The sequence below is a fragment of the Coffea eugenioides genome, chromosome 5 (genome assembly GCF_003713205.1).
Source record: "Coffea eugenioides isolate CCC68of chromosome 5, Ceug_1.0, whole genome shotgun sequence".
NCBI classification, from domain to species: Eukaryota; Viridiplantae; Streptophyta; class Magnoliopsida; order Gentianales; family Rubiaceae; genus Coffea; species Coffea eugenioides.
The window spans coordinates 51,583,436-51,707,663 of record NC_040039.1 but is presented as its reverse complement, the minus strand read 5'-3'; the positions used below and the strand labels follow the sequence as shown (position 1 = coordinate 51,707,663).

General features: G+C 37.9%; 16 protein-coding genes and 1 non-coding gene across 25 annotated transcripts; 9 read left to right on the top strand and 8 right to left on the bottom strand.

Moving 5' to 3' along the window:
* Positions 1-1,762: 1,762 nt before the first annotated feature.
* On the bottom strand, positions 1,763-1,869 carry LOC113772671. The gene has a single exon (XR_003468633.1). It is a non-coding gene; the product is annotated as a small nucleolar RNA R71 (small nucleolar RNA).
* Positions 1,870-6,185: 4,316 nt separating this feature from the next.
* On the top strand, positions 6,186-15,285 carry LOC113771993. The gene is made up of 13 exons (XM_027316536.1): positions 6,186-6,381; positions 6,445-6,571; positions 6,729-6,876; positions 7,015-7,269; positions 9,795-9,899; positions 10,547-10,627; positions 11,073-11,212; positions 11,749-12,006; positions 12,238-12,412; positions 12,504-12,587; positions 12,741-12,957; positions 13,268-13,464; positions 14,469-15,285. The coding sequence occupies exons 1-13, from the start codon at positions 6,186-6,188 to the stop codon at positions 14,661-14,663; spliced, it is 2,178 nt and encodes a 725-aa protein (XP_027172337.1). The 3' UTR covers positions 14,664-15,285.
* A 7,645-nt stretch (positions 15,286-22,930) lies between these two features.
* Positions 22,931-27,628, top strand: LOC113772314 (NAC domain-containing protein 21/22-like). The gene is made up of 3 exons (XM_027316907.1): positions 22,931-23,343; positions 25,582-25,856; positions 27,030-27,628. The coding sequence occupies exons 1-3, from the start codon at positions 23,172-23,174 to the stop codon at positions 27,528-27,530; spliced, it is 948 nt and encodes a 315-aa protein (XP_027172708.1). The 5' UTR covers positions 22,931-23,171; the 3' UTR covers positions 27,531-27,628.
* A 2,712-nt stretch (positions 27,629-30,340) lies between these two features.
* LOC113772467 lies at positions 30,341-32,679 on the bottom strand. Of its 3 annotated transcripts, none has more exons than XM_027317065.1 (3): positions 32,363-32,679; positions 31,842-32,006; positions 30,341-30,568 (listed from the first exon to the last, which is right to left on the bottom strand). In XM_027317065.1, the coding sequence occupies exons 1-3, from the start codon at positions 32,589-32,591 to the stop codon at positions 30,534-30,536; spliced, it is 429 nt and encodes a 142-aa protein (XP_027172866.1). In that variant the 5' UTR covers positions 32,592-32,679; the 3' UTR covers positions 30,341-30,533. The 3 variants fall into 3 exon arrangements, with proteins under 3 accessions (XP_027172866.1, XP_027172867.1, XP_027172865.1); XM_027317066.1 differs by lacking the exon at positions 30,341-30,568 and adding an exon at positions 30,575-31,343; XM_027317064.1 differs by lacking the exon at positions 30,341-30,568 and adding an exon at positions 31,354-31,651.
* Positions 32,680-32,800: 121 nt separating this feature from the next.
* LOC113772465 (DNA repair protein recA homolog 1, chloroplastic) lies at positions 32,801-38,862 on the top strand. 2 transcript variants are annotated; one of them, XM_027317062.1, is made up of 13 exons: positions 32,808-33,227; positions 33,955-34,046; positions 34,165-34,240; positions 34,698-34,760; positions 35,100-35,229; positions 35,346-35,431; positions 35,517-35,642; positions 36,021-36,125; positions 36,201-36,257; positions 36,716-36,778; positions 36,856-36,932; positions 37,746-37,818; positions 38,362-38,862. In XM_027317062.1, the coding sequence occupies exons 1-13, from the start codon at positions 32,982-32,984 to the stop codon at positions 38,473-38,475; spliced, it is 1,308 nt and encodes a 435-aa protein (XP_027172863.1). In that variant the 5' UTR covers positions 32,808-32,981; the 3' UTR covers positions 38,476-38,862. The 2 variants fall into 2 exon arrangements, with proteins under 2 accessions (XP_027172864.1, XP_027172863.1); XM_027317063.1 differs by lacking the exon at positions 38,362-38,862 and having other exon boundaries at positions 32,801-33,227; positions 36,021-36,121.
* Positions 38,863-39,042: 180 nt separating this feature from the next.
* On the bottom strand, positions 39,043-40,422 carry LOC113772468 (photosystem II 10 kDa polypeptide, chloroplastic). Its single transcript, XM_027317069.1, has 5 exons — positions 40,195-40,422; positions 39,961-40,019; positions 39,797-39,852; positions 39,555-39,607; positions 39,043-39,329 (listed from the first exon to the last, which is right to left on the bottom strand). Exons 1-5 carry the CDS (start codon positions 40,343-40,345, stop codon positions 39,235-39,237), a joined length of 414 nt encoding a protein of 137 aa, XP_027172870.1. The 5' UTR covers positions 40,346-40,422; the 3' UTR covers positions 39,043-39,234.
* Positions 40,423-40,760: 338 nt separating this feature from the next.
* On the bottom strand, positions 40,761-45,269 carry LOC113772463 (renalase). Of its 2 annotated transcripts, none has more exons than XM_027317059.1 (9): positions 45,165-45,269; positions 44,903-45,002; positions 44,558-44,738; positions 43,767-43,839; positions 43,468-43,647; positions 42,466-42,563; positions 42,181-42,269; positions 41,891-42,064; positions 40,761-41,261 (listed from the first exon to the last, which is right to left on the bottom strand). In XM_027317059.1, the coding sequence occupies exons 1-9, from the start codon at positions 45,214-45,216 to the stop codon at positions 41,090-41,092; spliced, it is 1,119 nt and encodes a 372-aa protein (XP_027172860.1). In that variant the 5' UTR covers positions 45,217-45,269; the 3' UTR covers positions 40,761-41,089. The 2 variants fall into 2 exon arrangements, with proteins under 2 accessions (XP_027172860.1, XP_027172861.1); XM_027317060.1 differs by having other exon boundaries at positions 42,466-42,545.
* Positions 45,270-48,589: 3,320 nt separating this feature from the next.
* On the top strand, positions 48,590-53,196 carry LOC113769840 (cold-responsive protein kinase 1). The gene is made up of 7 exons (XM_027314140.1): positions 48,590-48,953; positions 49,794-49,925; positions 50,117-50,232; positions 50,326-50,548; positions 51,083-51,320; positions 51,603-51,753; positions 52,479-53,196. Exons 2-7 carry the CDS (start codon positions 49,853-49,855, stop codon positions 52,872-52,874), a joined length of 1,197 nt encoding a protein of 398 aa, XP_027169941.1. The 5' UTR covers positions 48,590-48,953; positions 49,794-49,852; the 3' UTR covers positions 52,875-53,196.
* A 1,129-nt stretch (positions 53,197-54,325) lies between these two features.
* On the top strand, positions 54,326-60,870 carry LOC113770585. Of its 3 annotated transcripts, XM_027315095.1 has the most exons (10): positions 54,326-54,456; positions 55,072-55,970; positions 56,708-56,837; positions 57,697-58,187; positions 58,509-58,589; positions 58,679-58,777; positions 59,323-59,439; positions 59,519-59,602; positions 59,747-59,818; positions 60,167-60,870. In XM_027315095.1, the coding sequence occupies exons 2-10, from the start codon at positions 55,650-55,652 to the stop codon at positions 60,425-60,427; spliced, it is 1,656 nt and encodes a 551-aa protein (XP_027170896.1). In that variant the 5' UTR covers positions 54,326-54,456; positions 55,072-55,649; the 3' UTR covers positions 60,428-60,870. The 3 variants fall into 3 exon arrangements, with proteins under 3 accessions (XP_027170896.1, XP_027170897.1, XP_027170895.1); XM_027315096.1 differs by lacking the exon at positions 54,326-54,456 and having other exon boundaries at positions 54,747-55,970; positions 59,326-59,439; XM_027315094.1 differs by lacking the exon at positions 54,326-54,456 and having other exon boundaries at positions 54,747-55,970.
* A 1,881-nt stretch (positions 60,871-62,751) lies between these two features.
* Positions 62,752-65,035, bottom strand: LOC113770504 (release factor glutamine methyltransferase). The gene is made up of 2 exons (XM_027314975.1): positions 64,066-65,035; positions 62,752-63,029 (listed from the first exon to the last, which is right to left on the bottom strand). The coding sequence occupies exons 1-2, from the start codon at positions 65,008-65,010 to the stop codon at positions 62,895-62,897; spliced, it is 1,080 nt and encodes a 359-aa protein (XP_027170776.1). The 5' UTR covers positions 65,011-65,035; the 3' UTR covers positions 62,752-62,894.
* A 6,268-nt stretch (positions 65,036-71,303) lies between these two features.
* On the top strand, positions 71,304-75,007 carry LOC113770181 (probable protein phosphatase 2C 6). Its single transcript, XM_027314573.1, has 5 exons — positions 71,304-71,928; positions 72,265-72,651; positions 73,390-73,507; positions 73,677-73,900; positions 74,145-75,007. Exons 1-5 carry the CDS (start codon positions 71,626-71,628, stop codon positions 74,682-74,684), a joined length of 1,572 nt encoding a protein of 523 aa, XP_027170374.1. The 5' UTR covers positions 71,304-71,625; the 3' UTR covers positions 74,685-75,007.
* Positions 75,008-80,906: 5,899 nt separating this feature from the next.
* LOC113769962 (scarecrow-like protein 18) lies at positions 80,907-82,301 on the top strand. Its single transcript, XM_027314311.1, has one exon. The coding sequence runs from the start codon at positions 80,907-80,909 to the stop codon at positions 82,299-82,301; it is 1,395 nt and encodes a 464-aa protein (XP_027170112.1).
* Positions 82,302-89,248: 6,947 nt separating this feature from the next.
* LOC113770353 (peroxisome biogenesis protein 5) lies at positions 89,249-97,776 on the bottom strand. Its single transcript, XM_027314775.1, has 15 exons — positions 97,348-97,776; positions 96,669-96,797; positions 96,454-96,580; positions 96,165-96,358; positions 95,423-95,671; positions 94,834-94,956; positions 94,398-94,565; positions 93,968-94,152; positions 93,263-93,509; positions 91,935-92,019; positions 91,608-91,717; positions 91,229-91,453; positions 90,466-90,531; positions 89,900-89,994; positions 89,249-89,821 (listed from the first exon to the last, which is right to left on the bottom strand). Exons 1-15 carry the CDS (start codon positions 97,465-97,467, stop codon positions 89,743-89,745), a joined length of 2,202 nt encoding a protein of 733 aa, XP_027170576.1. The 5' UTR covers positions 97,468-97,776; the 3' UTR covers positions 89,249-89,742.
* A 997-nt stretch (positions 97,777-98,773) lies between these two features.
* Positions 98,774-102,587, top strand: LOC113770452 (COP9 signalosome complex subunit 6a). The gene is made up of 9 exons (XM_027314906.1): positions 98,774-99,205; positions 99,359-99,447; positions 100,178-100,271; positions 100,941-101,002; positions 101,085-101,163; positions 101,296-101,388; positions 101,565-101,665; positions 101,871-101,926; positions 102,262-102,587. The coding sequence occupies exons 1-9, from the start codon at positions 98,896-98,898 to the stop codon at positions 102,341-102,343; spliced, it is 966 nt and encodes a 321-aa protein (XP_027170707.1). The 5' UTR covers positions 98,774-98,895; the 3' UTR covers positions 102,344-102,587.
* A 1,006-nt stretch (positions 102,588-103,593) lies between these two features.
* LOC113770794 (F-box protein At-B) lies at positions 103,594-106,618 on the bottom strand. The gene is made up of 4 exons (XM_027315376.1): positions 106,403-106,618; positions 105,849-106,054; positions 105,198-105,288; positions 103,594-105,070 (listed from the first exon to the last, which is right to left on the bottom strand). The coding sequence occupies exons 1-4, from the start codon at positions 106,586-106,588 to the stop codon at positions 103,691-103,693; spliced, it is 1,863 nt and encodes a 620-aa protein (XP_027171177.1). The 5' UTR covers positions 106,589-106,618; the 3' UTR covers positions 103,594-103,690.
* A 498-nt stretch (positions 106,619-107,116) lies between these two features.
* LOC113769987 (putative 4-hydroxy-4-methyl-2-oxoglutarate aldolase 3) lies at positions 107,117-109,678 on the bottom strand. Of its 3 annotated transcripts, none has more exons than XM_027314331.1 (2): positions 109,534-109,678; positions 107,117-109,382 (listed from the first exon to the last, which is right to left on the bottom strand). In XM_027314331.1, exon 2 carries the CDS (start codon positions 107,742-107,744, stop codon positions 107,244-107,246), a length of 501 nt encoding a protein of 166 aa, XP_027170132.1. In that variant the 5' UTR covers positions 107,745-109,382; positions 109,534-109,678; the 3' UTR covers positions 107,117-107,243. The 3 variants fall into 3 exon arrangements, with proteins under 3 accessions (XP_027170132.1, XP_027170133.1, XP_027170131.1); XM_027314332.1 differs by having other exon boundaries at positions 107,117-107,746; positions 109,534-109,676; XM_027314330.1 differs by having other exon boundaries at positions 107,117-107,752; positions 109,534-109,671.
* A 6,395-nt stretch (positions 109,679-116,073) lies between these two features.
* LOC113769898 (receptor-like protein kinase BRI1-like 3) lies at positions 116,074-120,724 on the top strand. The gene has a single exon (XM_027314217.1). It carries the CDS (start codon positions 116,576-116,578, stop codon positions 120,251-120,253), a length of 3,678 nt encoding a protein of 1,225 aa, XP_027170018.1. The 5' UTR covers positions 116,074-116,575; the 3' UTR covers positions 120,254-120,724.
* Positions 120,725-124,228: the final 3,504 nt, after the last annotated feature.

Below are 124,228 nucleotides of genomic sequence, written 5' to 3'. Positions count from 1 at the left end.
CTTTTGTTTTCGTACGCCTTTTGTGAGACCTGGGCTTCTACCTTTTGCTTGGATACAAACACGAAACGAAGTGAAAGGAGACTTTTCTCCTCGGTTCCTTCGTTAATTCGTCTTTACTAATCTTTGGCAATCGTGTGGATGAAATCAATCAAACTACGCGAGATTGATATGATGAGGAGCAGTTAGGTTTCTCTTCTATCCAAAGGTCGATACGAAGGCGCGGTCCATAATATCTGTGAGATCTAATCGAATTTTCATTATTTCTTCCCATTCGTTACTATTTGTGCGTTTCCTGGATTAATTGTTCAAAGGTATTTTATTAATTGAGTATCAACGGTCGGATATTTAATTTAATCTAATAGCCTACTGCCACGTTAATTAAATTGAATCTGTAATTGTTCGTTTAGTTGACAACTAGTGGCAACTACCATAATTGGCTTTATGTTGGGGAAACGTAAGATTTAGTTTAAATAAACCCTCTTAGCGTGTTTATTGATTAGGGTTGGGTTCTTCTAGATTTAATGCAATTGGATAATTAAATTCCTATGGTCGTATCTAGGGTTGTTTTCTAGTTAGAGAAGCAGTCAATGGTCGTACCTTGACTGTCGAAAAAGTAAGGAAGAACTGGTTGTCAGAACTTATTGATAGCTATAACCAACCTAGTGACGGATGAATGAAATATTTTTGCATCGATGATCATTTAATTGGACCGTGCCTGAGAAGTTGATCCTTTGGGTAGAATTTCATTAATTGCCATTTTTAGCAAATTGTACTTATTGAGTTAGCTTTTGAATTTTGTTTATTTTATTTTTATTTTCATTCCATTGAATATCCCTTTAATTTTGTTCTATTGACTTGGAAAGAAACAATCTCCTATCCGTTCCCTGTGGATTCGACCCTACTTGCCATTGTATGCAAATTTAATACTTTTATAGACAATTCTGATATATCGGATCAAGCAAACTCTTCGGAAATAGGGTGAATCAAATAACCCATTGCACACCTAGAGTCCCTGCTCCAATACTTGGATTTGTTCTATAATTAATTGTGGTGGTGATTAGGACATTTTAGTAATTATTATTGCACAGGCTCGACACCTGTCAATTTTTGGCGCCATTGCGGGGGACGGTGTTTTGGTTAATTTTGTTTCTTTTTAAGTTATTTTTGTTGGATTTGTCTGGCATTTTTCTAGTTTATGTCTCGCTCTTCTCGTACAGGCGAATTGATTTTCGACCCGGACGTAGAGAAGACCACGTGCCAAACTAGGAAAGAGACTAGGCAGCTCAGAGAGGAGCAATCTAGCACTGCATCTCAGGGACTGAATCTTGAGGTTGAATCAACAGATTCGAATGGTGAAAATTCAAATGACCCAGGCGAAGAGGACATTCCTATGGCAAATGCAAGAACACTAAGGGAGTTGACTGTTTCGGAATTGCCCCAGTAGTTTTTGTGCATTACATTTCCAACTTTGACTGAAAATACCTCATTCGAATTGAAGTCAGGATTAATTCACCTCCTACCCACGTTCCATGGCCTTTCGGGTAAGGAACCCCACAAACACATCCAGGAGTTCGATGTGGTATACTCCAGTATGAAGCCTCCAAGAATTACTGAGGAGCAGATCAAATTTAGAACATTCCCTTTTTCCCTAAAGGATGCAGTGAAGGATTGGTTATACTACCTACCTGCAAGTAGTATTACAACATGGGTCCAACTGAAAAAGAAATTTTTAAAAAAATTCTTCCCTGCATCCCGGGCCGCAAGTCTGAAAAAGGAGATATGCAGCATTAAGCAGTATTCCGGAGAATCCCTATATGATTATTGGGAAAGGTTCAACAAGTTGTGTACTAGATGCCCACAGCATCAAATTAGTGAACAACTATTGATCCAATATTTCTATGAGGGACTCCAACCGTCCGACAGGAGTATCATTGATGCTGCAAGTGGGGGAGCACTGGCAAATAAGACCCCGAGGGAAGCATTGTTGCTCATTGAAGCTATGGCAGAAAATTCTCAACAGTTTGATTTTCGTGAGAGTAATCCTACCCGCAGGGTTAATGAGGTGGAGACGACGTCCATTCAGCAACAACTATCGGAGCTAACATCTTTTGTTCGACAATTAGTTGTGGGGAACGTGCACCAAGCAAAGGTTTGTGGAATCTGCACAAACGTGGGCTACCCCACTGACTCATGCCCCATGTTGCAAAAGGATGGGACTGAACAAGTAAACATGGCCAGAGGCGTGCCCGCGCCTCGTAGGTAGTACAATCCATACTTTAGCACATACAATCCGGGTTGGAGAGATCACTCTAACTTCAGCTATGGGAACAGGCCACAGAATTCATTCTCAAATCGTCCACCAGGATTTCAGCAATCATGGCAACTCAAGCCTTAACCTCCGCCCTCCAATTCAGGAGGCTTTTTGGAGGATATTGTCAAGAGTCTGGCCACAAGTACTACTCAACTCCAGCAGGAAACTAGATCCTTGGTCACGAGTACTGCTCAGTTCCAACAGGAAACTAGATCACGTATGAAAAATCTGGAGACCCAAATAAGTCACATGGCGACTGCAATTAATCGCTTAGAGTCCCAAGTTTTTGGAAAGTTGCCATCGCAACCCGAGCCGAATCCGAAAAATGTTAGTGTCATGACACTGAGGAATGGTAAAGAAGTTGAGGGGCCTAAAGCCACGAACCTGAAGAGTAAAAGTGAAGAAGAAATCGAGAAGGAGATGGAAGAAGAAAGACACATTCGTGGAAATCCTGAGGTAACTCTAATTCCATCAATTCCCATTAAATCTAATTTACCCCCTTTTCCATGCTGGTTGACAAAAACAAAGAAGGCGGAGAAGGAAAAAGAGATCCTGGACGTATTCCGAAAAGTAGAGATCAACATCCCCTTGTTGGAGGCAATTAAGCAAGTACCGAAGTACGCGAAATTTCTCAAGGAGTTATGCACCCATAAGAGAAAGTTTTAGGAGACGAAAAAGTAGTGGTGGGAGAAAACGTATCAGCTATACTCCAAAGGAAATTCCCACTCAAGTGTGGGGATCCAGGTATGTTCACGATTCCATGCAAAATAGAAAATACACCGATTAGGAGAGCAATGTTGGATTTAGGGGCGTCAATTAATGTGATGCCAAAAATCATTTATACTTCTCTAAATCTTGGGCCATTAAAAGAAACAGCTATCATAATCCAACTAACTGACCGCACCAATGCTTATCCAGAGGGGCTAGTTGAGGATGTCTTGGTTCAGGTAAATGAGTTAGTTTTTTCAGCAGATTTTTATATCCTGGTTATGGAAGATGAGAGATCGTTAAATTCGTCACCTATTTTGTTAGGTAGACCATTTCTTAGCACTGTCAGGACTAAAATAGATGTGAATGAGGGTATTTTATCAATGGAATTCGATGGTGAAACTGTGAATTTTAATATTTTTGAAGCGATGAAATATCCAGAGGAATCTAACTCAGTCTTTGCTTTGAATGTTACTGAGCCTTTTGTGTAGGAAACTTTCGAATTGAATGGTAAAGACGCATTGGAAGTGGCCCTAACCAAGCATCTTGAATTGGGTGAAACTCTTGATGTGGACATAAGGGTTGAATTACACCATGCAGTTGAAGCCTTACATTCACTTCCAACCATTTCTCCAAGGTATGAGCTTACTTCTCTTTTTGTGCCAGAAACTCAGACAAAGTTACTTTCTTCAGTTGTACAGGTACCGGAGTTAGAGTTTAACCCTCTCTCAAAGCATCTAAAGTACGCATTCTTGGGAGATTGGAAGACGCTTTCAGTGATCATCTCTGCATATTTATCTCCAAGTCAAGAGAACAAACTGGTGCGAATCCTTAGGGATCATAAGGAGGCAATTGTGTGGAGTATAGCAGATATCAAATAAATAAGTCCATCCTTATGCATGCACCGGATTCAGTTCAAAGATGATGCGAAACCGGTAAGACAGGTACAGCGAAGGTTGAATCCCCTGATAATGGAAGTTGTGAAAAAGGAGATATTTAAACTCCTGGAGGTGGGGATCATTTTTGCTATTTCGGATAGTTCTTGGGTGAGTCCTGTTCAAATAGTCCCGAAAAAGGCGGGAGTAACTGTCGAGGAGAACCAGGAAGGTGACATGGTTCCGATTAGAAAAGCTACTGGTTGGTGTCAATGCATTGACTACCAGAGACAAAACTCTGTGACGAAAAAGGACCATTTTCCTCTATCTTTTATTGATCAGATGGTAGAACGGTTAGCTGGTCGTGTTTACTATTGTTTCTTGGATAGTTTTTCAGGGTACTTTTAGATCGCGATAGCGCCGGAGGACCAGGAAAAGACTACATTCGCTTACCGTCGGATGCCTTTCGGTCTCTGCAATGCTCCAGCAACTTTTCAAAGGTGTATGTTAAGTATTTTCTCTGAATATGTAAAAAAGATTATTGAGATGTTCATGGATGATTTTAGTGTATACGAGGATAGTTTTAATGAATGTCTCGATAATCTAGCTCTAATTTTGAAAAAATGCATAGAAACGAACTTGGTTCTTAATTGAAAAAAAGTCACTTCATGGTAGAGTATGGTATTGTCTTAGGGCACGTTGTGTCGGCTAAGAGAATAGAGGTAGACAAAACTAAAATAGATCTTATTTCTGCTCTACCTTACCCCGTATGTGTACGGGAAGTACGTTCCTTTTTAGACCATGCAGGGTTTTACAGGAAATTCATCAAAGATTTCTTCAAGATTGGAGCACCCCTGTTCAAATTGCTACAGAAGGATGTGACATTTGATTTCACCCATGAGTGCAAAGTGACCTTTGATAAATTGAAGGAGTCGTTGACATCGCCGCCCGTCATTCAACCCCCAGATTGGAGCCTGCCATTTGAAATCATATGCGACGCGAGTGATTATGCCATAGGAGCCGTGTTGGGGCAAAGGATAGGTAAGGCGGCACACGCAATCTACTATGTATCGAGAGCATTGAGTGGAGCCCAACTCAACTACTCCACGACGGAGAAAGAATTACTAGCCATTGTTTTTGCACTAGAAAAATTTAGGTCATATTTATTGGGTGCAAAAGTAATTGTTTTCTCTGATCATGCAGTCTTGAGGTACCTGTTAGCAAAGAAGGATGTAAAACCGAGTCTCATAAGGTGGATCTTGCTCCTGCAGGAGTTTGACTTAGAGATCAAGGATAAGAGTGGAGCCGAGAACTTGGTGGCTGAGGATCTACCGTTGAAAGAATCATTTCCTGATGAGCAATTGCTAGCCATTGATTCGTCGGTACCTTGGTATACTGATATTATCAATTTTTTGGTAACGAATCAATTACCTGCAGGTTATCCAAAAGCTAAGAGAGATAAATTGAAAAGTGACGCCAAACACTACATTTGGGATGACCCGTATCTGTGGAGACAATGTTCGGATCAAGTGATAAGAAAGTGTGTAAGTACCAGTGAATTCCATTCTATTTTGATTTTTTGTCATTCATTTGCATGTGGAGGACACTTTGGACCGAAGCGAACAACTCGTAAGGTGTTAGAAAGTGGTTTTTACTGGCCCACTCTATTTAAGGATGCATACTTGTTTTGTAAATCGTGTGATAAGTGTCAAAGGGTGGGAAATATTTCTCGTAGAAACCAAATGAGTCAAACCCCCATGTTATTTGTTGAAATTTATGTCTGGGGTATAGATTTCATGGGTCCCTTTCCCTCATCTTTTGGTTTCATATACATTCTACTTACTATCGATTATGTCTCCAAATAGGTGGAAGCAAAAGCCACCCGAACTAATGATTCGAGAGTGGTGGCAGAATTCATAAAGTCTAATATTTTTGTTCGCTCTAGAATGCCAAGAGCTATAGTTAGTGATAGGGACACTCATTTTTGCAATAAAACGATCACTGGTTTGTTCCGTAAGTATGGCGTGCTTCACAAAGTATCCACATCCTACCATCTGCAAATGAATGGTCAGGCCGAAGTGTTGAATAGGGAGGTCAAGTCAATCTTGGAGAAGATGGTGCGGTCTGATAAAAAAGATTGGAGTGTGAAGTTGGAAAATGCTCTATAGGTTTACCGCACCGCATATAAGACGCCGATTGGAATATCCCCATATAGATTAATTTTTGGGAAGCCATGCCACCTACCAATAGAATTTGAACACAAGGCGTTTTTTGCGCTTAAGCAGTGTAACATGGACCTTATGGATGCAGGGGGGCATAGAAGGCTCCAGTTACAAGAGTTGGAGGAATTAAAGAATGAAACCTATGAGAACGCGGCAATTTATAAGGAGAAGAGCAAAATCTTTCACGACCAACAAATTTCAAGGAAATCATTTATAGTGGGGCAAAAAGTCCTCCTGTATCACTCGAGACTTAAACTTTTCCCTGGTAAGTTGCGTTCGTGTTGGATTGGTCCATTTGTTATTTCTAATATTTTTCATTATGGTGCAGTGAAAATCCATAGTTTGAAAACGGAGAAAAAGTTCGTTGTAAATGGTCACCGTCTAAAGCCTTACTATGAGGGGTTCAATAGTGAGCAGGTGGAGGTCATATGTCTTGATGACCCGAATTGTATGGCGTAAATAGCTCCTACTATGTCTAGCCAAAGACATTAAAGAAAGGCGCTGCTTGGGAGGCAACCCAAGAACTCCAATATTAGTTGTTGTCAATTTTTATTACTCTGCGATTTTGCCATGTTATCTGTCTATTATAAGTGTTTCTGTGAGGCTAAACAGAAAACTAGGGGTTCCGAGGTGTGCCCACGTCTTGGAAGGAATGCGCCAGGTGCACTGGGCAACTTGGAGACCATCAGTTCCAAGGCGTGCCCACATCTTGGAAGGGATTCTCTCTTGGACATTATTTAGACGCAATGGTCAGAAGACTGTAGCCTCCAAGGCGTGCCCACGCCTTCCAACCCGTGCGACAACGAAAGTCAAAATTGACCAGGACCTCTCTAACCCTACTTTTCTACTTTTCTCTTTTCTTTGTCTTTTCTAGTCTTGTCAATGTCCGTTGATTCAGCTTCTACTCTTCCATTTCCTTTGTGTTGTCTTGATTCCACTTTCTTTTGTCCCTTTTTTTGTTGCCGTCCACCGCCACCTTCGAAGATCCGCCGCCCGTCGCTGCCCGTTGTCCGCCGCCGCCGCCTCTCCACGGTTGCGCGTCTCTTTCTCCTTCTCCTCCATCGCGCTCTCTCATATCGCCGCACCTCTGCTTGGGCACTGCCACCCGTCGCTGTCCATCAGTTGCCGCCGCCCTACGCCACCTCGCACGGCCGTCTCTCTCTCTTCTCTTTCTCTCTCTCTCTCTCTCTTTCTCTCTCGCGCAGCTCCACCATCCCCAGCTGTGCGCCGACCAAATCTGCCATGCTCCTCAGCGCATACCTGCTAGCACGTGACTAGCCCCAGGCGAGTATCCCTAGCGCACGCGACCAGCAACAGGCAAGCATCCCTAGCGCGCCAGCCAGCGCGCACTGCGCGCCCAACAGCAGGGCGCGACCTGTGTGCGCTCAACCGCGCCCGCCGTGCGGTCTCCTCTCGCACGTGCCTCCCTCGCAACTCTCTCTCGCCATGCGTCTCCACCACGGTCTTCTCCAGCGTGAAAAAAAAAGTGGTACCCCTATTTTACTAAATTTTTGTCAATTGGTCTTCGCATTTAGAGTCTTATTGCTATATTTGACTTGAATTTGGGCTGGCTATATCTGTGGGTTATGGTGAATCGGATATTTGGTATGCGTGGCTAGTGATTCACCCTCTGTTGGACATATTTGACTGATAAATTCATTGTTTGGGGTCTCGATTCTGCTTGTCTTAATTATTGGTTGCCTAGTGACGCTAGTGAGGGATTTTTGTGTCGATCTGCCTGTTCTTGTTTGGTGGGGTAATTGTGCTCCCTCTTTGCTATTGGACTACTGACTATTGAGTATTATTTGTTGACTGTGGTCACCTGTCTTCTTTTGGTGGTTGATTAAGCTGTCTCTGTGGCATGAGATCTCAATAGCATGAGATGTTCTTGAATCTCTAAGATGTGGAGCTTAACTGATGCAATTAACTTGGGATCATGTTTTAGCAGCTTCCCAAGATTTTCTAAGAAGGAATCAAGGAAATTCAGTTTGAAAGCCTTAGGGAAAGCAAACAGTGGAAATGGGGGAATAATCTCTTTAAGCTTTGCCTTCATCAACCGATTCACCTTATCTAACAGCTCAGAATACGAAGGACCATTTCATCTTGTGCTATAAGAAAAGAGTAAGCTGAACATGTCAGGCTTCTAAAAAAAAATTCAATTGGGGTTGAAGGCTCTGAGCATGTCCTCTCTATCCTTCACTCGCTCTTCTGAGAGAACTAGTGGAAAGTACTCGAGCTTCTGAAGATGGAGTGCAATTTGATCCCAGTATCCATGGAAATTACTTCATTACCACTCTTCAACTGCAATAACTCCATTAAAGACAACTCTTCCTTGAAAATCAAAACCCCAAATCCTGTAACTAGTGGAGTTTTTCTTCATTATTTCTTCGTGTTCTTCTTAATTTCCTTAATTCTTTTCACAGAACCCCAAATCCTGGCCATCAAAATCCCAAGAGATCACTATTACTGTCCCAAGTATATGCCCTCGTCATCTTCTCCTCAATGCTAAAAATGCCAACCCTCAGAGCATTCCTAGAAATGAGAATTAGTTGGGAAATGGGAAATCAATAATTTATTAATTTTGAATTTTGAATTTCATGATAATTTTTTTAAAGAAATTTTTTGACATTTTTTGTTTCATCATTAAATACCTTTTGGGTTTAATATCAAATTCGATTAATATTTGGAATCATAATGTGTTGGCGCCAAATATTGGACCAAGAATTAGGCCCTTCATTAAAAGTACTATTCCCTAGTTAGTCTAGCAAACTTGGACAGTGCTACATTGAGGGCACCGGTATTGACCTACTTGTGTATTCAATCTAAGGGAATATCCCGAGCGATGCGCAGGCACCAGGTCGATGTTTTTAAATATTAGATAGTTAGTTTAGTGGTAACTTTTTACGGGTGAATAGTTTTTAAAATTATAGTGGTAATTTTTATAGTGGCATTCATTTAATTACAATGGTGTTTTTAAGTAGTATTTTTTTTCATTGGTTGTAGTTGAAAAAGTGGAAAAATCAATGTTATTTTTTTCATTAATATTAGTAAAATCAATTTCTTTATTTTTTTAGTTGTATAATTGCATTTTTTCATTGTTTTTCGATATTATTATTTTTAGCAGTTTTAAATTTTTTAAGTAATAATATTATTATTATTATCATGTTTAGTAATATTACTGGTATTGTTATTATTATTATCTATTTAGTAAATCTTATATATACTGACGGAGTATACACTATCACGGTTGGATATACGACATATATGTAAAATTTGAGTTTCAAATTGAAATTTGAATTATGTGTCATACATCTAATGATGAAAGTGTATACACTATCAGTATATAGAAGATTAATCCTTAGTATTATTAGTAATGTTATTATTAATGTAATACTAATATAGTAACAATATACTAATAATTTATTATTAGTAATAATGTACTAATAATATTATAATACAGTAATAATGTTAGTAATAATGTACTAATAATATATTATTAGTAATAATATAGTAATAATTTTTTATTAGAAATTATTAGTAATAATAATACTAATAATAATATAATAATAATATTATTATTAGTAATATTACTAATGATTTTAGTAACCATTATGCTAATATATGAACTGATATTAAATCTCAACACAATATCCATTACGAACTTTGATAATTAATCAGGGATTTCCTGTATCCAATTTCGAAGGATTTTTCTGCCGGAGACACAATTTCGAACAGAAATCCACAGAAGTCACAGCGCAGAAGCAGGAGCAGTACAAAACAAAGGTACAACAACCACTACCACCTCAAAGGTACAATACCTTTAAGCAAGGAGAAGCACCCGAAAGTACAACCCATTTAAGCAAAGTTGCACTTGAAAATCGCTCTACTGTAGAAACGGAGAGTGCTTCTTATGTATTAAGCAAGGATTTCAAGGCCATTGGTCCCAATACACATCGTCCAATTCAAAAAAAATCCACCAAACATGTCAACAAATTCCTCAATATTCCATGATGAACAAGATCAAAATAATAAAAAGGTGGTCACCAATGAGCATATCCAAACACAAAATCAGGGTGAAAAAAAAAGTTATAACATTTTCAGTATTATTGTGTATTTTGAAGAAGTACTGGAGCTTATTATTCATGATGAAGCTTCAAAACAAAGAATTTAATACTATTAGTTGAGGTTGAAATATTGTTTACTCAGTAGCTTGCAATTCAGAATGATTTTCTTTTAGGTAATTTTGTGTTACATATTTGATGCTGTTTAAAAACTTCAAATTTTACTCTTTATAGAAGTTGATTTAAAATTTCCATCTATATGCATATCTCATTTTCTCGTCTCTGTTTTTGCCAACTTTCTATGTGTTGCATCATTGTTTGGCTTGTAGAAGTTGGAGACTCATGGGTGATGTTATTTCTTGCGAGCAGATTGAAGCTGTTGCTGCAGTAGTTAGTTCAGTTGCAAGGAATATTGGATCCACTAGAGTAGTTGATGTTGGTGCTGGACAGGTGCCAATCCTTTTGTATTGTTATTGTTGTCCATGTCTGGAATATTGTCTAGCACGAGTAGAGAAGAAACATGCTTCGAAAAGTTAATATACTTTCCTGTTATTAATCTATTGGAGTCCGAAAGAATGAAAAATAAAAAATCTCTGGTAGCTGGATCTTTTTGTTCAAAACAACTAAGAACTAGATGCATATGTAATCATTGAAGTGAAAAGGCCAGTTTAGGATGTGTCATGACAGGTTATAGTTATGAAAATTAGTTCATTGCAATAAAAGGTGTGAACAAGTGTTTTTCTGAAGTCATACTCGATCTGGATTCTTTTGTTCAGCAGATGGAGGATTTTGTTTGATATTGTATCTTGGAGCTATTTTTTAGATTCAAGATTATTAAAAAAGAAGTAATTGTCTGTAAACTACTTTTCTCACATATTAGTCATTCATTTGCTAGGGTTATCTGGCACAAGTACTTTCCTTCCAACACGGGCTTTCTGTGTATGCAATTGATGCCTGTTTGCATCACGGGAAAGTTACAGATGCAAGAGCTGAGCGAGTTAGAAAGTATTATGCTTCTAAGATGCGCAAATCAGGGTAGGTGGTCAAATTGTCTACATTTTCCATACCTGGTGTTGCATTTATGTATTATGTTGATAAGCTTTGGGTTTCCTCTTCATTTGCTTTCAGCCATATGTGAAGTTTTTCAGTGTCTTAAACAGCTCCATTTAACAAGTTCTTTTATAATGGATATACATCCTTATGCCAATATGAACCAGATACGATTCATGCGTCTTGGAGGTCACCAAGCATACAATTTTTTGTCCTGAGAATTTGTTTCCACCAAAAGTTGGTAATGAGCATCATCACTAAACACAACTTTGTCATTCTGTAGAAATGTTTCTGGAATAGGCTCTCAACTATCTAGCTAGTATGTGTTGATTTGTCTATGGATGTGGATGGTTAGGTCATGGTATGCCTGGTGCTCAACTTGGTTATATGTCATGCCTATTATGCTGACAGGCCTGCTGGGGAAAGGAGGTCTAGATAATAATAACATCTTAAAATCTGTCTGATGATTGAAAATAATTTGTCTGTACATTGCACTTCTCAAAGTTTCATTCTATTGCCAGATTGGAAAGCAGAGAGTTGAGCATCCCGAAGACAGTAACATGCCAGGTGCTGTCTGCTAATATGCTGAATAACTTGAGTAGCTCCTTTATTCAGGGGGAACATGCAAAGAAGCCAAATGTAGTAAGCGAGATTATGTCTGAACAACGTGAAGGACCTCATGAGAGTGAATTGCCTTCTACCTCTGATGTGTTTTGCAGCTCTTCGTTGATCCTTGCTGGACTTCATGCCTGTGGTGATCTTTCAGTGACAATGCTAAGGTGTGCCTCCTTTTTTTTTTTTCTTTCTTTTTCTGATATCAAAGATTTGAGGGAAAAAAGAATATGAAAGTGTTGACACTTAATTAGAGATGGAGCATTCTCCTTTCCTCTCTTGTTAGTCTTTTCCTGTAGGTTTTCATTGTGGGAAATCAGTCAGACTGAAGTTTGTTATGATCCTTGAGTATCTATATTATGTATGTTTTGCTTGACTTGATGTTTTTGTGTGATAAGGACATTCTTGGAGTCCGACCAAGTTAAATCTGTCATTAGCATTGGGTGTTGCTACAATTTATTGTCCGAGGATGATAGTGACAAAGCTTCTTCTGTCTGCGGGTTTCCAATGAGCAAAGGTGTTAAATTTACAGGCTTTGCACTGGGGAGAAGTGCGCGTGATCTTGCTTGTCAGGTTTGTGCTTATCATGTTTATAACTTCTGTGAAGTTGTTTTCTCCAATGTTCTGCATTATTCATACTTTTTAGTTTCAATTCCTTTATCAGAGTGCAGAAAGGTGGAAGTGTTTGGGAGAATTTGCTGGCCTTCATAATTTTGAGTTGCATGCTTTTCGTGCTGCTTTCCAGATGGTACTTTCTTTTAAAAAGTTTTCTTTTGTTTTTGCTTTTGCAGCAAGTGATCTAGTAATCCTCTAGTTTACTGTACCTAATATTGGTGGTGGCACTGTAAATCTCATATATTAGTTATTGAGTTCCATTGCTTATAGATATGTCATTTTGCAGGTTCTTTCACAATATTATCCAAAATTGTTGATGGAAAGTCCTTCCCTAGGGCGTCAAGGGAAAGCTTTACGCCGCCAACAGCACCAGAAGATCCTGGAGTCTAATTTGAGCTATGAAGAGCCTAAATTCTTCTCAGCTTCCTCATCTACAAACATCTCTAAGGAAGGAAGTCGGTTTGCCTTTGCTTGTATAGAAAGCAGAGATACTGAGAAAAAAGGTAAACTACGTTAGAGATACTCATTTTAAGCTTAACTCATTCTCCATTTTCCTTTTGAGAAATAGATTCTCTTACATGTGCATGCCTTCACCGCATACTATTGAAGCAGTCAGTGTGAGTATTCTAGTGCTTGTAGTGCCAAGCACTTGCTACATTAAGTAGAGTAGATTAATCATGGTATGCCTGAGCTGATTACAGTTTATCGTGGATGTAATTTTCACACCATAGAAGGTTTTGGGAGATTGAGCAAGAAATAGAAGGATGCTGGTTACATGCTTGTAGTTTCACTTGGTAATTGAATGATCTCCAGTTGCAGGTTCATGCTGTGATATTGATGGCCTTTCTTGTGAATCTTTTGGTGAGAGTTCCATGAATGAAGAGACTAGTTCTTTTGACAGATTCTCACTGTTTTTGGAATTTTGCCACTCTGGACTAAACCGTCTTGGCCTCCATTATTTGTCGGACATAGAACTTCACAAAGTGTGGGAGGAAACAGAACCATTTTCTGTAAGTTGCTCTTCTACCTTATCATATTTTCTTAATATCCTCTGATACGATAAAGATCTCAGAAACACAGTCACTGGAAAATTTTCTTTGTGTGAGATGACTAAGAACTTTAACTCCCAGGCAACTGTCACATTTTCTCCTGTACACATCACATATCTAAATCTGCTTAATAAAAGTTAAATGCAGTGGACATATATATATTTAAAAAAAATAGAAAAGGTAGAGGAAATTAGATATGTTTCCTATATACAGGCTAGGCATCACTGCTTGTAAATTCTCTGCTAGAGAAAGGATGTCTGGCACTTGGCTGTGTGCGAAAGATGCAACTTTTTGATTCCTGGTCAGTAGTTGAACAGCCATTTTTCTTTTTCTTTTTTTCCATCATGAATTCAAACTTTTTAAGCATGGAATTGGCTCATGTGGATCTTAGCCTCACCAAAAGACTGAGAAAGGCGTTGGCCATATGACTGATTTGCTACCATTAATTGAGGCATTGGTTATAATTTCTCTGATGGAGAAGTACCCGGGCTCGATCTTTGGCCAGAAACAACTAGAATAAACAGTATTCTCGGTGCATACTACATACACAAGCTGAACATTCGAGGCTGATTTTAAATGAAAATTTTGCCTAGAAATGAAAATTTTTTTGCCGTGAGGGATGAAGTTTGAAGATAAGAGGTTAAAGAAGGAGAAAGGGAAGTATCATCCTCATGGCATCAGGTTTAGAGCTTTAGTTTTGGACAGATAACTAGAAGTAATGCTTCCAAAACTTTACTGTGACTATAAATCTTGCACTTGCCTTCAGCAATGAGCATCATGTAAATGTTAGGAGAACTGTAGGGATCCTAAACCTAATAGGACCGATTCCTTCACCAAAACTACATTTAGCAGATATGGGAACCTATATTTGTCCAGTTAAACTTTGCAGTGAGGTTTTTTATGCCATTTGTTTCTGCCTGATGTGTAAGCTTATTCAAGTCTTGCAAACTGCAAATTTTATCCAGGTATTAATTGGACCTTACTGGTCTCTTCGTGCTGCTTTGGGACCCGTTCTGGAAACTATTATTCTGCTTGATAGATTGTTGTTCCTCCAGGAGCAAGGCAGTATCGTAGAAGCAGTCATGTTACCTATATTTGATCCTGTATTATCTCCAAGGAACGTAGCTTTAATCGCAAAGAAAAGGACGACACCTGTGTAGATTGTAGGGAGTTAAACCACCAATTAGTTCCTTGAATCATCCTGGGCTAGTAGTGTTATATATAGCTGGGGGGATAATGCGTCATAAAGTTGTATATGTATCTTCTCGTGTAGGGCTGGAAATGAGGTTTTGCCCATAGGTGCCGCTTGAACATTTGGAAACCTAAATCGTGATTCTGAAATGTATGCTTTGCTTCTTAGGAGGTCAAATTGAAATCATTTGCTTTTGTGGAAGACAAGCTAAGCTGGTTTAAAGAGGAAAAGTAAACAGCAAAGATTTGCGTTTGTGTAGCCCGAGCGACCCCGGTTAAGTTAGTGTGTGGAATTGCCTGAGTCTGGTGTCATGCTATCAGAGCACTAAAGAAGTGGTTTTGGGGGTGACACTGACACTAGTATTAAATATCTTGTTGGCCGGCCTTTGATGACAGATTGAAGTTCATACAGGTGACATTCTTTGGTGAGATGCTTGCGGCTCCAGTCACTGCTACCTCGACTTACCCTAATCTAAATAATTCGCATAAATTATAGTTGCTTACATGTATTCAAACTTGACATTTGAGCACTCCTTTCCTCTCTTCTTCTTGCCTCTTTTATCTCTTGTATTTTTCCACTATATTCCGCGAGTATAGTTGTATTTTCTATTATATTTCACAGGCAACTGTTACGAGCATGACTAAGGACCAAAAAATTCAAACAAGTACCGTGAGATTTTGTTTGCTGCCTTCGCATATGGTTCATGCTGCTCCTTTTGTTATTCTTTTTCCCCGTTAGGGTAGTAGGTTCTTGAGGTGTTTGAATAGCCCCTAGTTTGCTGATCCTGACGCGGACTTTCCAAGAATTGAACCATACGAAGAGTGTCTGGTTCCAGGCACCTATAATGTCTGCTCCAAGAATGCAAGTGACGTACATAAGAACTGAGCCCCATTTTAATAGCCTTGACTTCCTGATAATCGTTGAAACCGTAGTGCTTTCCTTTTCCGGATTAGGTCTCAATAGAGATGAAGTCGGCGGATAAAACGGTTGTTTGGAAGCAACTCTTGGAAAAGAGAGAAGGTTTCTGATGTCACCCTGATGCCATGGTGAAATAAAGGTTGGGAAGGAATAACAGCCGGGGACTTGGTCGCTGGATCTTGTTTCATGATTACTGACCCCTAATGCCTGAGGAACTATATATATATATATATATATATATATGAGCTTCTTTACGTCCTTAAATTATGAACTAGCAATTCCAAGTTCTACAACTGCTTAATGACTCGGCGCCGTACGTCGAAATCTAGTGCTCCACTCGCATTCATACCACGATGCGCTGCAGTCGTCGAGACGCAGTTGCTTATGTTCAATCCATCACCTAACAATTCTGATTCGTTCGTTCACAGGTTCTTCTTGTTCCAAACAATTTCTGAATGTTTGAGAAATGACTGACATTATTATTATCAACATTAATAGAAAAATAAATTTGACATGGTAAAAGAGCACGACGGTCATATGGTGGAGAGTACTAGTACTTTTTTTTATGTACTTCCGAGAATAGAAACTTCCTCGTTCAGGTCAATCTTGGTTAGACAGAAATGTCATCCAATGCCCCGATGCCCTCTTCGCTTCTTGTAATTGTACTTCCTCTTTTCAATTTCTTTTCTTCTTTCCTGAAAGTTTTCCGGCTCTCCTCAATCTCATCCTTAATGAAGATGAATTCGTGGGTTTGGGATGACATGCAATAGCAACAGATGTCAAGCAGTATTATGGTACACACGATGTTTATCGTTTTTGTAGGATAAATATTATCACTTGTTCAAAAGTGGTGGCCCTGGGTGAAGATGACCGCTGAACCATCACTGCTAAAAATTCCAACATAAATTGCTGGATTCAAAGTACCCGGTACATGATACAAGAAAGAAAGGAAAAAAAAAAAAAAGACGCATCACCTTCAGCTGATTATACATACACTCACTTAAATTGTCAAAACTAACCTTGATGTGTATGCGTAGCACCATACGTACTCACACGTCTTCAAAGTTACACTCGACATTTCATTGTCAGTAGTATTATTGCAATGGATGATAGCGGCCGCACTAGAAGAAAAATCTGAATTAGTGGCGCCAATTCAAGGGAATGCCATGGCTTAATCTGAATTAGTGGCTCTCTCTCTCTCTCTCTCTCTATATATATATACATATATACTGTAGTTTTGTTTGCGTGCAGTGCAACAAATCAAAATTAATCCGACAAAACTTAAAGGAAAACAGTTTCCTGCGTTTACGGAATGAGTCTTAACCACACAAGTGACCAGTTATTTAACTCGTTAGAATTAATAATGTAGTACTTAGAGCATCCACAATGCTATTACACTTTGTGGAGTGTAATCCACATGCCACGTCAGCATTCCACTTTCTCCTCTTTTATTACACTTTCACTCACAATGGATTACACCCCACAAGGTGTAATAGCATGGGTACACAATTAATCAAATATTTATTTTAATAATGCATAACTCATATCCCATAAATAAATAAAGTAATTTTTAAAACTAATTTTGTTATTTTTAAAAAATAAAGTACTAACTTTCGTTAAATTTTGTACATTTTGAATTTTTTTTATTTTCTAAAAATGATATTATTAATTTTTAAGTTTGAATAATATATCTTTTTCTATGTTTCAAAAATAATATATTGTTATTTTTTTAAAAATAATTATGTAGGAAATTAAACAAATATTTGATACTTCAAATGCGAAGATATCATAATAATCCATACTTAATTAATAATTCGGAATGTAATTAGTTGAACTCCATAACATAATATTACATAAGTTAAATCAAATAAAATACAAATAATAACAAAATGAATACTAGTTTTCATTGTCATTGCCTTCGAATCGTTCCCAAATATGCCCGAAAGGAAATTTGGGTGCCGTTGGAAAGGAAATATTGGGTGCCGTTGGAAATGCTGAAATTTTACCGTTGCCTAGGCCCACATTCTGAGAATTACACGCATCATACATTTGATGCGTGTAATCTCCATGACACGGCTCCAATGGGGAGCCGTGTCATGGAGTGGTGTAATGGGGGTGTATTACACCCCCATTGGAGCTGCCCTTACTGAGTATATCTCATGCTTTAAGTTTAAACTAAATAAATAAATAAAAAAAACTACTTGCAATTGGAAATCTGGAGGTTGGTGAATGTATGGTAACCTAATCATTACCTCAGACCTGAGCGGTTTCTTTCTCAGTACTTTTGTTTAAGACTATTTTGAGTGCCTTAGAAGTAACTGTTCCCGGTGTTGATATTTTGGATGATTTCTTCATTTTTGGAATTACTTATTCTAGAGATGTCAATAGCTGTAAGCTGTATAGGCTTCTTGATTTGATAGTAGTTATGGCGCGCGGGAAGTCAACCGAAGCAGCTGCACAAGCAACAGTGCCATCTCAACGGATATAAAAATCTCTTCCCTTTTTTTTTTTCCAAGTCGGGAGATTTTCTCACGCAGAGAGGGCATTTTCACAAATATATTTTTCTTCTTCTTTCCGAACAGACATTCAACCGGGCATGTTTTGATTGGAAAAGGAAAATAACAAGAAAAGTTTTGGCCCACGAAGGAACCCTAAAAAATCACACCTCCCACCATTTTTGCTGTAAAAGTCCTAGTATCCGTATTTGTTCATGAATTACTTGCACTTTACCACTTTAGTATGACAGGAACAAAGGGACTTACCTACGATCTATCTAGAGCTACCATCAAAATTTTGAGACAGATTATTTCTTAAGAAAATTAGAGCTGTCTCGTTATCTTCGAAAATTCTCAAAGTGCACACATGACGATGAAATTAATTATCGTGTGGCATCCGTAACCTCGATCAGTGGTGGCGGAGCCCCGTTGGAGTGAGGGTGGGCAGTTATCCCCCTCAAATCTAATAAAACTATTTAACGCAAAACAAATATTTGCACCCTCTTAAAATTCTTTTCTGTATATAGATTATCTTCTAAAGTTTTATATATTCCCTTTTCATTCTACATTGACCTCCTAAAAAAAATAAAATTTTTTATTAATTACTTCTAACAAAAAATTTGGACACACCTCAAAATAAAAAATGTGTATTATATATATATTTTATATATATCTAAGAGCATGATTTATATTGAAATTGACAATTGCACCCCTTCAATATACGTCCTGGCTCTGCCACTGACCTCAATCCTCAATAATCAATATCGGGTCGTCATTCTTTGAATGAAGAAGTGGCGGTCAAGCCGATCACTCAAACTTTACACAAACAAAATCATGGGTGTCTTGTCCAAAAGCTGGGGTTTGTTTTGTAGTACCACATTTCCCGTTGCCGGTAAAATACGCAACTCAAAACGATCTAGTGGATTGACATCAGCCCATTTTTCCAGCTTTGCGATGTCTGAGTCAAACCGATAATTACTGACCCAATTGTTGGGCTGAATCCACCAAACAAACCCCATCCGCGGATCGTTTGTCCATTATCCACTATCTGTACACTGTTAAAATTTTGTTTACGAGGTGCTTGGGAGGTGGTTTTCAAGAGAAGAAATGGGTTTCAATTGTATCTAGGGAAAATCGTGCAAAACGTCATTCCCATTTCATTAAATGAACTTTTTTGTCCTTCAATTTTAAAGTGTTAAATTTATGCTCCTTGTAAATTCAAATTAGCAAAATTTGGTCCAAATCTAAGTTTTTGACCACCTTTTTTTTTTTTTTGTCTAAAATTATCACATAACTTACATACAATCATTTTTCATCTAAAAAAGATTTGGATTTCAATTTTTTAGTGGCAAAAATAAATATAGATTGGGTTAAATCTCACTTTTTTAGGAAAAAATGAATATAGTTTGGGTCAAATCCTACTTTTTAGAAGGCAAAAATGAATATGAATAAGATCACTTGTTTAACTACAAATGAGATCTGACCTTTTTGTTCTAAAAAAATGATCATGTATGAGTCATGTGACTGATTCAAGGTAAAAAAAAAAAAAAACCTAGATTTAAACTAAATTTTATCGACTTGATTTTGTAAGGGACATAAAATTATCATTTAATAGGTGAAGGTGAGAAAATTCATTTGACAAGTGTTATAGACGTTTTAAATGATTTTTTTCCTTATATCCATACGTAATGTTTATTTAAAGTCAATCAGAATCAATTAATGAGTGTCATATATTCCCTTCTATAGGTTTCATGATTAACTACTAAGGAGAACAGTTTCTCTTAATTATGACGGCTTCTTAATATATGAAGGGGATTCATTAAAGACAATCATATTGGTAATTAAACTCGGATAGTAACAACAAGTTTTAACAACAAAAGTACTGTATTTTCTTTGTTGTTTCTTATTTTTAATTATTTGATAGAATTTGAAGACGTATACCTAGTGGCAGGTTTTTACTTTACTTTTTTTTTTGGGGGGGTTTTGTAGGTGTGAAATGCATGGTAGTTAAGTTACCGAAACTGATTAATCTTCTTTTCCAGAATGCATGCACGTCCGTCGTATCTATAGAAGTTGTGAAATGGTGCATTTGTCATCTGAACCTCCGTCCGTGCGTTTGTCTTCAATCTCAGTAGTTTATACTTTATACCCTCCCTCCCCATGCCCATGGCCATGGTGGCCACCATCCTCAGCTTCATCTGCATTATTTTTATTTTTATTGGCCTCGTTTATCTTCTCTCCACGTGAAAAGTGAAACTGGGGGCTACCGTCTTCATAAGAATCCAAGAATCATACATACATGGTATATTGCACTTAATTAGCAGAGAAACTGAAGGGGCCGGCGACTGACTGACTCATGATTTGATACTAATAACTTGTATCTCTTCAAAGACGAATAATGAAATATGCAAGACGAGAAAGGTGGGAACAAATCAAGCTCCAACTGCCCACATTGGACAACAGATTCCCTCTGCACTCCTACAAATATTCAAATCATGCTCATCCGATTAAGACAACCACTGGCGTTGATTAATTATTCGAATGAGATAGTATATTGCATTTAGTCTTTGCACACAAGAACAATCAAATGGGCCTAATTGATTTCCATACAGGAGTAGGACTCCTGTTTATTTAACTGCATGCTGCAGATTAGTATGATGATGATATGGAGTACTGCTTCTAATGCTGCATAAACTTCCAAAATATATCCTCCAAAATGTCATCCTTCAAGATGGACGTATGGTCATACGTACAACAAACGGAGTAGTACGTGGGGCAATGTGTGTACATGGATGATAATGGCTGGACAAAATAATAAGCACGCAGACTGCTTGTTTTATTGAAGTGCCAACTGCCAATTCTGTCCATCCCATGTTATTTTATATAGGGCTAGACACTTTTTTTTTTTTTGAAGAAATAGGGCCAGACACTTAAAAGCAGTACGTACGTTTAACCCGGTACAAATTAAAAATCTTTTCTGCCACTATAGTATATCCATTATGTACTTAATAGTTATGGTATTAAGAGCGGATGTGATTTTTGTCTACTAGCTAGTCAAAGATTGAAATCCAAAACCCTAAAAATCTTGGACTCAAAATTTTTTTTTTCTTTTAGTCGTAACGGCGCATCTAACCTAACCTAACCTACTCCTACTCCTAAGGGGGGAATCTACTCTATGGGATGGTCCAACTAAGTCGGAGAAACCTGACGGAGACTGAACTACCATCAGACCAGACGGGTGAACCACACACTCGTATGGATTTAGAACGAATCTCATATTGAGGCACATTGATGGGAGGTAAGGTTTGAACCCTTGACCTCTCACCCCACAATTAATGTGGTGCCAACTCCTCTAGAGGGTGTTGGTTTGGATAGGCCTATCAACGGGCCGGGTCCGGGCCGGAATTCATTATTCCGGACCCGGACCCGGCACACTATATCGGATCCGGATCCGACCCGTTTACCCGACGGGTCTTTTACTCTATGTTCTGGGTCTACTCGAAAAAAAACTAACAAAATTTATAATTCCTAACAAAAATGAGAAAAAAACATATATTTATAAACTAATTTCTAACTAATACAAAAAAAATCAAATAAGAAAAGAAATCAAATTAACCTTACTCAAATACATCACCCTAATCAAATTATGTGGATTAGGATCCGGGTCCAATTATATCGATTACTCAAATACATCATCCTAATCAAATTATATTAATAAATATTTATATTTTAAATTATTAATCCATTTATATCCGGATCCAGGTCCAATACGGGTCGGAATACTATATTCCGTATCCGACCCATTTTTTTGTTTGACAAAACGGATCTGGATCCGGGTCCATGTAACGGAATTAAATCCCTACCCATACCCGGATAAATTTGACGGATCCGGTCCGGGTCCGGGTCTAGACCCGGACCGTTGACAGCCCTAGGTTTGGACTCAAATCTTTACTGTAGGTGAATTTCTTCTATCTATATATATGTTGATTCTGCGATAAAATAGATAGGATAATTGAGAGTCCCTAAACTATGTCAATTATTAATTTTTGTTCCCTTATCTATTTTAAGTTTCGAATTAGTCCCTTGACAATAAAATGCGTTAAATTTTAATCCTTTTGCTTATCTCCACCGTTCGGAGCTGATCAATTTGTAGAGATATATCAAAAGATCAAAATTTAACAGTTTTTACTATTGAGGGCCTAATTTAAAATTTGAAATAGCTGAAAAGCCAAAAGTTGAGTATTAAAATTGTTTAAGAGGCTTCTAAGGTTGTTTAGCTAAATAGATATTGGATTGCGAGTGAAATCATCTCTTACAATAGAAATGTATGTGGCTCAGTTTGTACAAGATACCATATCAACTTTAACGTGGACAAGGAATTAACCAAACACACCCTGTGGAATTTGGATTAAAGTTTCAATACTCAATTTATCCAAATTTTAATTGACCTGAAATTAAAATAAAACCAAGGTTGCCTTTGCCTGAAGAGATGGAAACTGGAAAGCAGCAAGCAACCCTGGAATGCTCACTGCCCTGAGGAGGTACACCTCAGCAGGAAGGAGTTCTTAGGTCCAGCCACGTCATCAACCCACGTAGGAAGAGCATCCTCCTAGAAGTTCACGCACCTCGCTTACACGGGACGGAATAGCAGTTGACTCGTCCACTTGATCTTTTTTTTTTTTTTTCTCCCCTTTTAATTTGTGTATTAATAGCTGCTTAGGAAAGAAAGAAAAGAATGAAGTGGTGGGATTCTAGGCTTGGCTTATCCAAGTAGACATAGAATATTTTTGCAAAAAGTAACAAGACTATATATCCTGGTAATACTAATTAGGTCGCAGACTTGCCCACTAGCCACTGACAAAAGCCAGCCAGTGTGTTTATTTTATCTCTTAGATATCTGTATAAATATAGATGGTATCTTGCTAGAAATCCCGCATTCTTCTTCTACTAATATCTCACTATATTGGCACCGTCTTCTCTACTGAGAACCCCCTCTGTCTTTTTCTCTTTCTTCCATCTCCCTCTAAGGGGTTTTCAAAAAAAAAGAAAAAAGAAAAAAGACGATGATGATGAATCTAAGCATGGTGGAGGCAAAGTTGCCACCAGGGTTCAGGTTCCACCCAAGAGATGAAGAGCTGATATGTGATTACTTGATGAAAAGGGTAGCATGCTGTGATCAACCTCCGCTCATGATCGAGGTTGACCTCAACAAGTGTGAACCTTGGGATATTCCTGGTCAGTTCTATTCTTCACCCGCTGTCTCATTAATTACTCCTCATCATCTGATTCCTGTTTGATGATTCATGTTAAACAGTGTAAAGTAGGGTTTTGATTATTTCCATGATCAGCACTTTGAATTGTTATGGTCAGTTCTTTTTCTTGCCTCAGAAAGAGCCACTAATCTACTAGGACGACTATCATATGGTCTTTCCAACTTCTTTAGGATATGTTGAAGTTAGTGCTTTACGTTGGATTGTCCTCTTTGTGAAGATAATGAAAGCTACCTGGTTGGTCCAAGAAAAAACACGGAATAATACCAATAAATGTTCCGCACCTCGCGTGATAGCATAGCAGACCATCTTGTTTTGGGAGTTAAATATCCCGGCCAAATGACCTTGTTAAGAATAATGTCCGTCCAACAACATACTTGTAGTTGCACAAGGCAAATGAAGTTCCAGATACGACCATGTCTTTCCTGCTGCTTTTGCACCTTGTCATAACTTGTTATTCTTGTTTTGTTAGGCAGGCACATAGTAACATATCATTTTTTGGGATGCGTTTACAAATGGTACAAGCAACAGATCCCAACAGTAATAATTTTGCTGCCATGGTCTATAGTTTCTTCCACAAGAATAATAGGAAATTTAGTCAGACAACACATAACTGCATAAATTTGTATCAAATAAAAAGTACTAGTACAGTACGTGTTTCTGTGCTCTTCTCCACGTGCCCCAGCAAACTAATTGCGTCCAATGATATATGCCCATTTGCTTAGTCGCTTAGCGCTGCTTTCTCATTCAATCACCTTTTTGAGGAAATTGACAGTTATTTTGTATTGCATAATATGCGTTTATTCAACTCGACAAGCAGTACTGATACTTCCTAACCAATTCAAAAGATGGTGATGGTGACTGGAGATAAGAATTCAAAAGCCAAAGTCATGATATCTTCTACAATTTTCTACCTCCTGGGGTTTTCACTAGCATGAAATGAAACACCAACCATACGCGTGTGCAGTGCCCACCAAAAATTAGCCACTTAATTATTCAGGTAGAGGAATAAGATTTCATGACCCTGAGATTGTGATGTTGGAGTAATTCTTTCCCCTACGTAGTACTGGGGTGATTTTAAAGAGGCTTGTCTTCCTCGAAGGCACACACCACTATTATCTTTAAGAATATTACTGTTTATCCATTTATTGTAACCATCTCTAAGATAGTTGACACTACATATCTTATGTGATGAAAAGTCAACGATTTAAATCTTACTTTCCATCAAAGTTGTTACTTAATGTAATTTCTCTTATATTCATATGGGTGCATAATGCACCCGTATGGCGGATCCGATAGTAATTCAGTTTCGGTCGGTTCTTCGTGACCCAACAAGGTTATCTCTCCGGAATAGGTTAGACTAAGAGTGGGAATAGGTTTATATGATGACAATCGATAAAAAAAAGAAGAAGAAGTATTCCTAGTTATTTTTTCTAGCTACCCTCTTGTGCCAATAAAGGCTGCTGGTAGTACCTAGAGAGAGAGGAAGGACGAACACAAGAAGTGGGAATTGAAGTACAAATATTCGAGGACTAACATTTTTAAGAAGGTTAAACACACACACACACACACACGTACACAAAACCTAAATACTTAGTTACAGATAAGAGGAAATCAAAGCCCTGTACTAACTAATCCCAGATATATCGCACAGTACTTACCGTATCTGGTCACGCCTGGCTATCTCATGCCGATAGGAACATCGGTGGATATGGGTAGAAAAATTTGATCATTTGAGCTAGCTAGCTATATGGCACTTCAAGCAAATTGCCATGTTTCTGTCGATAAAAAAGATATAGATAATCCCGCATTAATCATTCCACTTGCACATATGGCCTATGGAGGGATGCGTGGGGTGCGTTTTGGAGATTTTGACACTTTGGCTTCCACCCGTAATCACTGGAGTGGGCGAAGTTGAGAGATCATTTTCAGGGTTCATGTGGGTTTCTCAGCTCTCCGCCAAAAACAGTTAGTCGTCGTGATGCCATAGCTCCTTTTTCCGCCACTTACTGACGCGTCTTTTAGCAAGTGGTATTTTTCGTCCCCGTTACATCGTTGCCCCTGCTATGATGTCAGTGAATTTCTCTTTTTACCTGTCTTGATTCTCGCTTTTATATTTGATTCATGTCCACATTTTTTTTTTTTGCTTAGATGATTAATTTGCTTATATCTTTAATGGATGCATGGATTGGATTTGGAGCAGAAAATGCGTGTGTAGGGGGGAAGGAGTATTATTTCTACAGCCAGCGTGACCGGAAATATGCAACTGGATTGAGAACAAATAGAGCTACGTTATCGGGATATTGGAAGGCCACCGGAAAAGACAGGCCGGTGCTGCGCAAGGGTACCCTGGTGGGGATGAGGAAAACCTTGGTGTTCTATCAAGGGAGAGCACCAAAGGGAAGGAAAACTGATTGGGTGATGCATGAGTTCCGCCTGGAAGGTCCCTTTGGCCCTCCTAAACTCTCCTCTCTCAAGGTACTCTTCTTCCCCTTTCCTTAAATTTTTTTTACTGGAAAAAGGAAAAAAAAAAGAGGTGAGAATTAGAAGTCCTAACTTTGACAATTTACCATACTGAGGTTAGTTAGTAATTTAGAATAATATTTTTTGTTGGGTTATCCGAGTTGTCAAAATTCTGGACTTAGGGCTTTGCCGGCTGTTAAATTTGTTGGTTTCGTGTGAGGTCGTCACTTCTTAGTAGCAGCGGGCCTACTGGCTTGCCCTTGTGGAGTTGACATCCCATGTCTATTCTTGGGGGGGGTTTGGGGTTGGATTTATAAGTCCCTGGGAGGACCTCAAAAGTTGCCGGCTTTTGAGGTTTCTTCTGGAATTAAATTTATATATCGAACTTTCGTAAAAAAAAAAAAAAAAGTCAATAGCCACCCTCTGATTTTATTACTAGTATATCTCGTCTTTTCTATGAAGTTGCTGACATCTGACTCGGAATCTTTTTTGCGCTAAAAAACAGTTCTGCAAATAGTTTTTGAGAATTTCTTATTGGCACAGCATCAAAATTTTGTCTCATCAGTTCTGACAAAGTCAAAGATCGATGCTAGACTTGCAAGTACATAATCCTTAGGAGTGCCCGTGTTTGTCTATTATTATTCTCTTACAATAATGCTCAAGATGCAAAACATTTTATAGTACGTACCCTGAAATTCCATTATGCTTCCCTAATCCTTATGCGCCGGAAAACTTTGGCTCTTTGCTTGCTCGAAGATTTCCCAACCCAAATAACCCATGATTAAGAAAGGGAAGAACGTACGCATTATGTATCCAAAAACGAATGGTAATTAAGTTCAACAAACTTGATAAAAGAATTTTTGTTTTGAACAAAGTGAAGATAATTTTGAAACATAAATGGGAATTTTTACGAGTCCATTAGACGGTGTTAAACTAAGTTGACGTAATTAAGCTTCATGATATGAATACAAAATCCTAAAGACGAGGAGGAATTGCTCAGGAGTCAAGGTGCTGAAATTTGCTTCAATTTGTTCATTTTCCTAAATTCCAGCTACCATATTTGTCCCTTTTTCTTCACGTCTCTCTTATTCTCTTTTGCATGCGTCTTTCTTTTCAATTAGTATAACATAATATTATAAAGAGAGCTAAAATATACTCTATTTTTGCGTTCGTTTTGCATGAAAGCAGGAGGATTGGGTGTTATGTAGGGTTTTCTTCAAGAATAGAGACAATAATATTATTGCTGCCAAACAAGACATGGACATGAACAGCTACGATGGTGAGACTAGCCCTTCACCTTTGCCCCCATTAATGGATCCCTACTTCAAATTCGGCCAAACTCAGACCAATACCAACGAGCACGAGCAAGTGCCCTGCTTCTCCATTTTCTCATCCGACCAAGCCAACAACAACAGCCAGCCCTTCTCATACCTCACCCATATGGACCTTCCCAACTTTTCCACCAAGAATATGCCCACTTTTAATTTTGGAGGTATACCAGATTTTGGAGCATATTTCAGCTCCTCTTGCTGTGAACAAAAGGTCATAAAGGCTGTCTTGAACCAACTTACGAAGCTGGAAAATGCCTCCCCAAACGTCAAAGGCTCTCCAAGCTTTGGGGAAGCAAGTACCTCCGACAGTTTTTTATCTGAAGTGGCGCTTTCTACCATGTGGAATAACCAATACTGATTCACTCCAACGCTGCGGAGCTGGGCCGGGTCGTTCCGGGCCGGTGGGATTATTTTTTTACAAATTAAAATTAATTCCATTGCTCTAGGTTATGTACATACACACACATATATATATACTACCTGGTTTTTCTTCAAGTATTAATATCTGATATGTGTGGGACAATCGAAACAAAAAAAAAGAAGAAGATTGAAATGAAACAAAATCTGCAGATATTTTATCTTTGATCATCAATCAGACTATTTCATTAAATATAGAAACACCAACAAGAATTTTTTCACGTCACCTGCAAATTTCATTATTGGTATATATATATATATATACGTGTGTGTGTGTGTATATATTATGTGTATGTAATTTTTAATAAAAAAAAGTAATTATGTGTATATATATAATGTAGCACTAATTATCTATAGAATAGTTGATTATAAAAAACAATTGATTATGTATTTTGGAATAAGCAGACGCATAGGGTGTGCCAAAAGCACTAACATGTATAAATCTTGTCACCAAGTCTAAACTCACGATCAGTTTTCCAGAACTCTGATTCCTCTTGAGTTCTTATGATTTCGGAAACCTATTTGCTATCATTTCTTGGCAGTTGCGCCGGAAAAGATAACTACAAATTAATGCCAAAGCAGGTTGGATAAGAACTGAGACCTTCACCGGTCAACTTGCATGCACTCAGCTTGATATTGATAGCTTTGAAGAAGGCCTTTACGTGCGTTGCTCAACCCCGTTGACAGAGAGCAGCGATCGAGCACAAGCACACAACGAGTTTGAATTGGCAAGGTTTTGATAAATAATGGTCAATTAAAAGAAATAAGGCTGCATACAAAAATTTCGAATTAACAGAAATATATGCACTATACGTCTTGGGTGGCCGAAGCAGGCACGTAGGAGAAGCAAAGGATCCATTTTAGTTAGCGTTTGGGGATGAGAAGTCAACCGTACCCGAAAAACTCTCCCGGTACTATATCTTATTGCTCCATGATTCGATTCCCTAAAAGAAAATGCCAAAACATCAAAGCAGACAAAAAAAAAAGAAAGGAAGAAGAGGGAGAAAAACGTAAACAACTCCTGCATATAAAAAAAGTACAACTACTAAATGATGGATCACCAACCCCGCATATTTTTCTACGTTTTGATGGATGGCTTCAACTAAAATCTCTATGCTGCCAAACATAACATATACTACAATGCTAGATGAACACTAGGGTCAAAAGATCACAGAAATGTTTAGGACTGTCAACGTTAATTAGTAGTGGTATTGATTGATGTTTTCTTGATCGCCGGGGGGATAAAAGTCTAGCTAAGAGCCCTTTCAAAGAGGTCGGCTTGTTTCATTTTCACATGGATAAACCCAAGAATATGAATCCTTAATATGACCAGACGATGAAGGTAATTACCCCCATAATGTGGTCTGTGGTCTGTGGTGTCTTGGATCTCTTTTGTTTACGAATTCCACACGGGTGTCAGCCACTGAACATTAATTGATGTTTACTTTGAAATCGATAGTTGGAAGCTCAACTAAACGATGGGGACGGCTTGGTAAGTCTCAAGTCATCAGAAGAAGAAAATAATATAGTACTGTGTTTAAAATTAGTTAATGGAATTGATGGTGCATCAGCATTGCATATAATTATATTGTGACAAAGATATAAGTGATAGAATTAGGTTAAGGTTTGGAGCTAAAAGTCTACTTAGAACCTCAGTTTCCCATTTCATAAATACAACAGCCCCCGAGCGCAAGGGATTTGTGAAAGCAACTTATTACCAAACTCGCAGAATTATCGGATTGGATGCAAAGAAAGTGTTGTCCATTTTTCCTTTTCTTTAAAAAAAAAAAAATTTATTTGGGCCCCCAGTTATCCTCCTAAGCAACAGGAAGATTGTTTCCACTTGATTGATTATTAGTGGATTTTCAACTAAACTCATGGCGAAGCCTCGACAAGTAATGTTCCTCAGTTTTCAACATCTTACGTTCTTGTGACCGAAAACCTTTCTTTTGCTAGCAAGTTATCCGCCCCCTCCCAACCAAAAAAAAAAAACACACACAGTCGTTGGTATTTTGAAGGATTAAGAATGCGAGTGGCATTCAACCCGAGATTATGATGACTAATCTATGTTTAATTCAACAAGAAGAGGCGGGTGTGGGTACTCAGGTGACATCTGCATATTCAAATGTCAAGTTGAAATGCATCAGCAAGACAAGAAGGCAGGTTTTTTAGTTCATTTGGTTAAAGTCAAGGGCGTTCTGAAATGAAAGAGATAGTACTAAGAAACTACTTGTTCATGCATGAACTAAAAAGAAAGAAGCTTTTTTTTAAGTTGTTCTGCGATTTCAACATATATTTGGAACTAAACTTCTTGAACGTTTAGCTCAAGTAAATGACTTCAGTCCCACCAAAAAAAAAAAAAAGCGTGTTGATCGAGTTCTAATTATTTCTTGCTAAGCTGATCTTTTCCTAAGAATTGCGCATGTCATTTAATTTGTTCGACATCGAAATTTCCTGGTGATTGCGCTAATCATTAAAATTGTTGGGCTACTTAAGTTGTCCACAGGACCTGAGCTGACAGAATAATTTCGTCAGGGCTCGCAACATCTGGCCTCACCTGGGCCACGGGCCCAAGATTCTACGAAAGCACAGAACGTATACGATTCCCAATTTACGCGCCCTTGCGAATAAAGCCCATTAGCATCAGAGTTAAAGGAAAGTAGTAGCAGTTCGAGAGTCAAAGGGGGTATACCACGCATGGGCATTGCATTGCAGACCTCGGGAAAAAAGTCAGACACAGAACCATAAAGCAGTATAAAAAGACCCTGTGCATTCAAGAAACTAGGGGACAAATCTGAGGCCCTGTGCATTCAGATCATCAATTTCAGAAACAAGCCTACAAAAGCAATCTGCTCCAAATTTCTGAATTACATTAATTGTTTGTCCCACAAAGTATCCACCATGACAATGTAGCAGTGAGCGATGAACGTCAGATGTAGCTTACTTAATGTGATCCCCCGCTTTCTGTTAGCACTTTCTCTGCCAGATGCCATTGAGCAAAAAAGAAATTGAAACGTTGAGCAAGCTTTAACAGTTGATGCAAACAAAAGCTTCCAGTTAACAAGTGCAAAATGTAACAATTGGTACGTGTTTGAGAGAGCACAAGGTATTATGGAATTAAACTCTGTGAAAACAAACAGATGATTACCATGTACGAAAAGATAAGCAGAGTAAACTAGTCAACCTTTTCCCACCCTATAAGAGAGGTTAAGAAAAGCTTACCATCACATAAAGTTATTAAAAAAAAAAAAAAAGCGTTCAGAAAAAGGCCCTTTTGGTGCAAGGATTCCTATTAGTGACACCTTTTGCTAAAGAATTTGAATGCCCACTATAGACCGCACCAACATATGAAACCGAGAACTGTCCCCCATACACTCCTCAAAGGGAAAAAAAAATTTTGAAGAAGGAATTATTCAGCATCCATCACAACCAGGTCAATATGAAGAACAAGAATCTGTCACAAAGGTGGTAGATAAATGCCTTTGGAGCCAGTGTGATCTTTCCTTGTTTGATGGAAGGAGAATGTAAATAGGAGAAAAGGTGAATGCATAGGAAAAAACGAAGAGAGAGCTTATCTCCTTATGCTTCAATTCTAAACTCTCCAACTTGGACGAGTGGGGGATAATTGACCTCCAATAACAAAACATCTCATGCAAAATAAGGCCTCTGTGTGGCAGTAAGATAAAATTGTGAGGGTTCCAATGTCCTTCTCCTCTCCATTCCCATCAATCACCTCTTCGTGCAACATGTTTTCCTAAGTAGAACAATTACGTCAGAAGCAGTGCTCAACCAATCTGAAGGAAATCTATCATATCGTTTCTACTTGTTTCTTTTAAGTCCAAATCTGCAAGTTTAATATTATCCAAACCTCACAGCCGACTTGCAACCAAAGTTATCCAATGCCACTCGAAGGAACCATTAACTAATGAACCAGACAAAAGAGACAATATAATGCAGAGAGTTCTGTGATCCATGGGTGCCAAAACAACTTGTAACATCCCATTGTTGAGAATCTCACCTATTCAATATTTGCACAATGGGCTGTAATGAACATCACAGAATCTATAAAAGCAAAAAAACATCATGTAAATCTGATAGGAGTGCTTAAAAGCTTGAAATGTCTAAAAGCACGAAGCTACAACAGTAAAATATGTTCCTCTGGTAAACGAATGAATCATGGCATTTCCAGATTGATGCATCTTAGCAAACAAATTAACATATAAAAGTGAGGTCCAGCAAGGAAGAACACTACCTTGGAGCGAGGCAGCTGACAAGGTTCGATCTATATTATCAATGCGGCGCTGTATGGACTTTAAAACTGAATTTAGAGATGTAAACCTTTTCCTAACACCAGAAATTCTGGCAGCATGCTGCATAACGAAAGGCAATGGTGCATCATCTAACAATTGATCAAGCTCTGAAAGTTCCCATTATATATAGTCAGTAAAATCAACTACTAAATTCCTATAACAATTTTAAGGAAAAAAAAAACCCACCAAAATACACGAAAAAGGGATAGAGTTCACAAACATGTACATAAAAACAAAAGCTAAATAGCCCAGATGCCGGTAACACTCCTCCAAGAAGTAGCATGAGCAATTTATTGCAATATGCCATAGTGAAACGAAAAAAATAAATAAATAAAAGGCAAAAGAGGTGCAAGCTGGGCAAAAAGATAATTAAGCTAAAACTAAGGGCAGAGGTGGGGTTGTTTTGGGGGAGAGAGATTTTGGAGAAATGGGGAAGGCGAGTAGAAAGAAAAAAAGAGTGAACCTGCAGTAAGACGATGGAGGGCGAAGGAGAGTTGATCTTGGCTGCGAAGAGTGTGTTCAGCTCTGTTATCGAAATCTTGAATTATCGTAGAGATCAAAGTAGAGAGACACCTTCCCAGTGAAGATTCTTCCGAACTTGTCCCTTCATTCCCATCATTCTTATTGGGTGAGGCCTCCTCCTCCGCCGACATGGACTCTACCAGGTGTCCTTCCGGCGTTTCTTCCGCCATTGTCTTCAGAGTTTTCTTGCAATTCCCAAAATTTACTTCCTAGTTTCTCTATTTCTTTTTCTATTACCATACGTGAACCTTTTACTCCCTCGTACCCCTTCGCTTTAATTGCATGAAAACCCTTATGGTTTCCTCCTTTTATGACTTTGCCCCATATATTCAGTGGAATCTCTCAACTCTGATACGATGATATCTTTCAAGGCCCCAAAGTCGAAAGGCTCCAAGCGCCTCTCCCCCGCTCTATAAACGTCGTCCTTCTCAACTTCAACGCTCAATGCTCTTCTTATGAACCCCCCTCTCTGTGTCAGTCCACTGGCAGAAAGAAAGAATCTTTACTAGGAGTATTATTTTTGATACGTAAAAGAAACCAGACTAAATTGGACTATTGTGATGGAGTTAACCTTTTACTCAATAAAACCCCAAGTTTTATCCTTGAGTGATACTAGTAAGAGGTATTATTCGTCACTTTACACTTTGTCTCGTAAGAGTTGTTCATCTCTTCAGGTATCTCAGAGCTCTTCTATCCTTCCCATGAAGCAGAAATTAACCCCCAGACCTTTAAGGGTTCGCTCCGAATATGATGCTAAAGTCAATGGAGCTCTTTCTGCTGACTCTGATCCTCGTTTTCTTGACCGGGTCTGTCTCAAAATTTCTTCTCTTTTACTACTTCATTTTTTTCTTTAAATGAAATGCTTTTACTTCTGTAATGTTAGTATGTTGCGGGTTGGAGGCAAAAGTTTCAAATAGGAAGTCTTTCGAGATAAAAAGACTATTCTTTGCTCAAGAAAAAAATTGATTTTTTCAGATGAATATCATAGTTCGTTTCTCATTTTTAAAGTGGCAACGTTTAAAAATGAAAGAGGGAGACTTTCTTGTTCCTTACAGCTGATGCTGCAAAATTGGGGGTACAAAGGAGTTCATTTTATATCTAAAAATTATCACAATTGTAAATGTACGGCAAAATGAGCTTCTTTTTGTGTTTGTTTGATACTCTGCTATTCTGTCTTTCTGAATGATTATTTTCTCTGCTTTCTTCTTGGTGAAGTGAAAGATACCTGCTTCACAGTCAAATGGCTTCTCTATTTTGGGCTAGGTTATTTTAGAAACATATGTCCTTTCTATAACCCATCTCATCATGCGTTTGGCTTCTCATCAGTGTTTATTACCTGATGGAATATTTCAAACTACTAAATTAGCATTACTTGGTCTCTGAGTAAGGTTGGCTTTGAAAACTAACGACTTAGGAGTGCTTAAACCTCATGCTGCCAATTCATCTTGACAAAGTATAGATGTAAACTGTTGCTGCACTATGTGGATTAATGACGGCTTGGTGCTAACTTGATTACTTAAAACATTTTTCCAGCAAAAAGCATTGGAAACAGCAATGAATGACATAAACAACTCATTTGGGAAAGGAAGTGTTACAAGACTTGGCGGTGCAGGCGGGGCCTTGGTGTATGTTCTTTTATTTCATAAACAAATCTTGATCTCACATTACCTGTACAAAGGAAGAGTCAAAATACTATGACTACTGCAAATATATAAGGATCTTGGTCTATTCCTTTGGCTGCAGTGAAACTTTTCCAAGTGGCTGCTTGACATTAGACATTGCTTTGGGTGGTGGCCTCCCCAAAGGGAGAATCGTGGAGGTCTTACATTTAGTACTTTTTTTTGCTGTTTTCCATCTAATATTGCTGTGGTAATTATTCGTGTATATGACTTATGTCAAGGATAACTGGTTACTTTCTTTTAGGGATGAAATCACTACCAAGTGTTCTTCTATGGTTATCAATATAAGTACTTATACTTGCCCAAAAAAAAATAAAAAGAAGAATCCATCACATGTAAATGACATCCACATGGATGTTGCTTCTACTTACCAAGAACATGTATGACACACCACTGCAATACAACCAGAATTTAATATAAGTATTAAGTGCAGTGTCGTGGTGACAATTGTAGAATTTCTCACATTAATTGCAGTAGAGAATGCATCCTGTATAACTTTCTATTTGGTAATTGATAGCAATTGTTGAGTCATTTCCATCTAATTAACTTAATCATTGTATTTTTGTTCTTGACATCTCTAATTATTTTGTATCTCAGATTTATGGACCGGAAAGTAGTGGAAAGACCACTCTTGCACTCCATGCAATTGCAGAAGTACAGGTACACTGTGTATCTAAATTGCTATTCTGTACGTACATGAACTATGCAGGGACAATCACAGATGTACATTCATTGCTGGTTTCTCCCTTTCCCTTTTTGGGTTGGGGTTGGGAATCAAGGCTGGAAAAGGCGAGTCATTTTACTATTTTCATATCTGAAGTGCCAGTTTAGTGAACTGGAAAACAATACAAGATTAAACAGCTGCTCAAAAAATCAAGTAGAGTGATTTAGTTGCCCTTGGAAGGTAGCTCTGGGGATGATTTTATTAGGTCATATTTCTATGTTGGGTTCTTTTCTGCCTTACGACCAAATGAAGTTATTTTGAAATTGAATATGCAGAAGCTAGGCGGTAATGCAATGCTTGTCGATGCTGAGCATGTTTTTGATCCAGCTTACTCAAAGGCATTGGGGGTAGATGTAGAAAATTTGATTGTCTGCCAACCTGATAATGGAGAGATGGCTCTAGAGAGTAATTTCTTTCCCTTGTTAACATTGGAAGAATGAAAACCTTTGCGAACATTTTCTGATGATTGAGCTTCAGCTGTGGAGATGCACTTACTTTAGTTGAAATATGTCTTGTCTCAGTTGCGGATCGCATGTGTAGATCTGGTGCTGTGGATCTCATTTGCATTGATTCAGTGTCAGCTCTTACCCCACGAGCTGAAATAGAAGTGAGAAACATGCTTCTCTTTTCAACTTTAGAACCTGATAATTTGTCACCAATGCCTTCTACTTAGTTCATTCTTCTCTGCATAGGGAGAAATTGGAATGCAACAAATGGGTTTGCAGGCAAGGCTTATGAGTCAAGCTTTGCGTAAAATGTCAGGCAATGCTTCAAAAGCTGGATGTACTCTTATTTTCCTGAATCAAATAAGATACAAGGTATTTCCTTTTCTTTATCCAAAAAGTTTAGGAGGTGGGGATGCTATCCCATTCCATAGCTACAGCACTTCACCGGGTTTGAGTATTACATCTCACCTTGATGTTTTCCTGACTTTCAGTAACCTTGGTCATAGACCTGGGATGATGGGGACCACCACAACTGCTGTCTTCTAGATAATTCATATAGTTGTTATCAGTATGGATAGCTGTTTTTCTCAAAGTTTAGGCATCCGTAGTATTACAAGCACCTAAAATATCCGTATCACTGGTTAATTCTAGTTCAGTTTCATATAGTGCTGCACTCATTATTTATTTGCAATCAGCATTTTGATTTATTCTGTGCATCTCCATTTTATCATCTCTTCTTGGTTTAATCAGATTGGTGTATACTATGGAAACCCTGAAGTCACTAGTGGAGGGATTGCTTTGAAGTTCTTTGCATCAGTTCGACTTGAGATACGGCCTATTGGGAAGATAAAGTCTGTAAGCACAAAATCTATTCAACTGATTTGTGCATTATCCTTGTCTATTCCAGTTCTTTCTGACTTATTGTTGCAGGTCAAGGGAGATGAAGAGATTGGTCTTAAGGTTCGTGTACGAGTTCAAAAGAGTAAGGTGAATATTTTTTGTTCTATTGCCTTAATCGAAGTGCATAATATTTGCTGTTGGATAAATGTCCTTCATAAGCCAGCGTTAGCATGATTTGCAGTTCTGCTGATTTGAGTAAAATCTTTGTATTCAGATTATATGTTTACATTCTCGCAATTAAGTTTGTTAGAGAACTGATAAACTTCGGAGTTGGAAAAGTTTGTTCGAATTTTGGTCCTCCATATGGTTGTAATGTGTGCTTGGTTATGGAACTTAAAGTTATAATGTAGCTAAGGAATGATGCTTTACTTGGTTTAACATGTAGCTAAGGCATAGTGCTTTACTTATGTTCAACCTGCTTAATTTCTTCTCGAGGTAATATTGACAATTGAAATAGTTTTCCGAATCTATATGAACTGCCGCATTGCTCAGGATTTCCAGCTCTGAAATGTGCTTGTCATTTAGCTGAGTAGTCATTTTTGTAGGTTTCGAGGCCTTACAAGCAAGCTGAATTTGAAATCATATTCGGAGAGGGTGTTAGCAAGTTGGTATGCCTTGCAGCACACTGCACTTAAATTATATGTGTAAGATTTTCTCTTCCTTCTGATCTTCAATTTATCTGCAGGGTTGTGTTTTGGATTGTGCTGAAATAATGGATATTGTGCTAAAGAAGGGCTCATGGTATAGCTATGCGGATCAGAGGTATGTACTTTGCATCCATCAAGGGCATCACTTCTGCAAAAAATTTTTTTTTGGGGGGGGGGGGTGTATTCTTGCATGAATTTTGCTGTCTCTAAGTGCCATAGGAACAAAAGTCTTTTCTAGTATCTGCGTTTTATGTCTACTCTGACATTCTGGCAATTGATTTCTGTTTGAGTTCTAGATAGGCTGGATAGGTGGTATATGATCAATCACGGCAGATCCATTGCTTATTTTTTCATGGTGTTGCGATGATGCATTTTAGATGTATGCATTACATGATTGCTTTTAATGATCCCTTCTGTTTCTTTACTGGCTAGAGTATATATTTTGGGACATCCTACTATCTTGGTTAGAAAAGTCTGGAAGTTTTGAATTCAATTAAAAGCAGTGTAGTGACTCTTTCTGTCACCATATTCGATGCCTATCATTTACTAGATAGCACTATGGTCCGCCAATCTTACTAATAGTTTTAGTAATATAGTGGGTAGACTTTGACATTTAGTGAGATCACCTTCTGGCCCTTCAATTCTCATCTTGAAGTTGGCTGTCAGCTCATGTTAGTCTTTAGGACAATCAGATTATCAGATTTAAACATATACCGTGTTTTTGTTATTGTTTTCAACTGTGTCTTGTACAATGGTTTCAATAGTACTGTATCAGTAAGCGCTTGGGCTCAATATTGAGCTCAGTTTGTCTGATTTTGAGTGCATTAAAGTTTTGCATTCTCAAAGAGCTTAACTGGATCTTGTTATTTAACGGGCTTCATTTTTGTATTGTGGCTCACCGTAATTTTCTGTTCTATAATTAACGAAGGTTGGGGCAAGGAAGAGACAGAGCATTACAGTACTTAAAAGAAAACCCCTTACTGAGTGAAGAAGTAGAGAAGGTGATGTACTCTCCTCACACAATGTGGATATTATTCTGGAGAAAAGTGCAGATTATTCAAAATGTCTAATCAAACAATGTATTGGTTTATTGTTACGCTTGAGTGCTATGTCAAGTAATAAAACTTAAAAAGCGTTTGTAGTATTTATTAGCTCATAAGATGAAATAGATATACAAATATATGGGATGTTGTGCCTAAGATGATTGTTTCCCTGTTTGGGCTTTGCGGCAGTAATATGATGAACAATAAAAAGTAAACAGCACTGCAGATCATCATTTGTCCATGCAAAATGAAAAGGGAAGCAGCTTTATAACTTTTTGTTGCAGAGAGCAAGGATGCACCAGCTTGGATTGGGAGTTGATCTAATGACCTTGCTTTCACAATAAAGCCTATTCAATATCAGCCTTGCCTTTGGGTCTAAATGAACCTAAAAATTGCCAATGCACATTTCCTTTTGAGCTTCTAAGGATACCATTATTTGTATCCATTTTCCATGCATTTATTAGAACTCTGATGTTATGAACTTTCATTTTTCGAGTGCAGATGGTTCGCTCTGCCATGGCAGAGGGAGTTGGACACGTAGGCTCATCTTACATGAAATTGACACCTCCACAGCATGAAGATGAAGATATTTTCCATGAGATGCAACGAGAATGATGAAATGCTTCACGTTACTGAGATCTGGATGATTGGATGGAAGAATTGAGAGCATAGGTTACATTGTTCCATGACAAAACAATGTGAATTGGTGCGGTTCACGTCAGTCGGTAAAGGCTTACAGGTGACGGGGAGAGTAACAACTTGGAGTTCATGCTCATATGAGATTTGTTTGACAATGTAGACGTATTTTGTCATCAATTTTGGGGAAGAACAAGTTCATTTAGTTTAGTACCCTAATGAGGAATGTACAGTTTACTGGGACTTGGAGGGCATTGAGGGGGTGCTGGGAGGGTTACATATTGTAATATTCATATCCTCTTTCCAAAGACAGTTTGAACATTCGCATAAAATTTTTAATGATATTGAGTGAGCAAGTTTTCTTTACAGTCTCGTCTTCCTTCTACCCTCATTGGAGTTTGGAAATGCATTGAGCTGTTGTTGTGTTATATAATCCCTATATGCAACTGAATGGAGCAATGAGAGGAGGGCCTAACGAAATTGCGGCAAGAGATCATTTAGATTTTATGTCAATCATTAATCAAAAGTTGGTAAACTCAGCTGAAGTATGCCATCTGAACCAATTAGGAAAAGATGCTAATCACACATCAGAAATATCATGGTAAAAAAAAGTATGCTTACATTTAACATGACACAAGCTGAAAACGAGTTTTGATCCCACAAAATATATGATCCATGTTTTTGGGAACAATTCCTGGATACAAGCTATAATGTCACATGGATTACAGGGGCAATTGTCTACTGTACCAAAGCACTGGTGTTGTAAACTAGCAGAGCACCTCCTGCCAGAATGCCAGCCAGGGTAACTGCCCAGATTGCCAGGCCAGTGCTACCTGTATTATATTTCAAAATGGATCATCACATCTCATCATCAGAATATTCTTTGTTTTTCCAAAGAAAGGGAAGAGGATCAATGAGGATTAAGAAGGGGAATGATCATAATATGTTCTTGTCTACGAGGTTATAATAAATTCTCAAAAATCAAGAGTCGTCGTATTCTCTACTCTCCTTCACCTCCTTCACTATAGGATTCATGTAAAATTGCTAGCTAATCTTACCGCCAACATAGACGTCACCGCTTGGAGACCAGTCCTTCGTGTCGTAGATTGGACTGCATTTTGTTCAAACGTAAAACATGTTAATATCTCTATAGTGAAATATCGTGGTGGATAAACTAGTTGTTTGTTATTAAAAAGAAAGAAAAAAACAACAACAATTAAATCGTTAGTATCATCATAAACGCGTTTTTCAATCACTTTTTTATCTTACATCATCATATGCCAAGAAATTTGACCCTCACCTGTATCCGTCAACATTAGCACCATACTTGTCAACAAATTGGTAAACGCCCTTTCCCTGAACAAATGCCCGAATATCAAATCAAAGGAAGAGATGCATATGCAGGTTGTAAAGAAGGACAGACCACTGATTTTTAGACCAGTTAGTAATAATAATAATGTTTACCTTTCCTTTCCTGCCAGAAGCATCGAGTCCATCCCTCAAAGTCATACCTCCGCTAATTCCTATTATTATAACATTCCGAATACCATCTCAATCAACCACTTGACATAATAATGATGAAACCATTTGTTCAGAAACAATTACACTACTGTTTACTATCTTTTCGTGAAGCAACTAGAGGGGGCTTGTAGTAATTCTTTAATCGCCTGATTCAGTTGTAGTGAGATTAAGACTGACCATAAGGTGTGTCGGTCTTGATCTTCCTGCCTTTGGCTTGCACTCGGAAAGCTGAGGTTCTTGCAAGTGAAGGGAGGCCTCTAACTGCTGATTTCTCAGCTGTGAAAACAGCGGGCTTAAGGCTCAACGAACTCATCACTGTGGTTGCCATTTCTTTTGCTGCTGCCGCCTCTGCCTATAAATTCCTTACAAGTTATGACAAGATCTCTCCTGCCTTCAAGCGCAAGAGTTGGCTGAAATATGCGCTTGTGGAAGAATCTTGCTGGCTTTGGTGATTGCTATGTTCACACGTGGCATAGCTCTTATGGATTGGTTTTGGATATGGCATTACAGCATTATCAAAATGCAAGCCCTCTGCACCAACCAAAAAAAAAAAATCTATATATATATATATATATATATATGTGTGTGTGTCTATATATATATATATGTAGAATTCAAAATTTGAGGTGTCTCTTTCAATGTGTTCACTTCCAAAGTACACAGCAACCTCACGGGAACCAGATTTGTCAATCAGCCATTGGTTGTCGGAAAGATTATTATGTTACTTCCAACTGGAAGGATCGGAAAAAGAAAATTAATGTTTTGCATTTTTCCTAATTTTCAGTTATCTTTCTAGTTTAAACCCAGAATACAGAACAAAAAATCAGCAATATTTACCCAAAAATCCATTTATTGACTATTACAACAAGAGTACGGGAATTACTGGCACCCATAAAAAAGAAAACGGGAATTACTGCTGCTGATCTTCTGTGGGATCAATCAGATACATGAACAATCTTTCCAATAAATATTCTTCTCCTGCCTCAGCCATATAAGACATATGTCGATGATGATGATGATGATGAGCGGACTTTATGTTGTTAATGCAACAGCCAGTCAAGTCATGTTTAACTCACAAGGAACCGAGCAGTTCAGTAAACTTTGCAGCCGCAGCTATGCCACTCAGTATTGCACCTTCAACGTTAGGGCTAACACAGAAGTCACCGCACACTGCTAATCTCCTGTTTCCGTTCCAGAGACACTTCTCCTCTGCTGCTATGCTTTTCGCAGGAAATGCACTTCCCCTGTCAAGTAATACCACGCAGCCACTCTTGGAATGTAAACATTCTGATGAGAAGTAGAAACAAAACAAACTAAAATATGCTTATTCTTCGTCAATCGGGTCAATGGAGTAATCCTAGAACATTCACACTCCCAACAACCATTTGATCACTCACACAGATTTTAATTAATGCATCTAAAAGAGAGGTTTCCCTTCCCTCCTGAAAGGTCACATAAAGAGATCTCAAAATCTATGCCATTGCAAGAAATACGAGTTTGGAGCAGTTACTAAGACTAGATTAGACGCATCAAAATCATTTTCTCCGCCCGCTAGGGAGAAAAATTACTAAGTGCATTGCACACATTATAGCCTGTATTCAAAATTTTGCCTCTGAAGACATCATCTCAAGTTTTTTTAAAAAAAATAAACTGAAAGAACAAGATCTCCTGTTCAAATCCATAAATTTTTTTTTTTTTGGGTAGCAAAAAGTGAAAAGACAAATTTACCTTTAATTTAAACATTATTCTGCTCGTTTTGAAAAGAGGGGAGTGAGATTGCAGCCACATGCCATATCTTATGCAGCAAAAGCTGCCATTTTTAAAAAAAATAAAATAAAAAATCATCAATTTAAAATTGAGTTTGAATACCAACCATCGGTGAGCTTTCTTGAAAAACAGCTGAGATATATCAAGTCCAGTGCCTTTAAATTCTTGAACAAGTTCTTCAGCTACTTTTGCTAGTAGTGCATTAGTAGGCCTTTGAAGCCCTGTTTGAGCAATGATGTTCTCTGCATACTGTGCTGTTGAATGCAGCACCCAACGTTCACTTCATATAAAGACAGAATGAAAGAGAAAGAAAACGTTAAAAGCACAGTAGTAATGGATTTTGAAACTCAATCACTGTTATATTCGTAATCTTCTCACATTTAAACTCACACGTACCTAGTGATTGAACGCCCAGGCTTGCTACTGTCACAAAAAGCCCAGCTTAAGTTTTCTGAATTCTTGAATGAAAAGCCCTTAACTGGAATCTGAAAGTCAGTAGAGAAAACGATCAATGATCCAGAAGTTATAAATAAGTTCCAGCAGATATGGTAGGTTTGGACTTGTGAAATGTTCATAGGAGTGGAACCAGACAAAAAGAATAGGGGAAGAGGACAAATAAATATTTGTATTGCATCAGCAAAAGCCTGAAGAATACCATCAAGGTGGAAAAGAAATTCTCACCGATTGCAAAGGCCGTTCAAATGCCAGCATCAGAGCAAAGCATGAAACAACAGGAATTTCTTTGACCTTCAAAGCTATTTCTGGTACCATGCTCAAGTCTTAGAAGGTAAGGGAGAGAATAGAGGGGAAAGGTCAAAGTATTTGGTTAATCTTTGACAGAAAACTACCTTCCAGTTAAAGCAGACATTTTATCTAGGGAAAAAATCACAAACACAAAGCACCCGCATGTAAATAGAAATGACATGCATAATGCAACCAATGGAAAGTTTAAATAGCCACAACGCAACCATCATTCAACAAATAAGGTGTAATGAGCTAGTTGAACCCTGCTAGACACAAAATTCCCAGGCTAAAAACCAACAAAACTTCAAATTAGTCAACTAAGCGGAAACCACAGATTAGCTTGATAGTCTACCAATAATAAAATTGAAGATTCAGGAATGTATAACATATATCTTAAGGAAAAATTCTAGACTTTCCTTTCCTTGATGCCTAGTAATAGCACAATGTAGTTAAACGTTCCAAGCATCAGAATACAACGCATACATTACATTTTGGGAACAAAGTATGTTTAATTATATATAATTTGTAAGGCATCAAGTACATGAAATATCAACTCCATCAGAAGACATCGAATAGGTTATATCACCAATTTTTCTGGATCTAATTAGAACAACAAATTCACTGAAGGAATATAAATTTCGCTTTACAGTCTATAGTACTTAAAGAAAACAGAGTCAGTAAAGTAAAAGAAAAACTACTCTGCTCCTAACTCTATGCTGTTTTCTATTATTTTTTTCTCTTTGACAATTGAATTGAGTCACTACTTGATGCTCAATGAGAAGTTCATCATAATTAGAGAAACAAGAAAACAAAAAGCATCACAAGAAAAGAATCATAAGACATTTTGACAAGTACGTTCACACATTATTACCAACAACATTTGGTTCAATACATACCTTAAATCATGAAATATGTTTAACTAAAAGGAGGAAGACATACCTAAAGGAGGTTTTCCTCCAGTTGCCATTGTGAATCTGGAAGAAAACATATTCTTATCTGATGTCACCACTCCCTTAAATTGACCAAGATCTTGTCCATCCAAACTGGTCAATGACCACAAATCCTCATCCTCTAACCATTCAACCTTCCCAACACCCAATCCAAAACAACTCCTCACTCCTACACATTAAGTCTGTTCAGTTTGAAACAAAATGATTTACTTTTTTAGTTAATGTCATTTTTTTTTTTTTGACAAGTATAGTATTTCAATATGAAACAAGTTGCATCTTATCCATTACCAGGTTCTGAGGATAAAGCTCGGCAGATGGAGTTCATTCCTGGGATTCCAACATATTTCTGATTTGATTCTTCCTACATTAAACTAAAAGATTTAAGAAAATTAATTTTTGAGCTATGATAACAGGACTTTTACTTCCTAGGCATTCATGCAATCTGCAACTGTATGAAGTTTAGATGGATACACAACAAGTTAATAATCACAATGCCTCAAGCTTGAAAATGCTTGCAATTCGCAATAAGAAATTTACACAGCCTATGAGTTTGATGATGTAAAAACCCTAGGGAAAAAATGATCTTAATGTGACTAATCAAAGAAGGAAAATTTAAAGAAATACTTGTGCTGAAAACCACATTGGAGAAATGAGCGAATCAGCAGAGGGTACTCCAGATCACTACTTTATGTAGTTTGAAGTATTCTGGGAGGATTTATATAGGATCTTAATTAAAAAAAAAAAAACCAGTTCCTAAAGACTTGATTCCCTGGGCAAGAGATATGTCAATTATGTGGTGTTCTTCTATCATGTTGACATTTAGTTAGCTAAAACATGCACTCACGTGAGAAAAAACAAAGACTAGATCAACTCCAATGTTTAGCTCACATGTTAATATTGTCTTAATTAAATAAATCCAACAACAACAATCATAGAGAGCCAGAGAACACAATTATATGAAACACATTTAATAAAGACAATACAAATGCAGATAAAGTATGATGTTGAAGAAATAGACAAGTGCAGATAAAGTGGTCTCGGGAAGCACAATAGGAAAGTGATTAAACAGAGTGAGAGACCTCATTGCTAACGAGAAATTTCTTGGAAGTGCAATCAAAAGATCCAAACTTTTCATTCCAGGGAGCAACAAAGCCTCTCGATTCCCAGTCCTGAACAAGACCCACGACCTCAGGATTGGTGACAGTGAAGTAAGGAGCACCATGGTCGAATAATAGCTCCCTCCCATCTTCGGCCGTTTCTCTATCGGGTGTTGATAATTGACCCATCACCCGAAAAAAAAAAAACACTTCTTGTTTTATGTGAAGTAAAACATTATTATTTGCTAATGGAAAGCAATGGATGGTGGTAAGAAAGGAAAATATATATATATATATATATATATATATATATATATATAATTCCACCTTCTTTGAGACATTCGGCCACCTGGGCCTCTACCAGACTCGAAAATGGTGACTGAAATTCCATTCTTGGCCAGCGCCGATGCACATACCGCACCTGAGACTGCAAGACATCTATCCACTTACTTCTGAATTCAACAATTATTACACTAATTCAATGCAAATTAGTAGTGCAAAAAAAAAAAAGAAAAGAAGCATGTTTTATTGGTTAGTAGCGTAGTAGGCTAGTGATTTCAATATGGAAGAGAGGAGGGGAGATGCCTACTTCCGCTTCCGATGACAGCAACCTTGGTAGCAACACTGGGACTAGTGGCCATAACGGCAAGCGAGGAGCCGGTGTTGTTCCAGACTTCCAGTAACAGGAGGATCGTAGCAGCCTCTTCTACACCCACGTGTCTACTTATACACCTTAATACACTCACTCACATCTTAAAAGCAAATTTATTACGAGGATTGAGTGTACTTGGACTGTAAATTATTTTGATTAGTTTCTGAAAAAAGTACTATAATGTGATGTATTGAAAAGTAACTGTGGTAGAGATAATTTTTTATTGAACAAATAATAATATATTTAAAAAAAAAAATCATCAAATATGATAAAACTAATGATAGTGTACACAGTTGTACACTTTATTTTATCAATGCTTTTACAATTTTATAATTTCTAAAAAATCCTTACCAATGTCAGTTGAAAATTACCCAAGTTGTTTCAAATAAATGAATATCCTTCAATGGTTAGTTATAACAACGTGTTAATAAGTTTTGTGTTAATTGCATAATAAAAGCCACATTTCAATTAAATGTGTCTATAACACCATTTTAATAATTATACTAACACATAAATTTATATGAGTTATACTCGATGCAAAAACAGTTGCAAAATAATTTCATATTTCAGAAATATCCAAATGTTTCCATAATTCAAAACTTTTAAATGTATCAAAATGAAGGTATTTTGGTAAATATACCTAAACACGTGTTGCTCTCAATTGTACCAAAAGTTAAAAAAAAAACTACACAATATTCTACATTCTCAAAAAATTCCTATGAATGCCGTTGAAATTCAAACCTATTTCGACCACAACTCATTCTTATATAATATAAGGAAATAGTTAAAAAAATTGTGTTGATACTGTAATCAAAATTAATTTTGACAAACAAATCCACTATCGCCCATGTCTCTTTTTTTTTTTTCCCCTTTATTTGTGGGTTCATCTACTTGACACCTTGAAAAAGGCACCTCTTGGTTGGTGGTGTTAGTAATAGTGATATATGTATATTGACTTCCTTCTCTTGGTATTTGTTTATTTATTTATAGATCAATACAGTCTTAATTATCTATTAGTTATGAATCAAGAAATTTATTTCTTATTTAGGTTACTGATGTTACAGGCTAGACTGTAATTAGTATTCGTCCAGAAGCTTAACGACCATTCTTTGGTTAATTGCCGTGAAAAAAAGAATCTTCCTAATTCAACATGACAACAACGTCAGTTTATTTGCAGCTTGGAACATGAAATGGAGTTTTCACACCATATTATTCTTATTTTTCAAATGATCAAGTCTACCAGTCAAAAAAGTTGTGTCTCTATTTAATAATTATCCTTATCAGGGTGACCAAATTATTTTGAAAATGTCTTTACACACCAAAACCAAAAAAAAACAAAAAACACACGCGCCGCGTCGCGCACACACAATAATTGTTGACCTATCTGCATGTCGTTTCTAATAAAAAATGTGACGGAGGGAGTAATTTTGATTTTCTACTGAACTAGAGGAATGTTTACTTGGCATCCCATTCACTTATCATTCCAATTTGATGAAATCTCTCTATTTAAATTGTTAACATTCAAGTTCCGTTCCTCTTTTTCACACTTAGCGGTGACCTTAAAATAATTTGACCAAAATGAAAATGCCTCGTCCAACTCCAAAGATGTACAATATTTATTGGTGCCTAAATACAAAACACAAACTGGGATTTATTCCAAATTCCGATGGATTTAGCATGTCTTGCCGCTCATTCTGGGCTGCGAATTGCATTATTGACAGAAAGAACTAGTGAGTGTGTTTGGACAGCTAATTATTTGGCCAAATATATTTGCTGACATCACCATTACAATTTCCAATACACCTTTTTATCTTGCCAATTATTTTTTTATCTCACATACATCATATCACAAAAAGTACTACAGTAAAAATATTTCAAATAACTTACGATCCAAACACACTCTGTGCTTTCCCCGCGATCTTACGGGTCTCATGCAGCTCTTTTTTTTTTTTCTTTCTTTTCTGGGCCAGAAATTTCCGTGACACCTCATAGGGCTGCGAATTCAATATCTGTCTGCCACCCCGGTCAACTGTGCTCCGGACCTTTTCCCATTGAGACTTTTCTTAAATGTCCACCTCCTGGAACGTGACGAAATGGCCACGTATACGGATTGGCAAACGGGGCCGCCTCGTGTGTATTGTCATTTTTCTACAATTTTTTTTAACATATTTTTTTAATTCTTTTTTTTTTTTTTTATCTCCAATGCATCAAAATCACTGCAGCATGTTTTTATATTAAAACTTCAAAAAATTGCATTTCAAACGGACATCTTTTATCTTATCTTTCCTCTTTTCTTTTGTAATCTGCCTGCCTCCTTTAAACTATCTATTTTGCTGGATGATTTGAGAATGCTGTAATGAACTGAGGCTAATAAGTAATAGTTAATTAAAATATATGTTAGTATTAGATCTTTTACTTACCCAAAAAAAATCATGACGAATTTTTTTTTTTTTTTTTTCCAGTTCAAGTAGAAGAGTTTGATTTCGAGACCTTCCCTCTCCGCTTTCTCTTCTGGACAATCCAGTTCATCTTTTCCTCGTATCAAGATACGATGATTTTGTCTAACATCATACAGCTACAGTACAAAATCTTTCTCAGCATTTAATGTTCCATATAGAAAAACCAACCTTAAAATTTGCTGATACTGATTGAATTTACATGTACGTAGTACTCCCTCCCTTTTTTTATAACTGACGTTTAAGAAATTTGCTCTTAAGTACTTTTATCTGTCATTGTATTATTCCCATGCAGCATTAATTATTTTTTCACAATTTTACCCTTTTATCTCTCTTTTCCATTACAGGGTTCTTAATTACTACTTCTAGTAATTATTGCTTCTCTCTTTGCTTTTGGCCTAGTAAAACAGCACCATTTAGTACTCTAGTGAGAGAAAATATGGGTGAATTGGACAATTAATGAGGGTACAAAAGGAAAGTAGTGTATAGATTTAAACAATGAAAAACTTTTCTTAATTGGTGTGCAAAACCTTAAACGTCAGTTATAAAAAAATGGAGGGAGTATATTATAGTAGTAGTAGTGCCATTTAACACGGGCATAGGCAACAAATTCCAAAGGAGGCTTGTCCGAGGCTGTACAATTCGAGTCTCTCTCACTACCATTTCCATCTGGAGAATTACTGCGTACTGCCACGTCCTTGTGTGGATTGGTGAGTTGCGTGGCAGAAATTAGAGGGGACTTTGACCGGGTGTACAAGAATCAAATCAATAGGGAAGCATACAAGCACTTTAACTTGGAAAGTTGGGAGTGACGCCTGCGTTGACTTCTTACGCGCTACTCTTCCGTACAGTTACGCGCCTCTCTTCTTTGGAGCCCCCACTCCCCTCTTCCACCCCTGTTTTCATCGCTCCTCTTTAACAGCAACTGATAGTTTGATTCTGATGCGACGGAAACCAATCGTCATCCTCCACCACCTCCTCGGCTCCTTCCTTCTACTACTGTACTTCTGGTCTATGGTCTTTGTATTTGTGTGGGTGCACGTACAACGGTACAAGCGTGACAGCCTGACGTACCAACACGCACATTCCCGACATATATTGTATGGTAGAAAGCAAAGTTCAGGAATCAGACGGAACCTTAGAGGGCTTTAGGAAGACTTTCGATTTCTGATATTTCAGGATCTCCCTGCTGCTTCTTTTGGATTTTAACCTCGTGTCGCGGCATTTGGGCCCCAAGTTCTTTCCTTTGCTCTTTTTCTCAGCTTCTCAGGTACTTGTCTCATCTGGGCTTCATTTACTCATTTTTTTCATAACTTTGGTAGTGAATCCAGGGGGTTTCTTTCTGTATGCCTTAGTTGGAATTCATCTAGATTTTACTTGATGCTTGCCAGTAACAACTGCTACTACCGAGTAGAAATGATTCTGGGGTATAGGTGGTAATATGGGTACGATCAATGTATAGGTGCCTGATTTTTCAACTTTTGTTAGTTGATCGTTCGCCTTTATTTTGGCGAGAACACTTGAATTCTAATTTATTCTTGAATTGCAACTATTTTCGGGGATCGTGGGTTGGTGTTTCTCCTATTAAAGGGACCCCATTACATTTCTGTTTCTATGGCATAATCTCGATAGAGGTGGATTTAGTAGAAACCTGGTCTTTTGATACCATGGAAATGTTTTGGGGCACCATTTTATTAGCAGAAGTTCTCCCATATAAATATGCTGAAAAGCTGCGGCTGTCCATCTCAGACTTGATCGTTTTGTTGTCTTTGGATTTTCTGTGGCTATAAGTTATGATCCTTCAGCATTTTGACACCTATCCATACTAAGGATCATGCAAAATCAAACTAACCAATGGTTGTTACTGTGTGATTTCTTTGCAGCATAAAATTTTTCGGCTAGTGTTTATAAAACATTACTTGCATCTAAATGTTTACTGTCTAAGAACAGTTTAAAACAAGTATTCTTATGTCCATACGCACAAGGGAGTACACAAGAGAAGTTTATGCAATACATTGTTAGTTTGCTAACCTTCCAAGAATACCTTTCTGATAACAATGTGCCCTTTGCGTGATTTCCTGTATTCTGATTTGACTGGCTTTGAATACAGTTTCTTCTGGAGCAGCTATATTTTACAGAGAAGGCAGATAATTGGCCAATCATACAGTCATGACTTGCTTCTCCTGTTTATTTGGTAGAAAGTTGGATTCAGCAACACACCGCTCGGTTGAGCTAGATGATGGTAAACAAAGTACTCTTATTCAGATAAACTGTCCGGGACTTTCAAACAGACTGTGTTCTTCCATCCTCCACCTAGAAACTCTTTTCTAGTAGCTGTGCCTGCATAAACTAGCAATGCCACGCAACACCTTAATTTATGTTTCTTGCTTGTCCATTTATGAATGAACCTAATAAGAGTGGACTCATGAACAGAGCTCTCTGGCATCCAGAACGTCACTCTTTACCCGTACAAGGCGTTGAGAATTGCCACTGATGATTTTAGTCCAACCAATAAAATAGGGGAGGGTGGATTTGGTTCTGTCTACAAGGTAGAGAAACTCCTTTTGATGTGAATATATGTATGTACTTTTCCTTTTCGAGCCCCTGTGTCACAGTTTTACTGATATATCCTCACTTTGTAGGGAAAGCTCAGAAGCGGCCAGATGGCCGGCCAGATGGCTGCCATAAAGGTTCTTTCTACTGAATCGAGGCAAGGAGTACGTGAGTTCTTGACTGAAATTCAAGTGATTTCGGAAATACAGCACGAAAATCTAGTGAAACTTTACGGTTGTTGTGTGGAAGGCAATCACAGAATTTTGGTGTACAACTACCTAGAGAAGAATAGTCTTGCAACAACACTTCTTGGTAATGTTACTTTTCTGTTTCTGACCTTCAAGATCTTGTGCTTGCAATAGGAACAATTAATTCCCATCTGTTGACTTATAAAAAGCAGTTTTAACAAGGCTTATCCTTTTTGAAATGTTCTTATTTTACGGAGTACAAGTTTATTTCTGGCCAACCATTCATGAGTCCAAGAAAAGAGCTTCTTTCCCCATCTCTCGCCTATTAACAGTATGCTCCAATATGCTTGCGATGATATATCCTCATTCTGTACCAAAAGGACCCGTAATTTGATTGCGTTCAAGTCTGTAACCTGTGTATTTAAAAATAGTTTTTCATTCTTGGGCAGCAAAATGAAGTTTACTTAAAGCCAAAGGACAAATTTAGAGATTTCAAATTCTTCAAAACTTTTGAACACGTGCATCTAAAGCATGGAGCACTGAATTATTGAAACTTTGAGCAATGAATATCTTACACCGGTAATTAAAAATTGTTTTCTTCAGTCTAATTTTCTCTGAAGCAGGATTGGATCTAAAGGTCTTGAATGTTCGTTTCCAGATGGAGATTACAATAACATCCAGTTTACTTGGCGAATAAGGAAAAAAATTTGCATCGGAGTTGCTAGAGGACTTGCTTACCTTCATGAGGAAGTGAGACCTCATATTGTCCACCGGGATATCAAAGCAAGCAATATACTTCTAGACAAGGATCTAACACCTAAAATTTCAGATTTTGGTCTTGCAAAACTCATCCCTCCCAACATGACTCATGTCAGTACACGAGTGGCAGGGACCATGTAAGTTTTGAAACAATCTCTTCATCCTTGTACTGGACCTATGAAGGTTCTCTTTTTGAGGATGTCAATCCTGGTTTAACTCTTATGCATGAACATCTAGTTTTGTGAGGATTTGCTCCCCCTCTAAACCTCTAAGTGGATAAAGATGCCTAGATTTATGGGTTTTGATTAGTTATCCTAGTTTAAACCATAAGACTTTGAATGTTATTATCCTTCTTAGTGAAATCAGGAACCATTTTTTATGACACTGAGTTTTTAATGTCAGCTATATTGTCGTTGCAGTGGTTATTTGGCGCCTGAATATGCAATAAGAGGCCAGTTGACACGTAAAGCAGACATTTACAGCTTTGGAGTTCTGTTAATTGAAATAGTTAGTGGAAGATGCAACACCAACACAAGACTTCCTATTGAAGAACAGTATCTTCTTGAAAGGGTATGGTTGTTGAGTCACTTCACCTTTAGGTGATCTTTTACACTTTCATAATTGCCATATATGTTAAAGTTATGAGCAAATAGCATCAGCAATGGGTTGCTAATGCTTGATTCTCAATTTCATTGATTCCTATTTTTGCAAGTTTTTGAGCATTCTTAGAAGTGAAAACAATCTGATAGGAGCATAAAATCTGCTCATGGACAAGTTTATAGTTAGCTATTTTAAATCGTCAATCAACCTTAATTCCTTTTCTTTTTCTTTTTCCCATGGAGAAACATCATTAATATTTCTTTAAGCAGAGGAAACATAGGGAGATTGGATTTATAGTTAACAGAGTATGTCCGTGATTGAAGCCAGATGAAGAGAAAGGATATATATTGGCAAGAAAATTTGTAGGGTCGCTTTATTAATGCTGTATTTTGTTCCTTGCGATTGAGGGAACAGAATTGGAGTTGAGTGGCCCGGATCCAAATCCCTCGCGTGGTTTTGAGTTAAACAAGTAGAAGCAGAACTCTTTTGCAAGTTTGTAGGGCCCCTTAAACTGTCAACAATTTGTTGCAATCCAAACCCTGTATTTGTGTAATTCAGTCGAGTTCTATTTTTCCAAAACCAGTAAGTTCAGTGCTTCAGAAGTAGAAGTCTCCATTTACAGGGTTATTTAGTATTTTCATGTTCAATTTGAGTTCAAGCTGTTTCTCAAGTTCAACATTGGATCTGTTTTGCAGACCTGGAAACTATATGAAAGAAGGGAACTAGTTGGGCTCGTAGATACAGCACTAAACGGGAATTTTGATGCCGAACAAGCATGCAGATTCCTGAAGATTGGGCTTCTGTGCACTCAGGATGATCCGAAGCTTCGACCATCCATGTCCAGTGTTGTCAAGATGCTAACAGATAAATTAGATGTTGATGAGCATAAGATCACGAAACCAGGCTTAATCTCCGACTTCATGGACCTCAAGGTCAGAAGCAACGCCCCTAAAGCTAAGCCTGGAAGGGATCATACCCCCGGCAATTATGCATCCTCTGGCTCCGACAATCTGGATACCACAAGATTAACTTCAGCAGCTTCTTCTCAAGCTACCATGACGTTTACTTTTCCATGCACCCAAAGCATGTAAGCTTAGGGTAACCAAATTGAAGAGGTCGTTGCATTTTCTTTCTTTATTCTTTTACCATATTGGGTGAGTGAATTTTATTCGTTACCTCGTCAAGATGTGTATTGCAGTGGCAATTAGATGATTATTAGATTCCACCCCCACCTGTTTCATGTATGTACATATAATACGAATTTTTGGAGTCAGCTCTTGCCAATGCCAAACGCATTATTAAAGGAAGAGGAAAGCACTGAGTCGCTTCAAAGCAGAGTTAAAGAGTAGCCCATTGTGGAAGGCATGGACATGTTCTCATTTTGGCATGGGCCTTCCCAATTTATAGCTTAATAATAAGAGATGGTTGGCAAAAAGTCGTGTGTTCGATTTCGCTACTGATGCAAGAATTGTGTTGGCGGGCAATCTCCTGTAATTGATTTATGATTTCAAGAGTATGTCCTGACCAACGTAACGATGATCAGAGCTAAATTCACTTAAATTTTTATTTATCTAAAAAAAATCCTCTACCAGACTAGGTTGTATGTGAGAATACGAACTTCCTAGAGCAAGGGTTTGGTTCAGGAGATGAAACAAAAAAAGAGGTGTTGAGAACCGTTTTGCAACACTGTCAAGGAAACATTTCAAATCTAGAATATGAAACCTGCAAGTAAGATGCATACGGAGTGAAAATGGTAAGAAAAACAAAATGAAAGGACGAGAGTACAAAAAACTGGCCTATGGGCATCTCGGAATTGTTTCAGATACACGCTACTCCACAATCAAAGGAACGACTGCAAATCCCTAGTAGTAGTGGTAAGCCGAGCCCGGCAGGTAAGTGCATATAAAAAAAAAACCCCACCGGATTATACAACTGATGAAGAAGATGAAGATGGATCGATTGAGATGACAAATTCTTCAACAGCACGAGGCTATTACCGTCATCATATCAGAAAAATTTAACTGAGTTGTTACCTGCAAAGTGTAAATTGCCTTGAATATATTAACAGTCTCGTCTTGTTGAATGGTTTGAATGTGTGATTTAATCCGAGTCGTGGAGTCGGGTCGAACGGTTAAACCATTTATTACCCAAACGAGAAACCCACCCACCCCAGTCTACAGCTGGGATCTTTGGGAAGGAATAGTGGAACACCTAACATAACTTACTCAAGGTGGAAGAACTACCGGCCTATATTTAATGGACCCCCACCAAAAAAAGTTGCTCTTTCTTTTTTCCTTTTCTTTTTTTTTCCTTTTAAATTATTAAAAAATTATAAAGGGCAAAGCGAGAACTGGGCCCCACCTTCTCCCCATTTGGATTATGATTATCCATCATTAATTTCTCTCCCAGAATAAACTAAAACAAAAAGACGGTGGATGAAAGAAATAGAGAGTATATTACTGCTACTGCCATCTTGCGAGTATATTCTCCGCTTGTATCTTCTTCTTCATTCTAGTGCGACCCTGCCTGATTTAGTTGCTACTCATTCTTCATCACTTCTTTCTCTAATTTCTCTCTCTCTCTCTCTCTCTTTTCATTATTTGGGCATTTTGGTTGTCTTCTTTAGCAAACCATTTCTTTTTTGCTGTGAGTTCCAGTTTAGCTGTTCTCTTGGTGAGGATGAAATCATTTGAAGTTCATTTCACTTTTCTACGTTCCGTCCTGTACAACCCAAAAATTTACAGTACTAAATAAACAGATTATGCTGGTAAAAACTCTTTGTTTAATGTGAACCAATCCCAAATGCTCTCTCTGTTTTTTCCTTTTTCCCTTTTTGATGGACTTATTAGTGCTGAAGAAACAAAAGCTTACATTATAGTGTCACTGTCACTGCCTCATTCCCCTTCCCCCCCCCCTCTCTCTCTCTCTCTCTCTCTCTCTCTCACACACACACACACACACACTCTCAAAAAACCACAGTGGGGAGTGGGGTATCTTTTCTTTTTGAAGCTTTTTAGCGTTTGTCTCGTGTTATTGGGTACTTTCTTTTTCACAAGCATTCTCTGATAAATAAAGCTAGGGTTTTCTGATTTCTCACAGGTAAGAAGGGGCAAAAATCAGGTCAATAAAGCCTCAAGAATCAAGCTTAGCTTTAGGGCTCCTTCCCGTCCAAAAAGAAATTTCTTTTCCCCTTTTCTCTCACCTCATTGTCTCTCTCACATCTCCCCTCTTTCCGTCGCTGCTCCATCTTTCACATGCAGATTAATTAGTATGTGGAACTGTGTGTAGGTTTGCATGCAGATGTGGGCTGTCTGATCCGTTGTCTAAGATTTTTGGTGTTTGAGGCTCTTGATGATGAAATTGTGTTGTGGCTGTGAAGGAGTTTTCTGTTCAGGGTCAATACTGTTTAGAAGATACTGATAGTGAAAATGTGCCGGTAAAGTACATGGTAGAATATTGGGGTCTATAATTTGCCTTTTGGGAAACGTACAGGTGAAGCAAGTTGAGTGTTTTGCTGGCCTATTTTTAGTCTTTCAACACTTGACTGCGTTAAATGCTTCCTTTATCTGCTTGAACATCGTATATTGTGGATTTTTTCAGAAAATATTTTATGAATTCTGAACTGGGTGCTGCTGTAGTTTGTCGGGATCACAGTCTACTTTATAGTCCCATGGGTAATTTTGCTGCAACAGCAGAGCAGTTCTGCAAGGATAAACAACCATTTATGGATTTCAAGTTTTCTGGGTTTTGACTAGTAAGACATCTGGATTACAGTTTGACGCTTTTTTGGGGATTTAAGTACAGGATTTGGTCTTTACTACTTCTGTCTGTAGAAAGTAGCATTGGTTGCAGATTTTCTATTTAGAATGGAGGATATTGGGCTGTTTAAACAAGTTTGGAAATGGTTGCAATCCAAGAAAATTTGTTACTCTGTTGTGAGAACAACAGCCAGCTGTTTCCGAGACAAGATTGGGATATTTATAGAGAGGCATTGGCCAATGGTTTGTTGTGCGTGTGCAAGGCTGGGGAGACTGATGTTGCTTTTGTTGATTCGATGGAAGGATTGTGGAGTCAGAGGATTTCGGTCGTTTATTGGGCTTGGTTCGGCAGCTTTGCTTGTTATCATGTGGAGTTGTTTTCTTAGTTTGACATCATTATCGTGTCTTGTATATGTCCTTCTTAGTATGGTATATCTCCACTTCTTGAAACTTCTTTTCAATTGCTCAGTTTCATTTCGGATCTTCTGGTTTTTGGCGAAGATTAGCAAATTTTCCTTTTCACACACACACACATACCTTCGATGGGCTTGCTCATTACTAAGAGTTTGTTGTTCTAGATTGCAGTCATGTACTAGCAGTTGCTGGATATGTGAGATTTGTGTTATCTGTATTGTAGTGTATGCTAATTGGGGTGTGACACGATGAAATGGGATTGAAATTAATGATTTGATACTGATACAATCTTTTGATTCAAATAAGGAAGAATTTGACCATCTCAATGGAAGAATTTTGTTGACTTCGATCGTGTCTGTAGAATAAAAAGGAAGGTTTGGAATATTGCAAGTACATGGGTATAGTGCATTTCTTCTATTTTAGGATGACTTGAGTTCACTTAGCTATAGATTTACATTAATATGTTTAGCTACTAAATTTACCCAAATTTCTCATATTGGCACTTTTTTAATTAATAAAGATCCTTTGACCAATTTTTATTTGTAATTATGAGCGAAATTTGCCCGGAGTATTTTTTCTGGATGTAGATTTAACTTATCTTCCTTGAATCACTGATAGTCTTTTGTTGCCAGCTGGAGTGTGGACTTTTTATTTCCTTGTAACTGTGATGAAATGCCTGGGTAACAAATTTTATGGATTCTCTTTTGGAAAGACTCAGAAGCAGATACTAACAGTTGCTTATGTATTTTCAGGGAGCTGCTGGGATTGCTGTACAATACTTGGGATATACTCCTGGGCTTTTCATTGTAGGGCTTTTTGCCATCTTAATTTTGTGGATGTATGCAAACTTTTGGATAACGGGTACATTGTTCATTGTTGGAGGTATGTCGTGAATGAATGATCAAAGAATCCTAGTAAAATGGGCATACATCCATGGTACCATATGCATATGAATATTTCATTCTCTTTTCTTGTGTTCCCGTTGTGCCCCTAATTCTGCTTGTGTCTGTAGAGAAAATTGGATCTCTTCCTCAGATTTTGGGAAAGACCAAATGATGTATACATAATGAATGTGGAACCTCTATGTTGACTCCACTATCTGATTCATTGTTGATCTGTCCTGTAAATAAGTTCAATTTTACTATTGGAAGGAGCAAGTAAAGCTATGTTTTTGTAGGTTAAAAAAAATATGTACATACTGTTCTACTGTACATGAACTGAGTTTTTAGCGTGTTAGTTTAATTTTTACATGGTATGGATGATTTTTTAACTCAAAATACATGTCTTGGGGCCATACTGAGGGAGGGTGTGGCAAGTTATTTAAGTCGTATTCTGGCTCTTACCTCTCTTTTTTAGTGTGGAAATGATGTATAGGAATTGCCTCTTCAGAGGTAGCAGACAAGCGTTTATGTGAAGCTTGGAAAGTATGCTTTTGTCGTTTATTGATTTTCTATGGTCTGTGCATGCTTCCGGGACATTAATATGGGTATAGCTTTAAGGAATTCCATAGAAAATATAATGGAACAATATCTTGTTTTCCACCTTGGATCTAGTGGTCATAGCTTTGTTCAACAATACCTCTGGGTTGTGGTCTTAATAAGGCAGCTCTGCTTTTGAGAGTACAAATATGGCTTTTAGCTCATGGTTAAATTATTCCAGCGAGTGTTTACATGTATTTGTATGGTTTCTCCCGTCTCTTCTCTGCATTATGTTGATCTAAGCGTCTTTTTGAAAAATGCAGGTTATCTGTTTTCTCTGAATCATGCTCGGCTGGTGGTGTTGATGGCTATGATATATGCTATGTATTGTGTGAAAGTTCGAGTTGGATGGTTTGGAGTCTTTCTCTCAATTAATCTTGCATTCTTGTCAAATGATGTGTTAAATTACGTGCTTCAGTGTTGTGATAATTTGAGTGAAAGTGTGCCCATTGAGGAGCAAACAAAATCTGAGTCATTCACAGAGGATGGCTTCTCTACAGAGTGTGAGTATTCTGTGCCTGCTGATGAACCAGAAAAGGTGCAGTCTTGTAAATCATCCAGCAAACCTGCTGTGGCATCATCTTTGGTCAACAAACAAAAAGAATCTACGGCCAAGCAAGTTATCAGAGAAGATGAAAATTCCATTATTGAGATGAAGCGGATTTTAGGTAGTAACAATCACTATGAAGCACTTGAGTTTCCTCGCAACAAGAAAGTTGACTCTATTTTGTTGAGGAAGGAATACAGGAAAAAGGTAAGGTGCTCTAATTACGCGAAGTTACTTTTTGCTCTTTGTTGCCTCTTTCTTTTACTTCTTGCTGGATGTATAGTAATTAGGATTCTGCTGATATGGCACACTGTAGTAGAATTAAAAGTGCACCACTAAAATTCATTTGTAGGAATAAAATAATGATTTATATGCGATTGAGTGAAGAGTCTTAGAAGAGGCAGACAGGGAGTTGTTGTTCATGTACATTGTTTGATCATCATTTCTTTACTTTGTTGATTTTAGATCCCTTGTCTCATCAGCAATTCTTTCTTGTCTTTTTTTATTTTTCTGGGATATTCTGCACAGGCAATGCTTGTTCATCCTGACAAAAATATGGGAAGTACACTTGCAAGTGAATCCTTTAAGAAGCTTCAGTGCGCCTATGAGGTTATTATTGAGCATGAAATTTGGTATCAAAGATAAAAAATTTTATTGGTTGGTTTTCCTTGCTGCTCACCCATGGCCATTATGTGCAGGTTCTTTCTGATGCTGTGAAGAAGAGGGACTATGATGAACAACTTAAAAAGGAAGAATCGAAGAGTGTCATACAGAGATCATCTAGCACTTCTCGTCAGGTATAAAGTTATTGTAATCTTCCCTATGCCTTTTAGAGTTTTTATTTTTATTTATTTGTATAGTTTTTGTGGGAACTGAACAGTCTGAAGTTATCTATAAAAGAAACTGCAAAATAAGAACATATCGACTATAGATGAGATAAAGATGAATGATTTATAAGTGCTATTAGTAAGGCCATACGCTGTTGATGCTACTTTCTCTTTGCTGTAAAATCTATACTTGCTGAGCTCTAGACTTTGGCTTCATTTACTGTCTGTTTGGTCCGTGTCTTGGAGGCAGAGGGGATCCAAGCAATTAGTTTTGAATGCCTACAAATTAAGTCAGAGACACACAGTAACCCACGTAATGAGACACATACAGAAAGGCACTTACTGTTATTATTCATTTCAAGGGTGACTCTTAGGAGCAGCTTCCTGGTTGATTTTTTATGCAGCCAGCTAATTAAACTGTAGCAGCTTTTTAATTTTTGCATTTGCAAACTTCAATATCATATCACCAAACAATATAATTAGTGAAAAGCATTCTAATCATGTTTGGCAATTAGCAGGATAGCTCTGATTACTGCTTGGAAGAGTCAAGACGTATACAGTGCACAAAATGTGGCAATTCACACATTTGGGTCTGCACAAATAGGACTAAGGCCAAGGCCAGATGGTGCCAGGTTGGGCTGTTACAAGCAATAAATATTATGATCCTTGTGTTTCTTGTACATGTATAAAATGGTAGTATTTTGTATGCAGGATTGCTGTCAATATCATCAAGCCAAAGATGGCGATGGATGGGTGGAGTACAAAGGATCATTGATATTTGATCAGCCTCGAAAGGTATTTATCATCTAAGGACAACTTTTATCTCCTGTACTTTAAATCTGATCTGATGATAACATTTTGATAGGCTTTTTTTTTTGGCCTAACTGTTAAAAGCAACAATTTGTGCTAAGCTTGGCATGTGATTTCTTGATCTTTCAGGTGGAAATACCGCGAGCTTTTGTCTGTGCTGAGAGCAAGATCTTTGATGTATCAGAATGGGCCATATGTCAGGTCAGCGTCTAGTTTTACATGCATGTATATAAATCCAGGCTGAAACATCATATTCATATGTACGTCCTTTGTAATGTTTCAGTTTCTACTTTTAAATTTTTTCCATTTTCCAGACACAGCTCATCTCAAATGAACTTCCAGTTTTAAATGGTAGTGTACTCTTAGTGGTGCAACATAACCTTAACCTCAATTTTTGTAAGATCCAATCTATATGTTTCTTACTTAGTGTAAGGCTTGACTGCTGATTTCTGTATATTCCTGTATTATTGTGTAATGCAATTACCGTAAATGTTAAGATTACAGTGATATTGCATTATGAATATATAAAAAGCATTATATGACATACAGGGAATGGCTTGTAGACCCAATACACATCGGCCAAGCTTCCATGTCAACATGGTTGGTTTGGACAAGTCATCTCAGAGATCCAATTCTAGCAGATACCCATGGGATCTGGATGCCGAGGTGATGGACGAAGATGAAGATTTTGAGCTGTGGCTTCAACAAGCCCTGGCTTCTGGACTATTTTGTGAAACTTCCAAGCGCAGAAAGAGCTGGAGTCCCTTTAAGTTGCATCACAGAAAGAAAAGTTGGCGAAGATCATCATGAATGGGAGCTCTAAAATTGTTATTAACCCCTAACCTCCTGCAACAATGGCCAAGCACCACCAGCAACAATCTCCACCTTCAGCGCTAGATTTAGGAGTTAGAATGGGAGTAGGATATTGCAGGTATTTTAATTGCAGTGCAGAGAGCTGCCAGAGAATCTTAGTGGAGAAGATGACAACAGCTGTTGGTGGCAAGGAAAAGTCTGAACAACTTGTTTTGCACGATCATTTATGTAAATAATTGATAACTTTGTTGCGGGATTTCTTCTGTTGGAGATGTCAGTTTTGGGAAGATACAATTGAGCTGACAAGGAATTGATTCCAAAGGGCAAAATGAAAGGGATGCTTTCTTTGTACATGTAAATGCAACCTGATAGCTTTGTACACTGCCAGTGAAATAAAAACATGAAAAAAGAAAAGAAAGTTGACTGAGATTAATCTCAAACTGGGATGGTTGCATTTTAACTACGTTTGAGATTTGTCATATATCTCTCTATCTCAAAAGTGCCCAGGCACTCACTGATCTGCTCACAAAAAATTACTGTATTTGGTCAGCTTGCAAAAAGCTGCGATGTCGTATTCTTACTGTCTGTGTAATGCTAATAGATTTGCATTTCTAAGCTTTTGCAATAAAATTTGTGCAGTGGTTTGCATCTTTGGCTATATATACTTTAAAAAAAAAAAAAAATTGCAATCTTTAAGTAACCTGTGTATTTCCTGGCTCTTGAAACAGCATAAGGATGAAGGCTTTGCTTCTTACAAGAACGTATATTTATATTCAAACAGGCAACACATAAAATGGAATGTAAAGGGCAAAAGTGATTGCAGAATTGCAGGCAGGAAAAGATCGCAGAGGCAGCATTCGTGGAGTGAATCCTTCTAAGCTTCTCAAGGGATGGAGCAAACGCCTAGGTTAAAGTTGAACAACTTGGTTTTACGTTAATCTCTTTACAAGACAATGGTACCCTTGGAATGCTGCCCATGCTTTAGCATATTAGCGCTTGTATCGTTGCGTGGTTTTAGTGATAGAAACGCTTAGAAGGGGTCTATCTGTGAATATTCATTCAGATGGTTTAGGTGACCGCCCGGCATCGATAGTTATTGAATAATCAGGCAAACTGGCAAAGGTCATACCTACCTGTACAAGTCTAGTTACCGCTAGTTGAGAGTTGTATTTGTTTCAGTCTGTCATCAATCCTCTATGGGGTATGGTGGCTAAAGTTGAATGGCGATCATCGATATCTCCGGAGTTTGTTTAACGAACGACTCCGCGTCCAACCAACAACAACCATCATCTAACTACAGCAATTCCATGCAAACCACTTGAATGCATGCTACGCTCTCAAATTCAAGATTAAACTGCTCGGACAATATTATTGTTATCCTATAGCGAATATGGTCATCTAACAAAAACGATTAACTGCCACGTACTGAATTTTCCAGACAACTAATTGAAGTCATAATCAAACTCCACATATGATTAGCATGCACGGGAACCCCTCTATATATTCTTGAACCCAATTGTCTTGCTACATCATCCATCAAAGTTGCATATATTGCATCCCTGAATAAGTTCTTCAAGGCTCCATTAGAAATACAAGCAACAATGGCAAGGATATACTCTTGCATTTTCGTGCTTGCTGTTTTGCTCTTCTCTGGCAGCCAAAGCTCCGAGGCTGCTCGTCAACTGCTGCAGACAACACCAGCAATTCCAGGTCTACCCGCTATACCATCACTTCCCACCATCCCAATACCAGGCTCAATTCCACCACTCCCATCCATCCCCAACCAACCTTCCATTCCAACAATCCCCGTTTCACTGCCACCGCTGCCTTCTTCAATCCCAAGTATTCTCCCAAAGACTCCTTCCATTCCCGGCTTCCCATTTCCATCTCCACCACCTTCAAAGTAAGCTGTGGCAAGAACATTTCATCCTGGTTGACGTGCAGAATTGCAGCACTCATTTGTTTTCGAAAAATATATTGCCGGAGAAAGAGTCACTTATATAGTTGTCCTTTACCTTTTGTTTGTGGGCAATAAACTTAGGTGGTTGTGCCCTGGTCCTATTAATCGTCTTTTATGTTTTCTCTGTGTTCTCTCGTCATTATGGTTCAGTGATGTCCATGATTTTATTGTGGTCTGCCATTGTACTGCCTTTTCTTCCTAATACATGCCTATGACAGTTTCATAATTTTAGCTTTATGCATTTTGATTCCTTTACATTTACCCGAAGTTATTCAACTTGTATACAACGAGTGCATTAAACTTGTCTAACTTTACATTTAAAACTGAGCATAACTTTACTTGGAGAACTAATGAGCCAAAGTGATTCCAAGTCAACTTCGAAATGAAATCATTAAATGGGTAGACGCTAAACATGGTCCTATTCACACGGATCAAAGTTATCTGAAGAGGCTTTCAATAAAAAGATCCTAGAAACTTATCACAGACAAGTGCTTGTATCAAAACTTATCCTGCTCTATAGCCAGTCACAAATCTCTTGATCCCCGCAAAATCTGATGCAACTTTAACATCACAGAATCTCCCTTCTGATTGACTTCCTATGCAGTCCACGAGAAAGTTGCTCTGTTTTTCTCCATTTGTCTGCAGAACAGCAACAAGGTTAAGGGTCAGCAACGAACAACATGACTGTTAAGTGTAGCAGACAAAAGTTCTGGACAAGACATGTGTACATCGTGTATCATTAGGATCCATACTGACTTGTATTCTCCACTCAAATAGTTTATTAGACAATGCCACAAGAGGAAACAGCATTCAGGAACTTCCAGACATGATAACCATCAAAATTATTTGTAAATTCTTTTCACTCTTTCATACTCCTCAGGTAAGGATACATTTCCTACTGCAGGTATTAAGTTGCGTCCGATATAAAAGTTCTTGAAACAGGTGTCTCACAGCAAGCCATGTTAGAGAAAACAAATCTGGAAATCAGAGCAGAGAAGCAACAAATGATAGTTCAAAGGATTGCAATAACCCCTTCAAAATGAGTCTGTCTTCCTGAAATTAGCAAGAGCATTGGATTCGTCATGAGTCTCAAATGAAAGTTATAAGAATCTGCATTTTCCATTCCAAAGGAGAAACCTCAAGACCTCGCACAGACATTGAGCACTCCATGATCCGAAATAAGCAAGCCCTTCTAGTTCTCATCCTGCCGCAGGTGCCTATAGGAAATCTAAGCCACATTCCTAACTGGTAACCAGGCATTTCAGGCAACTATGAGTTGCAACAAGATGAACCTATGCTAATTAACCACACCTACTTGTCTGAATGGATTCAATCCGCTAGAACATTTCTGTAGACCCATTAAAACACCTAACACAGATATATAACAACTATCTGTCTGAAAGACGTCAAAAAAAAAAAAAAAAGAGTTGTCCAGTAGCAATAAGTGGACGCATTCATGAGGCACACAGTAGTAAAAGAGAAGAATGCAACTAATAACTAGAAAGTCTGTTAAAGTGCATGTACAGGCAAACACAGACTAAGCACACGGAAAGAGAACTGGTAGACAAGTCAATGACCATGAGGCCTCTGCTCCGTACGAGTACAACAGGCAAGTGCAAAATTTGCTGATATCAGAGCATGGTAATTCTAAGACGCAAAGGATGAGAATTGGTACCTCAAAAGCGAAAAATCCACCAGGTCTTAGCATAGAAGTAGCGCCATTACATATATGGAGAAGGTCATTCATGCCATCAGCACCACCATCAAGCGCAAGTTTTGGTTCGTGTCTACCTACTTCAGCTTGTAGTCGTCCAATATCTTCACTGGGAATATATGGTGGATTACTAACAATTCCAGCAAATTTTCCTTCATCATCCTTCAGAGGTTCAAACCAAGATCCTTGCTTTATTGCAACTCTATCCTGCAAAGAGTACCTCTGCACATTATAAGAAGCAACTGCTACAGAAACAGGGCTTAAATCAGTGGCAATGACTCCTCCACAAGAACCCAAAATTCTCCCAATCCCAATCGCAAGCGCTCCGCTCCCGGTCCCCAAATCAGCCCACAACCCTTCCCTCAACACCTCATTCTCTTTTGTCACATCACTGACAAAGTCCACAATCAGCTCAGTCTCAGGCCTTGGAATCAAAACCCCTTCTTGAACACTCAAAACCAAATCCCTCCAATGCTCACACCCAACCAAATACTGGAATGGCCTTCTCCCCTCAATCCTTTGATTCCACAACATATAAAGATCATCCAAACATGCCCTCAATGGCACCACTAAGCTATCATCGCTATTATCCGATAGAAGTGTAATGGGGTCCTCGAGCGAATCCTCAATGAGCCAGTTGAGCTCCCTGTGCAAGAGGGCCGAGTCAGGGCCGTTGTCTAGGTCCAAAAATTTTGTCCCAACCGAGGAGGCCAAGCCTTTTGCCCAAAGATGCCATTTTTTGAGGTCTGATAAGGTGGCCCTGTAATCTGCTGGGTTGAGGAAGAGGGGAGTCTGAAGCCTAACCGGAGTGGGTGCAGATGAAATATTGGAAAACTTGAGGGGTTGATTTGGAAGACTGGGTTTCAATCTGGAGGACAGAGACGCCCGCACGGAGCTCACCCTCATCTTCTTCCGCTGCGCATAGGCGCACACGCACACCCGGTCATATTCAGCTCCAGCATCGAGTCTATGGGCGGTCGATAATTGGGCCAGCCCATACTTCATGAGACGCAACTATTGACATTGTACTTGGGCTTTCGTAGAGGCCCAATTATTGAACAGCAAATATCAACCTATGCAATAGCCAATATTTGTTGTACATTGGCAGTTAAAATAAAGAGAAAATGACATGTTTTATCCCTCACATTTCGTAAAAATATTCTTTTCGCCACTCACATTTAAAACGAAGCAAATTGGTTCTTCACATTTAAAAACCCAAACTTTTACATTATCGAAATAAACTCTCAATTGTGAATCAAACCATCTAACAACCCGGTTACAAATTTTGAGGATAGAATTGATAGATTACTTGCAAAAACATATTTCCAACAAATAAATTAAAATAATTAAAAAATCTTAATTAATACCTATTTGCTTCTTCAAAAGAACGAAATAGTGCTAAAGCTCTCAACTACTAAACCCTTAGTGCAACAAAACTGAGGAATATGTCTAAGGGTTTAGTGCTTGAGAGCTTTAGCACTATTTCGTTCTGACGAACATTTGTGTACATTGGCGGTTAAAATAAATTCCCAACATGTTGTATTTGCAGCAGCGCTAGCTAGTTTTTTCCGCCTCATCCTCGATCTCGATGCCGCTGCCATAATATAATCCTTTGTTGTTGGCTGTCTACTATAATAATTGCTCACTTCACTGAAAACGACGGTTACAAATATTCATCAAAATCCTTCTTAAGATTATTTCAACTGTTTAGTTTGCCTTTTACGTAGATTTTGTTAGGAGGTCGACCTCGGCCCGGTATTATAAGCTACATACCCAACTTCGACCTTATTAAATTACGGTTGACGTTAATTTTTGAGGCGTGGGAGCAACAGTGGACAGAAACATGAAAAAAAAAAAAAAATTTATTGCCCCAAATCATATCATAATTCGTCGGTTATTGATAGTTTTTTGTGGTTAAGAATAAAACTTGAGTAGGTCGATCACCACAAGCTTATTGATGCGGTGCTAGTATATTATTTCATGAAGATCTCAATAGTGTTTGTCAAATCTTTCTTGCCAGTTTTATACGATGACATTTCTCATCTAACTCTCAATGTAATTAGCCTGGTAATTAATTATACTACTATTATGGCATTTAAAATAGGGCCACAGCCACAGCCACAGCGCATGATGTAGCATGCGTCAACCAATTGAGAGCAAAATTGAAGAGAACCACGTCCACATGTTCATTGCTTCTACTATATACTATTATTTTTATTTTTATGTTTTGCAAATTCCCCTCATGCTTGTTAGTATGGAAAAATGTTCAAAATCTTCTTCACATTTTGCAAAATAACTTTTTTCGTCTCTCAATTTTAAAAGTGCACTTTTACATCCCTTACAATTCATATTGATCAAATTTGATCCCTATCTAGATTTCCGACTAGTTTTTTGTAGGAATTCATCACCTGCCTTGCACTTGATCATTTTTTAAGGAAAAAATTATCAAATCAAAATTTACATAATCTGATCTATAGTCCCTCATATTTCATAAAATAAATTTTTTTATCCCTCACATTTCACATTTCATAAAATGAAAATTTTTCATCTCTCATTGATCATGTATATGAATAACTTTTTTTTAAACTCATGTATATATCTATTTACTTTCACTTGAATAATACGAATAACATGTAATATATCTTTATTTGATTTCGTCTGAACGTACTGTTCAGGTGAAATTAAATACATATATATAGGAGTTTAAAAAAATTGTTAGTTTTTCACTCATGTTCATTTCTTTTTACTCAAAAATTGAAAATGAAGAAGACATTCAATCCTAAACATTATCAAGTATTTATATCAAATTAAATTTGGATAGAAAAAATTAACAAAAGAAAAGTATGACAAAGAGAAGTAAGTAATTGACACTTTCAAATTTTAAAACAATCACAAGGTAAGAAATTCAACTGTTGGTCTTAAAAGTGGCGAGTAAAAATTTCAAATTTAAACTGTAATTTGTTAGCATGACTATAGAATTCAAATTATGACCGATTAATTAGATGGCCTTATTACATAACTCAATAAATTAATTATTATCAAAAGAGAAATGTTACAAATATTGAATAGATTCACATGGTAAAATCAAATATATATATATATATATATGGGTTTAAAGCAAAATTATTAGATTTATACCTATGTATATATCTATTGAATAGCATATGCACAATTACAATTAGTCTATTTAGGTGAAATCAAATAGAAATATATTACATGCTATTCGTACTGTTCAGGTGATATCAAATAGATATATACATGGATTTTAAAAAAAAATATTTGTATTCATGGTCAATGAAAAAATTCATTTTGTGAAATGTGAAGGATTAAAAATTTTATTTTGTAAAATGTGAGGGACGAAACAATTCATTTTGTGAAATGTAAGGGATTATAGATCGAACTATATAAATTTTAATTTGACAATTTTACTTCTAAAAAATGGTCACATGTAAGGCATGTGATGAATTCCGACCAAAAACTAGTCGAAAATCCAGATAGGAATCAAATTTGATTAATGTAAATTTGTAAGAGATGTAAAAATAAATTTTTAAAAATGAAGGACAAAAAAAATTATTGAATAAAATATGAGCTACGTTTTAAACGATTTTACCTATTAGTATTATCTTATCATTTCTCTCCAATCAGCAACTAATGAATGGTCTTGAATCTCGACAACCTGCCACGGGACAAGGCACGGGTCGTTGGTTGCAAGCAACGAGTAACGACCCTATTTATTTATATATTGGCGGTCCTGGGAAAACCAATTAGAACTGGATTTGAAGTATTTTTAGCAAACTTCTTTGCACAAAATGGTGTGTTATGCACAGAATTAACGACGATAGAATCCTTGCATACTGGAGAAGGAGTTCTGGTGTTATATTTTTAAACAAGTGAGATTAAACCGGCAAAGTATCTAATTGTAATTGTGTACTTTAAAATATACTAAACTAATTGTAATCGTGTACTTTGATATAAACAAGGTATATTAACTGGAGCCCATCCTTTCACTCGCCTAGAAGAGCAACAACTTATACTGCTGTATAGAAATTGCGAATTCTTCAATGTCAGCTGAAAACAAAAAACATTTTGATATAATCACAGTTAAGACAAGTTTGAAGGTTGAGATACAGTAGCAGCTTATGTCCCGTGCGTTGTTTTTTTTTTTTTTTTTTTTTTTGTCGACACAGGGATGTCCGGATCAATCCTTACAGGATCCGACTAATCTCCTGCGACCCGAGCCCGGCACTCCAACCCGGGATCTGAAGGTCCCAAGAGAACGCTGTTATCATGTGGCTAAACCCGTTGGGACATGTCCGGTGCGTTGTTGTACTTTTTTTTTTTTTTACATTATTCTCTTTCCACCACGTTTCGGGTTTGTGGGGTTTCTATTTGAGAGTTTCTTGTCCGAAGAGATCATATTAAAAAAAAAAAAAAATCATTCCTAGAGAGTAATGAATATGGGTTTAGCTGAGCATTGGATTCCGTCGTTGTTTTCGGGTGGGGAAGTGTGGGATCTTGGATACAAGTGAGGTGGACGTTGGCGGATCATTTATTTTGACTCCCCACCCAGCTGTTTAGTTTTATATATTTGTCTTCGTCATTCAAATTACTATTCCAACTCCCAATTTCTCAACATCATCAACGTAGCCATTGTCTCTTTCTAGCGTCAAAGGATAACAAATAGATTTTTTCTTTTGTTCTTCTTGTTGTATAGGGAAGAGGGGGTGAAAGGGAAGTAGGAAGATTGATATCAAAATCAAATGCCCTTCTTGAACGAGGAACCACGATCTTAATTACAGTGCACGGAACATGAAATGCACCCAATTGACCCTAACTGGATAGTGCACACTACAAATGAGAAGTTGTATGGTCAGTTGTTCACATCTGTTTTTTTTAAAAAAAAAAAAAAAAAATTCTTTTTCGTACAAGTGTAGGGAAGGATATGATTTAAGAAGTAGAAAGGGGAAAAGGAAGTAATCCGTTGTCCACATGCTAATATTCATAGAATAAAATAATTCAGAGTATATTAGCGAGCGAGAAAAGATTAAGTGAAACCTTCAATTAAATTTTCGGATATAGAAGAACGGAACTAGTCTCCTTCTTGTCATATTACGGGTTTTGCCCTTTTTTTCTTTGAATACGAATGCCTAGTCTTGTCTATTCATTCTTCTTTGTAACAGAAAATTTTAATCTATTAAACACTCATGATTTATACACTATCGCAGTCGAATACCACTGGACATATATGTAACATTTGGATGAAATTCAAATTTAAATTAATTATCATGTATTCAACCGTGATAATATGTATACTATTAGTACATAGAAGATTATCTTACAAGGATTTTTTCCTTGAATAAATGAAGAAAAAGTGAATATTTAATATCATGCTAGTGAATTTGTTTGGATGAAAATTATTTTGTCAAAATTTATTTGCTTGCATCATCAACATATTTTTTAACTACTTTTTTACCTCGCATAAATCACATTAAAAAATTGATACGCTTTTTTTTTTTTTATAAAAAAAAATCATACTATCTAAGCACACTCGTTTAACTCTGGGTAAATCATTAATCACATCCCAAAGTTTAATGGTGCGTATTAATTTATTGCATGGTGGAAACGAAATTAAAGTGGTTAAATAAATAGAGGAACAAGTGGGGACACAAACAACAAAGGTGGTTGGGATCATTTACATCTTTTCCAACAAGAAGATGAAAAACAAACATCACCATTCACCACCTCACAAGTCACAACGACAAAACAAAGGCTAAAGCAACGGTTGACCCATGCAACCCCTCCTACTTCAATCTCCCCTTCATGCGCGGAAAGACTTTAGTCGCACAACAACGTAAATATTTATATATTATCACGTGTAGCCCCGCTGACCAGGGTCCCCCACTATAAATTACTAGTAGTACAATAAAGAAAGACGCAATAATAAAATTACAATTACATCCCTAAATTTAGTTCTTCTTTATAACTATGGGGATCCCTGTATGCACTAGCCTTTTTAATTGCAATTGCCACTTCTCAAACTTGGTATGGTATGCAGTGCATAAAATGTCATCATGAAATGAGCCCGAGTTCATTATATGACGTATGAAGAAGAGGAGGCCATTTTTATAACAGAAAACTTCAAGACAGTATATTAGTTATTGGTCCTTAGAGAGCAAGAAATGAATAAATTGAAGTTGAATTGAGCTAGAACATGCTCGTTCGTTCAAAATTTGGTTCAATCAATCAAACTAAGAGAAGACCAAATTTCAATGTAGGGTAACTTGTCAAGTTTAACTTAAACATTGCAGCTGTACATGGAAAAAACTAAACTTCATACTAAACATAGTGAATTGAGTCAAAAGGGAAAAGAGACTGAGTAGGTAAATCTCAAATAGAACCTTAAAAGTGGAGACCAATAGAAGAACGTCCCCCTCCTCCTCTTTAAAAAAAAAAAAAAAAAAATGCATATACACGCACATCGGATCAATTTACCTAGTTGACGTTGGTATAAATTAAAAATCATGCTAGTAATATTGTAGTGATAGGAAAGTCATCGTAATTGACTAGAAGCTCTGGGAACCACTGGATTTGGCTCAGTGGCCACCAAGTGGGACTTAAGTCCCTTTTTAAGCTGTAAGTGAAGGTTCAAATTTCACATGCAGTGAAAAAAATTCAAGGGTAGTGCTAGAGCACCCCTTTGATTTAGTAAGGTCTGTGTGCCTGCTAGTCCCTAATACATAGATTATATAACAGTTATCGTCTTAATAAAAAAAAAAAAAAAGACTAAAAGCTATGGGTGATCGGCGTAATTAATCCTTTTTATTTATATTACTAGTAATTACAAATCGAACTGCAGTAGTTCAAACTGTAAAGAAGATCAGAGACAGAACCACACGCGCCCCGCTCACCCACACACACGAGGACGAGGGGCCATCTCCATCTTCAAATCGACCAAAGCTACAGAGTACAGAGCATCCTAAATTCCTCAACAATTTTAATTCAAGTTCAACAATAAACACCACCCCGCTCTCACCGTTACCACTCCAATTACTCAACACACACTGACACACTATAACACGCCAAAAACAAAAATAAATCTGATTTGCAAAGCCAAAAAAAAAAAAAAAAGTCTTACTTTAGTAGTAGTAGTAGACTGACTACCAATGGCAAAATCCACACCTACTCAGCCCTCACCTTTTTTTTCTACTCAGCCCTCACCTGATCCTTGCAAATCCCACCTCCTCCTGCTCTCTCTCTCTCTCTCCCTCCCTCCCTCCCGCCCGCCTCCTCCTTTATCTATCTGGCATCCCCTGTAGCTCATCATTTTTCTTTCCCTTTTTTTTTTTTTATCCTTCTTTGATGACTAGATATTCCTCAATGTCAAATCTTTCAGGGTTTTCCAAACAGCTCTTATCACGCTTTATATGATCAATCAACAATAGAACTGCCCCTAAACAAAGGAGGCATATTTATACATATATGTACGTTTATTTTTTCGTTATTTAGAAGAGAAAAATAAAAATGGGAATTTGTTATTCATCAATCGGGAAAAAGAGTCGGGAGAGGGAGTGGAAGAGTAAGAATGATGATGCTGCCAAGATTGATTTGATGTTGAGGAAAGCTAACAGTGGGTCCACTGATTTCGTCTCTTTTATTAGCAAGATTAGTGGTGGTGGTGGTGGAGGAACTGCTTCGGCGGCGGAGGAGCGTGCCCTTCATCAGATTCCGGGGAGGTTATTTGCCAACGGTGCCAGCTCCGTCGCCAGCTTATACACCCAGCAAGGCAAGAAAGGGACCAATCAGGATGCCATGATCGTTTGGGAGGTCTGTTCCGGTCTTCTTCACTCCCATTCATCGCTGCCTTTAGCTTCTTTCCATCTCTTTTCCCATACCCAATGATTATGCTCCCACCCCATACATACATACATACATACATACATACATACAAAGAAGGAAACTTTATTTATTTATTCTAAGAGAGGAAACTTCATTCACGCATTGCGTTATAAATTGGTAGGAATTACATTTTCAGAGAGAGTTGTTGATGGGTTCTGGTTTTTATTATTGGTTTCTAGTTCAGAAACAGAGGTGTATTAATTATCATGATCGATTTTTTCTTGTCGGTCATTTTATGACTTGCTTGGAATGTTTCTGCAATAGAATTTTTGTTCGAAAACCGGCACGATCTTTTGCGGGGTATTTGATGGTCATGGTCCGTATGGACATGTGGTCGCGAGGAAAGTTAGGGACTGTCTACCCCTATTGCTGCGGAAGGAGTGGGAGTCTACTACTGCCAGCACTGCTGATCAAGGTTCTGGCAAGATCGAGAATGGAGACTCTACAGGAAGCACTCACTTTGATGAAATCTTGGATGATGAATGCTGTGAATTGCCAGATAATGAGGCTACTGAGAAATTCCCCGAAATTCATCAGCTGCTCAGGAAGTCCTTCTTAAAGGCTTTCAGGCTAATGGATAAGGAACTAAAGTTGCATCCCACAGTTGACTGTTTTTGCAGTGGAACAACTGCTGTTACCTTGGTAATGCAGGTAGTCCAAGTTCCCAGTTTTGATGTTCGTATCTGACTTTATTGACGAAGCGTTTGCTATATTGAATTGCTGAAGGAGAAACACATATGCCCTGTTTTGCATAATTGCTGAGATCCAATGTAATTTGGATAAACAGCCAAGTATGTATGTAAATAAGGCAGTGACAGGAAAAGGGTTAGAACCATTATTTTTGTATTTACAGGGCAAAATTAAGTTCTGTCTCTACTGGTTCAGTTCTTAATTAGACACAATATTGAAATTTGATTGTTTAAACATGTATTCAATAACTATGCACTACTTTTCCCTGACATGAGCCCCCTTACTTTTGCTTGTCATTGCATATGTTTTTTGACCTAAATCAATGTTCTTCCTCATGTGAGCTGGACCTTTGTCGAAGTCCAGGTTATATTTCTTTTCCTCATTCTTTTGGTCGAGGTGGATACAAGGCAGTTTGCAGCTAGTGAAATAACGTACATGATTATAGTGAATTTTGTGGGGTCAGTCAATCTAGCAATCTTATGCAATTTATCATTGCTTATTCCTCAGAGACTATCTTACTAAAAAATTGTTGTTCTGGGACTTACTTTCTTGCCCTCAAACTATATATTGCAAAAGGCATGACAAAGAGGCTGTAAAATTGTCTATTTCCCTTTATGACATGATATCTTTTCGGTGATTGCTTTTACAGTCTGTAAGAAACTCAGGCTAATCAAATACGTATTGCAATTTGATTCTTAGGGCCAAGATCTAGTACTCGGAAATGTTGGTGACTCAAGAGCAGTATTGGCTACCAGAGATAAAGACAACTCATTGATGGCTGTACAGTTAACTGTAGATTTGAAACCCAATCTTCCTAGTATCTCTCTCTCTCTCTCTCTCTCTCTCTCTCTCTCTCCATGTTAATTGAAGAATTTCACAAACATCAAGTTAATGTTGATGAAATTTAAGTCAAAACTTGTCGAGACTTGTTCCATAAACTTGGAAATTTCTGCAGACTTGAAATTTTGTCTTCCATTTTCAATCAGGAGAAGCTGCTAGGATCCAGAAATATAAAGGGAGAGTTTTCGCCCTGCAAGATGAGCCAGAGGTGGCCCGCGTATGGCTGCCCAATAGTGATTCACCTGGTTTGGCAATGGCAAGAGCTTTTGGAGATTTCTGTCTGAAGGATTTCGGTTTAATTTCTGTCCCGGATGTTTATTACCACCAGATAACTGAGAAGGATGAGTTTGTGGTTCTCGCCACTGATGGGGTACCTCTCTCTTATCGCCTTAAACTGAAAGGGAATTTGTTAACACCAAACTTACTGAACCTGTGAAGTTAGAATCTTAGAATTCTCTCTTTCTTGTTCATTGTTGTGTGGAATTTTGATTGGTTGCCTGGTTTTTTAAGGTTTCCCTTTATGTTTTTTTTTTCTTTTCCTTGTCTATTATCACTCAGTGCATCATGTTATTTATGGTGATAAACCCTTGTATCGGTAATTTGTTTTGATGAAGGTCTGGGATGTCCTTTCTAACAAGGAGGCTGTGGATGTTGTTGCTTCTGCCCCTAGTCATGCTACAGCAGCAAGAGCTCTTGTTGACTGTGCTACTAGAGCGTGGAGGCTCAAATACCCCACATCAAAGAATGATGACTGTGCTGTTGCCTGCCTTTTCCTCGAACATGTAGTTTCCTCTAATGCAGCTCAGGCACAAAATGGCTTGATAAAAGAACCTGAAGAGGAAGCAACAATATTAGCCGGCACTGGTGATTCAAGGATTTGTAATGTCACTGATGTTTCATCAGCATCTCAGGAAAATCCAATTGAAACTTCAAATGCCGTGGGAGAGATAGAGCAAATTGTCGAGTCGACAGAGGAAAAGCCTCCAGAAAAGAATCTAGGTCAGTCTAAAAGGAGCCTAGCTGAGTGCCTTTCGACTGCGGAGGATGAGGAATGGTCAGCCCTTGAAGGCATTACCAGGGTTAATAGTCTTCTCAGTCTTCCAAGGTTCTTGTCCATGGATAAGAGATCAGCCAGTTGGCGAAAGTGGTTATGAAATATCTCTCAGGTGTTTGATCAAAATGAAATGTTTCGGTGGCATGGTAATTCTATTGCAGCTAGTTTTATTCTATAGTACAAGGTACATGTGTGATCGGATAGGGGTAAGAGTACACCTTTTTGAGCAGCCAATGCAACTCAAATGTATCGTAAAAGATTGGATGGCTGGATCTCACGAGTTCAGGTTCCCAAAAAACTAGTGTGTTGTGTAATTGCTTTTTAGTGTTGAATTTACAGTGAATTGGTAGGAAATTTTTGTACTTAATGCTGATTTTTTTTTTTAGTTATTGCAGAAACAGTGTATATAATCTCTTTTCTGAAGACTTTTTTTTTTTTTTACATTTGACATCTTCAATCTTGCCCTCTATAGGTATGCAGTAAACTTTGCACTGCACGTGACGTGGTCAGTCCACGTTAAGACAATATTGGAACGAGATTGATTAATTTACTTCTCCTTTTGCCTCGCCTCTCACTTCTCCAAAGTTCCAACTTTGGATTAAATAGAATGCAAAAACAGTTGAGGATTAGATATCTGGCTCTCTCGTTCGTTTGCTACATATGAATTTGTGGCTTGAAGTAAATCCTTGTCCTCCGAATTAAGGTGTTTCAACAACTCCGAGTAGAAAGAAGGATGAATTGGGTGACACGGGAAAAAGAAGGGGGTGCAAGTGAGAGATTTTTATTTCGATACCTCCCACTTCAAGGGAAAAAAAAAATTAGGGATGGTATTGTGATTATTCCTTTGTACCGTGGTCTGCCCGAGATATAAGCTAGTAAAGAGGCCCAAAATCATTCTGACTCATCAAAGGGACTCGTTGTTGTGGACTTGTGGGGATTCATTTTTTTTTTTTTTGAGAGAATTGTGCACAATTTCAAGCCCTTGCAGTTGAAGGTCGGGAGTGGTAAAGACAGGTGTGTAATTATTCAGTGAAATAGTGCCAAGATCCAGCTTAGGACTATAAAATTTTAAGCCTTCTCTTGAACCGAAAGTTGATAAAAAAAAAAAAATGTATATCCAGAGAACTTAGGTTAGGTGCCGTTACGAGCAACATTAACTTAAATTCTCACTTGCCCCTTTAAATTCTTCTAAAATATCAAGCTGGGGGGGAGTCGGTGATCATTTATCCACCATAAAGACAAAAATGACGTGACAGAGATTTTAAGGGGACCCTGATGTCTCCCTCGTACTAATTAGTTTTGTGTATATCAATTCAGGACTGAGGAGATATACGTGTATTCATTTGGTTAGTTCTTTGTCTCTGTCAAATTAGTTGCTTTATTACCGATACATGGTCTGTTAATGTTAATGCGGGGTTTAGGGACTCCGATAAACGGAAAAAAACATTATATTATTAAAAAAAAAGAAAGAAAAACAATTTGAAAAATGTAAAGGTGAGATGGTACCGTGTTTAGATCGAAGGATGATGAAAAACAGTTGCTTAAACCAAAAAATTGAGTACGATGGTATCAAAGCAGTAGCTGAGGCCAATAGACAGATGATCTGAAATTAGAATTTTCGTTGCATAAAGTCGCTTACGAATCCAATGAGCCAAGAAAGAGGCGGTGAATGTGATCGCTGTAATATTCTACTAGCAACTAGCTATATATCTATATATATATATATATATATATATGCGTATCCCTTAAACATAAGTTTGTTTACCGGTAAACTGAAAACCTCGTATCTTACCATAAAGTGCTAATGGTACGTAGTTGTGAATGTATTCTTCCCTTGACAAGAATTTGGTTGAAAGCTGCATGTAATTAACCACTATGCACAGACTATGACAAAATGCGTAACCATCATCATGTCTTGAAGAAAGAAAATAGATAGTAGTGTATTATTAGATTTATTTTGTCTTTTATGAAGCCCGTTGTATATATACAATACCTTCCTATTGTCTTGGCTGAGATTTTACTACTTTGATAACATATCTTTTCTAACTTCTTCGTTGATCGGCACCGTTCCCATTCCCATTCCCTCTCTCTCCCTCAGGGTTAAGAACAAGAACGGATTTTGCAAGTTAGGTAATTTGCTGAAGCAAATATACACAGTGGTAATAAATGCTCTTGAAACACAAGAGAGGTAAAAAACGGTGGACTTGTGAAAATGTCAAGTCCAGTGAGTGCAGCTTTTCTATGCTTGCACTCCAAATTTATGAAGGGACAGGACACTCGCTATTTTGCTTTGATGAAGGAAGGGCAATAAGGTCAAGGCCGCCCAACACAACACAATAGAGACTGCATGCGTGATTTCTCCACCTGCAATTTGTTTACAACATATATATCACATCGAGTCGATCGGTATACAAATATATCTCCTTCTTCTTCTTCTTTTTGGCTTGGGTTCATACTCAAATTACCAACTTAAATCGAAGAATTTGACAACATGAAAGTTGGTTTTAAACAAGTAAATGTGGTCCCCGGATTATTCGTATCTTTCCTTGATAACATAATACTACAAATTTTGTTGAAAAAGAAGCGAAACTACAAGATACTACTCTTTGTCATGTTACTCATATATGAACCAGGCAAAAAGGATCTGTCCTTGGAACCTGAAGGGTTTTCCCCATGTTACTACTCACTACTACAAGTGGGATGTAGGGGTGAAACACCAAGCTGCTTTCCTTTGGACCAATGACTTCACTCTCACTGCTATCATTTTAATAGTATAATTTTCATTTATTAGACTATATAATAAAACAAATGGTGAAAACTGTTTCCAAAAATGAAGCTGGGCACCTTCATTTTTTTTTTTTTGCGTCTGATCCCAAGTAAGAAGAACTTAAATGCTTGCAAATGGCTACATCAATGAGGTTGGATTTTGAGACTATCAATGATCTTCAGTGTCTGATCAAGGTTCAAGAAAGCATGAGCACAAGACAAGGACGGGCGGCTAAATTTTGTACACAGCAAAAGAGTTGAGCAGCAAAAAGGCTTGCTTGTGACATTAATCAAACAACTCCCATAGACAAATAAGAAAGCACGCAAAGTACGTACATACATACCTATATACCTATATATATATATATAGTAGTAGTAGTAGTTTTGTAGCTGATACTGGGCAAAATTGTGCACGTATATACGAGAGTAAAAATTGCGCGCGGTCATAGGTAGGTGAAGATGATCAGTGAAGAAAGACTTGTATTGTCACAAAGTAGACTACTTTGTTTCTTTCCTGCTGCGGGTGCAAAATGCTTTGGGAGTGAGGTGTGAGGTATTGCAGGTTCCTAACCCACGTGAGTAAGGCAGTCATTTTTCCAATATACAATCCTATCTGCAAACCTATCTATCTATCCATCTATCTGGAGATTGAAATGAAAAGCAAAAGCTATAGATATCCAGGCAGAATCCAACTATGAGACAAATACGGAAAACTAGAGAGTACGTGTGTGTGTGTGTGAATAAGGTCGGGGGTGGTGGGTGGGATCGTAGCATGTAACTTTCGACACATTTAAGGCTTTGCGTGTGGATTGCTTGCTGTAGAGTATAGATAGTTGTTGTTGGGTGTGGAAAACTGTCCAACAGGGCCAAGTGGCTGGTGTTTTGGGAACCAATAATTATTATATCTTTAAGGTTTTACTAGAATTTAGATGAGTGCATGGAGACAAATGAGAATACAATTATATGACATTTTAAAAATTAAAATGAAAAAAGAGGCCATCAACATACACAATAATTACTCACCAGGCAAATATATATTGAATGAAAAAAATGAAATGCTTTTAGCTAGCAATAATGGTTTTGCTTGACACACAGCTGAATTTGTATATTTGACCCCGGAGGTTCTCTGAATTCAAAGAAACCTTTTTATTCGGTTTCGACGGTTATCTTTCTTTTTTCTTTTTTCTTTTCTATAAAGAACCCGCAACTGCTACTATGCGAGAAAGAAAGACAGTGAAAGAGTACGCGCAGCACTGATTAATTAATAAAATGTTTCCTTTCAGTACATAAAATGTGTTATCCCGAGGGAGGATGATGACTTCATAGAAAGTGTAATGACCAGCAGCATTCCCAGTTACTTGACACTAGCTATGCCATCTTTTTGGTTTTCCCAAATAATTCCTCCATCTTCAGATTTCTGCTTCGCCAAAGCCCTTCAGCCCTGCACGTCACCGCTTGAGCTCAACTGTACCACACACACTAACTAGTTTAATTCGATCTCCTCTTTCGGAAGGTGATCTGATCGATGTTATCTTGCGCGCTGGTCGTTCTCTCGAGCAAGAATTACTACTAATATTCAATATGTTAAGTAGATTTAGAGGTACGCAGTCCAAATTAATGATCGGATGATTAATTCCGTACTTTATGTTTTACCAAAACCTTTGTTTATTTATTTATTTATTTTTCTTGTTCAAAGAAGGCTCCGAGTCTCACCAAGAGAAAGAGAAAAGGAATGGTTGAAAATATTTTATGGTCATTTAGCTAATTAATGCAAGTGAGTTGGTTTTTAAGAACAAATTTTTTTTTTTTTTAATTTGAAAAGATGCTCTTCGTTCTTACAACGCTCAAAATAATGTGAAATGCTGGATCGACATCTCATCTCATGTCATACCAACTAAAATACATTAGCATTTGAGAAATTAATAATGTGAAATGGAGATTCACTTCGAAAATTTTCAAGAAACTCTTTTGAAAATGAAGTTCGAATTTTTTATTTTTTCAGAAAAAAAAACCCCCAAAAGGTTTGTGGTCGGAGTTGACGCCCTTAGGAAATTAAGTGGAGATTATGACAAGAAATTGCAAGATTAATAAATTTATGCTTATTAACAAATACTATAGGATTTCGAAAGTAGTGGGATATGACAAAACAAGAGAGTGGCATGTAATTAATTTGGACGGATATGGCAATAATGCTTCCATTTTAGATCAAAGCGTGTCCCCTATTTGACTTGAATCTATTTTTTAAGAAAAAAAATTTTACATTACTAGTAGTGTAAAACCAAAAGCATATATTTAAGAAACGTATATAGATTAACAGAGACGACAGTCACTTGTAATGTGGGCCGAGTGATGCATGCTGTTAACAAGAAAAAAAAAAGTAATTTTCGTTTCCTTTTTTCCCTATTATTTTGCAATTTTTTTTTTTTTGAGATATGAGGAAAACTGAAAAAAGGAACAGATAAGATAATATTGAGCAGAAAAAAGTATAGAGACAACGTCTGAGAGTACAGTATCAACCTTGAGATATTTATTCTTAATTGAGGCACGTAATCAACTGTGCGTTTAAATAATCACATTTGCGAACATCTCAATATAAAATATCAGATAAATTGTTTTTCCTCTCATAATTTTAGGCCTAAAACTAGGGTTAGGGGGAAAAAAAATATCAGATGGAAAAGAGCTCCTTCACCAGTTTGTACTTAACATTAATTGGCTTGCCTTTTTTCTGTTTTGTAAATGGAACATATATAGATGTCTAATAATTTGATGACTTTTTAGCTTTGGGAAGCAACCTGCATGTTTGTTGAGGGGGAGTCTTGGGGATTTCCTGGGACGAGGGGCCTGGATCTGACAACCGTCCCAGGCAGTTCACGGCTTGGATGAAGTCTCAAAAATTTGTGCGGCTCAGATCACGTCTTGTAACTCGATTTTCACGCCGTGTGGAATCCACAAAAATGTTGTTTTATTTTACTCGCTGTTGTTCAATTGTTACACCTTGTACAGATGATGTTACACCATGTACAAATGGTGTTACACATTCCGGAGCGGTTGTTCTGACAACCGCTCCAGCCCCGCGTCCGGATTTCCTGTTTCTTCTTGCAGATAATCTTTTGTACGATACATAGATAGATACTGTTAATGGCTTCCCTTTTTTTTTCTTTTAAAAAAAAAAAAAGCAGCACCGTCTCTCTCTCTCATCATCATATCATTTCATATGTTTGTTTACACTAACTTAAGACAAGAATTAAAAAAAACTAGTCCCAAAGTCCAACCCCCCCCCCCCCCCCGAAAAACAACACAACCAAAAAAACAAATAAACCCCTCTCCTCCCCTCCCCTCTCCTCCTCCTACTACTGTTTAGCATTAAAGTTTGAGATGCCAAATCAAGAATCAACCCTTTACCCTCTTCTCTCTCCTCCTCCGACTCTATCCCCACCAGAAATATACACCCTTGTGGTGCTATATAAGTTGCTACCTTCTTTTCTCTGTCCAGGGTTTCTTTGTAAAATCGTAGTCCTAGATATTGCGTTGATCTACTTGTTTTTCTTGGTCAGTTATGTTAGGCTCATTTGGTTCTTCTTCCCATGAGGTTGAAGAAGATGAGCCTTCTCCACCAGAGCACCATCATGTCCACTACCATCAGATTCAACAGTACCGGAGCTTCACTTCTCCAACATTAGTCCATATGCGCCAATTGCTCATCAGCTGTGCTGAGCTGATGTCCAGCAGTTCTGATTCCTCATCAGCTCACCGCCTTATCACCATTTTGATGGCTAACTCAAACCCTTATGGTGATTCCACTGAAAGATTGATCCATCAGTTTACCAGAGCCCTTTCTCTCCGCCTTAACCGCTATGCTACCACCACTCTCCTAAATACTCTTCCCAACACACAACAACATCTAGGTCATCCTCTCAATAACACATTTTTTCTAACTCATCGTCACCACCATCATCCCACCACCTCATTTAACTCCTCTCCCGTCAACTCTGCTAATGCCGCCTCGTTTTCAGCGGCCTCTATCAATCACATCCCTCAAGTAGTTGAATCAGATGAACAAGCTCTTCTTCAAACTGCATACTTATCTCTTAATCAAGTAACCCCATTCATCAGGTTTAGTCAGCTCACTGCTAATCAGGCAATCTTGGATGCCATTGATCAAGGCCAAGAAGCCATTCACATCCTCGATTTCAACATAATGCATGGCTTGCAATGGCCTCCTTTTATGCAGGCCATAGTGGAACGGTATCCTCGGCCAAGTCTCCGCATCACAGGCACTGGAAATGATCTGGAAACCCTGCGTAGAACAGGTGACCGCCTTGCAAAATTCGCTCATTCATTAGGCCTAAGGTTTCAGTTCCACCCCCTTCATCTCCACAATGAGGACGACCCTATTGCTGTGTTATCCTCTGCAGTTGTTCTCCTGCCAGGTGAAAGTCTAGCGGTGAACTGTGTGCACTATCTCCACCGGCTACTCAAAGACCGTGATGGGCTTCGGCTTTTCCTTCATAGAATAAAGGTGATGAACCCCAGAGTGGTGACCATGGCCGAGAGGGAGGCAAACCATAACCACCCGCTTTTCTTGCAAAGGTTTGTGGAGGCTTTAGACCACTATGCAGCTGTGTTTGATTCCCTTGAGGCCACTTTACCGCCCAACAGCAGGGAAAGGCTGAACGTTGAACAGGTATGGTTCGGAAGAGAGATTGTTGATATTGTGGCTGCAGACGGAGATCACAGGAGAGAAAGGCATGAAAGGTTCAGGTCTTGGGAATTAATGCTTAGAAGCTGTGGATTCAACAATGTCCCCTTAAGCCCCTTTGCACTTTCCCAAGCTAAGCTGTTGTTGAGGCTTCATTACCCTTCTGAGGGCTACCAACTTCACATACTCAACGATTCTTTCTTCTTAGGTTGGCAAAACCAACTCCTTTATTCGGTCTCTTCTTGGCGCTAGTTGATTAAAGCAGCAATCCGTGGACCATAGATAATGTTCAGAAACCCTAACCCTAGCTAGTTATTTACGGAAGAAGGACTAGCTGCATGAACTGATTGAATCTTCACTTTACATGCAAGAATTGGGACGGCAGTAACTCTCCGGCTGATCAGAGAAATCCTGGCTCCCAAGTGCCTCCTGGCTTTCATTAACTGCACTAAGGTTTTTCTTGGGATGCTGAAACTGATGAATGTTTTGCTTGTTTTTATACTTAGTACTACTTTTAATTACTTTGGTATAGTATTACAAATATATATTTTTTGACTTTAATTAATCCTTTTTGTTTTTAATGATTAAGATTCGTGTACCAAATGCTCGATCTAGACACATCACTTTTACAAGAGGCCACTAGTTCGATATGGGCATAATTAATTGAATTCGGTTTATGTTATTCCGTTGAAAGTGTACTAACCACCGTTTACTTGTGGAAATTCTATTTGTCATTTTGCACGATTGGTGGGTTTGTTTGATTTCTTTTCTTTTATTTTTCTTTGTGCTAATAATGCTTCACTTTCTGATGGGTGCAAACGTACTAATTTATTTACGTACAACTATTCTTTTTGAAGCCATCTTCTTGTTTTTACTAAATTTGTTATAGTAAAACGGATATAGGCAGGTGACGAGTGAATGATGGTCACAGAGAAACCAGGTATATGCTGCCTTAGCCTAGTGTCCGGGCACCAAGTCGACAGTCCTTGAAAAGAAGATGCCAGTTGATGGGGTTTCCCTGAAACTCCATTGATCCTATGTTTTAATTTTGTTATATTCTAAACAAGAGAGGAGAAAACTAGTTAAACTAAGAATATACGAAGATGCATGGGTTTATTTTTTATTTTTATTTTTTTTGGGGGTTGGTGTTCTTGTTTTCTGCACCAGAAAAGAGTACCCATATATATCTGTTGGCTGTCTTTTAGAATGCACTGTTTATTGCCCTAAATCCTGCCTTTTGTTCCCTCAACAAAACCATGAAATTTCTCAAATAGAGCTTACTTTGCTTCCCACCTTGCCCCCCCTTCCCTACAACTACAAGGGTGAGGTCTCTCGTGTCTTGTGGTTTTTCAATATCGTTCTTTGTTCATGTCAATGGCTTCCCCCTAGAGTCCATTACTTTAACTAATATTTAGTAGTACTTAGCAGCACTTTCGCTCCTATTCTCCTCTATCCCGCTCCATTTGCTTCCTTCCTTGTCCTTCCATCATCTTAATTCTCAGGCAGCTAGCATTTGCGTCAGTCTTTATTTTTGGGTAAATGCCTGTGTGCCTTCTCTTGTATACCGGTACTAGCTAGTTTATTGGAACTGTCTACCGTGTGATCCAGAAACTTTATCATGATCATAGAATTCAGGTCCCCAAGCAAAACAAGGATCTTAGATAAAAAATGATAAAACTTGTTATTCTATCACTTATTCTGACTAGAAAGAGAGAGAGAGAGAGAGAGAGAGAGGAGAGAGAGAGAGAGAGAGAGAGAGAGAGAGAGAGAGAGAGAGAGAGAGAGAGAGAGAGAGGGTTTCTAGCTAGGTATACAGGTTTGATATAAATTAAGGCTAGTAGCATAGCATAGCTGTGAGAGTGAAAGGGTGTCTGAGAGTGATAAGATGGTTTATATTGGTGTTAGCACACACCTACGCAAGATCACCACGCACCACTAGTATTTTGGTGATAGAATATGGATGATGATGAGAACAGAGATGGTGCACGTACGCCTAGCTTCTGTTCAGTGAACATCATACAACATCCCTCCATCCATCCATCCATCCATCTTTCTTATGACCTCATACCTAACATTTTGGCCTGCCCTTGGCTTGGGAGGAAACCCGTGGATTCACTGATTTTGCTGATGGATTCCCACGTCTGATATAAGGAGTAAGAGGCAACAGATATGAAATGAAGATGGGAGGTAATTCTTCATTTTGTTTAGTTTAACAGCCTGAAACTGAAACTGTAAGTTGAAAAAGTTCTATGTACAAATCATGATTCATGATAGGGCATGAGGAGCTAATTGCAAGACGACATGATACTTGTTTATAGGCTAGCATTTTCTTTTCCTTCCTGCGACGAATAGTTTGGTCTCGTAGTAAGTGGTGAGGAACTAAAAAAATACGCTTGCCTTTTGGAAAATCGACCCCAGAAGGGTCGTTATGCAAAGGAATCTAGGGGGGCAATTTTGAAGCAAAAAGTTGGGCACTCCAAGATCCCTGCTTCCTCAAATGTATTCTTCCATTCGTCGTTTTGCATCCCCTAATGATCAATATAATAAAAGATCAGAGGCATAGTGGATATGATAATACACTTGCACTCGTGGAATCTAACTTGCCCGAACTTCGCCATTAACATTTTTTCTCGCTTCTTTAGTAATTCAATGATGATTAAGAAAGATCAGGTTGATGCTCATTGGCCACAACAGGGATATGCTTTTATATTTTGATGGTGGCAAAGTGGTGAGTGGGCATCTTCCACCCCAATCTGCTGCCTTTACATCAACTCCACATATCCCGAAACCATTTATCAATGCAATATTATATGTACGTCTGTAGCTGTACACTCCTTCCAAATTCGTGTGCATTGTCTATATATGTGTGCTGTAAGGAAGGCAGAAAGCATAAATCGCGTGGCCGGAACTTGTGATCATATTCATATTTATATTTCTTTGCCTCAAACCAGTGGCAGGTCGTGGTTACTTGAGGACTGGACTTCTGCCTAAGCAGTCTTAACTGTTGCTTGCTCTTCTGTTTCAATATGTTAGTTAGTTACTCTTTTCGACAGTTGCTCTCTCCAAGAAAACATAGTTGCAACACCTAAGCGACATGGAATCAATATTATTTGATATATATATATATATATATATATATATATATACTCTCACAATCTCGTGGTCGAATTTCTGCACCATTGTGATGCCCAAAACAATACCATCCATAATATCTGGGGTTTAAATAAATTCGTGCTTCACACTAACGCCAAAAATCAGGTTGAAGGCCTGATTTCCGTTTTAACAGGTAAGGAGCCAGCGCATGCCCACAAAAAGAGTGAAAAGAATCCAAAATTGAGGTTTTTGTCTTTAAGGTTGGGGGGGGGGGGGGGGAAAGCTAATCAGTACCCCAAACTTTCATGGAAGAAGTAGGCCATGCATTACTGTGTCTCTTTTTTTTTTGGTTTTGGAGAGAGAGAGAAAAAAAATGGGTGGGGGGGGGGGGAGGTGGTTGGGTTAACCAGAAAGCGTAGAAAACGCTATGCAGATGGACGCAGAATATGACGGATTGTGATTTGAGGAGAATCTGAGGAGGAAAAGGAAATTGTGCTACAGTGGAGAAAAGATGGTCAAGTTCAGGCAGGAAGACAGAAAACTCACCCAAAAAAAAAAAAAAAAAAAATGCTACAGTGGGAGAAGGCAGTAGTAGTGTAAGTCCACGTCCAACTCACACGAACGAGACTAATCAATGGCGGAAATAGTATTGAAACTTGATCTTTCTGTTGCATAGTCTTTTTCTTGACAAGGGTATGCCTGATAATTGTATGCCATCACACATGGGAGGGAATAGATACGAGAGGGAAATCATCAACCCTTTACATACTACCATCAATCATTCAATTAAAGTCGAAGTGATAGATAGATCCAGAGAGCCAAAAAGAGAGAGAGAGAGAGAGAGAACAGAACAGAACAGCATCGATTGTAGTAGTACTTGATCACGAACGGACAGCTGATCCTCCTTCCTATATACCACCAAAGACCATCATGGATCAAGGATATCCATCTATAATTGCACTGTGCACTGGAAACGCTAGCAGCAGAATAAATGTAGACATAAAAATAAGTTACAAATATAGATGCTGACACAATTTTTAGATACAAATCTCAACCAGCGAAAATAATAATAATAATATTTGTTATGTTTTTTTTTTCACATGTTATTATTGTCTGTGTATGCACTAATTATCAATCGTAGAACCGACCATGCTAAGTGAGATCATGCCTTACAGTTACAGTCCCTCAAATCAAAGAGAAGGTATCTAGGAGTTGATGTATTTTGTTGCACGTTAATTAATGGCTTATTACAGTAGTTTGCACCACCAGAAGATAAGTAAATTGCGTGAAAAAGAAAAAAAAGTACGTAATACATATATATACTGCTGCTACTAATAGCTTCAAATTCCTAAGGTCGGGACTCGGGCGGAACAAAAAGCATCTCACTCCTATAATTGAAAGAATATATCCAACAGTCATATAAACAAATGCTACAGTACTGCGTCTTATTCATTCCCACAGTAGAAACAGTTGATAAAATTAATGATGGCGGATGAGGGGGGCATCAAATGGACAAAAGGCCACGACCAACATTAGGACCTTCGGGCCCAGCAGCATTCGAAATTGAACCGATGCTTCCAAGATTCAGATGATGAGCGGTCCTGTCCTCCTGTCTCATACTATAATTCTTCTTGTGTTGTGGGCTATCATATACATAGCTCCTGTGCTACGCTTGAGTGACTCTAATGGAACTGGAAAAAAAAAAAATTTTTTTTTTTGTTGCTTCATTGAAATCACAAATTAATGAAGAAGTTTCATGCAACAATCATTGAAATTAAATGCTTTTCTGCCTCTCAATGAAATACACGGTTCGATGATCAGGACGCATATTACCGCACCTAGGCTATGAATGATGATCACAGTTGGTGGTGTAAAGTGTAAACTGTTAGGGATCAGACAATGTTACTCTGATTCTGTGTCTGTGGTTTGAAATGTTACTACCAGAAGAAGAGAAAGTAATGAAAAGGATGCAGGAGGAGGAGGAGGAGGAGGGTAAAGGATCTATTAGGTCTGTACAAGAATGATTTGCTGCTGATTTCATCCATGTATAAATATATAATGCTGATACATGCAAGAAAAGAGTGGTACGAAATACCATAAATATGCCACCACTACTATTATGCTGCAGTAACCAGTACTACTACTACTACTACTACATCACGTATGCTGCAAAATGACTTGGCTCTGGGCATATAACCTATAGGTAGGTATGTGGTAGTGATATAGGGGCATGCATGTCTAAACCCTACCCTAGAGGGGATGTGGATTGTGGAGGGGCCGTGCGGTAGAAGTAATAGAAGCAGCAGCAGCAGCAGCTTAGGGCCGGCCGGTGGTGCGTGTGTGTGTGTGTGTGTGAGAGAGAGAGAGAGCAGGCCGGGCAGCAAGTAAGTAAGTGTGTATTTACTCCTTTCTCTTTAGTGCACATCGTACCATTTTCTCTCCACATTATCCTACCCCTACCCCTACCCCAATCATTTTAAGAGAGAGAACAAACGAGGCACCACCTATTTTAATAAGCTTCAACAACACCTTTAAAATTATTTATATTCTGAAAAAAATAAAAAAAAAATAGAGAGGAGAGAAACTTTTTTTTTATTTTTTTTTGGGATGAAAGTGCATCCTTTAAGTTTATATCATCATGCATCTTTTTTTCTTTTTTTTTTTTCCAACAAACGATCGTGCATCTTTTTTTCTCACATTCCTCTAATGATCTCCTTCTGGTTACTTCCACTCGACAAAAAACAACTCCTCAGATAATAAATACAACTAACCTGGCAGAGCTAAAAAGAACGATTTTACCATCACATTTCCCTTTGTCTTTTTATGTTTCCTATCAACACACTTTTTTGTTCTTCCTTTTATACTATATGCATTAGTATCATCTACTTAATTTTCTGTGCCATAATTGATTAATACAATACGTTCATGCAAGAAGTTTTTAGGACTAGTGATGAAGCAAAGCCCAATAATATACAGTAGTCGTGACTGCAGAGGCGTTGATTTGATGACCACCCTGAGATTTAGAAATGAGAGATGTGAGATGCATTTTCCGAATTAACATAGTACTATATTTGTTGTTACTTATGGGGGCCACCTGTTCGGACATTTGCTTGTATGGCATTTCTTTCACATAACGTTGTACCTCTGCAGGCAATCAGCTAAACTTGATCACCAATCCATCCATCACCATACATAACTGTTATTCATACATACTTGAGACCACCACTAGCAGAAGCAGTTTGGGGCGTATGACGAATATGAATATGAATGCTGATGCCTGAACCCTCTGATGGGAGATGGATGGCAAATCAACCACATTTCAAATATGAATTGTTTTTTTTTTTAATTTTCTGCTGCTGTCTGATATGCGTCATGTGTGTGTGTGTGTTTCGGTGGTGGGGGAGTTGGTGGTGCATATCTGACCAGAGAGGAGGTGGGCTCGCTGGATAACTTGAGCAGTTGGACAAGTTATTGCAATCAAATACATATGAGGTGAGTTTTCTGCTAAAAGAAAAAGCAACAAAATGTTCCTAAGAAGGAAAAGAACACACGCATACCATACCATTCAAGATCGTTTTCTTGGACTTGTTGCTTTCTTTTCAACCTCTAGGCAACAGGCAAATCCCATATTTAACCTTAGATGCCTTTTGCACATGCCTCTGGAGATGATGGTGAATTGACCATCCTACAGTAATTACCGGGCAATCAAGCGTTGCGAGTAGCATACAGATAAAGACACAAGCGCTTCTCTGTCAGATCACTCTCATAGTAGCATTAACATGTCCGAAACATTTTGACTACTAGTAACAAACTGTGATCCTTTACTCTAATGGTGAATATACAATCCAAAGGAATCATCAAAGTGTACATATATATATATATATATCAAACTTCCATTTATCGACAGCTGAAACACAAGTACGCTCAAGACTCGTGTGGATCGAGAGCTTTTAATTCAAGGGGAATAAAATAAATGCAGCTGCCCCCGTTCCCATGATGCAAGCAAGTCTAACCAATCCAAGAGACGGAAATGAATTGGCTGGATTGAGAGCATCCGAGTAAAAGACAGGTGGTAAAGGCAATAAACATATTATAATCAATCAAAATGAGCAAGGGAAGAAAATGAGGATATGTTACCAGACAACTCGAAAAAGTGCTTGCGAATGTGTCCCATCTCATTTAGCACCTCATAGTTACAGTGTCAAATAGTACATAATCAGCCCCCAGAACAGCAGCTTTATCAGTCAATCTCAATGTGATTTCTTTTTTTTAAAACAAAAAAAAAACCCAGTATTTCGCTTCCATATGTCTAACTGTTCTTGTAATCTGAAAAGCATTTGCAATCGGCTTTACTTATTCTATTCATGCTCCTAGTGTACAATAACTATACCTTCAACATGTATTCCGCAACCCATGACAAGTAAAACACTGTTTACGAAAACAAAATCATAGTTTACTCCCCGGATTCCTGGGCCAGCAGAACACGATGAATTGTGGACTGTAAGGTTCCAAACATGCAATGTTGGCAGAAGCTACAAAGTCCAACTAGCGAAAGTTTCACCGCTTATACTTCACACCAGCAGCTAAGAATTTAAGTTGTTCAAAGTGGGAACTCTTTCTGAAGGAAATCAAGATTTCGTGAGTCACAGGCTTCCAGCATATCATTCCGTGAGGCACAGCTGCAAAGCGAAAGGAATATATGAGCTCAAAGTTGAGTACAGTAGAGACAACAAGAGGGTGTTTCTCAAACTGCCTACCTCAAAGAGATTCTCAAATATTGCCAAGCATTATCAGCCTTGGGATTCATTGCGAGAGCCCGGACATAGTAACGAATGGATTCCTCATACATGCCCTGAAGAAAACCACGCAGACATTCTAGATTACCTAAAGGCAATATAACTAACAACACGGTCTAATGCTTCCACATATTTCCTAGAATCTAACTCAACCTCACATGCACCGTGGGGAAACACAAGAGATCAAACTACAGGTTATGAAGATTCAAACAAAAAAAAATAATCAGCAACTCGAAACAGGGGTAATTCCAAGTAAATGCGCTCAGGCAAATTCCTTTTTTCTTTTTTATTCTTTAAATGGCGCAGAAACAAAAACAAAAAAAAAAAAACAGAAAAGTCCTTTTGCATCATTACAATTCCAGTTCCCATCTTGTTGCACTTGAATACATAATCAGAAAGAGTCTTGCCGCACCAAATATTTTCTTACATCTAAGTAAAGCACATGTTGCTAGCAAAGTGATGCTCCTAAAAAGAGATCAGAACTATATACCACCAAAAGACTTAACATGAACTGGTAAAGAGATTACCTGGTTGGCATAGCTGATTCCCATGTTTGCCCAAGCACGCACGTAGTTGGGCTTTAAATCTAGAGCCTGTCAAGAAGAGATTAAACCTGAAGTTTGAAATTTCATTGAGAGAAAGAGCGAGAGAGCTATTTCAAGTAAACCAACAAATCATCGAAATTTTTAAGGATAAACCATGGTTCTGAACCAGCAACGCCTGATGTCCACATCAAACTAAACATATGCATCCCAAGCCTAAAAGTATGATTCATGACGTCCCTTTATTTGCCAATACATTACCATAATATACATATATATATATATATATATATATATAGAGAGAGAGAGAGAGAGAGAGCGAGGGAAAGGGGGGGGGGAGGGGAGAGGACAACCAATTAAATCTTAGTAATGCAGTCTACAGGTTCCACTCTCCCCTCAAGCAAACAGTAGAAGCAAGATGACAGATTTGAAAGCACGACGATCCATTTGTATTGCACTTTTTGACCAAAAACATCATACTTGCACCAATATCTCAGTCCATCGGAATGCTGCAATAACTTGAGAGCCAATAAGATCTCTACTACATTTCATGCATAATACTCAATGACGCATGCCTGTAACCTAATATGTATAATATAAGAACTATAAATTCAAAAATGCATTGAATATTAATACATCCAATCTGAGGAGTCACTGTCACCTAGGTATTTTTATGCTGAAGCCCCAGCTTAACTGTCACAATTGACATCACAAACACAAGCAAAAGGGAACTGGAACGGACAGTTACCTGTTGGTAAGCCAATATAGCATCAGCACTCTGCACGCTATTAGCCTGTGTTGCTCCAAGCTTGTTCCAGAGTGAGTAATCCCGTGGTTTCAGTTTCAAAGCTGTCTGAAAGGATTCAATGGCTTTGTCATATTCTCTGGATAAGTTGTACAAAACTCCAAGTACAATGTGCACATCAGCATCATCAGGTGACATTCTAGCCGCATCACTGAAGTATGTGGCAACCTGAGTGAACAATCAAACCAGTATCTCAAATGAAGACTATTTTGCAGGTATACTTGGAAAAGTGCTAAGACTGCATCTCTACGCTATAACGAGGTAGCAGATCAAGTTATTCATCAATGACCAGGCAGAGACAAGCAATTATGTCAACCCTTACATCACCGTAATAGAGAGAATCAGGCTGATTTGGAGGGACAACTGTTCCATACTTTGGGTGATGGCGTAGCCAACTGTACAAATACTTCAATGCAGCTGCTTGTTCCAGTTCTGAGAATTTTAAAGACGTGTGTTAGATATCATTCTACAGCATCACATTTACAGTTTTAGGATTAGTGTGTATAATTGGTCCTTCAGTTCAACATTATACTGCACATAAAACACATAGACAACAAAATTATGAGGAAATGATTGCTACAATTAGTTAGGCAAAATCTATTCATCACAAAGTAAAAATTTTCTAAATACATGGTAAGTACATACTGACCATTTGTGTGACTCACACCAAGTGCAAGAAGAACCTCCAGATTTGTAGGATCAACCTCCTGTGCACGCATCATTGCTGCAATAGCCTGTAAGCCACAAAGAATACCATAAAAAAACTAATAAGATATCCAATTATACATAACACCAGCATTTAGTTTGAAAAGGCAAATGAAAAAATCTGATAGAGAATACAAATGATAACAAACAAATATTGTCTAAGCAGCAAGCATTTAGGTTGAAAAGGCCAACAAATATTGTCTAAGCAGCATTTAGTTTGAAAGGGCAATTGATTTCAACCACAAAAAGGGGCCAAATATAGTCTAAGCAGCTGCGGAAACGTCCAAATTCTCCTAAACTATGATATGTGATTGTACAGTATACCTACCAAGCACATATTTCCAGAAAAAAAAAAAAAAGACCTTCCTAGCCATCAGACGTAAATAGTCAACCAAGTAGTTCCATGTAATGAGCTCCTCACTTCCAGCTTGGCAAAGCAAACTCCGAAGCAGTCACTTGACCTTCCAAACGCAACTTGGCAAAGGAAAGTACGTTAAAGAGCCAATGGAATTCTTGTCAACCATGTCCATGTATAATTACCTGATCATAGCTCTTTTTTTTTTTTTTTCAAGTTAAAGCTGTTTCAAGGTGTTCGGCTTTTGCCTTCTGCATTTAGCTTATTTCAAGCTGAAAAAGAAAAAGGCCAACTCTAAAAAGCAGTTCTTAAGGTACTTTTGAAAACAGCTTTTAGCTTTTCAGAACATTTAATCCCAAGAACTGGTTTCAGTTTTTTCAACAAATTTTGAAAAGTCAGCTTAAGAAATAGTAGTAGCTGGTGAGTATAAGCCCATAGAAAACTTTCGATGTTCAAAAGTAGCAAAAAGAATGAACTTTAGAATCTGCACAGAAAGATGAATTTCTGTTTAAGATGGATAGGAAAAACCAAAATGTAGTTTAATTGCACCATCCACGAGTTCCATAAAGAATAAAAGATCGCCTAGAACAGAACCTAATGCAAAATCTTCTTAAACAGTGCTTTTGCTGATGACAATTAATCCGAGCTTCACTTTTCGTACTGATGACTAAAAGATCCCGAAAGAGCTGAGAACCAAATTAGCCAAGAATATCACACAAACCAAAATGCACTAATCATTATACACGTGCAGCAGAAAATTTTAAAAGAAAAAAAGAGAAGTTTCAGACACTGGGAAACATCAACAATAGCTCCAAACATTTCCAGACACTGAATAAACCAAATTAATAAGACTAACAATGCAGCAAAGCAAAGATTAAAGAGGAAACCAGTAAAATAGAGAAGAAACAATTTATAACCTGTTGATCATCATCATTTTCAGCATGGGCAATGCCCAGCAACCTCCAACCCTCAGCATTATCAGGATTTTTCAAAACCTCAGCCTCCAAAGCAAGAACTGCTTCACTTAAAAGACCCTTACGGAACAGTTCCTGGCCTTCTTTCAAAGGATTAGGATGACCAACATAAGGATTTAAATCAGAAAACACATACACTCCCCGTGATGATTCTGATTGTTGCTTGAGAGCAGTTTGTTCATTCAAATACCTAAGCATCAGTGCAACATGTTTTTTAAAGTTCAATAAACCAAAAGATACCAACCTATTCAAGTTACCAAAAAACCTCCAATAAATGACAGACAAAGCTAGAAAAGGGCAGAAAGCAAAGAAGCACCACTAGCCTTGCTTTAATACTAAAATCACAGGGCTGCAAGAAATAAAGATAAAAAGAAACACAACATGTTGCAATGTTGCAGGGGAAAGAAAGAATGAGAGAATGACAGGTCAGAAGTAAACAAGAATGGTTCTTTAATGACACAGCAAAACTCGAATAAGATTACAGCAACAGACAGAAAGTGAAAACGTTCAATGCAAGTACAGAAAGAACTATGGTGTTTGCTGCATAAAAAACAGAAAGAAGCAGCACACAGAAAATTATTACAACTTGAACATCAATTATTTAGAGGGTTTGCTTTTACATTTCATTTCGATAGTAAGAGGACTTACTCATCGTAAGCACTAGCCCAGTTATCAGCCGAACTATCTCCAAATGTTCCTTCACCAACCTGACGCCCAAACTCTTCTGCCCAGTCGTTGACATGCAATTTAGAAAATTCATTCACCCACCCATCATCAACATGCCCACGTTCTGAAGCAAACTCATCCACCCATCCATTAGGTCCCTTAGAAAGCTGAAAAAAGTAAAGCATTATTAACCAAAAAAAAAATCATTCATTTATTGATAGCAGCATTCAAAACTTAATTGATATACTGCTCGCCTAAATAAATAAAGTTTAATGCATTAAAATTAGAGTAAAGAGAGTAAAGAATAGCACCAATTGAGAAGCTTCGAACCAAATAAAAAACAGATTCATGAACTTTTTCACAAGAAAGATAAAATGCACAAAGTCCATGATGACTAACTATGTTTACTTGCCTCTTCATGCACAAATTGATCAGCCCATGTCTGGCCTCCACTATATTGCTGTTGATATTCAGTTGCCCAATCCCCAGGTGCAGACAATGTAGCTGGTTTGATTTGATTGTCCTCAACAGTGATTTCACCACGACTCATCTTTGACACAAACTGAAAAAATTTTGAATTCTACAGGCCCAAAGAAGTTACAGTTAGTAACCAAAGCAGAAGTGCAGAGAGCACAAACTACTGTTAAAACCACTTTGCATTTACAAGCATTTTGACTTTTTCCTCACTGACTCTATAAGTAAGCAATCTTCTATCTGGTGACTTTTGTATTTGCTCAATGTGCTGTTACTGTGATTACTACTTAACTTTGACAGCAATAATTATTTACATAACTAAATAAATACTTCATTACACATTAAGATCAGAACGCCAAAGCAACAAATATAACCTGAAATTTTGGATCATTGTTTTGAGCTAGAGTGTTTGCCAGCATACGAGTCTGCTCCATGGCAGCTAAATGAGGCATAGTTGCACCTCTTATATGATCCATTGATGCAAGCTGCGCATGCTCCTGCAAAAGTGTGATGAATTACACTACCATACAACATGGAAGACAAAGAATCCTAAAAAGAACCTCAAGAGAGAAGAAACCTTTTACATATCAAGAAGGGAGAGACACAGCTTCAGGCAAGTTGTCAAGAGCTGAGAATAATTAAATCTTGGAATACAGGGCAAAAATCTTAAGTGCTTAGACAGAGACCAAATTGTTTTCTTTCCCTTGAATTTGTATACCCTCATTTTACTTCCAGTCCGACACCTTAAGAGTACAAATTTCATAGATACACATTAAAGAATGGAAGTTGTGATTAGCAGAAATACAAGCAATTAGTGTTCTACATTGCCATCACTCTATGACAAAGTGGATAAGACGGAATATTTTTCTGAGAAACATTAAAGTTGAGGAACTTTCTGTCATGACTTCAGCATTTAAAATAAATAGTATTGGTCATCAAATATGAGGAACATTATCTTCTTACATGCTCAAACTCAGAGGCCCAGCCATTAGCACCATGTTCTTGTTCAAATGACTGAACCCAAGTACTCGGATCACCATGTCCAACTGGATGCTGTGCAAACTCGGCAACCCATCCATCGGCTGGATTAGGTCCAGGTCTCATACCATGAGTCTCATGCCAATACTTCTCCAACTCCTTATATCTTTTAAATGCAGGGCCAGGGGCCCTGATATCATTGTCGATTTCTAAGGAAGATAACAATGCATTAACCTGAGAAGAACCAGGAGACATTTTTACTCATCAAAACTGCTCAAGTAACATATAAAGGATAAGACAGAATGCCACAGAGGACATAGTGTTGAAGCAAGTAATGGCATTACTCCACCCAAAAAAAAAAATTTGAGTTTCACAAATTCCTGATGTTAAATTTTGAATTTCAAGTGGCAAAATCATAAAATCTCGTAGAACGTGCAAGCTGATTGAAATAAATGACGTGTAAAGATCATAACACCATATACAAGCTTTCCAACAGTAACCGAACCAATCAATCAACATGAATTGCTTATATGGTAAGGGTAACATTTCATAAATTACTGAGCAGTTAGCCTCCTAAAGTGCGCACATGACCAAACCAAAGCTGTAATGTAATAGATAGAAAAGGATAAAGCTTTGTGACAATTTAGAAGTAAATTTAAATAAACCTACGCAGACCTTCAGAGGGAAAACTTCATGCAATTTTCCCAAAAATGTGTACGAATCAAACCTGTGCATTGATGAAGTCTTCACTCTTATCAGCAAAAAAGTGTCGAGCCATTATACTACTCCGATCACGTATACATTGTTTATCACCCGCAGACAGTCCCAACACTGGAAGTGTGGCAGGACAAAAAGGAATGCCACCATGGCTACTGTTCACAAATGAGTGCAGAAAGCTTGACAATACTCTTTGAGGTGGCCCTGCAGCAGATGAAACAAAGGAGATAAAACCTAGAAGAATGTTAAAAAAAGTGCTATGTCACATTAATCCTACTCATCGAATAGTTATGCATTACCATTCGTATCTGGCTGACGCAGCATATGCTCAGGAGGAAAATTGACTTGAGGTCTCTGTATCTCATCCCAAACATCAGCAAGCCCATGCTGATCTGCAGAGCGGAACCCTCTAAGGAATTCTGAGCCCTGACGAATTCAAGAAGATGGATGACAAGAATGATCCATCATAAACAAAAAATGAAAAAGTGAAAACTCCAAGAGGAAGAATAATAACCTGGGCATTAGGTTGCAGAAGGTGATCAAGTTCTGACCCAGGAAGGCCTGACAATGGCTCACCAGTCCCTACAGAGGCACTGCCATCAGATGGAATAGCCGTTGATGTAGGAATCTCTCGAAGCCTTTCCTGCTTAGACAAGAAACCCCATTAATTAGCATTCACAACTAATTCAGGATGAACCAGTAAGACAGTATACTCGAACAGAAGTACTGTCACGAGTAAAATAATTTATCTTGAAACTATAAGCTGTAGTTACCCATATGAAACAACAACAATCTAACCGTCCAAAATAAACAGCAACCCCGACAAGGGGGGGAAAATGTTCAATTTTTTACATAATTAAGAACGTGCTACAAAACCCAGAAACTGGAGCTGAATTGCTCAAGTAAAAGATAGCAATGCTATCCAAATTCAAGTAAGCATAAAAGCCCGATTTCTTTTTTGCTTTCCTTTTTATTTTTGGGGGCGGGAGAAAGGGGGTTGGATAAGTTCTGAGCGGAAAATGCAAGATAAGCCAGAAAACACTTCTTTTTAACCCCAATTCACAGAAGGGTCACGGAAGATCCACATGATATGGCAGTTAAAATTCGTGATTAAACACGAAAAGTTTATAGCATGAAGTACTGACTTGAATATAGAACAGTAAAATTCAAGTAAAGAAGAAGTAATTGCCGACCTGGGTTTTAGAGGAAGAGCCAAGGAGGGCGTTAGCTAGAGAACCGAGCGGATTCGACGAAGAAGAAGACCCCGAGGTGGCACACGCCGCTCCGCCGGAGACCAGCTCCCTCATCGCCATACTTGAAGACTCCTCTCCTGTCTATTTCTCCCTCTATTGCTTCAGTTTACTCGCTTCCAGCTCCCCAAATCAATCTCCAGTAGTATTATAGCGATTAATTTTGTTCAGTTCTGATACTTTACAATCTTTTTAGATTATCTACCTAGGAGTAGGAGGATATTGGGATGGTTTTTCTGCCGTTTTGGTTGTAAAAATAGTTTTTCCTTCGTTTTGTCCTTCTTTTGAAGGACGAAGAAATGAAAATTAGAGAGAGAGGAAAGGTTTATCGTTATTTTTTAGAGAGGAATTGAATTATCAGAGGAGGAGGAGGAGGAGGAGGAGGAGGAGGACGGAGGAGGCAGGCAACGTTGTGCGTGGGGACAAAGACAAGGACGGATGAATGCTGCTACTAATTCTATTTTTTTCCTAAGAAAAATACCATGAAAACGTAGCTCCGCATATTCACATTTATCATCTCATCATCGGCTGCTGTGGTTCAATCTGTATTAGTACTATTAAGTTTACATATATCTTAAATAATAATAATAATAATAATGATGTATATTTTCGCCAAATTTTACCATTAAACGGCAAGTTTTCGTATGGCTAACATAAAATTTTTGCTAAAAAAACAAAGACAATATAAAAAGTTTTAACAATCAATGGGATTGTGTATTATACCGACTACTATTTATTTTTTTTTATTTAATCTATTCATTAAAGGAAATTCTTTACGATCACTAACCTTCTCACTTTGAAATTTGAATTTAACCATTATTTTTTTCTTCAAAAAAGAGAGATAACAAAAATTTTTGGCAAATGAGTCTAAATAGTCATGTATCCAACGAAAACTATGCGAAAAATGCAAGAGGAGGCTTTCAAAATTGAAGGCTGTTTGAATTGATTTTCATGTAAAAAAAAAAAAAAGGTTACGCCTTCTAGGAATATTTGTATTATCAATTTATAAATTATCATTTTTATTGAATTGCTATTTTATGCAAGAAAGAAAAGTTGCTCCTTTTATGAATATTTGTATTATAAATTTATAAATTATTATTTTTATTTTACATATATCAAACTTTTTTTTTCAAAATACTCTTAAAAATGACAATTCAAGCTAAATTTTTTATAATTGAACATTATGAGTAAATAAATCAGTTATTATAATAAATTTTCATATTTTAATCTACTAATAATTTTAAGTTTATGAGGTATTTATTCATTCAGAACAGAGAAAAAAAAGTTTTATGTTGCTATTAGAAAAAAAAAAAAGAAGCAAAATAAGTTAAATACACGAGCAGAACAATAACTAAAGCAGGACAAATATAACAGAGTGTAGTTAACCTCAAATCACAATGGCCTAAAACCCTGCTTCATCATCGTCCTCCTCCTAGTCCTCGAAAGAAAATTCCGGAATCCAACGACCAAGAAATCGACGGGAAGTAGAGAATGGCGTCGTCGTCGAGCAGCGGGTTAACGTTCAAGCTCCATCCGTTAGTGATCCTCAACATCTCCGATCACTACACTCGGGTCAAGTCCCAATCCCAACTCCCCCTGCTTTCTTCCGCTCACGCCTCCAACGGCGATGATTCCGCCCCCGCTTCCTCCGTACTCGCCTCCGCCCCTCCTCGGGTCTTCGGCTGCGTCATAGGGGTTCAAAGAGGCCGCACCGTCGAGATCTTCAACAGCTTCGAGCTTCTCTATGATCCCTCCACCCATTCCTTGGACCGCACCTTCCTTGAAAAGAAGCAAGAGCTCTGTACGATTGCCCCTCTACCTCTCCTGCCCTCCCCTCCTCTCCCATTTTTTTTGCAAAAAAAAAAAAAAAAATAGAGGAAGATTTATTGTTCAAGTAAACTGTGCTCGTGCTACTTTTCTTATCAGTATTGTTATTTTGGGAAATTTGTTGCAGATAAGAAAGTTTTCCCTAACTTTTATATACTGGGATGGTATTCTACCGGAAGCGATGCTCATGAATCGGATATGCATATTCACAAAGCTGTAAGTTTGCCTTCTTCAACGTATGTACATGTACCAGCTATTTAAGGGGGGCAAAAAAAAAAAAAAAAGAAATATCTGGTTTGATTTTATTTCTCCCTTAATAGGGATATATTGCGTATGATTAATTTTGCGTTAAATTATGCTAAAGTGGAAGAGTCCCTTATGTCTAACTTCCTACTTTTGTTGCTGGTGTTTCTTTGGTCGTTATGCATCTTGGGGATGGCCTTTTTTATTTAGGGATGTTGAAGGCGCGTAGTACAACTGTGCAATGACATGTTAGGCATTTTCTATGAGTTTACATACTTAGCATTGAACTGAGCTTATGCTTCATTTGGGGTGCAGATACTGTGAATTCCAGAATTATTGGGGATTATTTATTGGAATAGTACCATATGCATATGATAAAATTTTTCACTTTGTATTGGGCCAGTACAAGTGTAGCTTATGCTTTTAAAAAAATGTCCGTATAGTGTGTTCAAGAAGCAGAGAATATTAAGGAAATCAAGCAAGTTTTAGAACATTTTTGGCTGCTCTGAATATACGTCTCTTTCAGTTGTGAGTGCTGATTTTAAAAGCCTTATTATTGGTGATCATTCTGAATAGTGGTAGATACTTAAGGTTTGTAGAATTGTTTGCTGAGTTTTGATGTTAAATTTTTCGAATTGAATTTCTCGTATGTATATTCTGGTAAGCTAATGTGATCTGTCATTTATGTTTCCCCTTCAAACAGTTGATGGATATCAATGAAAGCCCGGTCTATGTTCTTCTCAACCCTTCAATCAATCATGCACAGAAGGATCTGCCAGTTACCATATATGAGAGTGGTAAGTTGTTAATATCCAGTAAAATAAGCCCTCATTAAATTCCGCTGTTTTCTTAAGATATGCCAGGTAGGTGATATATTTTCAATTGAGAAGGCCTGTAAGATCAAGTGTCTATTAAGGGCAATTTTAGATAGTTTTCCTGTTGCTGATGTCTTGATGTGTGTTCTGGTGTTAATGGAGTTAGAGGAATCAAATTCATATTAAAGCTACTTTTTGAGTAAAGTGTTCCATTAAATGTATTGGGAAACCACACTATCTGTTGGAATTCTAGATGCTCGATTACTTGTTGAGGCAACATTCTGTGAATTTCCTCCTGAATGTTGGTTTCCCAGCTCAGCCATGGCCTTATTTAAAATTCCCCATTGGTTTCCTGGAATAGATCCTTAATCATATGTTTCAGAACCTATAGGCTGTTCCTCTTGTCCGTCTAGATGCTTAGTTACTTTCACCGAGTCAGCATTATGTGAATTTCCTCTTAGAATACGTTAGTTTCTCACCTCAGCTATGGCCGCCTTTATAATTTTCAATGGCTTCCAGGACAGACCCTTAATCATATGTTTCAGAAACATTTCTATCATGAGAAACCACTTTAGGTACTTTCTTTGAGTTGATTATTGCACTGATTTTCTGATCCTTTTGTGCTATATGTGACTTGTTTACCTCTCAAAGAGCTGCATGTCATTGATGGGATTCCACAGCTTATATTTGTCCAAGCTAGCTACACCATTGAGGTATTTCACTTATCATTTATTCTTGAGATCATATCAAATGCAAGTGCCTGAGGTGACTAATTTAGTTGTAATTGCTATTAAGACTGTTGAAGCAGAAAGGATCTCGGTTGATCATGTCGCACATCTCAAACCATCTGATGGGGGTTCTGCTGCAACTCAGTGTGAGCTTTCCTTGCTTCCGTAACAACTTATGAAATTCACATTTATGATTACCTCTGCTGATGTTCTGATTAGTTCTGCCCGTAGGAAGGCTAGGACATAACTTCCCGTTTCTTTTATTTTGGGTTGTTCAGTGGCTGCTCATCTGACTGGCATACATAGCGCCATCAAGATGCTAAATAGCAGAATCAGAGTGCTGCATCAGCATCTTCTTGGCATGCAGAAAGGTAGTTGTTTTTGCTTTTTTCCTGTGTCTGTAGACCACATTATATTAGGTGATGTGGAGTTTTTCCCATTGTTATTGACGACTAAAAGTTTCAATCTCCAATTAAGATGCATTTCTGGAAGAAATAATTTACACAGATCCAGAACTTCATTTGTTGCATTGGTACTCCAAATATAGGTGATATTCCATGTGAGAACTCCCTATTACGTCAAGTGTCAAGTCTATTGAGAAGATTACCTGCAATAGAGTCAGAAAAGTTTCAAGATGATTTCTTGATGGTGAGTGATCTCAATTCTTTGCCATATTTTGTGTAAAAGTTTCTAGCTTCATGGGGAGGGGATTATTTTTACTGCTATTGTTTTCTCTTTGTTTTTGCTGATGTGGAAGTAGTAGTACAAAAGTTTTAAATTAAATTCAAATTATTTTGTTGATCATGTTACTTGACTTTGTGGTTGAGTTACTCTTTTCACACTAATTTTGCAGGAGTACAGCGACACTTTATTGGTTACATACCTGGCCATGCTCACCAACTGTTCTAGGTATGATGTAATGCTTAATGAAATACATTTTCTCCATGTACTGCACTATAAAGTGTTTCAGGATATTTGATGAAGATTTTATATAACAAGTCCTGGATGTGTTCTATACATTGACAATTCTGTTTCTTATCCATTATGTCAAAGCTCATTAGGATGGGTGGTTCGTTTCTGAGCCTTGTTAAATGGTTTGAAAACGTTTGAGAACTTATTGGTGGTAGGTTCTTTTAAGGAGGAATTATGGAAAAGTTGGATCATTCTTTTCGAAATGAGAACTTCTGTCTTCAAGTTGACTCTATTGCTTGCGATGTCTAATATTTCATTCATCTGTGTGACAGTACAACAAATGAACTGGTCGAGAAATTTAACACAGCATATGACAGACATAGTCGAAGGGGTGGACGAACCGCATTTATCTGAGATGTGATTGAGCTTTAGAGTGACCATCCTGTATTTGATCCTCTTTAGTAGCTTTATAGAAATTAGGGACAATGTTTATTTTGAGCTTATTATGCATCTCTGTTTCATTTTCCTCTTGGTTGTAACTCTCTGGTATTCCAGAGTTTGAGAAGACGAAAAGGTATTGGGTTAGCTGGCTTTTGTTCTGGGGATTGTAGCAGAGGATTTTTTTCTAGTACAGAAGCTGTTTGCTTGTTTTGGTATTTACAGTATCCTCGGATTAGGGATGTTATATATATCTACACACAAACTAGGGTGCGTGGGTGTTTGGTGCCTGTGGTTAGAGAGAATTTTTCATTGGACAAATAATAGTACATTTCGGAAAGAAATACGTCGTCAAATATGACAAAGCCAATAATAGTACATTCTAATTGCAGCACACACTTGTATATTTTGTTTTATCAATGTTTTTACAATTTTATCATTTTCAAGTGATTCCTATAGATATCAGTTGAAAATCGCTGAAAATCAGACATAAGTTCTTTAATATCCTTCAACGGCTAGTTATAGTAATGTGTTAATTGCACGACATGTTAATATGTTTTCGTGTTAATTGTATAACAAAAGTCACATGTCAATTAAATGTGTCTATAATATCATTTCAGTAATTATATCAATACATAAGTTTACACGAGTCGTGTTTGATGCAAAAACGGTTGTAAAATAATTTCATATTTCAAAAATACTCATATGTGTTCATAAATCAAAGTTTTAATGTAACAAAATGAGGACATTTTAATAAATATATCTAAACATATGTTGTCTTCAGTTGTACTAAAAGTTATAATAAAAATTACATAATATTTCACATTTCAAAAAGTCTATACCCATGTGATTGAAATTCGAACTCTCTTTGCTCACAACTCATTCTTATATAAACTCTCTTTACTCATAATTCATTCTTATATTATATAAGGGTATATCGGATTGTGATCTCATGCATGTTGAAATTTTCTTTACATGATGACGAGTCGATGGAGCGTCTCTCCGCACTGGAGCAGGAGTTTAACGCCAACAGAAGTGGAGTCTTTTATTATTATTATTATTATTTTTTGAGTGCAAGAATGACCGGGATTATGGCCTTCAGTTTTGATGAAGCATATAGTTTAAAAAGGGATTGCAATTCACCGCTTAGACTAGAAGTTAAGAAAAAAAAACGCATAAAAGTCTACTATTTAATACATGCTAAATCTTTAGGTTATATTACCAAAAAGCCAAAAGAAAAGAAAAACTTTGTATAAAGTTCCTATGCATGAACCAGACTTGGCATTGGCCGCGAATGTACAAAAAATGAACGCACATTGGATGTCAGCCACCATGAGGCCTGTGAAATTGCCATCCATCATGACATCCTATTTCACAACCATCAAAACAAAGGGTCAGCCACTCTCGTTCTTTGCAAATTTGAGCAAAGTCATCTTTTCTGGAAGCTGCGGCAGTGAGGCCAACGCCGAGCCACCTCAAATTAAGGAATGATGGCTTCCTCAAAAATCCCACCAATTCGACGGCAGACAATCTAGGGCAGTGAAAAACATCGAGCCTTTTGAGAGGTGAAGTTCCATCAAGCGGCCTTCTCTTTAAAGCTAATGCTTTTAATGAAGCATCTGTCACAAAGAAGCAATACCTCATACATAACTCAGTAACCGCTTGAGCGGATGAAGCAATGGTATAAATAGCTTCATCCGATATTCCTGGCATGTAACCAACATCCAGAGATGCAAGTGTCTTGCTAATTGTCCCTCCACCCAGCAATAGAAGAGAAATTCCTTTATCAGTTATTCTCCGACAGCCCCTAAGACGTAAACGTGCAATGGGAGAATGTCCACCGCCAAGAACAGCAAGACCACTGTCAGTCACATCAGCCCCACTAAGGTTTAATGTTGCAAGTTTATTGAAAAATGTCAAGCAGCTAAGGCATGTATCTGCTATGCTCCTGCATCCACACAAATCGAGCACCTCTAACCTAGTACAAGATGCCAGTTGCAATACAGCTTCACTAGTTATAAGGTTGCATGAAAACATCTTCATCTCAACAAGGGTATCTGCAGCGCCTGCCATACTGTGAAAGGTCAAGTCTGATAGCAGAGATGCATTACGAATTTCAAATCGTTTCAAATTTCGGCAAGAGTGCAAAATTGCTGAAAAGCCGGCATCAGTAACTGTGGAAAATCCACCAAAGGTAACAGATTCCAGGCCTCTACAATTCTCAGAAAGAAGAAACATTGCCAAGTCGTTTATCTGTTTGAAACATACAGGATAATTCTGTCTACTACGTACAATTGAGAGAGCAGTTAGACGCCGACAAGACCCCAAGGACTGTATCCCATTATTGGTCAGGTCATGAGGCATGAGTGGCTCCTTGTACGTTCTGTCTTCAAGATTCAGCTCAACTATAAGGGGAAGTGCATTGACGATGCAGATAACAAGTTCATCACTGATAATGTCCAATACGAGTGATAAATGCTGTAGCTCAGTCGGCGGATGAAGAAGAGCAGCTGGGATAGAGCTAAAAGTGGATGTGATTTCTAATGAATTACCAACATTTAAATGTTCTTGTAGTAATTGAATTGCACTCTGTTCACCCACTTGCTGAAGCTTTAAAAATCTGAGACTTCTTGGCAAAAACGGCTGAATGGATTTTATACTGTACACATCATGTTCTATTTCTCGTATTTTAAGAGATAAAGACTGTAGGAAAAAGAATTTTAAATCAGTGACCAAACTCTTTTCTGCTAGATGTCAATATTGCTAAGTAGCATGCTTTAGTGATCACGAATAATAAAACGAACAAAATGGACTAGGGATTGCAGTTTACCTCCAACTGTATAAGATTTTTAAGCATCTCAACAAGATTTTTCTCGAAGAGTTCAGGTAACTGTTCCCCAACTAATTCCAGCGCGAGAACCCTGATGTAATATCAGAAAGAGCACAAAGTAAGTATACAAATTAAAAAGCTTCTAGAGGGACAATTCATTGCAGACAAGTTCATGTAGCATTTAGCATGTCCATTCAGCAGCATTGTTTGTACCACCCCAAATTTCTCAGATACATCCAGGGAACTCTTCAACAAATGAACTAGCTTTGTGATCGACAATATGATCGAGTTTAGAACTGACTTAACGTTGGCGGTCTTTCAATTGAAAAGCATAAACATATTATGGCCCAAAAATGATGAAAATTAATTACAATGGAGTCTTAAAACCACTATGGTAAAAATATAACAGCGAGATGCATGTATAGCAGGGACGAAAAAAAAAACAAAAAAAAGTGGCGCACTCACTTGCTTATCAGTTATCACTAAAGTATCCATTTACACAGGCAATTCTGACAGCTGCTTTTTTTGAACCATAATCCTAAAGCAAGTTTTCTCTACAGCTATGAAAGTTCAGGACATAGTCTGCATCAGGCTCCATTTATATGAAAGAAAAATCTGTTAGGTAATCTAGGAAAAAACGAAAAGTAGTACCTCAAATTAGGGCAACTCCTCCCAATTGAAGTGAAAAGAGAATAAGACAGCAAGCAACCCTTCAACAAATTTAATTCTTGGATATTAGCTCCAAGAATACCTATGACTGAAGAGGTCTCCAGGCGGAGGCAGTCAATAGTGACACTCCTGACACCACTGAACCTATGAAGAATGTGATTCAGAGTCTGAGCATTCGGAGCAAAAACCTGCCATGTTGTTCGGTTCATTGATATTTGCATAACTCAAAAAAAAAAATATATATATATATAACAACAACAAGGGAAATGAAAAAAAAAGGAACAAAATTGCGATCCTACGGGTAGAAAAATGTGCACTTATATTTGCTAATCAAGCTATAATAAATGAAGTGAACAAATCCAATTTCTACAGGTTTCTGTACAGCATTATAGCAAGCAATTTTACGGGTACTATCATAAACAGTTAGCAAAAGCCATCTTTCTTAAAGTTTCACAAAGAATCAACAATTCGGAAAACAAAAATTAGATTTTGTTCCCGACGAAAATTGTCAATTTGGGCAGTGAAGTCGACTTAACAGAAAGATCAAGCGAGGGAAGAGTGGAAAGATGTTGAGCGACAGAGGAGCGGAAGGCCCTGGAAGCACACGCCGTGGAGCAAAGCGATTCCAAGTCTAACTTTTCCAGAATTTCAGTGATTAGGGTGTCCGGTAGCCCCTCCAGTGAACGGCCGCCGCCCGCTGCAACCTTGTTGCCGCCCTTCATTGATTTTAATTTTTTTTTTTTTAACTTTTTGGGCTAGTGGTGATCTTGAGTACCCAATCCGTACAGTTAACGTTTACAAGGGTTTAAGCCAAAAGAAACCACTTACTACAGCATATGCTTCGTGCCTCTTATCTCCGAGTAACTGCTGAAAGCGTGTTTTTTATTACCTGCTGCTCTATGAAAAAGGCTCAACGGGTGCAAGTCAACAGAGCTACCTAGAGTGGCTTGGTACTCAGCTCTGGCTCAATAAAAATTTAGATCGAATTCAAACTTGAATAGCTTGTTTTAGAAATTGAGCTTGAACTCCAAAATTATCTTCGGAAGTACTCAACTCGACTAGATAAAAATTTAGATCGAATTCAAGTTCGAATGAGTTGTTTTAGAAATGAGTCGAGCTCGAACTCAAAAACTATTTTCGGAAAACAAAATTTTGAACAGAGGCTATGATGTGGGAAGTTGCAATGGAAATTCGTGCAGACCTTTGCTCTCACAGAAATCTAAAGTGTAACTTTTGAGATACACCACTAATAAGCTGAACTTGTCAAATAATTCATCATCAATTCAATAATGTCAATGTTCATGGTACAAATGCTCTTATTACATTTCATGAATCAAAATCTTCCTTAGCAACTGATTCCAGCGCCACAGGCTTCGGTCAAACCGAAAGCTCAGTTTTTGATACAAGGATGCCGTCACTATCTGCATACAGCCATTCCCCATTGCGGATCAAGGTTCCTGCAACAACAACTGGGATGTGCTTTTCACCAATACCCTTTTTGTTAGATTTCTGGGGGTGGGATGCCAAGGCTCTAATTCCAACATCGCAGGAATTGATCTCATCCACGTCTCGAATGCACCCATTGACTACAATTCCAGCCCAACCCATATTTTGGGCTAGCTGTCCCAAGTTTCCTCCTACCAAGGCGCACCTCATGCTTCCTCCACCATCTATTACAAGTACTCTGCCTTCGCCTCTAGTTTCAAGAGTCTCCCTAACCAGCACGTTGTCCTCAAAGACCTTAAGAGTGACTATGGTCCCTGAGAATGCTCGACACTGACCATAAATCTGGAAAACGGGTTGCAGTACCCGCAGGTCACCACTAGCCAGAAGTGCTGCATTTGTATCACAAGCTTCAGCTGTCGCTAAAGACGCCATGTCTGCCCCTTCATTGCAACACACCTTAAAATTAGCAAAACTCACAGCAAAGTCATATGCAACCACAAATCTTCGGATGCTTTTTACTTGTACCGAGTATTCAACTCATGCTGCAACCTTTTTAGTTTGTTTGTGGACAAATTCAACAACCAAAACCAAAATTGCTCATTTTTAGGTGCTGTTTTCAATTCATCCGAGATGTCTCCAAGTAACTGTAGAGGACATGACAGATGCAGATGGCTTCACTAAAGAGGACGGAAGGAATATTTTATTCATGTTCATGCTGTGTTAAGGAAGGATGCAGCTGCAAATCTTGAACCCAAGAAAGTAAAGTGGAAAATTTTTCTCATCTCATATATCCCTGATAATTTTTGGTGATGCAATGATAATACGCATCGGAGACTACTTCTTGCAAATCCTTTACAAGCATGACACTCAGCTACTTATATCAATGACAATGCATTATATCTGGCTTATGAGCTCAAAGTTAACAGAGAATCTTGGAAAGTGTTTAGCAGCAGTGTCTATGAAAGCTTAGAGGATGAATGGGATAGTTGCACACTCAAGGCACTAACCAAAACAATCTCTTGTCTACTTTAAACGACCTTTCATCCCCTTAAGAGGGGCCAGGAAGTGATCTGATTTCTTCCAGCACCTAACATGTGCAGTTCAAATTTACCACATTCCTCTGCCCACATCACAACCTTCAAGCAAAATTGAAGAGTTGCTTGGGAATTCTAAAAGATCCGGTCGTGATGATAATTGATAACTACTCCATTTTCTAATGCGAAATGAAAAAGTAGAATAAATTTTGCGTCTGAGTCTTGTAACGTAAAGGACTATGAACTACATCAGCAAAAATCCTTTGCATCCTATTGCCAAGAAATTCAAAATTGTCAGAGGTGCAAACCTTTGTAAAGGATCAAGTAAGTACATAGATTCAGTGCATAAGAAGAGCACGGCAAGCTTGGGTGAAGTTATGAAACAGATTTATCTTCGCATTAGGGATTGCCACAGTAGTTCTAGGAGACTAATTAGAGTTGATCATTATCCCTGGCAGTCATAGAGTTGTAGGTTATTGACTTGTGAGATAGCATATCTTGGGCCAGATTTGCTAGGATTATCCTTTATTTCCACTTTCTTTCTCTTAATAGCTACTGCTACTTCATACGCATGCAAAGTACAAACCGGATTTGAAGCTTTCTTAAGCACCTTGCAGTGCCCCAAATTGCTTCAAAAGTACCTTAATCGGATTACTAGAACAATTAATTATCATTAGCAAAACCCAAGAAAGCTGGTTGTCGTGACATTTCTCCCGAGTTGCGAAGCAAGGCAATAAGATACAGCAAACTGAAACTAGCAACACATTACTAACTATCAGGACAACAAATTATTAACTGACGAACCCCAAAACACTTGCCCACCCCGGAAACCCGGCATGCGGATTAGTTAAAGAATTGACCTCCCTCTTTCTTTTTCTTTTTTTTTTAAAAAAAAAACTCTTCCACTGCACCCTTCCTAACCCTAACAGATCCACAGAAACATAAATTAATTGACAAAACACCAACAAGTCAGGCGATCTAGTCCCTCGACAAGGTCTATCCCAGCATTTAAATCAAATCAAATCAATATAATTTCCTGCACAAAACAGAACCCGTTTTTATAATTATACTACTAGTTCCAAGCTAACAAACACCCTTTTTTTAGTTCATAGCCAAGAACCCAACCCAACAAACCCTTTGCATAGAATACCGAAACAAAAGCAGGAAGATTCTAATTTTAATCTTACCTGGTTGAGGAAAACTGAAAGTAAACAAAGCTAATAAGCTGAAGAAGTGGCGGCGATTCGCGAGTCAGGGTAAGTGAATATCCCCAGCTTGCAATTGCTCAGACCATTTTTTAAATAAATAAATAAATAAAAAACAAGGCCGCTCATCATCTTCATGGCGTAGGCGTGGGTGCCACAGAACGCAAGACGGCTGATTCCGTTTCGCGTGCTCGACTAGTTGTCTAATGAAAAACAGAAATTACGCGTACTATTTTAATTGGTATTTATTGTTTAAACCCCTCAAAATGTACATATTGTCCTTAGGGTGTCGATAAAACTAAACTATTATGTATTCAACTGGGAAATTCCAGCTAAAGGTTTTGATTCCTTCCCTTCCAATTTTCACCTTATTATACTCGTACGCTCTGAAATTTATATATGTTGTATCGAGTTAGTAGTGTGTGTCATCTGACTAAAAACTCTTCTAAAAAAGGTTAGATTTGGAAATTTTTGTTCACATTTTTTTTTCAAATGTTTTTAGAAATAGCAACCCCTGCTGTAAATGAAGCGATGGGCTCGTGATGATAGTAGTGATTTGAATCAGTCAAAATAACCATCACGAGAGAAATCAGAGCTAGAATCTCTTGCCCAATATCCATCATATACACACGAGCTTTTTTGAAAATTCCTGGTCTCTAAATTCATGTTTGGAATTCCTTTTTCAAAATTTAAAGGTCAATTGCCCAATAATTGCTTGTCCAATTTGGACGGACGTCAAATCACATTACTGATTTTATTACTACTACTGCTACTACTAGAAGATACCAGTATGGCTGTTCATAATTGACATGGTCGGCTGGAAATGTCAAAAGCGAAGAAAAATGAGTTCCCGCCATCAAAGCGGAAAATCTGAGCGCCCGAAAAGGATCTTCATCCTTCAAAAAGAAACGTGGATATCACGACCCTCTTTTTCTTTCTTTTTTTTTTTAAAAAAAAAAAATATATAGTACGTGTTCGTTCCGGAACTGTAGTAATCCCAGCTAACTGTTGTATTTTAACATACTACTAGTAATCAGCCAATTATCAAGCAATAGCCTCAATCAAATCAACTCTTCGGGATCATGTCTGAATAATGAGAGGTTGGCTCCCGTATTTATGTAACATGACAGCCACTAGCGCCAAGCAGTATCCTTTTTGCACATAAAGTCCCACTTGAAAGAGCTTTTCTTTCAAGAGAAAAGTTAAAGCAGCCATCATTTGATCAAAAAGTTCATGCAAGCAGATAGGACAGCAACAGACAAGTAGTACTGTAGTAATTAGATATAAAGAACCCAATTAAATCTTGCGTGAAATGGCTTTTTGAAGGAGGTTAGTAACGTGATTGAAAGTCATAAACCATTCTAATTGTGTATTAAAAGGGGACATGAACTGACACATCAAACGGAGATTGCAACTATTCGAGTCTCAAGGAACAAAATAATCAAATTCGAAAATCAACTTCACCATACATAAATATATATATATATAATCCCTCTGTCATATCTACCGAGACATGTGTGATCTTTTTTTTACATAATTTAAGAAAAATTATTGAAAAAATAAATTTAGTTTACTCTCTTTCTTTCTAACATACTTTTACATAATAATATGACTAATTAGTTTTACATTAAATAAATTAGGTTACACTGAATAACAACCTATATTAAATAAGAATATTTTAAAGAATTTACAAGTTAACAATAATACTTTTCACATAATTTAACAAACATATTAAAAAGGAAAACTAACCCATTAAAAGTGCGATGAAGGCAATTAATATCTTTCAATCATTTTTACCCCATGCCGCTTTGCAACATCAATTGGTAGCTAAAAAGGAAGAACAATAAATGAATAAATAAACGTAGTACTGAAAGTGAATTGATCTTTGGTTAGCGTAGCCTTTGTTATAAATGGAGAAAATAAACTCATTCAGTCATGGCGTCATGGCGCATGACAATAACCATCACAGGATCACCTTCTCTCAAAGCACAAAGCCACGCCTGGTTTTACTAGCAGTTGAGATTGGATACACAGAGCCCCGTTTCAACTTGTAAACCGGGCCGCCGCGACTCCCCTCCCCGGTCGGAAAACGCAAAGCTGCATACCAAAGTCAACCTCTTGTTCTTATTTTTGATAAAAGTTGACAATGAGACGGCCTGGCCTGACCCCACCACCCGCTCGTGCGATGACCAACGCACCTTCCAGATGAGTGCGTGGCGTCCTCTGATTTATCAATCTTTCAATTCAACAAACTACTGCCGTTGGGTTTCTCCTCTTATCTTACGTACCTTTTCCTATTTTCTTTCCCCCGCCAAAAAGGGGGGCGGGGGGGTGGCAACTGGCAAGTACCAAATCAAGTGGTAGTACGTGTATGACTACTGCTGCTGTTGCCATCCCTAAGTTCATCATGAGTTTAGTCGCTCTCTTGCAGTATTAAAGATGGTTCATTCTTCCTTCAAAATTAAAAAAAAAAAAAAAAAAGGATGGTTCATTCTTTGTCATCAGCGAGTGAAGAAAAATAAAAGACGCCACAGTTGTTTTTTATTATTATTGGACAGCACATATAAATATACAATTAGGTGTAGCAGCGCGTCGAAAAAAAATAATAATAAAGAAGAGAGAATTAGGGTCCCATGTTAATTGTATAGTACTACTACTTTAAACAGGTAATTTGTCAACAGCCAAAAAAGAAGAGACAATTGTAAAGAACGGTCCAAAATACTAACCTGCTGGTTTCTTTGCGAGGATTCCGGTGGTGTTCGTAGCGAAACATATATTATTAGTATTATATTTATTATTATTGTCCAAAAAAAAATTACTAGTATTATGATAATACCGGACTAGGGTCAGTTCACATTGCAATCATAAAACTTTGGTCCTAGATGAGCATTAACAAGAACGAAAAGGGCTTTTTTATTCGTTTCTTTTTTTTTTTTTGGAGGGGGTTTTGGTTCAATTACCGCACAGCACCATATGGCTTACTATTGTAAAAGTTAAAGTTTTAAGAGTCCGATGCTTACATGTAATTAATTGGCATCCAATCCAGTGACAGGAGGGAAAAGGCGTCTCAGTCTCACTCACTCTCTCAAACAAAGAGAATAGGATTCACAATCACTCGTGTGCATGCTGACGGAGTGTCCCCCACAACACGGACAAAGTTTCACAAAATTTGGATTACGAGTATTTTATTTTATTTATGAATAAAATACACTACTAATTTTTACTAGTACCGTGAAATATGAACGATGAAGCAGCACGGCAGGCAGAGTAACAGCATGCAATTATTTGTCCATGCAAATGCTACTACTAGTACTAGACCCTAGTTTATCAAGATTCAAGAAGCAAGCACCAAACCCGAAGCCCCGCGCCCCGTGCCCTCCTCATCTTCGTGTTTTCTAGTACTACTACTAGGTCCAGTAGTAGCACTAGTAGTAGTGTTACCATGTTTTGGTCGGGTAACTCACTCACCTTAAATTTGTCCTACCACATTAATTTTTTTTTGGACTAAAAACAAAAAAAAACCTCATATATTATATCTAATACACAAAAAAATTCTCGTAATTTCAAAACATACAAAACGATACTTATTATGTTTTGAACTAAATTGTAAACTAACAGAATTCGTTAAACTTAACAGAATCCAATAAATTTAACGAAATTCGATAAGTTTAACAGCCGAGACCGTCATTTTCGATAAATTTAACGAATTTTGTTAGTTTACAATTTAATTTAAAATATGAGGTATCATTTTATATGTTTTGAAATCACGGAGAATTTTCTGTATATTAGGTATACCATACGAAACTTTTTTATTTTTATTCCTTTTTTGTTAAAAAGAAAAACAACAACAGCAAAAAGGCCAACAACAACATCAACTACAGACTAGATGATGCGTTTGAGTGAGTCGCATCGCATGTTTTCACTTCTCACAATAAAATAATAGCAGTAGTTGGTGCTACACTTTCTCATGCTCCGCTTGCATGTTGACCTGCGTGGCATCAATTTTGAACTTTTCTCAAGTTATAACTTCATCATAGTATATTAAATTCCTATGCAATCAATATTAATTTTGTTTCTACTAGTGCTTACTACTTTATATACATATACACGAGTATATATTTCTGCTTGCGTTTGTAAACCGGAAGATGATGAAGTAAGATTGAAGCCACCACCGCTCAGCTAACTGACACTCTGTCAAGAATATATAATAATACTAGCCAGGCAATGATCAGCATTTCCGTCTATTATCTTTTTGAATGCCAACCTGATCCTTATGAGAGGAGCATACCAACACGAGATTGATGATCTTATCCATCTAAGTCTATGAATTAGTGAGCCCACTTTTTATTTAATGTCTATGGAGTACAACTAGTATGAACCACTTTTATTTTGATTTCCCACTCATCTCGTGGACCATTTTGAAATTTGGGACAGTATTCCAATTTTATGTTAGTTGAAAATTAGTTGGGAGATTAGAAAAAAATGAAAACCAATCCTTTTCTTCAAGGAAAGGAGGAGGCAAAAAAAAAAAAAGAATTGCTTACCACGCGGGATGAAATTTAAAGGTGGGCGCACCGGCCCTCACTCCCCCTAAAATTTTCCTTATTACCTGTGCAATTTAGAAAAATATTCATGTCTGTCCCCACTAAAATGTTAAGATGTGAAATATATATATACATATATATAAGATGCCAATGAAGTGTTGGCTTAGTAATTGAGGTTGAAACTTCAGGATTTGGAAGTAATTCAGGCTTTAATCCTCCTTTTTTTCTCAACTTCCAAAAAAATTACCAAAAAAAAAAAAAAAGGCAAATTTAGGAACTTAATGAAAATAGTACTAAATGACAAAAAAAAAAATCTAACTCTTCGGTCTAGCCATTTTGATTCCCTTGGAAGTTGTAATAATTTGTAACTCATTCATTTAGAATCTTGTATAAATGATTTGTTTAGCTAAATAAATCGTGGAATTTAAAATGAAAATTTTGTGCACGGTTATCAAAACACGAACACGTGTTGTGAGAATTTGTAATTGGCTTTGTATGGTGTTTCTAGTAGAGTGACGATTTTGTGCGTAGATGCTGCGATTATGTTTTTCTGCTTTGTTTATAAAATAAATAAATAAATGCATTAACTCTGCTAGTTATGTGGATACTTATATACGTCTAGTTTGTTTTTAAAATTGAAAAAGAACATGCAATAAACTCTAATGTTAATTTTATCTCCATTAATTTTTTTTTAGGCTCCGCCACTTTTGCCTACTTGCTCTTTTAGTATGACGACGAAGACCAAGGCATTGATTTGTCATTAATACACAAATTATGTACACAAAAAGTAAGAGACAATAATAATTTAATATTTGGTTGCGTCATAAAAATTATTTATTTGAATCATAAATAAATTATCTTTATCTTGCATATAACACATCACAAAAATTAAAGTAAAATGTTACAGTAATTATTTTTAAATACTTCAAATAAACTCCCATCCAAATACACTAGATAGTAAGGGACGATAAAGGTAACAATCGGATAATTGAAATAAGTAGTAAAAAAAAAAACAACAAATTATTAAAGTTTGCCTTTCTTGCACTCAAATGCTAGGAAAATGCAAAGAGACACAATTTGGGCATGGTGGTTGTGCGTTGAAAATCTTGTTGTCATGGAATGATACGGAAAGAAAGACGAAGGTGGCGCGTAATGTTTAGCGTTTGGAATTTGGGAAAGGGAGAGAAGAGAGAGAGAGAGAGAGAAGAAAAGAGAACCAAATCCCAAGTTTGACTGACCCCGTACGTAATATGAAAAAGACACAATTGATAGACATGAGGAAGAAAATTGAAGCTTTGAGCCCACGCCACCCAACCCATCCCACTGCGCCCTCCTCCTAAGTCCTACCTCTTAGTAGTTAGTAGCTCTAGCTAGGAAAAGAAAATTAGAGCCTCATCTCTCATCCTCCTTCCCTATCAACACAGTACTCTCTAGAATAGTCAAATTGGCACCAACTTTTCTATTCTACGACTATTCCTATTTCACTGCTACTACTCCTTTTGTCACTTTTTGCTTCTTCTCCAGCTTGATCCCCCTTGCTCTATCTGCTGTCCAAGATTTTTATTAGATTTTTTTTTTTTGGCTTTTCCTTGTGCTAGAGGAGAATTAGGAGAGGACATATTTATGTGAAATTTTTGATAGAATAATATATTATAACGATTTCATATATATATATTAAATTATTATATATATATATATATATAATGCATGAAAAATGGGTTGATAAAAAATTTTCCTCAAAAAATAGTAGAGGGAGTTTTTTCATGACACAAGCTTCCCGTGACAGCCGACAACTCTGAACATCGTACCCAATCCCCCCGAAAGTACCAAAATTTGTACCAGTACTAACAGGGAGACTACACTTGGTAGCATCTGGTCTCCGCTCTGCAGCTGAGCTATCTGTTTCACTTGTCAATTTATCACTCCAAAAATTTCCTCTTCCTCGATCTAAAAAGATCGTTTTAGAATTGGGCTTTTGAGTGCTTGGCTTCCCACTAGAGCAAAATCACCTGGACCTAGTAGCTAGTTGTGGTACTACGCTCTGCCTCTCTCTTCTATTTCTGGTGTTTTCGTTCCTTTCTTTTCCTCCCCATATTCTGGGTTAGTTGCACGCCTTTAAGTTTTTTGACCATGGCCATGGGTTATCTTTTTCTTCTTTTTTTTTCTGGTTCTCGTATTGCATCTGCATGTGGGAGAAGAATTCTCCAGGCACTTTATTCTTCGCATATATAGCTATTACTGGTATTTATTCACGGCGCTGTCATTTGTCACTGTCAACTTAGCAGGTTTGCCCAAGAAAGTTGAGCAGAACAGGGCACTATTTTTGAAGAAGGTAGCTTTGTGAGGAGCAGAGTGTGTCCCTGCAATAGCCAACGGAAGAGAAGAAAGATTCGGAAAACCAAAAAAAAAAAAAATCTGGGTAAAACTAGGAGCTGTTGATTTTATGCAGCGGGTGGCACTTTTATCTCGGCACGAACAAGATGAACAGGAAGCAGCAGTTATCAGCAACAAGTGGTGGGTTGGTCAAAGATATTATTGTCTTTCTTATAGTTTTGCTTCTCAGCTGTGGCTTTTTGGTGTCAAATGCTCGACAAATCTCAACCAAGCAACCAGCTATTGGTAATGAAGTAAGCAGCTTATTGGCCTTCAAGCAGTCCTCAGTTGATGCTGATCCAAATGGATTCTTGACAGATTGGTCCTTAACTTCTTCCAGCCCTTGTTCATGGGCTGGTGTTTCATGCTCTGGCGATGGGAAAGTCACTCAGCTCAATCTTGTAAATGCAGGGCTTAGAGGTCACCTTCACATATCTGACCTCATGGCTTTGCCTCGTCTTGCCCAGCTTCATTTTAGTGGCAACCATTTTTATGGCAATCTTTCATCAACAGTCCAGTCTTGCAGCTTTGAGATTCTTGATTTGTCTGCCAATGATTTGTCAGAACCACTTGCTGTAGATTCTTTGTTGCAATCCTGTAACCGTTTATCCCTTCTGAACCTCTCTCGAAATTCAATCCCAAGTGGCAATATCAAGTTTGGGTCTTCCTTGTTGCAACTTGACCTCTCCAGGAACAAATTTTCTGATTTGAGCCTTTTGAGTTATTCTCTATCAAACTGCCAAAACTTGAATCTGCTTAATTTGTCAGACAATGGTCTGACAGGAAAGTTGAATAGCTCTCTCTCTTCTTGCAGGAGCCTCTCTGTTCTCGACCTTTCTTGCAACAATTTTTCCGGAGATATACCAGCTACATTAATAGCAGCTGCACCTGTGTCTTTGAAAATTCTTGATCTTTCTCATAATAACCTTACAGGCGATCTTGTGAACCTTGGATCTGGTACTTGCTCTAATCTCACTGTGCTCAATCTCTCTTTCAACAGTCTTTCTGCAACCGGATTCCCTTTTGGTTTGACCAACTGCCAGAAGCTTGAAACATTGGATGTTGGCCATAATGCCCTCCTCCTCAAGATTCCTGGGGACTTGTTGGGGAAGCTCAAGAATTTGAAGAAATTGGTTTTAGCCCATAATCAGTTTTTTGGGGAGATTCCAGCAGAGCTGGGGCAAACTTGTGCAACTCTTGAGGAGCTTGATCTTTCTTCAAACCAGTTAATAGGTGGCCTACCTTCAAGCTTTGGTCCGTGCTCTTCACTCTTTAGCCTCAGCCTCGGCCACAATCAACTTTCTGGGGATTTTCTGAGCTCAGTTGTCAGTTCTCTGGCAAATCTCAAGTATCTTTCCGTACCGTTCAACAACATAACTGGTCCTCTGCCACAATCCTTGACAAACTGTAGTCGGCTTCAGGTGCTTGACCTCAGCTCAAATGCCTTAACAGGGAATGTACCTGCTTGGTTTTGCTCAACATCATCAGATTCTGCTCTGGAAAAGTTAATCTTGCCTGACAATATTTTAGCTGGGACGGTGCCATCACAGCTTGGACTATGCCGAAATCTGAAGACAATTGATCTTAGCTTCAACTTTCTGACTGGTCGAATTCCTCAGGAGATATGGACCTTACCCAATCTTTCAGACATGGTCATTTGGGCTAACAATCTCAATGGAGAAATACCAGAAGGCATATGTGTCACAGGAGGGAATCTTCAGACCTTAATTCTCAATAACAATTTCCTTACCGGAAGCCTCCCGGAGTCCCTCGCTAATTGCACAAATTTGATATGGGTTTCTTTGTCCAGCAACAGACTTACTGGGCAAATCCCTTCAGGTATTGGGAATCTGGTTAATTTAGCAATCCTTCAGTTGGGTAACAATTCTCTTGCTGGACCAATTCCACCAGGAATAGGAAAGTGCAGAAGCCTGATATGGCTTGATTTGAATAGTAATAATCTGACAGGCCCCATCCCCTCAGAGCTTGCTAACCAAGCTGGACTTGTTCGCCCGGGAATTGTTTCTGGGAAGCAGTTTGCATTTGTGAGAAATGAGGGGGGAACAGCATGCAGAGGTGCCGGTGGGCTAGTTGAATTCGAAGGGATTCGTGCGGATAGGCTAGCTAATTTTCCTATGGTCCACTCTTGCCCAACAACCAGGATTTACTCTGGGGTCACAGTTTACACCTTTGCTAGCAATGGTAGCATGATTTACCTTGATCTTTCTTACAATGGTTTTTCAGGCAATATTCCTGAAAATTTAGGTTCAATGAGCTTTGTGCAGGTTCTGAATATGGGCCATAATAATTTATCTGGGAATATACCCTCCAGCTTTGGAAGTTTAAAGTTCGTTGGAGTTCTTGATCTCTCACACAATAATCTTCAGGGTTTTATCCCCTGGTCATTGGGTGGCCTCTCATTTCTTAGTGATTTTGATGTTTCAAACAACAACCTTTCAGGGCCTATTCCTTCAGGTGGGCAGTTGACTACTTTTCCGGCTGCCAGATATGAGAACAATTCAGGCCTTTGTGGACTTCCTCTGCCTGCATGTGGCTCTGGAAATGGACACCATTCATCAATCTATTATCGTGGAGGGAAAAAGCAGCCTGTAGCTGTCGGGATGGTCATAGGCATAATGGTCTCTCTTTCCTGTATATTCTTGCTTGTTTTTGCTCTTTACAAAGTGAAGAAACACCAGGAGAAGGAGGAAAAGAGAGACAAATATGTTGAAAGCCTTCCAACATCTGGCAGCAGCAGCTGGAAAATTTCTAGTGTGGCTGAGCCTCTAAGCATAAATGTGGCCACATTCGAGAAGCCTCTGCGGAAGTTGACCTTTGCACATCTGCTCGAAGCAACGAATGGGTTCAGTGCTGACAGCTTGATTGGTTCTGGGGGTTTTGGTGAGGTGTACAAGGCCCAACTTAGAGACGGTAGTGTTGTTGCAATCAAGAAACTCATCCATGTAACAGGTCAGGGAGACAGAGAATTTATGGCAGAAATGGAGACCATAGGAAAAATCAAGCATCGAAATCTGGTCCCTTTGTTAGGTTATTGCAAGATTGGAGAAGAGAGGCTTCTCGTGTACGAGTATATGCAGTGGGGAAGCCTGGAGGCTGTTCTTCATGAGAGCAATAAAGGAGAGGGTACAAAGCTTGACTGGGCAGCTAGAAAGAAGATTGCCATTGGCTCAGCAAGAGGACTAGCATTTCTTCACCACAGCTGCATACCTCACATAATCCATCGGGACATGAAGTCTAGCAATGTCCTTCTGGATGAAGACTTTGAGGCTAGGGTGTCTGATTTTGGTATGGCAAGATTGGTGAATGCCCTTGACACTCATCTCAGTGTGAGTACACTTGCTGGGACTCCGGGATATGTGCCCCCTGAATATTACCAGAGTTTCCGGTGCACAACTAAAGGGGATGTCTACAGCTACGGTGTTATATTGCTGGAGCTTCTTTCAGGCAAGAAGCCAATTGACACATTGGAGTTTGGCGATGACAATAATCTGGTTGGGTGGGCTAAACAGCTGCATAGAGATAAACGAAGCCAGGAGATACTTGATCCTGAAATAATCTCATCATTATCGGACGGGACGGAACTTTACCACTATTTGAACATTGCCTTTCAGTGCCTAGATGATAAACCCTTCCGCCGGCCAACAATGATCCAGGTGATGGCCATGTTCAAAGAGCTACAGGTAGATTCCGAAAGTGATATACTTGATGGGATCTCAGTTAAAAACTCAGTAATCGAAGAATCACAAGAAAAGGAGCTTCCATGATCATCTTGTCAGCAAGAACGTCCCTTACCACGTTTTGTATGAAACTAGGGCATGGACCGTGTAGATTCATCTAGCTGATTAGAACCTTAAAGGGAGAGACTGAGATTTATACTAGATATTCTGCCACTGTAGATAATAGAATTCTGAGGAAGACAAAAGCAATGGAGAAAGTTACAGGGACATGCATGTGGGTATTCTCTCTGATGCTCAGACTCAGATTGGAGTGGCTTCATTTCACTTCCTTTGTTTAGTCTTCTGCAAAGGGGAACGGATAGTTGCGTTCCTTTTTCCATTTGTTTTGTTGTCTCTCAAGTTTTGCTAACTGATTGCTAAATTGCAACTTATATGTCCACCTGTTAGTCCTATGTTCATATTAGCTATGGGGATTGAACCATGTACAGTTTTGAGCTGGCCTTGTAGAAACGATTTTCCTTTGGATTAATCTAGTCAGAAGAGATTTGTTTACGTTGATTTGAAGCTCTTATTGCTTGCAAGACATTTACATGGCGGTTGAATGCAGTGGAAGAAGATTTGCTCCTGAGGTTGAAATCTACTTGTCAGATGCACTTCATGCTCGAAAAACTTTACGACCTTCGCATGCAGTCTTCTTTGGTTTCAGAATTTTCTCACTCTGTTGTTAGTAAGCAGCCGTGCATTTGCTCCGTGAAATTTTCAAAATTTTTTTAAATTTTAAAATAAATACAATACGCCTTAGAGCTGAAATTGGGCAAAGAAAAGCTCAAATGTTGACTTTCTGTAAATAGTGAGTCCAGTGTTTGGTGATTAACTTGGTTGGAACAGGGATTTTTGCTCAGTTAGATCTTGTGTTCCACTGACACTACACCTAGGTGGAGCTGTTGATGCGGCAGAACCTAATGATTCTATAGTTAGTGGTGAAGCTGTTAAGTTTCGACTCCAAAAGGAAGCCAAATTGTATATCTGACTTGTGGATATGCTGCCTTACATAGTGGAGAACTTGGCGTGTACTTAAAGAAGAAGCAAAAAGTTTGGCTTTTACTGCTTAAGAATCTTCCTTCTTTTTTTTTTTTCAACTTCTCGTTTCATATATCGTCCAAATCCTATGGATTTCTTTCCAGAGACAGAAGATGGACAAGAAGCATGAGATTCTGCAAAGCAACAAAAAGCATTAGGTGGAATACGGATGCTGCAAAAGCTGTCTTCTGAGGTTGGACTGGCCCGAACCAGAACCCAGTCGCTCAGGTCTTTGTATATTGTCAGCTGTGTGTGAGTTCAAGTGGATTCTCTTTTTCCTTCCACTGAATTCAGGGTGCTGATGGCATGCGAAATTGTGTATGAGAAGAAAAAACTGTTAATTATGGTTTTTTTTCCTCCGGCTAAGTGGAATCGTTAAGAAATTCTTTTTCCCAAATTTCGCCTTTTTGTGTCCTACAAAATTTTGACACGTTCTCGGTGTTTGCGGGAAGGAGATTACGTTTCTTCAGTTGCAAATCTACCTGGTAGCCCCACTGCATTGAGGAGCTATCAGCTATATTGCTATAATGCCATGTAGTAACAACTCTCTTTTTGTTTGGTGCACGGGGAATTCCATGGCCTCAAGTTCTTACAAATTTCTTGGCCGCCCGGATGCAGTGGACCATCTGACAGACTTGGTGAGGCTTTTACTTGGAGATGGACTGACTGGTTCGAGTCATTGAGCAGATTTTTTTTCCCAAAAAAATTTTTTTTTGGGTCAAAAAGATGTTACACGGTGTTCCCTTAAATGAGCGAATGGACACGCTATTTTTAATCAAAGTGCAACAGCTGACCTAATATAGGCCTACTCTTATTCTAATTTTACATTGGGAAGAAGAGAGGTCCAACACGATCCAGAGAAATCGACGGGAACTGAATCACTATCGGACCAAATGGATGCACTACGCATCCAATTATATATAGTGGCACATTGATGAGATGCAAGGTTTTTATTCTTGACCTTCTACTCCATCAAGACTTAAAGTTTTTAGTAGTAGCCAACAACCTAAAAGGCCGTTGATTGTGTGAATGAACACTCGTGTTCTCTTCTTTCTCAACCAACTACTTCTAGAGTACTTGGCCATCAAAAGAGTTCAAAAACTCTACTTGAATGTAGGTTAAGAGATTTAATTTGATCCCTTGGCCTGCATTTTAAATATTCAAGTTTTCCTGAAAATTTTATTAACTGGTGCCATCTGAGTCAGTGGTGGTTCAGTTTCCGAATTCCTTTTCGGCCTCTTTAGATCCTCGTCTCCCTAGTATAGATTGGGAGTAGGTATAGAATATAATTTATCGTATCGGAAAAAAAAGTTCTCTTCTTTTTCTCCTTTTCTTTTATAAGATATATATATATATAGAGAGAGAGATACATACATGAAACAAAAAAAAAATGTAAAGTTGATGTTATTATGGCATGCTCGGAATTGTTTAGTTTCAGATGTGAACAGCGAATTGATCATCCAACCGGTCTGATCATTTTTGGCCCCAACTCAAACTTTTCTTTTATACATTTACTAAGCCAGTTAGCGTACTGGTTCTGAAATTGGACTGGGCAAGTTTGGCAAGCATGAATAAAAACTACCCATATCATACCTTATCTAATGGAATGGGGGTTATATTAAACTCATGGGTACATAAATTAATGGTTTCTAGCATTTTTGGATGGATTGGAAAAAAAAAAAAAAGCGATTAAAGAAGTTTAATATACGTACTGAAATTTCAGATTCGACATTTTAAAGGTTTCTTTACAGACCGTCCTAGAAGTAAAACAATGCAGGCGTTGGTGACACCTGGCGCCAGAAAACACCCAAGAGTTAGAACAACAAGGACTTGATCAATTCGGTCTTTTTGGCTGGGTCCCGTGCCCGTTTGGAATTTTTTTGAGTTTTTGCAAAAAAAAATCATTTTATAACAATTTAATATATATAAATTAAAAACATAAAAAAATTTTAAAATAAAAAGGGAATCTAAACAATAATTCTATTCACTAGTACTTATTTCACATATTTTTACAGAAAAGAACATGTGTACACTAACTAGTAACTAGGAGCATCGTTCTAAAAGATTACTAGTATCAAGATAGGCAATTTTTTGTCTAGCTGTTACTGAGACTGATTATGCAATTCATTTTTATTATTATTTTTATTTTTTTCGGCAGCTAAGCGGGGCACTTGCGTTGTGTAAAGTGGCATCCGGCTACAGCTATCAAACACTACTCTTTTTTATCACTTGATTCATCTTTTAATCTGGTGCCGGATCTTGGCTCAATCTTCCCTGCATAAGACAACGGACTCCATCATTTGCATATGGCCCTACATTTTTTAAGTACACAGCAATTCTTTTTCTTTTTTGCAAATTTTTTTGCCTAGTCCACCTATAAAAGGGATTTACAATCACGACATTATTAAGAGGTGAACCATCTTTTAATTCATGATTATCATCGTTTAAGTTGCGCTGTCTCTTAGCATATGATTTTCAATTTTTCTCCCCTTAACCAACGACCTGTTCGATGATTGGCCATCATAGCAGGTCTATTCACTTGCAAGGGCGGCACTTATTTTGTGTCTTTGTAGAGTGGGAGGTCAATTAATTGTCACTAATATATGGTTTCTACTAAAAATTCAGTGGGTGTTCAGGGAAGCACTAGTACTAGTACCCCCAAAACCAAAGCCAACCAAACATTTTAAAAAGAAAAACAGTGCAGATATTTTATCTCATAGGAGTAGTTGAATTAATATAACAATAGGTATATACATTGCTGAATTAATTTAACACATTTAATGACAGAGACAGAGATTACACGAGATTTCTGCTGAATTAAAACTAAAGGGGAATATCTAATTCTCTGCCCTTATTTTTTTGCTAATATGGAGCACTTAGAAAGGGACCTTAATCATTTCCTCTTTCAGAAAACATATTACTCCATGGAATGCACGGCAAAACAAAAAAAAGAAAAAGAAAAAGAAATAATGAAATGACACG

Coding starts and splice junctions, on each gene's coding strand:
- LOC113770794 (XM_027315376.1), bottom strand. CDS start 106,588: ATGAAGGGCGGCAACAAGGTTGCAGCGGGCGGCGGCCGTTCACTGGAG. Junction 106,055..106,402: donor TTCCCTCGCTTGATCTTTCT/GTTAAGTCGACT, acceptor ACAACATGGCAG/GTTTTTGCTCCGAATGCTCA. Junction 105,071..105,197: donor AAAATCTTATACAGTTGGAG/GTAAACTGCAAT, acceptor TTTTTCCTACAG/TCTTTATCTCTTAAAATACG.
- LOC113770585 (XM_027315095.1), top strand. CDS start 55,650: ATGGAGGATATTGGGCTGTTTAAACAAGTTTGGAAATGGTTGCAATCC. Junction 58,590..58,678: donor AGCTTCAGTGCGCCTATGAG/GTTATTATTGAG, acceptor CATTATGTGCAG/GTTCTTTCTGATGCTGTGAA. Junction 59,603..59,746: donor TATTTGATCAGCCTCGAAAG/GTATTTATCATC, acceptor TTGATCTTTCAG/GTGGAAATACCGCGAGCTTT.
- LOC113769840 (XM_027314140.1), top strand. CDS start 49,853: ATGACTTGCTTCTCCTGTTTATTTGGTAGAAAGTTGGATTCAGCAACA. Junction 49,926..50,116: donor CTCGGTTGAGCTAGATGATG/GTAAACAAAGTA, acceptor ACTCATGAACAG/AGCTCTCTGGCATCCAGAAC. Junction 51,754..52,478: donor AACAGTATCTTCTTGAAAGG/GTATGGTTGTTG, acceptor TCTGTTTTGCAG/ACCTGGAAACTATATGAAAG.
- LOC113772465 (XM_027317062.1), top strand. CDS start 32,982: ATGGAGTTAACCTTTTACTCAATAAAACCCCAAGTTTTATCCTTGAGT. Junction 35,230..35,345: donor TGGAGAGATGGCTCTAGAGA/GTAATTTCTTTC, acceptor GTCTTGTCTCAG/TTGCGGATCGCATGTGTAGA. Junction 36,126..36,200: donor CTATTGGGAAGATAAAGTCT/GTAAGCACAAAA, acceptor TTATTGTTGCAG/GTCAAGGGAGATGAAGAGAT.
- LOC113769987 (XM_027314331.1), bottom strand. CDS start 107,744: ATGGCGTCTTTAGCGACAGCTGAAGCTTGTGATACAAATGCAGCACTT.
- LOC113770452 (XM_027314906.1), top strand. CDS start 98,896: ATGGCGTCGTCGTCGAGCAGCGGGTTAACGTTCAAGCTCCATCCGTTA. Junction 99,448..100,177: donor ATATGCATATTCACAAAGCT/GTAAGTTTGCCT, acceptor CCCTTCAAACAG/TTGATGGATATCAATGAAAG. Junction 101,003..101,084: donor AAGCTAGCTACACCATTGAG/GTATTTCACTTA, acceptor ATTGCTATTAAG/ACTGTTGAAGCAGAAAGGAT.
- LOC113771993 (XM_027316536.1), top strand. CDS start 6,186: ATGGACCTTATGGATGCAGGGGGGCATAGAAGGCTCCAGTTACAAGAG. Junction 6,877..7,014: donor GACGCAATGGTCAGAAGACT/GTAGCCTCCAAG, acceptor CCGTTGATTCAG/CTTCTACTCTTCCATTTCCT. Junction 13,465..14,468: donor AGGAAACAGAACCATTTTCT/GTAAGTTGCTCT, acceptor AATTTTATCCAG/GTATTAATTGGACCTTACTG.
- LOC113770353 (XM_027314775.1), bottom strand. CDS start 97,467: ATGGCGATGAGGGAGCTGGTCTCCGGCGGAGCGGCGTGTGCCACCTCG. Junction 96,798..97,347: donor GCTCTTCCTCTAAAACCCAG/GTCGGCAATTAC, acceptor TTGTCTAAGCAG/GAAAGGCTTCGAGAGATTCC. Junction 89,822..89,899: donor TATTTGAGAATCTCTTTGAG/GTAGGCAGTTTG, acceptor TTCGCTTTGCAG/CTGTGCCTCACGGAATGATA.
- LOC113772314 (XM_027316907.1), top strand. CDS start 23,172: ATGATGATGAATCTAAGCATGGTGGAGGCAAAGTTGCCACCAGGGTTC. Junction 23,344..25,581: donor TGAACCTTGGGATATTCCTG/GTCAGTTCTATT, acceptor GATTTGGAGCAG/AAAATGCGTGTGTAGGGGGG. Junction 25,857..27,029: donor CTAAACTCTCCTCTCTCAAG/GTACTCTTCTTC, acceptor GCATGAAAGCAG/GAGGATTGGGTGTTATGTAG.
- LOC113772463 (XM_027317059.1), bottom strand. CDS start 45,216: ATGGCCACTAGTCCCAGTGTTGCTACCAAGGTTGCTGTCATCGGAAGC. Junction 43,840..44,557: donor AATTTCTCGTTAGCAATGAG/GTCTCTCACTCT, acceptor AGTTTAATGTAG/GAAGAATCAAATCAGAAATA. Junction 42,065..42,180: donor CCTGGGCGTTCAATCACTAG/GTACGTGTGAGT, acceptor CTTTATATGAAG/TGAACGTTGGGTGCTGCATT.
- LOC113770181 (XM_027314573.1), top strand. CDS start 71,626: ATGGGAATTTGTTATTCATCAATCGGGAAAAAGAGTCGGGAGAGGGAG. Junction 71,929..72,264: donor ATGCCATGATCGTTTGGGAG/GTCTGTTCCGGT, acceptor TTTCTGCAATAG/AATTTTTGTTCGAAAACCGG. Junction 73,508..73,676: donor TTTGAAACCCAATCTTCCTA/GTATCTCTCTCT, acceptor ATTTTCAATCAG/GAGAAGCTGCTAGGATCCAG.
- LOC113772468 (XM_027317069.1), bottom strand. CDS start 40,345: ATGGCAACCACAGTGATGAGTTCGTTGAGCCTTAAGCCCGCTGTTTTC. Junction 40,020..40,194: donor CAAGACCGACACACCTTATG/GTCAGTCTTAAT, acceptor TTATAATAATAG/GAATTAGCGGAGGTATGACT. Junction 39,608..39,796: donor GCTAATGTTGACGGATACAG/GTGAGGGTCAAA, acceptor AACAAAATGCAG/TCCAATCTACGACACGAAGG.
- LOC113769962 (XM_027314311.1), top strand. CDS start 80,907: ATGTTAGGCTCATTTGGTTCTTCTTCCCATGAGGTTGAAGAAGATGAG.
- LOC113772467 (XM_027317064.1), bottom strand. CDS start 32,591: ATGGCGGAAGAAACGCCGGAAGGACACCTGGTAGAGTCCATGTCGGCG. Junction 32,007..32,362: donor CCTCCATCGTCTTACTGCAG/GTTCACTCTTTT, acceptor GGGAACTTTCAG/AGCTTGATCAATTGTTAGAT. Junction 31,652..31,841: donor GTCAGCTGCCTCGCTCCAAG/GTAGTGTTCTTC, acceptor TTGCTTTTATAG/ATTCTGTGATGTTCATTACA.
- LOC113770504 (XM_027314975.1), bottom strand. CDS start 65,010: ATGAGGGTGAGCTCCGTGCGGGCGTCTCTGTCCTCCAGATTGAAACCC. Junction 63,030..64,065: donor GTGGATTTTTCGCTTTTGAG/GTACCAATTCTC, acceptor GCTGTTCTGCAG/ACAAATGGAGAAAAACAGAG.
- LOC113769898 (XM_027314217.1), top strand. CDS start 116,576: ATGAACAGGAAGCAGCAGTTATCAGCAACAAGTGGTGGGTTGGTCAAA.